The sequence below is a fragment of the Oenanthe melanoleuca genome, chromosome 2 (assembly GCF_029582105.1).
Source record: "Oenanthe melanoleuca isolate GR-GAL-2019-014 chromosome 2, OMel1.0, whole genome shotgun sequence".
In the NCBI taxonomy this organism is placed as follows: domain Eukaryota; kingdom Metazoa; phylum Chordata; class Aves; order Passeriformes; family Muscicapidae; genus Oenanthe; species Oenanthe melanoleuca.
Genome location: NC_079335.1, coordinates 108,030,976 through 108,153,369, shown reverse-complemented (window position 1 = coordinate 108,153,369; position 122,394 = coordinate 108,030,976). Strand labels below are relative to the sequence as shown.

Genomic DNA, 122,394 nt, shown 5'->3' with positions numbered 1-122,394 from the left:
GTAATATAGAAAGCATTTCTTCTTTTAAATTCTCTTTTGAATATACTAAAGTGCTCCTGAGATTTTCATACTGTGGAATCTGGCGAAAGAACTGTAATTTTCACAGGTCCCTTTGGAGCTGGCAATACTCTTCTCTCTCTTCCACAGCATAGCAGTGATTTGGGATGCCAAAATCCCAGTTTTCTCCTCTGCTAGCCAGGTCTTGATGGTGTAATCAGTGGAGCCTTATCTACATCTCATTACAGCTGTAAGGCTGGGTAGGAGATTGCTGTATTGCTGTGTTTGGGTCTTCAAGGACTTGAAATAGAGCCTTGAAAAGTTTGCTTTTTGATGCCAAAAGCAGAGAGAAAACCCTGATCTACTTCTACTTAATCTAGTCAGCTAAAGGAAGGTAGTATACAAGGCAGGAATGAGATGCTGAGACTACTCTGTCTGAGAGCAGATAGGTTTCATTCCTCCTGAAACTTCCCTCACTCTACTTGAAATTACAAATTACAGTTGGCTCCTTTGAGCTTCTAATGATTTAGCTTAGAAGGGGGCAAAAGAAACCTAGAAAAACTGCCCAACTCTGTATCATGTTTATTTTCTTCAGAATGAGATTTGTTTTAAAAGTCTGAATTGTGGTGATTTCTTTCCTGAAAAACCAAAATTACAGGAGCGGCAATATTTTAGGAGTGGTTTTGTTTCTTTTTTTCCTTTTTTTTTCCCCACACTTTTTTTTATTCTCTCAAATGATATTTAGTTTTATTCTGTATCTTCCACAGCAGATGGCATGCTTGCCTCCCTGAGGCCATTGATCCCAAACAGAATGCAATTGATATAAGCAACTTGTATAACATGGAAACAATTGTATAATATAATTATGCAAGAAACCTGCTCCTCTTTCCTTAGAAGAAAGTAGAGATGCTACCACAATATTTTTGAAGGAAAAATGTCAACATTTTTGTTTGCATAACTGTGTGTTTGAATTATAATAAAGGACAGGTCTCTTCCTTTCCTTCAGTAACCTCCACACACACAAGCAATTAAGTATTAATAAGAAGAGATTTTAAGTTCATTTTAAAAATAATCCATTCTGAAAAAAAAAAAAAAAGGCCAGATGACAAAAATTGCTTTGTCTGTCCCCTAGAAATGGAAAAAAGAGAAATTATTTTGGAACTACAAGCCACAGACATGGCAAAATGATGATGGAAGTTATACCAAAGCTTGCTCTAACTACCCCTCAGGTAAAAAAGTCCTGTGGTAAAATCACGGCATGATGGATAAAGCAAACTCTTACTACCGTCCTCTAGATGTCATAATGTGGAAGAGGAGCAGCTGGATACCAGGGCTGCCACAGTTGAAGCTAAACAGGTTTTGATATGATCATTAAAGAGAAGCTACAGTAGGGCACAGCAAATTCACGGTGGTACCCATCCTCATGTGACATGCTCTGGAGCAAGCAGGCTCCTGCTCAGGTACTGGCAATAAGCACTGGACCAAGCCTGGGAAACAGGGACACTGACATCCACATCAGGTCCACATTGGCCATTCTGCCTTGGTCACTCAGCATAGATTTTTGGTGACTTCCTTGTTTTGATAAAATCAGAAAGAACATGCAGTTACACTTGTAGCACAGTGTTCCTCCCTTTATAGGTTTTATTTCTTACCGAAACAGCATGGTTTTAACATATATATGTACATATAAATAAACAGAATGGCAACATAAATAAATAATTACACTGTTAAATATATACACATTAGGAGGACTTGCTATTGCAACTTAATTTGCAGATATTCGCAAATACATACAGGTCTTGTCCAACAGCTCTTCCTTACAAAAGAAGATACAACAAGTCAGAGACTTGGAATAAGATATTTAAGAATAAGAATTGTGTGATTTTTTCATATATATGTGTCTAAAAGAAAGCCTGAAGATCAGAGTTGAGTGAAGATGAACAGGAGAAGTGGTGATAAATAGTAAGTTATTAGACATAATTTGGAATATTGAGAACTTATATTACAAAACAGAATCATCTTGCTCTTCAAACTCCTGAAATAATCCTGTTCTTTTTCAGAACCCTTCATGTTACAGGGCCTGGCTCATTAAAAGCTATGATTTAAAGATGTTCAGAGCTGGTGTGTGTTAGAGTCTGTTTCTTGCCAACTGTATCCCTATGTTAAATCTTCCCTTACCTACAAACCTGACCTCTGACAGCAGTTAGGGAGAACACTGTCACTGGAAGCCACTGCAAGAAGACTGCTAAGAAATCCTGCTTCCACTAAATCCCTGTAGCTGTTGACTTCCCCAAGGACAGCTTTCCTCCTTAAACCTTTCTCTAAGGTGCAAGAGGCACGCCATAGATGCAGTGTGCATGAGACACTCTGCGCTGTCTTGACAAGTGTTGTCTGCTGGCAACGAGGCAAAAACCATACAAGCTAAAATCTCTTAATCAGAACTGAGTGTATCTACACTTGCTGTCACAAGTAGAAAAACAAGGTGATGTTTAACAGGAATAAATTAGGAAGGATTGGGGAAAGGGGGAAATCTTGGACAGCCATGTCTGGAGAAATAATAGAAGACACAGAAGAAGCAGAAGTGCAGGTCAATAATGGCCATTAAGGGTAACTGTCCCTGTGTCTCTAGAGAATGACTCCAAGGGATGGAGATGCAGAGAGCCTTTTGGTGCTTGAAGGGGACACTTTTGGGGTGCCTTCTAACCTCATCCCACTTCCTGTTGTAAATATAACTATGAGGGTTCAAAAGAGAACTCCCTACCTGGCTCCTCTGCACTCACCCATGGAGTCCCATGCCCAAGAGTCAGAACAAGAAGTGGCTGCTGCGCCTACCAGGATACATGGAAGCAAAGGTGAATGCTTGAATACCATGTATAGCAGATCCAAGTAATCACTCGATCCATTACCTTGGAAAAGCCCTCTGAGATCATGAAGTCCAGCCTATGACTGAACACCACCGTGTCAACCAGATAACCGCACTAAGTGACATGTCCAGCCTTTACTTAAACACTTCCAGGGACAGCAGCTCCATCACCTCCCTGAGCAATCTATTCTTATATTTTATAGTTCTTTCCATTAAGAAATTGCCTCCCCTGGCACAGCTTGAGGCTAGTCCTGTCACAGGTTGCCCAGGAGAAGAGCCTGATCTCCACTTCACTACACCCTCTTTTCAGGCAATTGTAGAGAGAGATAAGGTCAGCCCTGAGCCTCCTTTTCTCCATCAACCCTGGCTCCCTTGGCTGCTCTTCATTATCCTCTAGACCCTTCACTAGCTTCACTGACCTTCACTGGACCCACTCCAGCACCTTTATGTCCTTCTGGAATTGAGTGGCCTAGATCTCGACACAAACACTTAAGAATCTTTAATATTCACCGCTATGCCAGGGCCATTTATCCCATGCCTGTTACTTTAATGAGAAATATAATAATGACCATTACAAAGGCTAATTGGGTTTTCAGTCTGATTAAGGTTTTGTCCCCCCTGCCCAACCTTCGGGTGTCCAGTGCCCAAACAGCCACTTAGGAAGGAATGTGGACGCAGGCACCGAACCTGCACTGGGCACTTACTGCCATCAATTAGTACGGGGAGAAGCACCTAAGGAACACTTTAGAAAGTCTGCCTGATAATCTATATCAACTAGAGAATATATTGAATGGAAGCCTCCAGGTCACCGCTGTTGCTCCGGAAGGGTTACAGAACGTGTCAGGTTGGAGGGGACGACAGTGGGAGAGCTGGTCCAACCTCCCTGCTCGAGCAGGGCCTTCCCAGAGCACACGGCACAGGATTGTGTCCAAGGGACTCTGGAATATCCCTGGTGCCAAAGAATCCTTCACCTCTCTGGAAAATCTGTTCCAGTGCCCAGTCACCTGCACAGTAAAGAAGTTCATCTTCATGCTCAGGAGAAACTTCCCACGGCTGAATTTCTGCCCGTTGCCTCTTGGTTCCATTACCTGGCACGACTGAGCAGAGCCTGACTCCATCCTCTTAGCAACCCACCTTTAGATATTTACATACATGGATGAGAGCCGGCACGTCTGACGGGGCAGAAAGGACAAACCCCGCTCGAGACAGCGGCCGGCGTTGCCAGCGCGCTCCGTGCCGCGGAGGTCCGGGCGCTACCGCACCCCTGGCCCTCACACGCCAACATGGCGGCCCCGCCGCGCTCCCCTCTCCCTCCCGCCCCGCCGCGTCCTGGCGTCACTTCCGCGCTGCCCCGGCAACGACCGGACGTGGCGGGCGCGCCGGGAACCCGGAAGCGGCGGGCGAATCGGGGCGGGCGGCGCAACCGGCGGGGCGGGCCCGGCGCGCGCAGGGCAGCGGCGGCGGCGGCAAAGCGGTGCCGGGGGGCAGCGTCCGGTTGGTGCCGGCGGTCGGGCAGCGCCTGTGGCGCAGCGCGCGGGGGACTCTCGGCAACTACCGGCGCGCTCGGGCTGCGCGGTCCCTCACGGAACTGCGGCGATGGCGGCGGACAAGGCTGCGGGTGAGTGCGGGGAGAGCGGCCGCGGCCCCGCCGTGCCCGCCGCGGGCCTGCGCCGCCCGGCGCGGAGGGAGGCGCGCCCCCGCGGGCGGCGGCGAGCGGCGGGAGACGCGGCTGCGTGTGCGCGTCCTGCCGCCGGGACGGTAGCGCCCTGCTGTCCGGCGCCGCCGCGAGGGGCCTGTGACACCTGCGGGTCACCGCGGGGCCGTGTGCGCGCGGGGCCCTCCGTGCGCTCGGCCAGCGGCGCGGAGCTGTTGCCCCCTCCTGGCCAGGAAGGCCCTATGGACGTGTGTGTGTGTGTGTGCGTTCTCCCAGAGCTTCATAACCCCTAAAGAAGGCGAGCTTCTGGGTTAATCTGTTAAATTGGACCATGCAGGAGGTACGACGGAGGTTATAACTCTTGGTAGTGCTGCTTAATCGCTGGAGTTCAGTCTGATTCCCTCAGGGATGCTGCTGTGGTTTCAGGGCTTGAGTGCATCCTCACTGAACTTGGGCCTGAGAAGACACTGCAGAGAGTAAATCGCCGGGACTAAAAAATAAGCCGTGTTCTGGTAAACAGACAGAGTAAATCTCAAATGCAGTTGCTGCGTAAGCCTGATAAACTACTGCTTGTCCATCTCCCCTGCAACTCCCCGTCATGCAAGGAGTCTTCATTGCAGGAAAGGCCATTCTGTCAGATGTCAGCTCGTGGGGGGATGTGGAGGGAAGCCTTACTTATAGAATTGTGTAAGTCTACTTAATGGAAGTGTAGGATATGCTGAGTTGGAAGGGGCCAATAAAGATTAATGAATTCTAGTTCCTGGCCCTGCACAGGACATCTCTAAGAATCACACCATGCGCCTGTGAGTGTTTTCCAAACACTTCTTTAACTCTTTCAGGCCTGGTGCCAAGTGGGGAACCCATTCTAGTGCCCAAACATCCTCTGAATGAAGAACCTTTTCCTAATATCCAACCTGAAACTCCCTGACACAGCTTCAGGTCTTGTTTCTGGTCACCTGTCACCTTTTTTTTCCTTGTTGTTTTTATGTGGGGGGATCATTATTTAAAATCACCTTGAGCATTTATTTCTCTATATGGTAGATATGAAATGCCTCAGTAATTGAAAAAAAATTACAGGGAAAATAAGTATACTGCACTGAGTGATGTTTACTAAACTGTTGTGTTTATTTATAAGAACTGTGAGTGCTACAAGAAAAAAATTGGCGTCAAGTTTTTGATACTTTTTTGTTGATGTTCTTTGAAGCGTTGAAGGAACTTTTCAGCTTTACTTTCTTAAAAATATGTGCCAAATGAATCAAAGATGTGAGCAAGATGTTTTACACACTGCACTTGTTCATAGCAGTGAGCTACAGGTAGCTTTCCACTGAGAAATGTTTGCTTCTTATTGCACAGCACCAAAGAAGCTATTATACCTATACTGGTAGTGAAGGGCTTCATACAAAAATTAAAATGTGAATCTTCGTTCCACAAACTGTTATCTTGTAATGGCTGGACACTGGCTGGGCTTCATACCCTTCAAAATTCTTTCGGAGCAAGAGTCGTGTGATAGATTCCTCCCCTTTCCAGGAAGAGATTATCCCTCTGCCTGTAGAGTTTGGAAATTAAAAATATTTCTGGAGATGCTCGGGTGTTCAACAGCACAGTTCATGCAAAATGTAATTGGCAGGGCACAGGAACAAGAGAGCTAAGGGACAGCAGTCCTTGGAGAAATAGAGAGCAGGTGTGAGAAAAGTAATGACTGCAGTCACTCTCAGGTGTCTTCAGTTATTTGTATGTGGGAGATGTGACTTCTTGTTGCTTTTATGACATTCTGGCAGCAAGCTTATGAGAAGAGCAATCTTCCTTTTCAAGTGGCAGTCTCATACTTTTCCTTGTTCTCCTCTCATAGAGCCAGTTTTCCTGGACTTCTGCTGTCTACCATGATGTACCTTCTCCAGCAGGAGCAGCTTCCTGCTTGTACAAAGCAAACCAGCCTCCATGATATAGTGTTCCTTCTGCTCAGCTCCAGGATCAATAGCTAACAAGATAATTCTTTGATTCTTTAACTTTCAACTCAGTGCAGCAGCTTCCTCCAGATCAAAATCTGAGCAGTTGGTTTTTACATCCTTTTCCAGGTTGCCCCTTTTGCCCCTCATCATGAGCCTACACAAGTTTTAGTTTTAGACTTGGTCTGTACTCATGAAGGTCGGACAAATTAAAAGTTAAACAAACAGGTCTATATTTAAATATAAGTTACAGAGATATATCAAATTCTCTCACTTGTGAAGTAGAGAATATGCACTGCTCTGGATATTTGAGCTGATAATTGTGGCTGCTGTACAGATGGGAACATGTTGGAGATGACTGGTGTGCCATGTGTTACCCACACCAAGTGCTTCTGCAAGAATGTCAAAGGTCACAGGGGCCCAAGTGAGGAAGTCATGCTGTTTCCTTTGCCAGGGAACAAATTTCCTACCTTTTTCACTTTCAAATGCTTCAAGGAACATGGAAGTAACAGTTTTATTTGCAAGCACTGGGATAGCCCTTTGCAGCCAAGAGAGCAGGAGCACTCCCTCCCCACCACCCCTGCCACTTCAGTGGAATTGGTGGGTTCTGTTCAGTATCTTGTGACAGCCAACTTTTAGGTGTCTCTTCAAGGCATCTCTGATAGCAAAGACCAGCTGAAGCAGTAGATCCCAGTCTAAACAAGAATGTTGGTATCATGTTAGACTGTAGTGACTTGTTAAAGACCTAAAAGTTTCAGGTGTGTTTGGACAAAAAGGGTAGACAGTAGCCAAAGTGGTTTGTTGTGCTTTTTTCAGAGGAAGGAGCTATGCTGTGGACTACATCAGCTGGATTTTAGTTTTTTTCTTTATAAGCTTCCAGTTCAGGTTTCACAAACCTGCTTTGTTTACTGAGTGGTGATAGGTGCAGTTGATTGGATTACAGAGACAGCTCTGGTTTTGCTTAAAGTAGTTAGTCCCCAGTTTCTTTTTATGTTTTGTGTTTGTTTGTTTAATGTACCAACAATCTTAGAGAGACAGTGAAATCTGAAGACCTGTTCTGTTTCTTTCTTAGGAATTACATCAACCAAGCTATGTAAGTGTAGTTTTTATTGCAGACAAAAGAGCAATGTGTCTTGGTTTATCTGTCACTTCTTGAAGGCTTTTACTAAAGAATTCAGACTTTCTTTGAGATGCTGGTCTTACAAATCTGCTTACAAAGGCGGTAATCAGTAATGTACGGGGAAGTTGATGGCTCTCTGCTAGGTAAACCTGTGTGTGAGGAATCTGATCAGATTGGGTGTTGCCAGCTTCAAAAGCTTTGGTCTCAAGGCTCTGCACTGTGCTTACCTTTACCTGCACAATCTGACAGGCACGCTGAGCAAGTAAAGCAGAAAATGCCACTGTTAGCGTAAAAGTTTGAGGGAAGATGAATTTGCTTATTTCCTGCTGTTCTAGAGATCCTTGGAGGGTGAGAGCTTTCAGTTCATCTGTATAATCACAAGGTTTAGAGCTGGAATCAGATCTATGCTATATTTAGGTTGAAGCAGAGGTACTTCCTGTTCCTTTCCTCTTTCACTGTGGAAAGCTTTTGGCACATCAGAAATGTTCTGGGCTTTTTTTTTTTGTGGTTTAAATTCCTCTTCTGCCTTTCCTTTGAAGGAGAAGGCAGTGCAAGTGGTGATGATCAATGTATGGCAGGTGTAGGGCCTTGAGGATCCATTCCTCCAGAGTACTGAAATTGCTGAACCCTGAATTTTGTCCAAATGACAGTGGGTTACTCTTGATGGTGTAAGATTTGTTGAGATTTTAAAGAGTCTGTTGACTTCTTAATGCAGGATGGAAGTCCCAACCAAATATTTACAATTCTTGGTCAAATGTAGGGGCCAATAGTGTTATTGCAGGTGGAAGAAATCTCACTATTTCCCAGCAACAGGTACAAACTTAAGAGATTACTATCTCTGTTTTGTTCTTACTGAGGATATTATTTGATGAATCTTCTGAGGTTTGGCTGCCCCTTACAATTTTCGTTTGCCCTATATTTGTACATTTTCATGGTCAGTAGTAGAAGATCCAGATATATTTGTGATGATGGGGAATGGATTTTGCAGAGGAGCTCACAGCTAAATGTTTTCATTTGTTCAAAGCAAATACAAAATTAGCAGAGTTTGCATTATATCCCTTAATTATAGGGAAGAAGAAAGCAAACATGGAGTTTACAAAGCCTACATAATCTAAAATGTGTGGTAGAGCAGATCTTCCACTGTGAAATTCAAGAAATAATTTTCTGCAGAAGCAGAAACTGTTGCTGGTTTATGAAGTCTTTTTTTCAAAAAACATGAGATGATTTTTGTATGTTCTAGCACATTAATGAATGCTACTAGAAATACTCTCTCCAGTGTGGTGATTGTTTTATTTTTTTCTCAGTAGTTTGTGTTCGGCACAAGGAAGGGCTTAGTAGGGTATTTTTTCAGCTTCTGTGAAATGGAGTGTCTGTACTGTGCTTTTTGATGCAACTTCCCTGAATTCTTAATTACATGATGACAAAAGGATTTAGTAGACTTCTTTCTGAAAAAAATGGTGACTGAAACATAAATTATTAGGAATTCTATGTAAAAGTTGAAGGCAAAGCCTTATTACATTGCTATATAAATGCACAAAGGGGCCACCATCATAGTTGCTACATGTTGTTCTTGTCTTAATCTGGAAAAGGGTATAATAGAAGAAAAGAATCTGGAGAAGATTCTGGGAAAAAATGTGAGGAAGATGGAGAATAGACTTCTCCTGCTCACATTGGAAGAGAGGTGATTCAAAGGAAGATCTCTAAGATTTGGAATGAGGCTGAAAAATGAACAGGCAGCATGTGCTTGTGCCTTGCAATGTAATCACCAGACAGCATTTGATGGATTATATTGAAGGATACAAAAGTACAGAGAGGTTTTCTAAAAAAATATATTGCATCTGTCAATGATTATTAAAAATAATTGTTCGAGTGCAGCCTCTCATTTGGGAAGATATTCTTCCAAAATAAGGCGCTGTGGGGAAGTTCCAGTGTTTACTCTGGTTTTTGTGGCACTCTAGAGTATCCCTTGCTTGTTGTTTAGGAAGCACTATACAGGCTTTTTTGTGGGTTTTCATCTAACCCACTGTGGTCCATTTTTCACAATGCATGGCCTTCACTTTTGAGCAAAATAAAACAATCCTAGTGTATGGTTGCGGCTTTAAAGAGAAATCTAAAATGTGTGGGATGTCAGTTAACTTGCAGGACTTTGGATGTTCATTGAGTGCCATAATTTACATTTTATGTAGAGGAATTCACTAGAAGTGTATAATAACTTGATATATTGTGGTAGAAGATGCACTTGGGATATAGATAGTGTAATAGGGATGCTGCTACAGTTATCTGGAAAATTACTTGTATTTGAAGGAGGACCTGGAGAACTGGAAGAAACAAAGTTTTTAAGCTGCACAGTTGTCATCACACTTGTAAGCTTTGTTGTAATCTTCTGTCCACTTTACAGATCAAAGTACTGAAAAACATGAAGGAGCAGGTACTTCTGGGATTACTGATCAGGAAAAGGAATTGTCGAGCAGCGCATTACAAGCTTTTCAGGTAAGGGAAAGTGAAACTCTGAGACTTCTAAGTTACCACATTACTGCTAAATGGACATGTTTAACTTTTTTCTGTTTTCTCAAGACAGTTGCAAATGCATTAAGAGGATGTTCAAAAGTAGTGCTAGTTGTGTTATAAAGACAATACGTGCATTTTCATTTTCTATCTGCTGTGGTCTGAGAACTGAACAGGATACGTGGAACAACAGCATTTTTAATATCTTGATTCTCAAAACTTAGTAACCTTAAAAGCTACATGATGAGTTAATTAGAAGAAGCAGACTTCTGTATCAGCAGTGGAAATGCATGGTCTCTCAAAATATTAATCACATCAAGCTAAAAATGGTGTGTTAGCGTTTAAAGGAACCTCATGTATTTAAAAAACAGCAATGAAACAAACACTTTTGTGTTTTAGCATATTCTTTCACAAAAAGTGTTGTATAATGCCCTGTCACCGTGCATTAAAACATATTTCTGAATGTGCAACACCTACAGGCAGTATCTACTACTTGTTTTGTGTTTCTTAGAAGATTTTTTTTCTTCTGTGTTAAAGTTCAGGTGCCAGGTCTTTCAGTTTATTTCTTTCTCTGTACTGTCTCCTGATTTTGCATAGTGTGACAGGAAGTATAATTGCTTTTCCTTTCAATTGTATCTCTGTCTCCAAAATGCCTTGCTTTAAATTCCATTTTAAATTTGTGAAATAGGTCAGGGAAGAATTTAAGTGTTGTCTTTTGAGATTCTTGCTTCAATGTTTCACTCAGTCTTCACTTCTATGTTTCACTCATTTTGTTACATAAAGTGCATGTAGCTGGTTCTTAACGCTGTGTTGTTCTCTGATGTCTTCTTGAATGCTGTCTAGCTCAATTACTCTTTTTCAATAGCATTTTAATCAGTGACATTTGATCCTGAGAACCAGGGACACATGAGAGTCATTTGTTTTCCACCTTGCCCACACATCTAAAATACTTTTGATCTGCTAATGATTTCATCTTTACTTTCATCCTGGTCCAATGAATCTGGTTTGCCTTGTCAGGTTTTTTCTAGCTTTAAGAATTCCCTGTATTCATGAAGTAAGGTGGCAACAGATGTGAGCAGAATTTATTTGATGCCTCGTTTGCCAATTTCTTGCTATTGATTAGCTCCATGCAGCATTGTGGACTGCCTCGCATGCTGCTTTATAATATTACACGTCCAGTTTCCGTCTTGACAGAATTCCTATAAAATTGGGTATTGCATTCTTGATCCAATCGAGTAGAGTGGCATAAAGGACTGTCAGATGATGAAAAACATCACAAAATTAGCTGAGCATTTAAAGGTTCAAGGTTTGTAGTCCAGCCATGGTTAAAGGCCCTGTTCCTGTGAAAAAAAAGCTCTGACTGAAGAGAAGCTCCATGTGTGAGCACAGGAAGAGAATCACTGGGAGATGAACTGTCTTAACTAAAGAGCATGCCAGCAGTTGAGTTACTGGTTCCTGTGTTTGTGCCCATGATCACAAGGCAATCCATGCTGTTGGTGCTTAGAGTTGTGAAAATGTGTCAATGACCTGCTACATCTTGCTATGTTGTATAACTGTGCCTGCCTGCAAGACTGAAGGAGCTGGAATGGTTCCGTGGCAAGGAGCTGCAGAATGGCAACTTTCTGGGGAAGAGCAGAAGGATCCCAGAGCTCTTCTTGTTGTATTCTGCCCTTAATATGAGATTACTCAGGAGTCTGGGAGCAGCTCTGCAGAACAGCACCTGAAAAGGAGGAGTGAGTGTAGGGTGGTACTCAAGAGCTTAGCTTTTGGGTGTGAGCCATTGACAGAGATGGAAATGAACCTGCTTATCTGTCTGACCACATTGGAAGAAACTCTAGTATGGAAGAGGTGAATGTGATTGTTCCTGTGCAGGAATTGAGCAGGTGAAAGTGAAGCATCATCTAGGCTTTATGTAGTTGAAAGAATGAGGAGTGCTCTTTCATTCCTTGATGCTGCTAAAGTCCTCCTGTACTAATAGAGAAAAGACCAAAACTGAAAGTAGGAAGAGGTGCATGATTCTGAAGTCCTTGTTTATTCCTGTGGTCAAAGAAATGCATTTTTCCATTAAATCACACATCAGTGGAACATCATGCTTGGCTCCTAGTTTGTTTAGGCATGTAAAAATGTTTTTTTAAACGTATTCTGGGAAAGCGACACTTTCTTTTTCCCATCTCTCTTGAGCTAACTTCCATAGTTCAAGTTGTATATTGCTATATAATCAGATGAACTGAAGACTGAACATAAAATTTTGGGCTGGAACTTGTGTAAGCAACTGTGGCTGCTCACTGTTTATGAAATGGGGAAAGATTATGGAAAGTGAGGAAACTGTCTTGAGACTTAACGTGATAAGAGAAATGAGAATAACACTTTTCATGGGAACATCAGCTACTTAATTTGTCCTTACTCCACCAAATTATTTTTGAAGTTTGGATATGGCTTCAACATTTAGACTTACTTCTCATCCATGGTAATCTGCATAAATAATAAAGTGTGTGTTCAATTGTATTGATAAAGGGAAGACTGTATCTTCTAATGTGTGCTTCTGGTATGTGTGCAATTTACAGGCTGGAAACTATGATGCTTGTTTACAACACCTAAATACCCTTCAAGACATAAACAAAGATGACTACAAAATAACTTTGAATACTGCTGTTGCAGAGTTCTGTAAAAGTAATCAGACTACAACAGACAATTTGAGACAAACCCTTAACCAGCTGAAAAACCAGGTAATGCAACTGTATTGACATGGTACCTGATTTTGAATACTGTTAATGGTGGTGGGATATTTCAGTGAAGTAGGACTAAAACTTCTGCCCCTTGTCCCATAGATTTAATAAAATAAGAAATTACCATTACTTTTAAAAGTAGAGTCAGTTTAATCTTGTAGGACAGTTTTTCTAGTTGTATTTTTAACTATTGTTGAAATTGATCAGAGATTATAACAGTAGGAGGACCTGCTATATTCTTTCAGCAGAAAGTTCCTTAATATGGAATAGTTTGTGAAATAATAGAAAAGTGAAAATATTACTTTACTACTCAATTGACAACTTTCTATTTCATTGTATTTTTTTTTTGCTGTGTTAATGTGCAACAACAGTGAAGTTTATTAGGTCAGTAAGTTATAATTTACCTTAAGAGAAATTCATAGCTTTGGAGGTTTTTCTTTTTAAATACCTGGTAGTTTAAAATAATAAGTACTGAAAGTTTAATGAAATGAGTGGGTTTTTTTCAGGTTCACTCTGTTGTTGAAGAAATGGATGGTTTGGATGATGTTGAGAACAGTATGCTGTACTACAATCAAGCTGTTATCCTGTACCATCTGCGTCAGTATACTGAAGCTATATCTGTTGGGGAGAAGCTGTACCAGTTCATAGAGCCTTTTGGTATGTAGGCAGAAAGAAGAATCTTTCTCATTCAAGAGCTGCAGAAAGATAATTCTGTCTTTTTTACTATTAGACAAGGGATTTATAATTTGTCTAATATGGTTTTAAGAAATTAGGTAGGGTTTGGAATGAAGAATACGTTTTACTTACATCAAGGACAGCAAATGAATTTGGGGGAAGGTGCTTCGGAGAGCTTTAGGAGACAAGTGCTATAAAACTGAAATGGATTTTTCTCAACTTGAGAAGGTATTTATATAAATAATATGTACAAGCTAATGAAATTATTTTAAATCTAGTGTTTTGAGTCATCATGCAACTGCACAGGTGGGTGTCTGTTTTTCAGGGCACTCATTTTTAAATACCTTTATTAGGTAATACATAATTGTATGTGCTTATATCTGAATACAAAGTCTGCAACTTTTATTAGCTATGATACCTTGTGTAGTGGAATTGCCATACTTTTATGAAATAATTTCTTAGTCCTCGTTAAATGTTAGGCGTGAGAAGGCTGAAGGATTTGTGAGTCTCTGTAATTAAGTAAATGCTACTGAGTTTCTACTTTTATTCCTCCCAGTTTTTGATGTGCATAATTGGGGCTTACTCTGTGAAGTCGGCTAAACAGGGATGTGTTTGTACAGAATCTTTTTGATTTCTGTGGGATTCTACATCTGCATATGGCTCTGTCTGTTTAGATGCTGCATCTTTGGTGCTGATCTGCTTAGGTCAGTTCTCAGAACCTATGAACATGAAGTACATGTTAAGCTGTCTTTAGTCTGTACCTTTATGCTGATGCCATTTGAATGAATGAGCTTTCTTTTAAGTATGTACTTAGCTGTGGGTTGGATATGACCACATTATTTTTTCTTATGTAATATATTGATTTTTCTCAAAATGTAGCATAGATGGCGCTTTATAGTATTTTTTTTTTTCCGCCCACATTTTGAGGGATTGATATTAGAGTTCTAAAACAATTTTTTCTTTGCTTTTCACAGAAGAGAAGTTTGCCCAGGCTGTGTGCTTCTTGCTTGTAGACTTATACCTGTTAACTTACCAAGCTGAGAAAGCCTTGCATCTGCTCGCTGTTTTGGAAAAAATGATTTCACAAGGCAACAATAATAGCAAGAATGGAAAAAATGAGGTAAGCTTAAAATTATTCAAATGCCATTAAATCTTTATCAGAAGTATGCTTTAGCTCAATCCAAAATTGGTATCTTAAAAGACTTTTGAATTATAAAACTATGTTAGATAACCTGTAACTTTAGACAGCACCTTAAATATGTTAGTAACTGAGTTAATTGTGTACGGCAGCTGTTTATTCCCTCTCTTTTCTCTTACTCCAGGGAGCTAAGATGTCTTTCTTCAGTCAGAGACTTGCATTGGGAAGACAGCTGTCTCCAGGGTTAAATATTGTTTGTCTTTGATTATGACCATATGAGACCCTAAGTTTGAAAGGGAAATCAGTGTCAGAGGAACTACAGTTGCATAACATAGGATGGGAAATTAAGTATCTTTTTTACATAGTATCTGAAAGTATGAGGCACACTTTCAAATGAAATCTTTCATGTGGTTTTTTGGAAAAATCAGTAGAATCAGTGGTGGCTTGGAAGTGAAGAGAGGGCATTTCAGTGTTTTCCTGTTGATGGAAAGTCACACATAAGATAAAATATTCTGTAAGTATAGTAATTCTACTGAGGAAGTATTAAAGAGGTACTCTAGAATGTGCATATAGTCATTCTATGTAAAAGAATTCTTCTTAACTGTAAGGCAACATAGTGTAACACTAATATTAGTACAAAATTCAGCTCTTCATAGGCTGGTGTAGTTAATGGATTTTGATTGTTAAGCTCAAGTTAGTTTCTGGTGGAATATGTGTATTTTCATATTAAATACTCAAAACTGTACTATTATTAATACTATTAAATACTTTTCTTCATGTGAATTGAATCTGTCAACTGAATTTAAAAGGTGACTAACAGTAATGCTTCCTTTTTTTGTTTGACAGTCAGGTAATAATACCAATAAAGATTCCTCGAATCAAAAAGCTGAAAGTGGAGCTTTAATAGAAGTTGCTAAATCTAAGATACATCAGGTAAGAGTCTTCATGTTATTTGTACAAGGACATTACTTCAAGGGTTTTCTAAATCTGAGTGTCATCTCCTTCAAAACTAGTTAAGCCCAAATTATGATGCTTTCTCTCTCCTTGCTTTAAAACAGATCAATGCAATTATCTAAGTCTTCCTTTTTCTAAGATACATGTACAGGAAAAACTGACCTAACATCCTGCCTACCACCACCATTTCAGTCCCTGCGTGTTATAAAAATTTCTTTAAATGGCAGTTTGCTGCATGAATTTGTCTGTTCAACCTCCAACAGTCTAAATCAGCTGGGGTTTTATTTCACTGTGCAGTTCTGTTGAAAAATATATGAAGAATTAGAGTGCTTCTCTATTAGCATTCATTTACTGGTATTTTCAGTTTAGTAGGTAAATGTCTGGGATTAATATGTTAGATTATTTTAATTAATTTGTCATTTTAAGTGCTCATATCTGTTTGAATATAGAGCAGCTGTTGCCATTGAACAAAATGTTCATCTGCTTATTGTAAATACAGACCCTCTAAATGTGGTGTTTAAAGTCCAAATAGAATTTCTTTTTTGTGAAGACTTTTTGAATAGCTTTTTGTTACCTATTTTAAAGATGCATACAAAATATTCTGCAGTAAATGTCTAGGTACAATTTGTCATGCAAACCTGCTGAAATTATTGTATATTATTTAACAAATATAATTTTAACAGTATAAGGTGAGAGCCTATATCCAGATGAAGTCATTAAAAGCATGCAAAAGGGAGATCAAGTCTGTTATGAATACAGCTGGGAATGTAAGTATTCTTAAGACTATTGTTTTTCAAATCTAGATGTGTTCTCTATCTTAAAACTGAGTTTGTTAATGTTCTTTACAAAAAAAGGTCTTATTGAGGATGGATGTTTGAAGTAATTATTTATGTAATCAGTTGGGTTTGTCATCTCTGCAAATGTAATTAATGTAGAATTTTCTTATTTGTGCTGTTTTCAGTTGCTAAAAATATGCTTTGTGGTGCCAAAATAACAGTGAAATGCTATATAATAAACAGGTTTAGCATTCTTTATAATTGAAATGAAATAAGTTTTAGTTTACTGTAGATGTTATGCATATTACAAACTTTGATGTAATTGGTAGTTTAAACCAATTCATAAAAGATTAATTCTGAGATATGTGGGCATTTTTTGTTTGGGTTTTTTTTTTTTCTTTTTGTTGACATTTTTAGAGGCTTATGTCTTGCTGGAAAGCAAGTTTAACAGAAAACCTTCTGGGTCATGAGGTCTCTGTTGGCAGACCAGGAAGATTACAGCCTATAAGGAACTCTGGGAGGGGAAGTGTGTATTAGGTGTTAGAGGACAGGTTAGAGATTCTATGCCCTTAGCCATTTCCATGACAGGGTTCTCTAAAGTTTATGACAGAGTTCTTAAAAGTATTACAGCCTAAACATTTTTTTTAAATTTTTTTTTTTTTTAATGGCAGCAGAGGCAAGTTTGTGAAGTGGTATAACACTAGCAGTAGAAATCATCAACCAAGAGATAACTAATTATTGTTTTCTCCTTCACAGTCAGCTCCTTCTCTCTTTCTTAAGAGCAATTTTGAGTATTTGAGAGGCAATTACCGTAAAGCTGTCAAACTTTTAAACAGTGCCAACATTGCTGAACATCCAGGCTTCATGAAAACAGGTAAAATAAAAACCCTTCATCCTGCAGGTACTTCAATGTCTAGTATTATAGGACTACTTGTTGATATTAATTTAAAGGATATTATTGATTACTTAACACTGTCAGCCCTGAAAGTCATGGTTTATATGCTGAATGTGTTTCATCTTTCTTCTTGTACTCTTTCACATAACACCATGGTGATTTTCATTGAATGTTCTACAGAAGGCTGTGATTGTCCATGAGACTAGATTTATGAAGCTGTGTTACATTTGCAAGGCTCATAATTGAGTCTCTTAATCAATAAATGAAACAAAAGGCAACTTACTAGATCTAGAATTGAAGCACCTCTGGCAGTTTTTATACTTAAAGTTCTCTTTAGGATTTAAAATTTTTTTGAAAACTTTACCATCACATAACTTTTTTTGCATTAGCTTTTTTGGACAGTATAATGTTTACTTAGTAATCTTCCTAGGCTATAACTAAAATAACATCTGTTTAATTTGCTAATGATCTGGTTATTTGGATTTTTAGGGAGTTTATTTTTTTTCATTTGTATTTTTAGGGTGGGTTTTTTTTTCTTTTGTCTTTTTTATCCATGTTAACCCTGTAAAACTTTAGTCACCATAGATAAGTGAAAAATTTAATTTTTTTGTCCTTTATTATTTAAAAAGAACCTCTCACAGTGTTACCTGAAAATACATTTAGGAAGAAGAGTGTGTTTCCTTCTTGTATGGTTAGGTTGGCATAAATATGTATGTATATTATATCAGATATGACAATATCATCCATGAACATCTTACTGAAAAACATGTTTAACAGGCTGCCATAATATGCTGACCCATGGAAAAGTGCTTGGAGCACTTCATGGGCTTAGCAACAGCTTTCACTTTCTGAAAATGATCTTTTGTTGTTCTGTCAGGTGAATGCTTAAGGTGTATGTTCTGGAACAATCTTGGCTGCATCCACTTTGCAATGGGAAAGCACAATTTAGGAATCTTTTACTTTAAAAAAGCCTTGCAAGAAAATGATAATGCATGTGCACAGCTGGGAACGGGCAGCTCGGATCCAGGTAAGCAAGAGATTAAAACATGGTGGGTGGAAGAAAGTTGGCAAATCTAGGAAATAGAGAACAGAAGGTTTGAGTAACTATCAACAAAATTCCGCTTTCATCTCTTGGTGGAGGGCAGGGTAAGAGGGGTGAGAGTTTTGATGATAACCTGATGTAAGAATATAGTTACTGTTGCCAGAAATACATGATGATGGTGAAATATATTCTTTATCTTTTTGTTTTTCTTGATGTATCATGGTGCTGGGACAATTACTTCTCTCTCTTTTATAGACTTTGTCCATCAGTTAGGGAGGTATGACAAAAAAAAAAAAAAAGATTTTGTGACCTATTTTGTATAGGTTATTTATAGTCCTGCTGTCAATGTGTAGAATTGTCAGGGCATGAAGGATGCCTTCTCCAGATTCTGGGTAACCAGGTCTCCTCTTTCCTTGTAGAGGGGGCTCACACTGCCTAGTCTTCCTTTTATCACCAACATACCTATAGAAGACTTTGTCATTGCCCTTGATGTCCCTGGTCAGATTTAATCCCATCAGGGCTTGAGCTTTCCAATCTGATCCCTGGTTGCTCAGTTTTTCTTTATTCCTCCCAGGTTACTGGTCTTTGCTTCCACCCTTTGTAGGCTTTATTTTTATGTTTGAGTTTGTTCAGGAGGCCTCCTGGCATTTTTGCCTGACTTCTTTGTTGGGATGCATCACTTCTGAGTTGGGAGAGATGATCCTTAAATATTAATCAGCTTTCTTGGGCTCCTCTTCCATTCAGGGCTTTATCCCATGATACTGTACCAATCAGACCCCTGAAGATGCCAAAGTCTACTAGCATGAAGTCCAGTGTAGTGAGCTTGCTGTGCATGCTTCTTGCTGTCCTAAGGATCCTTAATTCTACTCTTTCACAGTCCCAACCAGCCCCTCCTTGTTGGTGAGAGCAAGGTCCAGTATAGGACCTGTCCTCATTGGCTCCTTCAACATTTGGAGAAAGAAGTTATCATAAGCACCTTCCAGGAATCTCCTGGATTGTTTATGCCCTTCTGTGTTGTCCCAGAGAGCAGGACCAAGGCTTGTGAATCTGAGACCTCTCTTATCTGACTATAGAGGGCCTCATCACTCAGTCTTCATCATTTCATGATGAAGATATAATTGTTTTCATTTCTTGTTTTCTTTAAAATATACTCACCATGAGGCATTTTATTGTTTTTCCTATTTCTTCCCTGGACCTCAGTGCAGCCTAAGGTATTAATGTGAAGACAGAAGGTGGTTTATGCTTGTTAACAGCAAAGTGGTTTTCTTTTGGAATCTGTATTCTTTGTACTGTGTGTAGATTCTCACAAATCTGGGATTCAGTATTATTGCATAACACTTAGCTTGTGCGATAAGGAACGTATGATGTTAGCATTTAACGTACTTCAGTCTTTATTAAGAATGCAATTCATTTGTCTTTGAATTCAGTTTTGGTATGAAAGAAATTTACAGAGGGAGGCTAGTGGATTTCAGAAAAGAGGGGGAATTTTGGTAGCTTTGGGGTGTTTTCTCACAGCTTCCCTCTTCCTCTTAGGGTTTTGTGCTTTCTTGAGCTGCACATCCAACATGATGTAATTCTTTTCTGCAGGTAAAAAATTTTCAGGGAGACCGATGTGTACACTACTGACTAACAAACGATATGAGTTGCTCTATAACTGTGGAATTCAGCTCTTGCACATTGGGAGGCCCTTAGCTGCCTTTGAATGCCTGATTGAGGCAGTCCAGGTTTATCACTCAAACCCTCGTCTGTGGCTGAGAATAGCAGAATGCTGCATTGCTGCCAATAAAGGGGTAAGTAGCTTTGGAAAATTCTTCTAAAGAATGGCATGTGATTATAGAAAGGTAGAACTAATACCTAGAATTAAGCTGTGTATTTTGAAGGCCTGATGTTGTAACACCTCTGTAAATCCAGATCAATTATTTCTTGTGTATGTGTATTTTTATGTGTTTAGTCTGGAGCTGCAACCGGTGAAGGGAGCTCTTTGCATGTGGTCTTTTTCTCTTCATGCAGCCAAAGTTCATCTGAAATTTCATTATTTCCTCACTCATTGTCCACTAGAGATTAAGCAGGGTGAGACTTTGTAGTGTGGGTAGCGTGGAAGTGACAGAGCTGAGGAAGCAGAGATCAGCCTTCTTCATCCTGAAGCTGTTGGGATCATGCCTGCTGGGAAACTGAATCTCTAATTGCTAAGTCTTCACCTTCTTCTCCTGGAAAAGTTGGTGGAGGCCTGCTGTTGGCAGGCATATTCCATATCCTCTGACACATCTTGTTTTCAACCTGCTGATCCATGTATGGTTAGGAAAAACCCATATGATAAAATTCAGAGGGCGGAGGACAGGATCATTTGCTCATAGAAGAAAAAACCGCGCCTAAATAGTATGTCTGTAAAATTAAGATACAGTTGTACAGGGAATCAAGTACAGTGTAATTCACCCCTTAAGTTGGGGGAGTGATTATGTAATCTGTAATTGCATGATCCTATGCAGTTATTCTCACAGTATGGCCATTTCAGTCCTTACACAGGATGTGTGTGATGAATTGAACAAATAACATATATTCACTCTTACTTTCCCCTCACCCCTGAATTCTGATTTTCCTCTCTGAGTTTTTGCCTCTGTGCATTTATTTACTGCACACTATCCAAATACAAAATTAATAACTTTTCCCTTGGGAATTTGAATAGTACTCAATATATTGGTATTTCTATTTTAGAGAATTTAAGAAAGATACGACTTTTTAGCAGAGTTTTGCTTGTATGCTAATTTCAGAGGCAGAGCACTGAAGATTCAAGAGTGTTGGGTCAAAACTGGACTGACTGTGATGCTGTATGTGCTACTTGTCAGATTGCCTGAGTTTTATAAAACAGAGCTAATCCAGGAAGAACAGCTTTCTTCATATTAATTTTGCAATTTTCTGTATCAATCCTACTGGGTACAAGTCACAGAGATAATGAAGGCACATCTGATCATCTCTAGTGAAAAGCTGAATGAGAGTGAATTAGCTTAGATTTTGTGGCAAAGATCCAAAAGCTAGGATTCCGTTTATAACGACAGTGTTTAGTAGTCTGGAAAAGGGAAATACAAATCCTTTGGGGCACTTCCCTATTTACTGCAGACTAGCCAAAGTAGTAGATTATCTAAGCATGGATTCATATTTATGCTCTGAACACCATGCAGAAAAGCAATTTCACTGAAGCTGATTTTCACCCACTTTAGTATTTTAGTTTATAAAATACAAATGGAAGAAGATTCCCTTTTAGACACCTGCATTTCAAACACCTTTTTTGAAATATGTGCTTCATATCCAAACTCAATTATGCATTTTTTATTTGGCAGTAAATGCTACTACGTCAATATTTTTGCAATAGATTCTGATTTTTTTTTTTTTTTTTTTTTTAAGTGATAACTATTGAAAATCCAGATTTAGGATAAGTTTTTTCTCAAAACTGCATCTCTTCATTACTCACTAAACTTACAAATGAAGTTAAGATGGCTCATGGTAAAACAGCCAAATAAACCCCAGTAAATATGGTATAAAGATAATTCCTGGGACTGACAGTTAGGGTACTTTAAGTTCATTTGACCCCCAGATTGTGTCTGCATACTCAACAATCCATTAAACAATTTAATGTAATGTACCTTTTCATATATTGTTGTTCAGCTTTGTGCTCCCCATGGAACAGTTTTGGAGCAGCTTTTCCAAAGAGCGTTTTGAGTGCTGTGTAAGCAGAGAGAGAAGATGGCAAGCATTACAGTGCCAAGTCTGAATGTTATTTGGCAGATCAAATTATTTCTTTTTAGATATCCTGTCAGTTCTTTTAATATGACTTGGTTCATTGTTCTTTTGCTTTCAAAACAGAAGAGAAACTAGGTCAGTAGGCTATCAGACAAGCTGTCAGAACTAATCTGTGCTTATACTGTGTGCAGTAAAACCCCTCGGCAACACAAAGACAATAGAAAGTGCCTGATCCTTCATTGTACTTTAGATTTAAAACTTTATCCATTATTCTTATATTTTAGCAGGGTTCAAGGTCTTCTTTCAACCTTCACTTTTGTCAAGCTCTCATTCAATAGCCTTGATATTTAAGCTGTTTTTTTTCCTTTTTCCTTTTAGACATCAGAACAAGAGACTAAAGGTCTTCCCAGTAAAAAGGGAATTGTGCAATCAATAGTAGGTCAAGGCTACCACCGTAAGATAGTCCTAGCATCCCAGTCCATACAGAATGTTGTTTATAAGTGAGTATGTTTTCCATGAGTTATTTATTTGGTTTTTATAGCTTTGTTAAGGATGTATATCTGTTTATCAGAGATTTTAAAACTGTCATGGAATAACTGTTCATTCATGTAGCAAAGGGAGAGACATGCTAAAATGCTTGTGAGTCTTAAACATAATTTTGTGCCACCTCTGAGATAGCCAGCAGAGGGCTTAACTGTGTGTTTATTGTAAGTAAGATGAGCATTAAAGCTTAAAATTTATTATCTGAAGTTTTTATTTTCAGATAGCTAAATTTGTCCTCTTTTTCTCACTTAATGAAAAAAAAAATATATTTATATATATTCAGTAACCTACTTTAGAAAAATGCAGGAAGAATCTAGTTGCTCTGCCATAAAAATTCAGTAAGTGAAATCAAGAAATTATGTCGTTGAATCTATTTGGGCATCGTGATGTATTTTCAATATGTAAATATAACAAGATACTATATCCTCATAAATTAAATTTGGTATATTAAAACATTATTTAATATTTTTAGGGTGAAGTTTTCTCTGCATTCAGGTATTTCTGGAGCTCTGCTTTTATTTTTAATTTGGTAAGATTGCTACTTATTGATTAAATTCTCTCTCTTTAAGTGATGGGCAGTCCTCAGCAATACCTGTAGCCAGCATGGAGTTTGCAGCAATTTGTCTAAGAAATGCCTTGCTGCTACTGCCAGAAGATCAACAGGAGCCCAAGCAGGAAAATGGATCTAAAACTAGTAATCAGCTGGGTGGAAATACAGAAAACACTGAAAGCAGTGAAGCATGCAGGTAAACAGAATTGAATATAAACCTTTATTTTTGTCCAGAGTAACTCTGGGCTGACAGTCTGCTTCTGCTACTTATCTTGTCTGGCCAAGAGAAATAGAATATATTTGTAAATACTCTTAACAGTGCTGACCTGTTCAAGGAAATTGTTCAGTTATTTTATATTTTAATTTAAGAATAAAATACTGAGTTGATTCCTCCTGTCCCTAAGAACTTTTATTAAATTAGACAGTGAAATTATTTTTTCCCTTGGCCATCTTTTTTTCTGTGCTGCAAATGCTATGTTTTCCCACACCCTCCTGCTGTGCATATTGGTATTTCTCTAATTGTAAGTGAAGTTTCACATGTTACAGTGATTTTGTGGGTGTGCGCACGTGCGCTGTGTACTTGATTCAATATATATATATATATATATGAATGTCTGGAAACTCAGCTGTAAACATTTCCTCGTGATCAGATTTGACATTCATCAGCCTTAGTATGCTTTGTTGTTTGCATTAAAATGGGAAACTAGAGTTAGAAAGTAGGTAGGAAAGCAGCATGGAGCTATTGCTTAATAAATCATATTTGGCAGAGAAGAATTTAAGAAAAATAATTTTTGTCGATTAAGTTTTAGAAAAAGTAATTTATAGACAGTATGTTGAAGGTGGTTTAATTGATTGCATCACCTCATACGTTCTGGACTTGCTTTCTAAGAGTGACTTTTGATCATAGTCTGCACTTTCATTAAAAACCATTTTGAGGGGAAATGTTACAATAACTCATCTGGAAAAAGGGTATGTGGTAGAACTTGAACTACTTTGAGAGCAATGAAAAATCACATTGGTTTTGTCAGACCTGAGTACAGATGTTAAGATCCATTTGTCACAAGGCAGGAATTACTGCACACATACTGTGTTGTGTAGGCACAAGGTGCACCCTCCTATATTCTGAGACTGTCTGCAGATAGACTGACTGGGGGTCAGTGGCTGTTACTGTTAAAACAATATTTGAAAGCTGTTCTCTATAATCCTGTTTTTTCAAGTACAGTCTATCTTGTCAAATGACCAAAAATGATTTATAAAAGCCGGAGGTGGGAGGGGTTGGTTGTGGATTTCTATTTTTGTTTGGTTGTTTGTTGTAGGTTTTTTTTTTTCCTTTCTACTGAGGTTGGAGGTTCTCTGGCAAGTATATATGCAGTCTATTGAGGTGAATCTTCTCTGGTTTAAATGGGACTTTGATTTTAAGCTTTTGAGGCTCATTAAGGGGCAGTGATGAAAACAAAATGGTGGCCCTTACTCAGACAAGACAGCTTTTTTTTGTTTTCTATTGGGGTGGTTTTCCTTTATTTTTGTAGGAGTGAGGAAAGGAAAACATGCCCTGTGTGGGAAGATCTTTTGCTACCTTCTGCTTTCAAAACCAGTTGCTTCTTCAGCTGAAAAAAGCTAAAGAAAGGACTCCCTCATATCTCCCAGTATTCATTGCCAATTTCAAAATACCCAACAAAGGAGGCTGTTCTTGAATTTTTGTGTCACATTCTGAAAAGTCCTCTGAGGATTTGTTCCTTCTGACAAGGGAACCTCTGTGAGAGAACAGTAAAACATACAAGGCATTTGAAGAAAATCACACTAATTGAACAGGATGGTTTTAAAGCAAATCCCACTAATTGAGCAAGCTGACTCTTAAGGCAGATTCTTCTGTTTTTCACAAGAAAACAGTGAATGCTTGTAGTGGTTAAGGGTATTTTTTTAACTAATTTTTGGTAAAGGCACGAGGTATATACTCTACAGCAGTATTGAGTATGGATTTCCTTGGAGTTTTCTGCTGTATGTTTTGAATGTTGGAGTTCTCTTACCTATTAGTAAGAGACAGACATGAAACTCATAAATTAAGTTCTTGTTAAGTGGACAGTTTCAGTTTCAATTCTGAATTTTCTTTTAAATGTTTTTCTAGACCTTGGTGTCTCTCTCTGCCAAGATACAGCCATTAGCTGTCTCTTCAATTCCCATTCCAGAAGGAGGTTCTTTCAGCTTATTGGAGGGTGAAGTTTCATGCTTCTTAAAGAGAATGAATACTCCCCAAATGCTCCCTGAAACAAAACCCAAGGTGTAATTTTAAGAAAGTAGAATTTTATTTGGAAAAAGAAAAATAAAAGTAAAAAGAAGAGACATTTTTGTAGTAAAGGATAGCTAGAAGTCTAAAGGAAGCTGTAGCATTTTGTGGGTTACCTTTCTAGAATATTTATGTAACAAGTTTTTAGAGGTCTAGAGAGGAAACTAGTTTACTGCTTTTCTTACAGGCTAAAAGAAGAAAAGCTACTAATGCAGCAAATTCTGTGTCCCTCCAGTTAAAAATGCTTGTCCTACACTGAACTTCAAAAATAGCTCAAGGCTGTGAAAAGTGGTGTGGGTTGTTTGGTCTGTCAGTCAAATCCTTTCCAGCAAGTGTCCCACTTCTTCCTTCTCAAATAGAATGGTTAGGAAAAGAGCATGTGCCCCAATCTGTGAATAATTTCAACTCCCTCTATTATAGGCTGCAAAATTTGTTCTTTTAAATGGAGTGAATAAATACACTGAGAATTTTCAAATTATTTATTATAGTAATACACTGTTTTTATTCTAGCAATAAAAGTCACGAAGGGGATAAATTCATTGCAGCTCCTCCTTCTTCGCCTTTGAAGAAACAGGAATTGGAGAATTTAAGGCAAGTAAATAATATAAAATATCCACCATTAAATAAGCCTCTTCTGTAATTGTGACTCCTAGGGGTTTTTTGTACACACCTGCAATGTTGAATTGCAGCTGGTAATCTTTTTTTTTCAAATGTTTGTGCTTCCTTTCTTCTGGACTTTAAATCTGAACAATTAGAAATCCTCCAGAATTTCAGCTTAGGTAGATCAGTCTGTTTGATACCAGTATTGTAAGTTTAGCGTTATATATTGGGCAAAACTGAAAATATCAAGTCCCATAAGGACAAATCTAAAATAGAATGGCTATTGACACTGGTGGAAAGGGATGGAAATTATCTCAGTACCTTTCCCTTTAAAGCCACAATAAGACTAGTTTGGAATTTAGTCCTCACATTATATACTTGTTGGATGGGGAAAAAATGGAGGTGGAAATCAGTGTAGCTGTTTCTACCTATGAGAATGGTGTTCCTTTCAGCAGGAATAAAACCATAGTTTGCATAAAATAGAAAGCAAAAATGCCTCTGTCCAGGCCCTTTGCTTTCTCAAAATGGAGAAACAAGTAGAATTTCACTGTAGATTTCTTATGTGTTCTCAAAGATCCTTAAACTGCGTGTTCAGAAGTCTGAGTGTTCTCAGAATAACTCACATGTGTGTAAATAAGTATCATATTAACTGGATATTTACTTTTCCCCAACAAGATTACCATTTACTGGCAATGTTAATTATTTCAGGTGACTTCCAGCCTGTTGAAAATCTCTTGTTATAAAGCTTGCACCTATTTTGAACAAAGAAATCTGTTTTAAGTTTGCATGGACAAAGCATACAGTAATTTCCCACTTGAACTCTTAGGTAAACATTCTGTTTCAGCCTAACCCCAGGTAACTTATGTTTTATAATGACCAGCTTAACCTTTCCTTTGCTCCACTACATGTAGCAAATCTTCTTGTACTCATTTAAAAGCACTTCAGGAGAAATCTGTGAGGTGACTTTGATTATTTATTCTGAAGTGGTACAAAAGTGTGCTACTTGAAAATAGAACGTGCTGGATTAAAAACAGTGATGTGGGGTGCTTGTGGGTTTTGTGGGTTTTTTCTCCTCCTGACTGTTGAAAATGTGGCTGCCACATGTCAAAATTACACGGTGTCACTTTGTGTTTTTTTTTTTTTTAATACGTAGTCTTATCTTTCACAATCAGCTGTTGTTATCTACTGATGAAATCTGACATGTCAAGAAAAACTTAGCAGATCAGCAAGAATTGAGCTGCTTCTGGGAAAGAACTTCATATAAGGAAAGGAAAAGCACTAATTATTTTTTTTTTCCACTACTTGCTTTGGTTTAATCTAGAGGACTACACATTCCTAGAACTTATTGTGCTGAAACTGTTTCTAAGCTTCTGGAGATGTGATTAGCAAAATACGTTACACTCAAATAGGAGTCTTGTATATTTATATTGTATATAGTAAGTTCCTGTAGCCTTGCTCACTAAGGAGCTAAGTGAGAAAATTGAAATTCTTGTTGAGTTGGAGAAAATTAAGGAAAAAAAATTCTGGATGTTGTTAAGGATTATCCTAGGGAATAGTTATCAGTTCAGTTTAGTTTAGTTCAGTTTTTTCCTGGAAAGTTACTGAATTGGAAAACTTCTGTTGCTTCTAGAACTGGAAAGGGACTGTGACTTTTTTCAGATGATTTTCTACAGTTGCGCATCCTTGTAAGGGTTCAAAATGCCTGACTTACCTTTGCCCCTGAACAGTTTTAAAAGCTAAAAATATCATCTAGAAAAGATTTATATGTCCTATATGTTGTTTGATACTTCTGCACTAATTGGTTGAGGGCCTATTCTCATAATAAGCAGTAATTCAATTGCAAAGTTTTAAAAGCCACAAGCAGAAGTCTGAGGACACCAGTCATTGCTAAGAATTTAAGCATTGGAAGTAGAAACTCCAGATGTTTCTTCTGAGCTTCTCCTAAACAATTTTTCCTCGCTTCTTCTCGTCCTTGGACAAGCAAATTCCCCTTCTCTGCTCTCAGGCTCTGATACATTCCACACACCACAACCACCAAACAGCGTTTGGATACATCAAGAGAAAAGAAGTTCTGGTAGACCACAGTGCTACATTTGGAAAAATTTGTGAATTTTATTGGAGAAGTTGAGATGGACAGCAATACACCTTGTTGTAGTCTTTCTCCCTAGATTGGAGATCTTTGTGTGAGAACCTTGATTTTCCCCCTCAAAGCAGGTAGAGAAAAAGAAATAATTTTATCATTTGTTTTCTCCACACTTACCCAGTTTTGCCTCAGTTATCCAGTTAAACATTGAGTGGTCTGTTTGGCCTTGTCACGATACTGGAAGCTTACAGTGATTATCATCCATAGCTGTTTCACTCCCTTCTTCCTCACTCTTAGCCACTGTGTAGTTCTTCCCCTATCTCCCCTTTGCTGATGCTGATTTTCCCCTTGGAGTAAGCACAGTTTGCATTCTGTATTTCTTAGTATTTTGTATTGTTTGCCTGTGTTGAAATATAAAAAGTAGATAGTTCATACCCATTGTTGGGCTTAGCTATTTGAAATTGTTTCAGATTACTTATGTTCTCTTAATGGTTTAGAGGTGCCTTCATACTAAGTTTTGAAGATCTGGATTTGCTCTGGCTTGCCATATCCCTGAGAAATAAGGCCAGTCAGATGTGGAGTTTGGGTTCCATAAACTTACAGTCTGTGTGGGCTGACAAATCCTGTTGCCTAGACCTACACAAGAGGCTGTTTGACATAATCTGGCAGTTTAAAAAAACATTTTTCTTTTTCCTAGTGCAAAGGCAGTTTTATTTAGGGCATGTGGAGGCTCGGTGATGCTGGAAGTCTGCCGTGCTCAAAGGCGACCTGTGGAGTTTTGTCAGAATCCTGACCGGGGTGAAAAACTAGTTTGTCTTTTCCCTTGTGGTGCAATTCTTCTGCTCCGGTTGGCTGTCAGCTCTCCTGAGCGTTTGGTTCAGCCAGCTCAACAATGGATCCAAGTGCAAGAACGCAACTGCAGGGGAGGAAACCTGAATATTTTCCTCCTTAGATGGCTGTTGATGAAGGCTTTTGCCAGCTCTTATGTGGCCCAAACCATGACTAGCGCTTATAGCAGAGGAGTAGGTTTCATCCTGTTGTGTGATTGGAACATGTGTTGTGCTTGAATTTATACTTGCAGAAATAAAAGTAGGCTTTAAAAAAGTTGTGGGAAATGTAAGACACATTGATGGGAAGGGCAGTAACAACCAACTCTGCAGGCCCTGGCTTGTGTCTAAGGGTATTTTGCTGGTGACACTCAGCATCTCTGCTGATTTAAAAGCTGTACTTCCTCAAGGCAGAGACAAAAAGAGGTTGGTTAGAAGCAGGCTGTTATTGCAGAGATTTTGTTTCCCCATTCCATCCCCCTCCCCAGTCACAACCTTTCAGAAATATTTTAGGTTTGGGATTTGAGCTAGGGAAGCTTTCCTCTCCTCCTCTCAAGCTTTTGTATGTGTTCAGATTTGATGTGACATCTGGGCACAGTGGAGAGGAAGTGGGGGGTAGGGGGAAACACTGGAGAAGTTTCTTATCCTGCTTGTGCATAATTAAGGAGCATGCCTCCTGGGAAAGGGGAATAAAGGCACCCCAGGCCCTGCCATGAATTACATGACTTACTGCTGGACCGAAAGCGGGCTTGACAGTTGCCAGAAGGTTGGCGCAATAATAGCCCGCCTACCAGCGGGAGAGCCGCCGGCTCTCCTCCCACCGCTCCCAACGTGGGACCCCGCTCAGAGCATCCACTTGTCCTCCCTGGAGGAGAACAGAGTCCTGCTCACAGCAGGGCGTCGTGGGCAGAGGCTTGTGCCCTGAGGACAAGGCAGCCTGCACTGAATGATGTTTCACCAAGTGGAAAATATCCCAAAGAACTGTGTTTGGAGAGGGGGGCAGTTATTACAAAGTGTGAAGCTTGGCCTAATGATGGCGTCCTGATGTGGGGTTATTGTTTGAAGATGGAAAATGTGAGTAGTTCAGATTTCATTAAATGAACTGCCAGAGATTTTCTGGTTTTGGAAAGATAAGCACGTCTGTGATGGCAACAAAATGCTATGGATCAGAGTCTTGGCACTGGGTTACAGCCCTGAATTGATCACAAAACTGGAAATGCCAAATTCTCCAGTGTTTGTCTCCCTGTGTGCAGACATTGTACAGTAGAAGACTGAAATATGTTACAGCTTAATTGATTTCTACTGTGTGTCTTACAGCAATCTAGAAATCTACTATTCTTCTCTACAACAGAAGGTGAGGGCAGAGGGGTACAAATTGGAGTCCAAGGCAAGACCAGTAACAAGAGTGTGAGAAAGGGAAACTGTCCATGAGAAAAATGACACATGGTGAAGTCCATCTTTTTTATTTAAGATGAAAACTGCAAAATCTTCTGGGGCACACCGTGGTGATCCTTGGTTTATATTGGTCGTTCAACTGAGCCCATAAATAATGAAAACTAACTCTTTTACTTCCTAGTTAGATGGGAATTCATTATTGGAAGTTTAATTTATTTCTTTAGCAGTAAATAAGAAAGAAAATTTCACAGGTGTATTTGGAATCACAGAATTCTCCATTTAACATATTGGCTCTCTCCCTCTCCCCCTTCTTTTTGGTCTGTTTCCTTCCAGGTGCTCAATCCTTGCGTGTAGTGCTTACGTGGCTCTGGCTTTGGGGGATAACCTTATGGCATTGAATCATGCAGATAAACTTCTGCAGCAACCAAAGCTCTCAGGGTCTCTTAAGTAAGTCTGATGGGGTAATTTCTTCTTTCTCAGCCCTGTTTTTTGCTGGAGATTTCTGAGTTGAAGCTCCCAATGTCTGTAGTTGCTTGCCAAATCTGTGTTTGATGCAAAGAATTGCTTGGCCTGCTCCTATTCTTGTTGGAGCCCTGACTATATGTCCATTGACACACAGGAACATGAATTCCTTCCTTTGTGTGCGAATTCTACACAATTTGGAATCAACTGCTGCTTTTGTTGTTGTTTCTCCAGCTCTGGGTCCCATGCAGCAGCAGGACCATCAGGTCTCTGTCATGATTCACTGTGGATTTGCACATGCTTGGCATAGCACAAGGGGCAGGGATGTGCAGCTGTGGGTAGCCAACATCAGCCCAAACCCACACAGCTGGAAGGTTTCTTATGAAACTACAGCCTCAGAGGGGAAGGTTTGCTCAGTCATTCAGGGTAACAGATCTTGTGTGTGCAGGACCACCATTCCACCTGCTACTGCTGCTTATGTAGGTTCCATTCTTCAGTTTCTCTTGTTCACTTCTCATTTGTATTTTTTGGAAGGATATTCAAAGTGCATTCTTTTGCCACCCACCAGTTCTCATACAGCTGTACAGATTCAAAAAAGTCCTATCCTTCTGACACTGTGCATTTAATGCACAGGATAAAGTATAGCAGAGGTTTTTACAGTGGTAATGTTTTTCAGAACTGGTAATGTACTTGTGGAAGGCAAGGTAACTCATACTTATTTTTATATGCTCTAAACTGGCCCATGCAAATTAAATTCTTTGGCTCCTGTTCTTCACACTACTGCAGGAGCTCATCCTTTTCCACAGTCATTGTATTAGCAAGATCTTTGAGGAGTTTGCAAGGTAACACGTAATTTTGTGTTACTGTTATGTAATGAAGGACGTGCTAAATAACAGTCTTTTGCAAAGACAAGTAGGTGTCTCTCTTGGTCCCAGGGAAATAGGTGCTTTACTTTTATTAAATGTAAAATAATGTAACACTTTAAATTGTAGATATATCCATATTCTGGGGTGGCTTTTCTTAATTCTCTGAATAAATCCCCATCAAAGTACTTTCTCTGTGGAATGGCAACTCCTGTGTGTGGATTAATTGTCATGATTCAGGTGTGGATTTTTTTATAATTTTGGTACCTAGAAGCAGTAAATGGTGGAACTGGGTATTACAACAAAACCTATGATCAAGTTAACTTCCCTGCAAGTGTTCCCAGTACTAGTTCCCGTGTGCTCACATTAAAAACTGCATTGTTTGTCTCACATAACAAACTCTGGGGATTGCTGTGCTGACATTTGTACCCTGACCCTTTGGTATTGTAGGTTTCTTGGGCATTTGTATGCAGCAGAAGCTCTCATCTCTCTAGACAGAATATCTGATGCCATCACTCACTTGAACCCCGAGAATGTCACTGATGTTTCCCTTGGGATCTCTTCAAATGAACAGGATCAAGGTTAATGCATCCACACTTCATTATAACTGGTTATGCTTTCAACTGCCTTCCTGCTGTAACTTTGTAGACACAAATATAATGATGATTAAGACATTTTGTTTTAAGAACTATATGTTATTGCAGGGTGGGGGAGGGTGTTGTTTGTGTTTTTGTTGTTATTTTTGTTTTCCTGGCTTCAGTTCCTATTTGTGTTTGGTGTGTCTTTTCCTTGTTTGTCATTCCTATGAGGTGGTTAATTCTGTATCATTAATTTGACTGTATATTGTAGTATTTTGGCTTGGAAGCTTTTGAAAAGGAAGCTTTTGAAAGCTGCTTTTGTTAAATGTGCTATTATGGTTAAGTTTGGGTTTTATACCATCTCTTCCAGATTTTTGGTCTTTAAACCAGGCTTTGTCATACCACTGGAGTCTACTTTAGTGAGGTATAGTTCTGAAGAGAATTTAGTTAATCTGAATCTTAGTCTTCTTGTTGGGAGTGTGTGTTCTGTAAGAGACAAGTACTTCAGAACCATTTGTATAGTGAAGTCTACTACAGCTCTGATTCCAGTGGCATGCTTGCAGTTTAAACTTCAGTGTGCTCCTATGCAAATCTAAAAGCACAACACTGAAAATAAACTCTTGAGCAAACCAGTCTGTTTTCCCTCTTTAATGCCAGACTGTAAGGAAAGCAGAAAATTTGTATTTTTGTATTATTTTTGTAAAAACTTTTTAAAAAGGTCACAGAACATGATGGTTTTGTGTTTGTTTTTTTTTTTCTTTGCAGGGTCCGACAAAGGAGAGAATGAGGCAATGGAATCTTGTAAGTACCAGCCACTGTATTCAGCAGAGTACAAGAACTTACTTGGCCAGTTGGAATAAAAGTGTAAGAAAAACAAGAATTTTATTTTTTTTTTTCAATTGCAGCTGGCAAGCAGACACCACAGTGTTACCCCAGTTCAGTCACGTCTGCACGAACAATGATGTTATTTAACCTTGGAAGTGCTTACTGCTTGAGGAGTGAATATGACAAAGCTCGAAAGTGTCTTCATCAGGTATGAAAAACAAATCTCAAGGCAGCTTTAGGGACAAATGTACTTCCTTCAAAGTGCCATTCAGATCACAGGAACTGAACTGGTGATTTCACAACCCAGGCTTATTTGCAGACCCTGTTGAGATGGTGGCTTTCTTCTGCCTTTGTGAACCAGTCTCTATTAGAAACAAAATTAATTCCAAATTCCTTCCTTGTGTAAAAAGTTCAGTAGGCAGCATTTTATTTTCCTTAGGTCATATCAGAACAGTGGAACATGGCTGGGAAGCCTTTTCATGTTTTCTAAGTTTACTTGTTTGGGGTTTTTTGTGGTCCTTTTAACAGTCTAGTAGGAATTGTTATAATTCAGAGAAGGTTTTCTCCCTAGTTATTTAATAAGTCACCATCAAAACTATTATCTTTTGGGCTGTGAGAACAAACTGCAGTTCTGCTGGAGGTATGCTCCTTGTCTGCCTCTTGTCCCAAGATTTCTCAAGTACTGCTTTTGAAATACTGTCTCCACTTAGCCTGTGTCACATTTCATGGCTGGGACCCATCTCTTTCAGTCATGATGTTTCTCTTCTTGCAGCCACTCCTGTCTGTCAGGAAGACTGCTTGGATGAATTGTTGAGCTACAAACTGGAACAGCAGCTTCCAAATTACTTCACAGTCATTGTGTATGTGAACAGATTAAAATCCTATGAGCCTCTCAGCTGCTTCAGGCTGTTGTCTGGGTCTTTTTTCTCCTGAGGCTTCTTATGATGGGGCAGGTGTCTGTGCTTGGGCTCTGTAACACCTGTGTAAAGCCCAAAGGAGTGCAAGGCCACCCATGGATGTAAAATACAGTGGGGCTCTGCATCTACAATAAATTCATTGACTTAATAACTGAAAAATGGTTGTATATGGAAAGCCAAAGAACAATCCCTGTTAACTTTGTATTATGAACATTGGAGCAGTAGAGGTTACCTTCTTCACCTGTCACCTTACCAGGAAGCCACACTAGGCTGGCCCAAGAAATACAGATCCATATGAACATAAGCACACAGCAGATGGTCTTGCTAATTAGTGTGAAAAAATCTTGCTATGTAGATAATCTTGCAGTCTCTCCTTGTATGCTTAAACCTGATGGAGTGTATGAGCCTGAAAAAATCTGGTTTTACTTGATAAATTGTTATTTAGTTTTGTTACCTAAGATGGCAGTAGCAATCTTGTCAAGAGGCACTTTCTTTGTGCTGGATCTTTGTCTTAAGCACTTTTTCTCTTAACCCTCTTCTTTTTCAATAAGGCTGCTTCTCTGATCCACCCCAAAGAGATCCCTCCAGAGGCCATCCTGCTGGCTGTGTATCTTGAACTGCAGAATGGTAAGTCTCTCGACCTAAATTATCCCAACTTTGGGATACAAAGGGAGGAGGGCAGTAGTATCATTCCTACTCTACACAGAGAGTTTTGAACAATACCCTTTAGGCCCTGCCTCCATTTTACACTGCTGTGGATCCATGTATGTGCACCTTCCCTTCCACAGTTTATTGCCATTCTGTTCTTACACACTCCAGACCTCCTAAGCATTAAATTCCTGAGCAGAAGTTTTTATCTTGGTGAAGAAGTCAGCAGCCTTGGATAGCATCAGTAAAACCCTAGGTGAGGTTTATATTATAAAGAGGGTTTGAAAAGCATTCTCCATTAAAAGGCAACTACAATCCAAGTTTCCCAGAGAAGCTGTGTCGAGGCCTCTGTAGCAAGTATGGCAGCAAAGCTTGTGATACTGATAACTCTCTCTTCCACAATGCTTTCTTTTGAAGGTTCACTTCGTTTGTATGAGGGGAAAGCTCTACATAATGGGAAACTGGAAAGCTTGCACTTGAATTCTTCAGTGTGAGCAGACTGGTGCATCTGCTGCTTGAAGGTGTCAAGGTTGCAGACCTGTGTCCCTTGGGGGGCACTTCAAGTGTTGTGAAATGTTGTGTGTGCCTCTTCACCTTCAGTGATGTTGCATTGCAGGCAGGCAGAGGATTTGAGCATTTGCATTTGGAATTGGGAATTCTGCAAAGCTTTTCTTACTAAGAAGTTTCTAAGTTGTAATTTTGGAAATTTATTCTGCAACAAATATGTACAGAGCAGAAGAGAGTAGAAAGTCGGATTTACATCCCTCACCCTCTTCTATGTCTCTAACTAAAAGAGGCTGAAGACATTTTTTGTTCTATAAATGACAACACAATGGTGGATGTCTTCTGAAACTAAAACTTCAGGGAAAGAAAAGTAGGAGGGAGAAATACTCTCCTCAGAAATTAGTGTTTTTTCTCTTGTGATTCTACAAGTTTAATTCTTAACAAAGAGTAAGTTTTCCATGTATACTGGTGGTTATTTGATGGACCATTCATACAGTTGAAAAGCAAATTTTCTTCTTTTAAAAATATGTTTTATTCCCTTGGCATTTGCATTACCGTCTGCAATGTCACTGTGTGAGGGCATTTTGTGTGAGATCTGGTACCTCAGTGTGCAGCTGGGAGAGAGAAGAGGTGACTTTTGGGAAATTAGAAGGTGCTTTGGCATCTTCCAGCTCTGAGGTAAAACTTGATGTCTTCAGCTAAGAATAGGTGGACTCAATCAAAACTATTTTTTTCAAATTTCCTGTTGTCTACTGCCTTTCCTATCTGTGCAAGCATTTCACTGGAGAGGAAGGACTGCTGCTGTACCTGGCCTGGACCCAGGGCTGGCTCATCAGCTCTGTCCCTGAACAGTAATTCATGTCATAAAATGGTGTTTTGGGTGTTTTAATTGAAACTTGTCTTGTAGGTAACACACAGCTGGCACTGCAGATCATCAAGAGGAACCAGCTGCTCCCTTCTGTGAAAACACTCTCTGACATGAGGAAAAAGCCTGTTTTCCAGCCAGTCCACTCGATCCAGCCCATTCAAATGCCAGCTTTCACCACTGTTCAAAGGAAGTGAGGTTGTGCTTCAACCTGCTGCTGCCCTGATCACGGGGGCTTGGGATTTTGTATATTTTTTTAACCTAGGACACCTGAATACCCCAATTGCTGGAGTGTGTTTGTTTATGTAAATTTTTAATAAAAGATGTAAACCAAAAGACTTGTTTCTAAAGGTTATTTCATGAATGGTGCTGGTACCTGCTTTGAATGGGAGTGGCAGTTAATTTACCAAGAAAAAAAAAAAAAAGTTTATCCATGTGTAGTTCAGCTCTTTTTGAAGAGAATAGAGGGGCATGCAGTGAGTAGAGAGAACCATTTACCTGAACTAAAGTCCTGCTGAAAGAGCAGTTGAGCTGTTGTGTTTGTTGCTGTTTTGACACATATGAGCTATGCTCTTCCTCAGCAAAGGGGGAACCTGTTTCTGTTGGCTTTTTGTGTGTGTGTTTGGTTGGGGTTTTTTTTCCCTCTCACTGGTTTTCCTTTGCCCAAGAGAAAGGTGTAGTGGTGCAGGGACAGAGAAAGCATGAGCCTGGCAATAAGAAAAAGATTGGGTTTGGGGTGGATTTTTGTAGGGTGCTTTTTAGTTGGCCTTTTTTGCAGGGGGCAGGGCTTGGGGGGTTTTTTTGGGAGGTTCTGGCAGCTTTTTATCTAATTTTCCATGTAGAGGACTACTGCTCTCTTTAATAAAAAAAAAAAAAAAATTTGCCTTTGACTCAAAGGAAGATGACAGCATAATCAAGGACCATGTAACTTAGTGTGAGCACAGGAGGGGAGGAGCCATCCTCCCTTGACACCTAATGCTGGCATAAATAATTGGAGCCCAGCAAGGAGCCCAGCACTCCTCTCCAGGAGTCCCTCCAGGGCTGTTTTGTGCCATTGCAGCTGTCCTGATAATCTCCAGGGTAGAGCTGAGCTACCACCTTATCTCCCAGTGCTGCTGGCATTGTACTTTGCCTCCAGCCAGCACCAAGGTCACTTTTCCAAGCAGCACCTTGCATTTGTGGCCTGCCACTTCTGCTCTCAGCAATGTGAGTGTGAGGGAATGCAGATGTGTCCAGGAGAGGAGGGCAGCAGGACACCCTGAGTTTGTATCCATCATCTTGAAGAAACAGAACAGCAAGTGTATTAAATGATGTGCAAGTTATGGAATGAGCACAGGTGTGTCTCCAGCAGGAAGCAGGACAGCAGCAAGCTTGAGACCTGCTACTTGCTCTAGTGTCAGATAACTGCCTGCCCTGCTTTTCAGTCCTTTCAGAGTAAAACCCAGTGGCTGCCTTTTTCATCTACTTTTCTATCACTGCAGAAGCTGCAATGCACCCTTGCCCTCAGGTAGGAGCAAACAGTTTAGAAACACTAGGAATAAAAATAGTGTCAGGAAAAAGTAGGTAGCGATCACCTTTCTGAAGGAAGGAAGAAAGGGAGCTGATACATCCTTTACGTCAGAGTAGATTGATTAAATACAAAAAGGTTCAAGACGCTCCCTGTGTGGTCCCGGGCCCTGAATAGAGAAGATTCTTCCCCACCCCCCCAGGAATGCGGGGCATTCACATGCAAAAGATGCTCTGGCCGTGCCCGGGCTCGGTGAAGGATGCGGTTGTTTCCCAGATAAGGCACATCTTATCGCAGCCGCCTTTGCCCACCTCCCCCTGCTCCCGTGCCCCGAGGCAGCTCAGCCCCACCGCAGCTGCCGCTGCCCGCGGCACTGCCTCGCACACGGGGATGGATGGATGGATGGATGAGTGCTGATCACGGCTTTCAGCTCTCATCGTTTAGCAGAAAGGAAAAAATAAATATCAAAAACACAAGAACAAGGCAACTAAGAACCTGGCTTGTCCTATCAATCCTTTTCCCTCAGTGGCTTTTAGTCTCTGGTAGGAAAGAAGTGAAGGTCATGAAAAGCAGCCCTTTGGTAGAAAAACGGGGAGCATGAGCAGCCAGGCTCAGCAGTGGGTTAAGTCAGTAAACCCAATAATGCTTAGCAGTTTGGTTTGGGCCACTTGCTGAAGGAAAGGGTGCCTGTCCCTCTCCCCTCACTCTCCCCTTACCTCCAGGACCTCCCCTGCAGCCATGCACTGGCTCCTATTCCTGCAGCAGGAGAAAGGAGGTGCATTCCCTTTTACCCCACCACACCCCATGTCACTGCTGTTTCTCTCAGAACCCTTAGCTCTGCCCATGGCCCCGGTGCAGGGACTGGACAGCACTCACTCAGCAGTGTCCCGAGCCAGCTCCTGGTGTTCAGGGAGCTTCTGGGCTCCAGTTGTCTTCAGGAAGATGGCACAGAGGAGCCAAGGGAATAGAGTAACACAGCAAGCTGGACAAACTCACCTGGGCAGCCTTTGTCCCCTGCCTCCACAGGGCCTTCTCTCTCCCTTGAAGTGACCTCTGTACCCCTGACATGTTGGCAGCTGCTCCAGCAGGAAGAAAACAATGGCCTAGTCATGGATTTTGGTGAATAGAGCACAGCATCGTGCTGAGGGAGCTCTACAGTCAGACAAGCCCAGAAGGCATCTCAGCTTGGAAAAGCTAAAGCAGCCAACACTTACTTCCATAGCCTGGAATCCACCTCCACTGCTACCCATGCTGGGAATTCAATCAGAGGCTTTAATTCTCAAACCTTACTTGAAGAGCATCTTCCTATACTCACCATTTCTTTTCAAACTTTTTCAAAGGTTGTGAGGAAAATGGGAGCTTTCCACTCACCCAACTTTTGTTGAGAACCTTCCCTGTAAGATGCCAGAGACTTATTAAATGATCTGGTGGCTTTGCTTTACACTGCCATGCAGAAGAACCATTCTTTCAGTGGCCAAGGAGAAGGAATGGAAACCTAGAAATGGACCTAAAAAATTTAAACCAGAAACTTTCTGGCAAAATACTGGGGGGAAAAAAGCATGGAGTTGAAGCAGTGAGTTCAATATCACAACTCTTCCCTCCAGTCATGACAATGAAGACTTTTTCTAATAGCACACACAGTTAGAAGGGGCTTTTTTTTTGGCATCCTGATAGAGAAAGCTTTTTCTGGGTAATACAGAAATACACACACAGAATTGCCGTGAAAAAAACCTCACATTTATTTGATTAAACAAAAATAAAATAAACTGCATAGGAACATTTTAAAGTCCAGAGAGACACTGACTTTGTTTTAAGGCTGCCAGTAGCTGATACATCGTCTCCTTGCTACATCCTTCAGCCTTCCCTATGGACCACAAAGATACATTCAGAAGCCTCCATTAACACAAGGGTTCTAACATTTTGTTCACTTATTCTACATTAAGTTTGCACATAACCTGTCATGCCTTTTTCTCTGCAGTATTCAACATCTGACAAGTAAAAATTGTATCACTTTTTGTCCAAGTAGAAATGCGATGCCCTTTTTGGACCATGGCAATTCTTGTCACAGTCAGACTCATTTTCAATTAGATACAAAAGCTCTGAGCAGCTCATTAAAAGCTGAGCACTGTCTGTCCTCCTGAGATGTTTAATTATTATTAGGAGAGCAGCATAATTAGTTACTAAAGTAGAAAAGAAATAACAGAAGAGGAAACTAAGAAAACAAATCAACTCAAGATGCCAAACATCAAGATCAGCCTGGATCTCGATGCAAACCTGCACCAAGGCAATGCTATACTTATAAATCAGTAGTGAGAATTTTGTAAGCCAATTGAAGGGGGGAGGGGGGGAGAAGAAAAAAAAAGCATGTTTGACATTGGTTTAATGTGGCTGAGCTCCATTTTGTACAAGGCTTGCAGTTTCTATTTGAGTTAAATTGCAGGCATGTGTTCCACACCCTCAACTCCTCCAAGGACCTATGCACAAAGCAAGCAGGGCATGACAGGTAATGCACAGTACAAACAAGAGTCACAGACATAAGAAACCCCCACCAACTCAGGTGACTAAGCAAACCTTACAAACTAGTTAAAAACCTCTTAGTCATTTTAGAGAAAAAGAAAACAACTAAAAACAAAACTCAGAAACAGACATCTCTCCCTCTGAAGGAAAAACTACTAATTGTCTGAAAAGTACTCTACAAACCTACAAAAGGACTTTTTTTTAACTAGTCTGGTAGTTCAAAAGGAAGTTACTTAACTACATCAGTACACAGACACTTAACATTCAGTCAGTAAGGCTCTATGAAAGAGCTTAAAAAATTATCTACCTGAGTTTGTAAGTTGATACAATCATTAATAGAAGGTCTAAGACCATGCAGGTACACAAAGCATTTTTAGAACCATTATTGGTTGAACAATGATGGAAAAAGATGCCAGTCTGGCTTGTTAACCCGTAAGATCACTTAGAGACATCAATGTACATTTCCCACCATAACATTTATCAAACCCAACACAGCCTATTGTTACTAGGGGTCTCCTGTACCCACTTCTGCCACCCCTTAATGCGAGCTGGGGAGGAAAAAGGACTTTGTTTTTCTCCAATAGAGTAGTCTGAAAATGTGCTTCTGCAACTCAACTCCACAGGTAAAATGGGGTATGTTGCATCACTACTTAACTTGCCTATAACACCAAGTCACTGGCTTTAAACTGCCTGTCCTGAATATGTCTGAACCTAAGCTGCCCTCTAGGAGTAGGAACTTGATTGCTTTGTCATGGTGGAAAAAAGTCCCATTGAGTCAAGCAAGTTACTAATACAATCACCAAGTCAATAAAATAAAAAACTAGGACCTTATTCCCTTCAAGCATTTGGTATAGCATTGTGTTTACAGCAATCATAACACCAGTCCTCCCAAACAGGACACATTGGTAGGCATGCATAAAAGTTTTTCTCTTGTAGAGAGAAGACCTAAAGGTCTTATGGACATAAGAACACTGCAAATGAACATGAAGAATGTCACATCAGCCAGTAGTGTCATAATACTGAACAAAGTTTACACTTCTATACCTCGTAGTGAGACCAGAACAAACCTGAAAGCTTTTCAGGTCTCAGTCCAGTTTGCCTGAACATTTGGTTTTATTTACAGATTCTCTAGCAAGGGCAGCTTAATATCTCCATAGGCAGGCATCAAAACCAAAAGCAAACAAAAGCAAGCAGTCACCACATAGTACACACTTAGTATCTCTGTTTCAACTAAAATGCTTTTCCAACAGGCAGGATGAATCCTTCCCCCAGGCAGATTCTCAACTATTTCCCAAACCTGTCTGATGCTAAATTGAGGTAGATGATTTACTTCTGCAAAGTGAGGTAGAACTTCAAGCAAAAGATAGTGGCATCTCTAGTTGTGCATTTTGTACCACAGCAAACTGGGTTTCAAACTCCCAAGGACTCAAAGACCAAAGGTACAATATTTGTCTAACGCAAGTACCAGTGTTCCTTTTTTATACAGTTCCAAACTGTTTGTCTAAATATCTCTACTTTTAAATACCCTATTACCTTTTGGCACCATTTGGCTTACACTCCTTTAAAAAATAAACAAAACTTTGGCACAATATTTTTTTAAACTAGAACTGAACAAAGAAATCTTATGATCAAAGTTATGGCAAGATGAATCTACAAACCTGCTCTTTTCAGAAATAAATTTTGGTTTAACTGTAACATAACAGACTGGGTCCACTTTCCTTCAATTCAAAGGGAATGCCACGTCCAAGTGACTTGTTCGTTCTCCCAGGTTGGTTATATCTGGCCCTAACATGCATCAATTTTCAGGTGTTACCTTCCTTTCCTTGCTTTCTTTAAAAGTTCCAGGTTTATGGGCTTTCTTAAATAAATTATATTTTAAAAGGTACTAAATAAAAAGGAGCAAGTTATGTGAAGGACCTGCATTATCAAGTACTGAATCTGCTTCAGCTGGCTACTGAAGTTCCTGCTGAAAAAAATCTGAGAAAGGATGAGAAAAAAAAAAATCTGAGAAAGGTTTAGCTTTATATGCTAAACACCCAAACCAGCCACACTGACTGCTGATAACATTTAGTCAAGCAAAAGCTTTACAGAGAGCCACTGGTTTAGCCTGGCATAGAGAAAATCCTTTGGGAGTTCGAGTAGACAGCTCTGTCCCCCACATTTGCTGTTCCCTAACAAAGAGGCACACACTCACTTTACCCTTCTCCAGGCCATTTCCCCTAGTTAAGAAGGTTACTCTGAATGCTTGTTTGGTTTGCAATCCAGCTTCCAAGCCTTGCTTTTCCTCTCTGCGTGCATGTATGTTATGATACTGGGGCATTAACCTGAGAACATGCATGGAAAAGCAGAGCAAGGTTTGAATCTCATTTATTACTTTTCAAAAAGCCTCTATGGGGCATCTGATGTTGGCATTGTATATTAGCACTACTTTTTTTCATTGCATATCAAACACTCCATTTTATAATCTACACTACCACTTTTCAATGAGACCAAGTGTGCTTAGCACTATCTATCACAAAGAGAAGAAATTCTTTTGGGTAGCTAAATAGTAGTGTTTTTAAAACGAGAAAGCTCCCCAACACATGAGGTCAAACACTCAAGGTTCAGTTTGCAAGCAAATCCCACTGAGTTAACCAGATAGCAACTTAGAAAGAGTTTAAGTCATTCCTCTTCCTGACTGAGCTGGGGGTTGTGCAATGGCTCCATTCAAAACAGCAAAGGGCAACTTCAGTGTCTGTCACCTTCCACCCAGTGCAGGCTGGGGGGGCAAAACATTCCTTCAGGTCAGTACAATCCTGACTGCACACCTAACCTTTTGTTTTTTTTAATGCCTGGAAAAACAACTCCCTTCTAGTCCCAGAGAAGGGCAAACCTCACAAGCATTTAAGCACAAGAGCATTTCTAGGACACTTCAACGCTGTCAGCCACTCTGGTCAAAGTATTTAGAGACCTGCCATTTTCATTAAGACATAATAGGATAAATGCAAGGACACTGCAGACTAAACATTAAAGCTTTTAAAACCAATATTCTTTGGTATCTAGATCTTGCAGGCTATTAGTTTTCACAGCCCAAGTTGCAAATAATTCTTGGGCTGAATAATTCAAGAAGACCATGGACATCTGTCACAACTGTAGGCCACCCCCAAGAAGGGAGGCGTGTACACAGGCAGAACTTGCAAAACTTGAAGGTAAACTAGCTCTCTCTCATACATGTTTTGTGTGGCCACAGAAATTTAATGACAGACACCTGTATAAAAGATTATCCTTTCAAGACTGTTTTTAAACCATGCCATCCTAAGATTAAGCCTAACTGAAACACACTGCTTTGAAGAGTTTGCTTCCTCGAGGCTTTGGCTGAAAGGCAGCACAGTTGTTTTATCCCATTTAATTTAGGTGGTTTTTCTCACCCTTCTTTTGAAAGAGGTTTTTCCATCTCATGAATCTTTCTTGTCTCTTTCTGGTCCTTTAGTTTAAGCCTCCTGTAAAGTGGCAGCTCTCTCTGTCTGCACACATCATTGGTATTTCTGCAAAACCCAGAAAGTTAACACTCCTTGGAGGGGAAAAGCAGCAAGAAGGAAAGTGCACCTTGTGATTTCTCACGAACTTGTAAAGAGCCTTTCAACCTCAGGTCACTTTTGTGCATGGTGGCTGGCAGAGAGATGAACCCTTTCCTTGAAGGATGGTTAAGGCTCTTCAGACTTTTTGACAATGATCACATTCACATTTCAGAAATCTTCTCTTGCAAACAGTAAGGTAAATCCAACAGCACTTCCAAATCCAAGGGTACTGATGTGAGTTTTTCCACCACAGAGAGCCAGAAGAGCTCTCTGTTTCCCACTTTAAACAATTCTTGTTTGCCAGCACCAGAGGGTGAAACTACAGGTCTGTAGAGACCATATCTGCATGAACAGCTAAACCAGAATGCAAGAAATTGAAGAATAAAACCAAATCCTTCCAGGGACTCAAAGTCACATTTTGCTAAAGAGGTCTCTATTCTCCTCCCAAAAGTTTCTGCTTCTCAGAACACCTTTTTCTATATCCCCAAAAGGGCAAACTTCCCCCTGCCTCCAAGCTTTTAAGGATCATATATATTAATTTTACAGAGAATTCTTTGGTACTGCCCTGGGAAAAAAGCAGCAAAGTTTCACCTTGATGCAGTTTGCCTTTAGCTGGTACTGGTAACTCTACACTTGGATCTGTAGCCAGAGATCCTGTAGCAGGTAGCTACAGGCCCACCCCACCCACCCTAAAAGCTACAGTAGATATTCCAAAAATCTTCAGTCCAGCTCTTTGGGGAAGTCAGAAGATTGGGAAAAAAAAATAAAAATCATCACTGATAAAGAGTTATTGCAATCCTCTCTGAACAAAAAAAAAAAAACCAAAACAAAATAAAGCAAAACAACTGTTGACTTCTCCAAATCACACCCTGAATCTCCAAAGCTGTGCTTATTTCTTACTTTTGGAAAAAGGTACCACTTCTGTTCTAACAAATTCAAATGTTATTCCCTTAAAGTTTCTCTATGGGGAGGGGTAAAAAACGCTAAGTCATTTCACAAGAAAGTAAATCAAAAGGGTTTGATTTTCCCTGTTTCCATGCTCCTCCTAACCTCTTCTGTTACCTAGATTAGAGGCACCGATAAAAAGAAACAGTAACTTTTTTCAAACTAACTCAGCTTTCCGGTGAAAAGGGGTAGAAATGAAATTCTCAATGACAGGATACATTAAAGGAAGTCTTGCTTTTTATCTAAACTTTACAATGACAGCACTAAGCCACTAAAATGAACAATTTGGTTTAAACTTAAAGAATTTTTGTGCATTTTCATCAGCTTCGCTTTGTGCTGTTAAATTACTGTGTTTCAGTAAAAAAATACACAGAAAGGCCAAAAAAGATGCCAACTTGCTCTTCTTGGCGAGTGAATCCCACTCACTTTCATAAAACGTTCAAAATTGTCTGGGAACAAGATGCTGTGCTCACCAGTAAATCAAACACACTGAGGTATAAAAAGGAGAACAGGAAAAAGTTCTCTGCTGCAGCAGCAATTTAAAAAAAGAAAACAAAACAACAACAACAAATGTCCCTCCCTCCCATGTCCCCACCCACAGAACTGCAGAATGGTCAAGAACACAAATTCTCTACAAACACCTACTACCATTTTCTCCATTTAAAAAGTTACATAGCGCCTTTCTTGGCTTAGTCTAACAGAACTCACCACACAAACCACCTAATGTGCACAGCAACTCTTGTTTGTGCATGAAACCCCATCGGGGGAAAGAGGTAAAACGTTCTGAACTATGAGTATGTGGGGATGGGGAGGGGGCGAGAAACCGGGGAGGGAAAGGAGGACAATGAGGTAGATAGAATTCAATTTTACAGGCTCACTCCCTGCAGAAAAGGTTAAGTACATTCATCTGTAAAAAAATTAAAGATGAGGTAGGTTTGAATTAACGTTGTATTTTTTTTCATTTTCTCTTAGAAGAATTTCCCTGAGACAGTTTCTTCCTAATTCAAACACGGATTAGAAGACGAGAATTCGATTGTTTCCGAAGTCGACCACGACAATCATGCCATCAGGGGTGACAGCGATACCTGAAGGACGGTCCATCTGACCGAAGCCGCTTCCCTGAGTGCCGAACTTGCATAAAAAGCTACCGTTGGACTCGAATATCTGCACGCGGTGGTTCCTGGAGTCGGCCACGATGATGCGCCCCTCCTGATCCACCGCCACCCCCTGCGGGCGCAGGAACTGCCCGTTGCCGGTGCCCTCGGAGCCCAGGAAGCGCGCCGACTGGCAGTCGGGGTGGATGACCAGGAGGCGATGGTTGTTGAAGTCCGTCACTACCAGGTGGCCCTCGTGATTGAACGTCACGCCTCTGGGGGAATCAAAGTGCTTCCAGAGCGCCCCTTCGAAGCCGTACTTGTTGAGGAAGACGCCGTCGGGCCCGAACAGCTGCACGCGATGGTTCCTCGTGTCGGAGACCAGGATCTTGCCCTCTGCGTTGACAGCCACATCCCAGGGGTAATTGAACTGCCCGTTCTTGGTTCCTTTCTCCCCGAACTTCAGGATGAACTGCCCCTCGAACGTGAAGATCTGGATGCGATGATTGTCCTTGTCGGCCACGACGATCCTCCGCGAAACGTCGCAGGCCACGCCGGCGGGGCGATCGAACTGGCCCGGCCGGGAGCCCAGCGTGCCGAACTTGTGATGGAAGGTGCCGCACGGCTTGAACACCTGGATGCGGTTGTTGCTGCGGTCGGCGACGATGATGAACCCCTCTTTGTCCACGCTGACGCCCCAGGGCCGGCACAGCTTGCCGTCGCTGTCGCCCTCGCTGCCGAAGGACAGCCCCGGCAGCCCGATGCCGATGTAGCTGCGTCCCGACTTCACCAGCACCTTGAAGGGGCTGTTCTCGATGTGCTGGTTGCACATCATCACGGACACCAGGTGCTCTCCCTCCAGCTGGGGACGGTAGCTGACCAGGTAGGTGCCGTTCTGCTGGTCGCTGACGTCCGCCCCGAACAGGTTTCCATCGGGGCCCATGACCACTGCCGAGATCATGTCGCCCCCCGACAGGCGAGGCTCCCCGTCGTGGTCGTAGCCGATCACGGTGAAGGAGGCCACCTTGCCCTGCAGCGCGCGCTTCAGGCCTTCCCCCGTGGCTTTGGTCAAGGGAGCAAAGGCCCCGCTGCTGACAAAGCCCATTGACTTAATGGCCATGTACAGTGCCTGGTCAGGGGGGGTGAACATGATCCTGTCGTCTTCCTGGGGCTGCAGAAGGCCTCTGACGTTCTTCAGCTCCTGCACCTGAGCCAGCATGCGGTCCCGAGCCAGAAGGATATCCATGGTACGGCCCTCCTCCAGGACCTGCTGAACAGCACTAATGGTGTTATCCAGCTTGTTCAGGTTCTGACGCAACTTCTCAACTTGCAAGTAGAGGGACTTGGCCTTGACTTGGCGAATCTTTTCAACCTTGTGGGAAACAGGGGGAGAGAAATGCACACTTACATCAGGAAAGACAGACCACAACACAGATTTCCTTCAGTCTCCCTTCTACACAAAACCCAGCTGGACAGTTATTACAGTATGCTGACACACAGCTGTGGAACAAACCTCTAAAAATCATGATGTAGGCAAGAAGAAACAAGGGTAACTAATTACTTATCCAAATTTAGGATTATTAGTCTCTCCTACCCTCCAGGCAAAACAGTACATTCCCACTCTGCAGATCTGCTGCATCAGAGTGACATCTGAAAGCAAGAATCATTTGCTTACTAGTAATTATTTGCTTCCTCAAATGCTGCTCTGTTTTCTAGTTGCAAGGTACTTGACATCTCATTCAGCCCCCAGGGAGGACAGGAGTTATTGCAGCCTCTCAAGAAGAGCAGAGGTGAGGTTTCACTGACCAGAACTGAGACCAATTTCAGAAGGTGGGTTGTTGTCCCACAGAGCTGAGGCTGGGTGTCAGCATCAGCTAATGCGTGTGGACTCCTGTCATTCCCCTGCCTGCCAGAACTGTTTTCTTGTGACTGGATAACACCAGACATCTATCCCCAGGGATTTTTAGGGCCCAATTATTTTAATATTTTCTTGTAAATACTGGCAGTCATGCTGAGCCTGTGCTTTAAAACAGGATGCTTTGTAAGCATCACTTCAAATAACACAGAAGGTTGCTGCCAGTCCCTGTTGAGGGACTGAAGTTGGTGCAAAAATGTCTGTTTTGTAACTCCTCTGTATAAGCCTGTGAAAAATCACTTCGGACCACCTGGCAAAGACACCTGCTTTGTAAAACTAATGTAACATGTCTTTGCTTTATTGTTGCAAAAGTACATTTCCTGATGTCCGAATACCTGCTTGGCCACAGAACAGCATCTGGAATGCATTTTAGTGAAGGAAGACTCAAGGTCTGAAGACTCCTTGGTTGGACACTGACTAGATCACATATGTACAAACATGCTGTAAGTTGAGGTATGTAGGTTTTACCAAGCTTAAAAAAAAATGTTTCTTCCAATAGTTGTCCAAGACAAATTACTGATCTTAGGTCTCAGCTTACTCCTTAGACTCAACTCTGGCATACAAAATTGCTTATTAGCATGCTTGATACAAGAGCTTGATAGACTGAGTTTGTTTTTCTAAAATCGTTCACCACCACCAAGTTTACTCCTTAAAATAATGTTTTCCAACTTGAAGAGAACTTGCTCTCAGTGCAGATGTTCCAGCAAAGTGCATTTGCACAGCACTGCAGGATAAAAAGAGCTTAGGGGCAGATCTTACTCCTCCTGTACTAGGAATACCTTAAAAGAGAAAGCTGCCAAGCTTCCTGCAGAAGGTGAACAGTGAAAAGTGAACTCATCTCCCTCGATCCAAAACCCCAAAAAAGCAGCATTCAAAGTACACTTTATATAGTAAGTGCCATTTTAATCATCCTATTGACACTTACAAAAGAAAACAAAGCTTCTCTTGCAGGGGGCCATGACCACTGAATTACTTTTCTGGAATGAATAAGAAACTTGGCTGTTACTTCCTTTCCTCCTCTAAAGTACCATGCATGCATTGGGGCTGAAATGAGCCCATTAGGTCAGAATTGTGCAGATACTCTTACTAGTGTGTGTGTGTATATATATATATATATATATATACACACATACACACACACACACACTAGCATAAGAAAAAAGTACTTATACTAGTTTAAAAAAATAATTAGAGGGAGGATGCTATCTTGATTGACAGTAAAGGTTTTTAAGGATGGGGACAGTGAAAATTGGTCTCACAGAATTTCTACCAGCCTTTTTAAAAACAAAAATGGACAGGACAGGATATACAGCTTTGCTCCTGTCCTTTATGAGGAATGGGTCAGAAAACCAATTATACTGTGTACCTAATTCTGGAGCAGCACATTAAAGGTATTTTGAAGGCATTGTTTAGAGGGGATCTCCTCTCAGGCAGCTGCTGGGCCAGCAGGGGGAGTGCCCAGCCTGTGTGTGGGGCTGTGCTGCTCTAAGGATCCAGCAGCTCCTGCAAAAACACCACCAGTGGGGTGGTTAAGGAAACCTGCAGTTTTCCTTGGATATCTGAATCTGGCTGTGTAGTAGTTTGAGTATTTTTTCAGTTTGAAAAGCACTTGTCAGCAGTACAAACCATGCATACCTTCCAGAGCAGCTCACACTCCCGCTCTTCCAAGGCTTTCTTGTGTCTAGTGGTCACTACTTTGACTTCAGACTGTACCACCTTTGCTTTCATCTCCACTTGCTCTGCCACAGCCTGGGCCTGTTCAATACTCAGCTGGGGAGAAAAAACAGACAAACACACGTAAGACTTCACCAAACCAATTAAAAATGCATCAGAGGACTGCTGCTTACATTCCACTATGTCTTCAGGTAAAGGCATAAATGACAACTCAGTTTCTTACTAGGCCTTCACCCATTTCATACACTGCAGCCTAAAAACTGACAGGATTGTTTAAATACATCTATTACACAGACTTTACACCTTCATTGTGCCTTGCACCAACAGCACAGAACTAAATTCCCTATGCAATTCCAGCAAGCAGCTAATATGGTGAACTAGAGACTTACACAGAAATTCATACTCATGTTTTCTTCCATGTAGAGAACCCAGTTTTTCTACTCCCTCAAAATGCTGCAAACTGTTGTTGTGTGATGGGTCTGCTTCTAGCAAAAATGACATTGTAGGGAACTGTGTTGTCTGTGCATTTGAGCTGCACAGAAATATCCCTAAAAAGAGTATGGAGATAACCAACTTTAAAAGAAAAAGTGAAGAACAAATGGTTATCAGTAAAAAATATTCATATAGTTATTCACACTTGGTGGGTAGAGACCAAATTATTTTGAATATGACCTTACAATGTTAGTATTTTTAAAACATTATGTAGTAGCACCCTGCAGAATGCACCCAGGAGTGTGTCTCTTCCCCCCCAAAAAATTAAAAATGGTTTACTCAAAAAATCCTTCCTAAAATACTCCCAAGTTCCACAAAATGTAACAGAAAGACCAGGCAAATCTGAAAGATCACAGTTCCCAATGAAGAGGTTCAATAGCGATGGCTAACAATTTTTTCAATATCTTTGTCATACAGTGAACCAGCAACACTCAAAGAGGTTAAAAAGATAGTAACTTATTAGTTACAAAATTCTAGATCAAGATGATGGCCTGTGAAGGTATTCAGCCTAAAAAAAGAGGGGGTTTCTTACAAGTATAGATATACTTGAAGGGAAAGTACTGAGAGAGCAGAGCCAGGCTCTTTCCAGCAATGCCCTGGGCCAGGACCAGAGGCAATGGGCAGAAACTGAAACAGAGGTTCCCACTGAACATTAGGAAACACTTTTTCTTCAAAAATGCAGGCTCACTGAAATCAGCTAAAATGGAATTTAAAGGCTTTATTGTACTGTATTCAGAACCCTCAGGAAGATACCCTCATTTTAATTGTAATGTGTGAGAATGTACTAACCCAAGAACCACCTGTTGCAACAATCTATGAATTATCCAATGTTATCCAGCATCACCAGAAAGTCAGACAGTACATTGTCATCCTTCACTGAATAGCTGTCAGTATTTCTGAACTCTCAGTTCAGCAGCATCTACTTTATGCCAACAACTGGAATGCTAAAACAAAAACTTAAATATAGTGTCACTTGGACATTTTCATTCCAGGTAAGTTATTTAAAGACAACTAGTCTCAACTAGGCTTATTCTTCCAGGTCACATAGGAGATCCTCTTCTGAAAGAAAAAGGAAGAATAACTTGGCCAGGTGATTGCTCTCTGGAGAGAAGTTCAAGACAACCTTGACAAAATCAGACAAGACAACATTTCTATTTTTTCTCCAAAGAATTCTCCTGCAAACTGTCAGGGGAAAACTGGAGTGCTACTTGACAGCCAGCCTGCAGCCCGGGGCTCAGTAAGAGGAGCAGGTCTTTCAGCTCTTCCTCCTTCATGAGCTCCCAGAGTCACCTTCACTACCGTTTTAACAGGGAATGTCTTCAGACTCATAGACAGCCTATATATCCCAAGTCCCACTGGAGGCTGACCTGCCCTGCCCTCTTACAAAGCTTCTGGCAGGCAAATTTGACAAAAAATGAAAATCTCATTACAACATTTAGCAAAGTAGTCATAAAGTCATAACTGGTCATGGATTAAGAACTTCACAAAACCCAGTAGGCCTCAGACCTATCTAGAAGAATATAAGATGTAAGAATACTGTGCCTCTATCACCTCTTCTTTACCATTCAAATACAGAAGCTGACCTACTGCAGGGGAAAAGCATGCATTTCTTCCAAAACAAACCTGGATTCCCATCAAATACAGCAAAACACCTTCCTTCTCTTGTGAAGAGAAAGAGGTATCACCTTGAGAAGTGTCAGAGAAACTATCCACTCATACTCCAATTTTAACAATGATGTCTATGGAATCATAAAATCTTGATTTACTTATTTTTGCTTTTTGTATTCAGTATCCATTTAGAACCATGATCTATATATATACACATCCCTTATTACACTTTAGAGGTAAAAGCAATCCCAACTTCCCTCATTAATCTCCACTAAAACCAGAACTCCATCGTAGCAGGAGAGGCAGTAACTCCCAGTGAATGCTGTGATCTTTCAGCTATAGGAACCAGTTATGTTCAACTGGTTGTCTACCAACTAATCATGTCATCATCTAGATTTATTTTCACTTGCCCAAGTATGAACAGCTAAGATTCTAATACCATCCAGGATACTGGTGAGGTTTTGGTAAAATTCAGAGGTCCTGCACTCTGCCCAAATAAGCTAGAACAGCCTACAAAGGCTGACCAGTATCAAACATGCAGAGGTATGATGGGGGAAACAGCAATAGAAAGCTGTCTATATCTGAAGCAAAAGCCAAGAGCATTAAGTACAACTTTTGTGAGTCTTCTTCACATGGAAATCCCTTGTTCACTTTGATTACTGTAAGATGTCAGGGTTCTGCCATGAAAACTCACTCCTGCTGTTCTGCAGGCATTGACTGTGCATAACTTGTCTCAGGGAGATCAACTTCTAAGGAAGCATGTTAAGTCACAGTGTTTCTTGTCCTGCTCAGACACCACACAATCTTTTTAACAACAAATACTTGTAAAGAAAAATAGCTTTTATGACACACTGTCCTCATGGTACATCATAATTTTTCCAGTGCTAGTGATTTAGATGGTCAGCCAGCCCACATACACGTGGGTGACAGAAGACAAGGCCTGTATTTATGCAAGAATTGTGCTGAATGTGAGATTAAGAACAACTGTTTTCTTTCCTGCTGTTGGCCAATAAAGTAAATCATCTATTTACAGCTGTACCTCTCCACCTGTGGCTTCCCAGGGCTCTAAAAATTGCCACCAATACCACTCCCCATTCTATTAGAGAAGCCACCAGTATCTTGTGATTGTTAAAAACAAGTAAAACACTACTTTGCAGTGTATTGTGCAAACTTTAGGGTTGAAACTGGTACTGCCAATTCCTCAAGAGTAAAACTGCAGTAGAAACAGTCCTTGTGCAGGTGAGATCTTTTCCAGGGGGGGCACCACACAAGAAAACTGCACAGAGAGCTTCAAGTGAGGCACACAAAAGTGTTTGCACACAGGAAAGCAGTGCAGACACTCACCACCAGCTATTGCTACCAGCACATTTCAGATTTGAGTAAAAGGTAAAGGGCAAAGCTGTACTGGAACGTGGGTGTCCTCTGCAAGCTCCCTTTAGGTGGACACCTCTGTGAGCTCCCCTTTCCCTACATTTCACCACCTGAGCAAAAAACTTGCAATGATCTTGGTCCAGTGGCTACAGCAACTGATGGTACAACACAAAGCTATGAAGAAATCAGCTGCAAGGGTTAGAAGGCTAGCACTACAGAACTTGGCCATACTTATGGATACCCATCCATCTCTGGACTACAGAGGTGCCCAAACCACGACTTGCCATTTTGTAGAATGGCAGCATTCAGCAATTTTTTGTATTTCCTGTCTTCTGTTGAACAGTAGGAGCTAGAGCCTCAAGTTATTAAAAAAATTCTATGATTTCAAGCTTACCTAAATATTCCTATGGAATATTTAATGTTCTAGACTCCCAAGTTGTCACTAGTGGCAGCACCATGACATACATAAAGCCTGCTTATGGTAACTGTACTGCAACTCATCAATGCTGGCTTGCATGAACATATTTGAAAAAGTCCCTATGATTTTTTTTATTCCATCCATCCAAAGATGGGAGGGAGGTATAATTTTTCAGGCATTAATTCCGACATTTAAGTTTCCCAATCTCAAGTTCTGCAATAAAGTGCAAACCTCTGGAGAGAAAATTTGAATTCAGAAGCAAATTTTGGTTCTACTGAGGCATTCTTCAGTATTTGAGGGGTGAATGGACCACAGGTATTGAATAAAATATACTCTCAAATATACTCTTCTACCTTAGTATGGAGGATTTGCAGTTTAACCATTAAGGAATTTAAGACTAAGTTAACCCTACTCAGAGGGGAACAAACAGCTGAGATGCTTCTTCTCTGACAAACAACTTTCTGGATTTTAAGAGCATATTAAATATAAAAAAATCTTTAAGGAAACTTTTGATATGTTTTAAGTTAGCCCTCTTCCACCAAATGGAAGGTGTTCCAGCCGTAAGTGGTTTGTCTTCAGTTCCTTAAGGCACAAAAAGATACAGTGGGCTTGTTTCACTGAACTTTTCCAGTTACTTATCACTGTGTCAAAGCAGGATAAAACAACCAGGAGATAACAGTTGGCTTTCTCCAGCATCAAGAAACAGATACAAAATTCCTAATGTTCTTACACTAGAAAAATTGACTGGAAGATCCTATATAATTGTAGTGAAAGGTACCAGGATTAACAAGCTTAGCAGTGAATTTGCAGTAATACTTGTGCAGCTACAGCACAAATCACAGTAGCTGCACCAATTTAAAGATTTCTGTCTAATGAGTGTAAAACACTAAAACATCCTCACTTGAAGTTCCTCACAAAGATAATTTTAAAAGAAACTTTGACAGAGGGAGGGCTGGAATCCAGGTTAACTCATGCCAGATACAACTAAACAATCATTTTGGTTTGTACTGCAAGAACATACTTTTTGCCTACAGTTTTAGGCAGAACAGCAGTTTGGACAGTGACACATGTCAAATCCATCTTCCCCAATAACCATCTGCTCAAATGCTGCACTGGGGAACTCACTGAAATACCACACAAAACAATGACAAAGTACTAAGAAATTTAGCCTCCTGATATAAATCCCAGCTTTAGAAAAGCACAATAGACTCCATTTTGTTTCCAAAGCTTCATTTCAGATTCTCAAACCTGCAAGCCTGACTTCAAAGCCACGCTCAGGGCTGCCTGAGCTAACTCAATGTGACAAGCCCCAAACGATCCCTTGCAGCACAGCAGTGCCATCCTTCTCAGGTATCGACCTCCCAGCAGCACACATCCATATGGCAGCCCACAGGGAAGCTCCCACCAAGGGCAGAGGCTCAAGGCAACACATCAGCTTCCTCCTCTGGCCAGAGTTTCTTACAGAGCCCCCTCACCCCCTGAAAAGGTGTTAATCTATTTCATACTGCTTCCCCAACAAATCTGGGAGGGAAGCTCCTAAGTAAGGGAGCAGCTCCCATTCCATTCAGCACATGGCCAATCTCACCAGGCAGGGAGGAGCTTGCATGGTCAAGCACCACAGCAAAACCAATTACAGGCTCAGCTAAGAAAGAATTTATTTTGTTTTTCAATAAACCCATTTTTAAAGACATCGGAGATGAACAAATTAAAATGTATTTTAACATGTTCACCAGGAAATTGACCCTAAAGGAGCATGAGCACTCAGTGCTTTACTGTTACGCAAGTGCATTAGATTACATGCATACATCCATACATATATACAGTTACACATGTATAGATGTATTTTAAGAAGGTGACATTTTGAAGAAGCCATCTATCTTTCACCATAACAGATTTACGTTCAGTTTGTGACCTAGTCCTTGGAAAAAATTCTGAAAGAAGACAGCTAAGTGTGCACTTTCATGAGGTAAAACAAGGCAGCAGGACATGCTCCCCATATAGAAAGGCAGCAGTCCTGATTCCTCCCACACCATTTATCTAGTGTCAACTTTGGCTTTCATGTCACCCTGTGAATAAATCTGAAAAGGCTGGGAAAGTATTCCAGCTAGGAGTATAGCTTTCTGCTGAAATAAGGAGAGTCCTACCAGCAACCAGTTTGGATGTTGCTGCTTCATTCCCTGGCACCATCGGCAGTCCTTGTAGCTCTGTAGTGAACCAGCCAGAGGGCTGACCCAGCCAAAAAGTGAACCCACAGAAAGGCTACCCTTTCAGCTGGATCAGTTCACCACACAGGCACAAGTTCTCATGTTAGACAGGCTTAGGAATGCAGGCCAGGACCATCACAGCACAAGGAAGCATGGAAGGCTTTCCACTGCTGCAGAAATTTCACTGATGGAAAAAAAGGACACTTCTTGGTCTCAAGGCTTGCTCTGACAGAGGACTTCCAACTTCCTTGAGAAGCGACTCTTCTGGAGTGACACACTACATCAGGCTTCAGTGGATCAAGAGGTTGAAATGTATCCCAACTCACAGCATTTTTTTTAAGTCTGAAAAACAATCTTTCCTCCAAAGCCACAGGAAGAGCTTAAATAAACATTTCTTCCTAAAAGCCTTCAACTTTGGTTAACCAGATACTCTCCAGCCAGTTGACTCATGGCTTGATTTCCTCTCTCCTGCAATGCCCTTCAAATTCCACCTTTTCCCATTTACTCTCAACCACCCCTCCTCATCCATCCTCAATATCTCCTGCCAGGGGAGCTCTCACTTTCAGAGCTGATTAAGAAAGAGTTCATGGTACAGCAGTATGTATCAGTCCCACTAAGAGGTGTTACTACTACATATTACTTTTCAAGCCTCTTAGAGCTCCAGTCTTGTGTTTCTCATATTACAGCTTGTACTGGCATTTAATTCACTCTTGGCTATTTCCATACTTTTCTGAAAACCACTCAAGCCAATTTCTTTTAATTTAGAGACTACTTATTTTAGAGTTTGTTTGGAATTCATGCTGACATGCTGTCTCCTCCCTAGGATAAACATATAGCTGCACAGTCATACTGTCCCAAGAACAAGGAGAGCTCTGCTCCATGAAAACTTTGAGTGGGGCACCTCTGCTTTTAACAGCATCACATGCTCATCTGATTTCTGCTGATGTTGCTTTGGGAGCAGCTGTTTTGGGCTGAACAATTTTCCCATTCCTGCACATGCACATACAGATTTCCACCCTGTTAATTTTATCATGATCTGTTTGCTCACTACTCTTCTTCTGTGCAGTGGTCCAGATTAAAAACCCCACTAAACTAATGAAACAACTCAGTTCTTGAAAAGATGGTTCATTTTACAGATCTTTACTCAAGCTGCTCAGCTAATACTTCCAAGACAGCCTCTTAACCTGGATGGGCTGCAGCCAGACCAGGGCAAAGCTGCACAATCTAAGTTCAGTAGAGCTGCTTGTTCAAGTTACATGAGCATATTCAGCACCACAAAACTTTCACCTGCACCATCAAGTAACAATCAACTCACCACAATGGCAGGAGCCTTTTGCATAAAGGCCAGGAAAAGATAAGGGAGGAATGAGAACAAAAACTTGGTAGGAAGAAAATTAGGCACAAAAGCATTTATGCAATAGTAGCAGAGTGGTGCTCCATGATCCCCTGCTAGTTTCTACTCCCAAAGTCTTAGATGATTTAGCTGTACCAGTTAGATGAATAATAGCCCTGGAGGTCAAAAGCAATAATTTAATTACTAACAGGCAAAGTCCTTGTCTAGGACAGCCTGGAGAAATTCAGAACACTGCCCCAGTGATGGTCTTTAAACTAGTGTAATTCCTTCCTTCTTGTCATTTTGGGGATGTGTAAAACATTTCAGTATGGATACTGCTTTATAACTCAGTTTAAAAAAAATCTTGGAAGATCCTATGTTTTCCAGGATTCTGTCTGAAGCTGGAATCTAAAATTAGCCATCCATCTCCAAAAACTTGTTGTTCACTGTGCTGGTGTAACAAGTTAACATCAGAAGCTGAAGGAAAATGTCAACAACTGATTACCATCTATACCAACAAAAATTATTATCATTCCACTGGTGCAAAGAATTAATGAGAGACTAATTAGTTGCTCTTGTCCCACAGAATAAGCTAAATTCCCTCATTTACTAGAAGCTAGCAGCAAAGGGAGGACAATGAGCTTTGGGTTATTTTAATTGTTGCTTGTACCTTGCATGTGCCAGGAAAGCTCACCCAATTCAAAAACTAAGTCAAATCCCTATGCATGACATCCTACAAATGTTTACTTTAAAAAAAAAAAAAATCTTAGCAGTTAAAGTATATAGTGTTAAGTTTTGTAATACCCAACTGAAATTTAGAACACGATGTTAAGAAAACCACATGGCAGCAGACGTGAAGCTTCTCACTATGGTCTCCCCAAAAGTCTCCCTCCTTCTCACCCAAAGTCTCCCTATAGACAAAACTACTACTAATACAATACCAAATCTACCACTAGGTATAAGTGATCAAAAATAAGGACCTATATATCACTGCAGCTTAATTCCCTATGAAAATTCCTTTTCTAGTTTTTACTACCTTCTTTCCAGCCCTTGCCAGGTATTTGTATTTGTGCTATAAAACACTGCTGAGGTAGAACACAGTAACAGGCAGTGTGCATCTTTGTATGCAGAGCAATCCTCACATGGAGATAGCTCTAGATCCTCATGCAGGTAAAGGAATTTCACACTAATCCAGCAGCTGATTAGTATTTTGTATTTGGTGGCAACACTGAAGACGTAACAAGAGTCAAAGGTAGGCAGAGTGCAAGAAGCTATGCAGGCAGGAAGATGCTCAAAGGAAGTCTCACTTGTAAAAACAAAACCAGGTTTGGCACTGCCACACAAGATCTGAACTTTCTTGAAATGCTTCACACTCAAGTGCATTTGTACAGAGCTTCATATATATTGTGATTTACATGACAGGATTATGCTGCAAGAATGCAAAAATCATATAACAGCACTTTATTTTCAGCTCCACTGCCACTTCTGTCAGAGATCTGAGAAAACAGAAGGGGTGAGAAGACTGACAGCAGAAGCAGAGAGCTTTTTGCCTTGACACCTTGCCCTGTAACAGACAAGCTGGGGGGGAGAAGGGGGAGAAGGAGGGGGAAATAAAGTACTCAAGTTGGGAGTGTCTTACTTGAATAGCCTGTCGTCCTTGCTGAGCATCTGCCAGAAGCTGAATGGTGAGAGTCCTGGAGTCCTGTAGGGCATCTTGGAGGTAGATAAAGCTGTGACCCACATGTCGTCCCATGGTACATTCCCGACATATGGGGACAGAACAGGTATCACAGTAGAAATGCAGTACCTGGAAAAAGGGGAAAAAAAATATCACTACATAAAGAAGAATTGAAAGGAAAACAGAGCCAGGATGTGCAAAAAAAAAAAAAAAAAAAAAAAAAAAAAAAAAAAAAAAAAAGAAAAAAAAAATCAAAAAGCTCAGATATAATAAAGGAGATGGTTAGAGGCAGTAGCAATAGGCAAAGACTTCACAATAGTTTCTCCACAGAGGAAGAGCTATCCTTCCCAGTAAACTCCAAATCATGCCCTAACAGTTAGATGGAAGTGTCATTGTTTTCTTTGCAATACAATACTAGGAAGAGTGTCCACATCAGCTCCTCTTAAGAGCGGAAGCCATCTGCCAACACTTACAGATTGGAGATGGCATCCATGGCAAGTTTCAGGTGAAGACTTTTCCTGCAAGTACAAACACCAAATTCTCTTAAGTGGGCCATTCAATAATCAATACACTGGAGAGCTGCAACACAGCACACTCACTGCTCACAAGGGGAAAACCAACCATGCATGCCAAGAACCATCCTCTCTTTTAAAATATGCAAATTCCTTACACTCAGGTCAGCAACAATATTAGACAAAACTCCCTCCTGCCACTTCCATCAACAAAGCAAAAAAACTTTGCTATGACAATGTTTTTTGTGCTAGTGAGGCTTCAAGATGCCTGAGTTGGAAAACAAAGCTAGAACTTCATTATGCCCATCAGAGCATTTGAATGCTACAGTGACCTGTGGGAAACCACTAAATCCCTATTCTGTTCACAAAGCACTTCCAAACCCTATATTCAAATCACAACTCAGACCAAGATGTTAGCCTAGAAAGCTGGATCCATTCACAGCTGTAGTTACTCCCATTCCATCCAGTAGAGGGAAGTAACACACAGAAATAACTTCCATGGAAGCCTGCTTTCTTAGAGGGAAGCAGAAATCAGCACTCTCAAGTTTGTTTCCAAAGATGTAAACGAAGGAGCACAACACTCCAACAAAAGAAAGATCTATATTAAAGTCTTGCTCTTAGCTACACATAGTTTTTTCTTAGAGTGTAATAATAGAAAATCTTTATTACCATGGAACAGTGCAATGGCATGAGGTTTCATACTACGAACAACTTTTCCATCACCAGATATTTGAAGCCTACCTCACAGAAAGGAGCAAGAGCAGAACAAAGATTGGACAAGTGTTTGATATGCCTGTCTTCTCCCAGCTGTCATCCAGCCACTCCCGACTCCAGCTAACAGCTCATGATATGGTGCATAACATCCCCCTTTCCCTTCTCCCTCAAAAGTAAGGGGAAGGACAGGACAGGTGATTCCCTTGGATTGCCTGGGCCGCATAAAGTGACATTTTAAGCTCCTATAAGCGCAACAGCTGAAGTGGTACATGGATTAATTTCTCAAAGGGGTATGTGTGTGTTCATGTGCACATGTCAGATTTTACTAAAACCTGCCCTTTTTTTTTCCTGAAATCAAGTTTTGCTGTAGGGAAACTGGAACAGACTCACTTTGCTTCTGTTCAAACACTAAATCCTCAAGCACTGTCTCAGATTCCCATTCTTCCAAGTGAAAAAAGAGCCTTAGGTCTGAAATGCATTGTTCAAACACATCATCATCCTCAACTGGAGGAATCCTTGTCCTTACACTGTGGTTGTCTAAATATATATACTATGTTCACTTGCACATGAGTTCTGTAATTCTTCTGTTGAAATTACAGGGAATGCTTATTACATGTTGCTGAATAACTCCACTTAACTGAGAAGTTGAGAGAGAATGAAAACCAAGACATGGTATCAAGTTAAGGCATATGAATCTGATATACTTTAAAAACATACAGCAGGGATTTGGGGCCTCAGTCAAGCAGAGCAGCTGAAACGAAAATGGTGACCATATGAACAGAAGACCAGAAGCAAGTTAAATCTATTACTAGTCCTCCACAATAAGTCAATACCAGAAGCAAAAGCTCCATCAACTCCTGCTGTAAGCTAACAGCATCCACTGAGTAAGAGAGTCACCCAGCTGCTCAAGCCAAAGAAAAAACCAAGCTTAAACTGTTCAGTTGCCTCTTACCACCCATCAAAATGTGGTGGGAGACATCACTCCTGAATTTAGAATGAAGAGTGACAAAAGCCATATTGTCATTTAGGAAACAGGCAGATTACACAGGACATGGTAGAGGAAGGTCTTGGGTAGATACTATAGAGCCATTGATAAGGCCTTATTTATTTCTCAGTCAAACAAACAAATAAAGGTAAAAACAGCCTAGATTTAAAATGAAGAGCAAAAGAGCAAGCTTGGGCAGAAAGATCTAGTCTGATCTCCACCACTACACTTTACCCTAAGTACACAGAGTGGAAAAACACAAATGCACAATCCCTAGTTCTCTATGTGGGGAGGGGAGCCAGCCAGCCACCAGAAGAGTATTGAAGGAGTCAGCTTCAAGGGGAACTAGCAACTCCCCAGAAACTCCTTTCTGGGGACAAAGACCACAAGAGAATCCCCAAAGTTGGCAGGGGGGCAAGGGCAGCTCTCCTCCTGTGGTCAGTGTCACTTGCCAGAAGCACCCAGCAGGCTGTACATCAGCTCTACCAGCAAAGGGTACACTCCCAGAGAATAAAGCTAGGAAGTCTCTGGCTGTGCAGGGCACAGCACTGAGGGGGGGATGTGCCAGCTGGGCTGATGGGGCTCGGGCACAGCATCCAACTTGCCTGTGCTTGCAGCCACAGCCAGGAGTTTATTGTTAAGCTCAAGCCTGCTCACATCCCAGTCCCTAGGTCATGGCCACAAAGGTCATGTACTGCTAGATTAAGTTTCTATGCCTGGTTCTAAATAGAGTGGGGTGGGGGGAGCCAGAGCTCCCCTTTCCCCTCATCCCCCAAACAAGCAACTCCCTGGGAAATAAAAAAAAAAAAAAAAAAGAAAAAAAGAAAAGAAGAAAAGAAAAAGATAATCATACTGAGGATAGGTGTAGGACAATGCACAGCTGTGTTCTCAATTCAGAACTGATGCACACACAGCAAGCACACCCAAAGCACCAGCAGAGCCAGTTCAGCAATGTGAGATGGCCGCCCCACACTTGAGTTCACTGCTACTGCAGCATTGCAATGCTCCTTCCCTGCTCCTCACAGGACAAATAACAAGACTGGTCTTGAAGTGTGGATGGGCAGGAGTAGTAGGAGGGAAGGGAGAAATAACACTAAGTCTTCCTTAGCATTCATTAGCTTACCCTCAGTTAAAAAACAAACTCCACATGACCTCAAGAAACCAAAAAAAAAAAATCCCAAACCCCAAAACAAACAAACAACCCAAAATAAACTCACAAAAAACCCACCAAAAACCCCCACCAAAACAAAGACTTAAAACAGTGCCTATAGGAAAGTCCTAAAAATTTCCACCCCCTCCCTATCTGAAGGGGCAGAGATGATGCAGCCAAAAGATCCATCAAGCTGTAAATTAACTATTGTCCTGTTAATTTCACTATTTACCCAAACATAGGAAAAATTGGTTTGTAAGCAAACACCTTCAAACATTACTGTTTTTTCCAAACCACATGAATGCTCTGATGGGCAGCAAGGAAAGAAGTATAAAAGTAGAGACAGATTTGTCCTTTCAAAAAAATTTATAATCTGTGTAAATTGCATTTAATGAATTGTTTCTTTCTGTAGTAATTATTAAGTAATTAAGTAAAAATACCGTTTTTAAGATAAAAACTGGTACCCTACAACACCTTATCCAGTAAAGGGAAAAATATTAATAAGCAAGTCTAGGAGCTTTTATTTCTTTTTTAGAACTGTTCTACTACATTAATTAGTATTTTAGAATTTCTACCAGAACTAAGTGAAGAGAGAAATCAGAAGGAAGAGGGGACTAGTTTTAGAGATAGTTAAAAGTGATTTATTTTAAAATAAATCAGCTATGGGTTGATTATTTCCCAAACAGGAAATATTTCCTGAATTGGTGGCATACAATTTTAGACACAAAACAATAAAGGGAGCCTACTTCAATTTAAACAGAATCAGTGAACCATGTTACAGGGCTATTCATCTTTTACAGCCACAGCAGCCCAAGAAATACAACAGCAAGGCCATAAATGTGATTGCTTCAGGAAAGGCTGTACAGTGCACCGTAAAAACATTTTACAACAGCAGGAATTCCTGGGTGTCGCTCTCCCCATTTTTTGGTCCATCTGCTTTCAAAGGGGGCAGGGGGATGGGCGGAGATGTTGTTAAACGTCCCCCGGGACTGCACAGCAATCAATCATCATCTGATGAATGGCCACTAAAGTTAAACCCTGACCCCACTCCACAATTCCCACACCAGCCCTTCTCTCCTTACTGCTGACCAGCTTCCAGCGTAACCCCCCCCCCCCCCACCTTCCAGCCCTCACCAAAATTTCCCAAATACCAAGCCCAGACAAAAGCAATGGAATGTAGTAGGCACCATGACAGAGGAGAATTCAGCAGAAGCAGCATCTGAGGAGGCTTATCCTTACACTGTGTTTAAATAAATATTCTTTCAGCAATACTCACGACACCCTTCTCCTCCCAGCTTGCAAACACTTTATTTCTCTCATTTTCAGAACGCATGTGCATGCAATAGACAAAGCATGGGGAATCTAATCACGTTAAAAATTTGTTTTCTGTCATGACATTTCAGTATCATGCAAGGATTTTTTTTAAGCCTACAGTGTTCATTTGTACAAGGCAGCAACACATAAGGCCACATTATTTTTAAAATGCAAGTCTGATGCTCTAAAAAGCTACCCTGTAATCTTAACCAACAATAAAAGAAGTCTACAGATAAAACAGTAGCTTCTTGGTTTCTACTTTTGGAAAAGCTTCAGTATGGTACTTGTAACTTAGGCTGATTTTATGATTAGAAAGAAAACCTTACTATAGTCAGTTTAAAGCTTTCCATTGCTAAAGGTGTTTTATTATCAAGTTCCCTTGACAGTAACTCAAACACCAGTGGCTTTGTTAGGTAGTGTGTAAGGCTTAGATGACTGAGTTTCATATAAAACAATTTTCCAAGGAATTTTAGTCCTACTTACTCAGCACTGTGGGCTTTTTTTTTGCTTTTTTTTTTTTTTTTTTTTAATTGCCTCCCTCCCGAAAATGCTGCTTCCTTGCATGCAGCAAATTTTTTTTTTTTTTTTTAATAGTATACAAATGAACTAGTCCTCCTGGTGTGGAGTTTGATACAGATAATTGTTGAAGGTTTAGAGCAAAATAAGCAGTATTTTTACTCTGTAGGAAACTGGTCCTTTGTTTTCACCCCAATGGCAATTTGTGATAATTAACTTGATTCACACCATGATGAAATTAAAGTAGTATATTAGGAATCTGAAATTCAAGTGCTAAATGTAAAGACTGAAGACATGGGCAAGTCACATGATACACATCAGAACTACAGGCAATTTCCCAGCATACCTTAAACGTGGCATTCAGAGATACCAGTTAATGATCAAATTGCTCCTAGAACTTGTGTTTTAACTTGATGCTCTGGTGTAGAACTGTCTTTGCATACAGTGGTAATGGGAAATTGCACACCAACTCCAACACACAAAGGAGTTACTCCTGAAACTTGGCTCAATATTCTAATAAAATTCCTACAAAAGCATGAGCACTTTGAAGAGTTACAGCCCTGTCCTAGACAGGGCATGCAGCATGCACAGGTAGCTGTACCAAGTGGCAAGAGTAAAATTAGTTTACTATTACCTTCCTTTGCCACTTGGATGAATAGAAGTGGGTTTTGGTCCAATTAGAAATTCATCGAGTGCAAGAGGGTCATTCAGCCCTTCTTAAATTCACCTTGATTTCCTTACCCCATCTGGAATAATAAAAGCCCAGCAAACAGATGACTTGGCTCATGCAAGTCTGTTTATAGGAAATAAAACTGTAATTCCACACGCTTTTTTCCAGCACTAGTGTTAATACCCTTCATTCCCCAGATGCTCCAGTGGGTTCTGTTCCTTATTTCTCAGCCACACAGGTATCTCTTGGCCCAGCACATGAAGGGGAAGAAAGCTCACAAATAAAACCTCAAATGCAAAACCACACACAGCTCACAGCTTGTCATTTTACTCCACAGTTAAACTGACAGCTACTCTCTGAGGAAGCCCTAAATCTCCACTGCCTTGCTCCTATCTCCCTCCCTTTACTGATCCAGTCTCAGTGAAAATATTTGCGTATCTTTACAAAAAGCATAAAATTCATTTTTGAATAAACTATTTTTAATCAGCTGAGCCTGGGATCAGAAGATCAGTAGGACCAGCACAAGGAAGGGGGAAGAAGCCATAATTAGGGGCATAGAGACATTTGATGACAACTATCTGGTACTTTGCCAGCCTCACAGCTGGAAATCAGTGTAAATCTTCTCACTGATAGCATTCGTCTCAAGTTCTAGCTGGAAGAGAACAGTATCTAACTGGAGTTGAGTTAAACAGGCTGGTAAATCAAATAGACTACTATACTCTTAAAATTCCTAATGTTTACCTTTTCAATCCTCCTGTGATGTCATGAAGCCAGTAAAAACAGCTACATATTTTAGAGTGGTGACAGCACTGAGTCAGTCAACCCATCCAGGTTGAAAGCAAAGTTTTTTGAAAGACTGCATAGCCACATTAATCACTTTTAGAACACCCAGTAGGTACTAACAGCCATCTGGGAGCAGAGCAGAGACCATTTAAGTTGCCTTTGCCAACACAAACAGCACTTGCAAATTTGAATGGATTTGGGGTAGAAGTGACAATCAGGTTCCACTTCACTCTGAAGGCCATATGACCACTGGAATGGTGTGACAACAGGCTGCCAACCGGGCCAGGAGACAGGAAGTAACACCTCTGACAAGGCTGTTTTAAGCATCTGCTGGCTCCAGCCTACTATGAAACTGCATCCTCTTTTTAGGTTAAAATCTTGTAAATGAAACTTCATGTGCTGACTGCAGCTTCTGGTTCGAGGCACCCACCTGGCACAGCAGCTTCCCAAGCATTTCTCTTGGCAGCACCTCTGCCAGATGCACTACACCCCATTGATCCATTCTGATGATGGAGCAAGCACCACTCCAGGCACTGGACTTTGCCCATCTCACCAGCTAAGAGCTCTTGGGTGCAAGGTAACCCAGACAGCTGATCTAACTCACAACCTCAGAGATTCCAGTTACTGATGGACTGGAAAGAGCATCTTGCTTCCAACTTAACTCACTGGTCCAATTCTACCTAAATAGAGGTAAGCAAGGCTTAGCACTACTTTAATGTTAATACTGGGTGTGATGCAGGTATAATTATCCCACAGGGGACTACTGTTTAATTATTACATAATGGCAAGTCGACATTCAGCAATTTTCTTTTAAATAAGTTGTTTGGAATTTAAAAAAAAACACCACAACAACTCTATTTTGTTTTTGAAAAGTAACAACATCTGTTTCAACACTGAAGCAGGTAAAGGAGCCAGTCTAGGGGAAGATGCAATGGTATCAGTAGCTAGTAGATTACTCAGCCCAAGATAAGTCACAGCTCTTTCACGGATTTCAATAGGGGAGACCAGCCTGTGCTTCAACATGCAACTCATTAGCTGTTTAAATGCAGCTTCAGTGCCAAATCTGCATGACATGAGTAGCAGCAGGGTGGTCTTGGCACAGGGGACAGTGGGTGGATCTAAATATTCAACAGTTCAAGCATGCAAGCTAATAGCCTGCTGTGGTGGCTGACAGAGTGGGTCAGGACACAGTTCTACTTTCAGGCCCATCTGTCCTGTGAGTCCCTGCAAATTTACTGAGCCTCAGTAAATTCTTCAGCTCTCTGAAAACCAGAGTGTCTTAAAAGTTCTGATCCAAAGCTTGACCATGATTTCAGCAATGCTGTAAACAGCAGCAGGTTGACAACTTCTTTGCTATTGGACAAGGTGTTTTGTATTTTAGAGAGAACCAAATGTTAACATCCCTACAAACTCACTATGTAACACGTTCTCCCCTTCCCCACATAGATCAGTGTAAGAGCTTTGGAAATTTTCCCTCTATGCACAGAAAGGGTTGGACTAAGAGTCAGGGTACACACAGGCTCCTGTGTCATCTCTGACTGTCATCAGTACAGGCTCACCTCTCAAAATCCATATTCCTCAAACCTGTGCTGTTCCCACACCACTGCAGAGAACATTCTCCCTCTGTTCAGGTCCTTGGCAACCATTGATCTTCACATGGAAATATGACAGCAAGGATGCCATTATTTGTCTTGCAAACAAAGTTTTTGTCTCTTAATGTACTGGAGACAAACCATATTCTTTTCTTGATTTGATTGGGGAAGGGACTGGGAAGAGAAACAAACAACCCTAAAGTTCCCAGATTTCACTCAAGGGCAGCTAGTCCTCATGCTGAGGACAAGCCAATTGAGAAACAACATGTTAAGCAGATGGGTTGTGTGCAGTTTGACAAAGACTTCCCTGATTCCCAACACAAGCAGGTCTTGAGTAGGATTGATTTTCTTATACAGCTAGTCTCTAGTCAATCCACCACTACCTCACAAGATTCACTTTGATGCAACTGATTCCCATTAACATTGTTAGAGGGCTTCTCTGGGGGGTCAGAAAGCCTATCAGGTTAGGCATCCTAAATTCATAATGTTCAACTGCTAGGAAAAAACTGAGTATGAGAAGAAAGAACACATTTATCCAGATAAACTTCTGCTTTATCTATTTGCAATAGGTTCTAGTTCAGGGTTTTTCTAGGTTTTTAAAAAAATTTATTTCATGTGAGGGGGGGAGGGGGGAAGTCATACTGTTTTTTCTTTTTGTTGTTGCCTTTTATTTTAAGCAGTACTAGAAATCTTGGTTCAGAAAAGTATTTCTTCAGAACAGGAGTTTGGACTTAATTTTCATACCATATAATGCTTCAATTACATCATCTAGTACTCATTTGCTATAAGAAAAAAAAAAAAAATTGAAAGATTTATTTGAAAACTCCCACAGTTGAAGCACCACATGAAAAACCTCTAAGTCAAACTGCAGAAGCTGGAGAATACTGAAAAACTAAGTACCAGAAAACTAAGCAAGCATGAATTCTGAGCCTACTTTGCAGCTTCACTGTCTCCTTGTTCCCCCCTTGCTTATGTGGTCTTACTGACAATCACAGAGGAAAAGCACAATAACTCAGAGTCAAAAAAATTAGTAGAGAACAGTGCTCAAATAGTTTTAGATAAATTAGTTTTTTACAAGAACATAAAACCAGCAGTTTTAGGCAGCAGCTCAACATGTTTAATTTCTAATCTTCAAGTGCATACATTATTTGAGGGAATTGTCTCTGTACTGATTACTCATTTAAAGTAATTTGATTAACATTACATCATCTCTTCATAATTAAAAAAAAAAAATTCCTTACACTTAAAAGGAGTATTTGTGCTAGGAAGAAAGAAAAATGCATCAACCTGTAAACTAGCAAATCTCAAAGCCCTTTTAACAAGGAGGATTGTTAGCACACATTTAGCAAAGTGAAGCTAGATTCTGGTATCTAACACCACCACTACCAGACTCTGGTAACTCCAGTTTGAGTAACATCTTGTTAAGCACAATCAGTCCACATAACCTGTACAAGAACTGTCCCTCCTCCCCTGCTTTCCAGTATCAGCTCTCCAGAGTGACCCAGTATTATGGGAGTGAATATCCCCACAGAAATAGCACAGCAATTACCAAAGGAGGATTAGGCTGCTTGCAATTAAAATTAGACTTTTACATATGCAAAACATTAAATGCCCTTTAAATTTAGTTTTAACTTCCATAGGATTGCCATGGTTCTGTTTTTATGTGGAGTAAAAGCAAATAACAATAAGAGCAATTTACCCATTAGGGCATAAGCCGACCACCTGGGATATTAGAGGAAGGAATTCCTCCTCCCCACGTGCTCTCAGTGATAAACTATCCAGCTGGCCAAGCAGGATGGGGAAGGGGTAGAAAGTGGCATCCTTTTCTGCTCTCCTTCTCCCCACCCCAGCATTAGGCTCTGGGTACTGCTGCAGCCCCAATATCTAATGGGAACAGCACAGCTCTGCTGTTCCTCCCACTTCTGCCTTGAATCTCTGTCTTCAGAGAAAAGCTGTAACAGGAACAGCCATGGTACTGAACCCCCACAGCAGGAACTGTTAAATTTTTTCTTCTTTAATTGTGAAACAATCCATTCCTATTAAACAAGTCCAGTTACTACCACTGCCATATGCACATCAAACTCAGGTCAAAGTGAACATGACCAACTATAGCCTTTTATTAGGAAATACAGGCAAGAGGGTTGTCTGGGAAAACTGACATATAAACCAAATCCAAGTGTTTTATACTGCAATGTTTTTAGTTACTGCTCATGTGGAATAGCTTTTGTGGAAAGCACGAAGGCAGCACCAAATTGGCCCACTTTGTTCTTTGCCTTACCTCCTCTGCCTTACTCTGTCCCAAACACTATTTTTACAACAACTATACACCCACATATGAAGCCCTTATAGAATAGAACTTCTTTCTTTACCAAAAGAGCCAGTATGAACATTTGGAAGGTATCTTCAAAAAGCATTCAAGTTCTACCCCTATATCATCATCCTTAACATACCAAAAATATGCACATGTAAAATTTTTACTAGCTTTAATGCACATATTTCAGAGCAGGGAAAAAAAAATGCAACATATTCATTTGGGACTCCTCATAAATGAGGAATCTTAATTAAGCAAATTTGGATGGCATTAAAAGAAAAGACAAAATTGGTTTGCTCCAAATCCAGGCAGTAGTTTCAGGAAGTGTATTATTATAGGCTTCCTTAGCTAACACCATCAAATTGTACCATCCATGTCAAAAATAATCTTTATCTGCTCCCAGCATAGGGCTTGCCACACATCTCATTCAGAGAAACAATGTTGTCCTGAGGACCAAAGCTATGCAGCTTGTAGTAGAATGTCAGACTGCATTTGTCAGATTAATACGCTTGTTACAACTCCTCTTAATTTTAAGGAGGATTATGCAAATCACATTTTATGAAAGACCCCTCATGCAAGTGTTATCCTGTGGGTGCTAGTGCACTATTACTTCCAACTGAACTCCAGTATTTAATGTTTGTTTTGGAAGACCTAGCTGTCTTAACAGCCACAGGGCATTTCAATAATCATATAACAAACACTACTGCAGGTTACTCTTTAATCCCTCATGAGTGAATGAGTAAATTCTTGTCCATCTATCATATAATTACACAGCTCTGTAGTTACAGCCAAAAAAGGCACTGTAAATCATAAAGGAAAGACACCTAAGAATAAGAATAGCTGTTCCAGGAAGTCAAAAGTGTTTGCACAGAATAATTTTCTCCATCACCATAAAAGAACATGAACAACAAAATTTTTGTTAGCAACCCACGAACATAAAGTGAATCTTTATTTATATATGAACATTTAAGTTATCCACCAGGATTCATCTTAAGTGTGTCTTCATCTATTCCCCCTTTACCTCTCTGACAACAGAGCAAAAGCAAAACCTCTACATTTCAGAACTCTGAATGTATTACCTACCCACCACATACTTATTCAAGTTTAAAGCCCCTCTTCCCCCAAGTGGTCTTTGTTGATTGTGTGATTTGTTTTTTAAATCCCTGAAAATGTACTTCTGGCATTTCTGTCATAGATTTAAGAGCTGCACAGTGTTCTATTCTAATGGCTTTTTTCCTCATGAAGAGGATTTCAGACTGCTTTCCTTCTGACTTTGGGAAAGCTGGAAAGTGGTAAGCTTTCCAGGATGAATATTCAAGTAAGTGGGAACTGACAGGTTACTACTCCTCCAAACTGCAGGATAGATGTGAGGTGCTCACAGATAATAACACTAATAACTGCACTTTGTCACTGTGCCATAGATGCCATTATTGAGTAGTAGCTTCAGCTTTGGGAGAACGAGGACAATCTTCTATCACAGTCAAGGTTTAAGTTATGACTGATAGGTGCTATTTTTAACCCATTCCATGCTGCTCCCTTGGGGCAAGTATACAGTGTGGCATTCCTACAAACACCAGAAGGATTCTGCCATAGAGAATTACAGCTTTGGTATGACCAAATTTTAGTGGTTTGATGCCACCCTGTCATGGTTCAGTGTTATATTTCAAGGACCTTTTTTAGAATTTAAAAGCATTCTGGATTTTTAAAGTGTTTGAATACTTAGAATCCCTCAGTGAAAGCACCAGCCTTTTCAATAGCAGCATGCACCGTTTCACATTCCACTAGCTTGAGACTGTTTCTACATTGTGCAGGCAAGTTAGCCTTATCCTAAACTTTAACTGTAGCCTTCTTTAAGCTTTAAATCAGGATAAATGTAAATACAGAAAGCTTGCTCAATCATTAGTGAAGGGAAGAAAAGCTATCCAGGCTGAACTAGAAGATTTGAATGTGATTCACTTTATCAAAAGAAAAACGAAGAGGGAAGGGCTAAACATTTGCCTAATTCTTTAAAAGAAAAATACACGCTAGTCATAGTACAAAACAACAAAAAATCTCTATCTACAATTTCTTGTGATAAAAAAATCTTAAGAAAGAGGACATTTTTACAATTAAAGTGCACCATAAACACCTAAATTAGAAACAAGCCGTTTCTGACAAGGGTCAGCAGGACTTTGATGTAGTTTAGGCACATGAACTAGCCAAAAGGCTGGGTTACCACAAGATATGGTCTCATACACCACACACATATTCTGAGGGAGGAAGTGGGTAGGCAAGGCAGAAGAAATTTTATTATCTCTGCACAATCAGCAGGTTGTATTTTTATGAACGCTCTTGTGTACACAAGTCTTGCGTATTATGCCACGATCATTAATTTTTTATGTATTGCCAAACTAGTCCTACGTGTCCCTGTTTACTAAGAAGTATGAGGAGGTCATAGAGTAGGTTTATTCTCTCTAAAGAGGGAAAAAAGCCTTTCTGCAATCCAGGCACAAAACATGCCTAACCAGATTTCCAAGCACAGGACAATTAAACTAGAGTCAACCCTGCTTGGTCAAAAGAGTTTCAATTAAGCTACCTCCTTTCTCTAGAAGATTCTTCTGTGTAATATTTTCTCCTAAAGACAGTTAGGCTGAATTAAAAAAAAAAAAAGTAGGAAAAAGGTCAGGCTTTTGGACAGTGCTGTCATGCAGTTCTCTCAGCAATTGTGCACAGCATAAAGCACCATGCTGCTTTCCTAAATTGGTAGTTGTTAATTTATTTTAAGACACAAACGAGCACTGGGACAGCGCAATGGGTGTGTGTGATTAAGAATGCAAGGGAGAATTTAAACTCCCGACGCTATCACAATTGCGGTTTCAGGAAAAGCCGATTTCTACCTTTGTGCTGGACCAGAAGGTTAACTTGCTGCACCCCACACACCACCTTTGATATCAAAGCAAGGGAGCAGCTCCAAGAGCCACACACAGGCAAGTCCCTCTGGTAGCTTAGTGCCAAGACAGACCTTCTGCATCAGGAACATCACTTCCTGTAGCACTGCTTTCAAGTAATAACCAGACCCGCTGATTCACTTAAGATTTAATGAGATTACAGCTTGAGGTGATTTGACTGGAAACCATAAAAGTTTTAGGAGCCCATCTGCTCTGCAAAACGAACCTCTCACACGCAGGCCCGGGTAGGAGCTGACCTTTGGGAGCTGCAGTGTAGTTAAGGCAGGAATTGAGCCCAGTCGCTGCTCCTGATGGGCACAGAGCAGGCAAAACAAGAGATTTGCACTTTCAGGAGCCTCCATATGCATCAGTACTCAACGGGGAGCTTCCCAAACAATCAGCAGTCTTTTCAGTAAGAATAGAAGAGTCACCTTAGGGTGCTTTTCCCCACCATTATCACACCATTAACAGCAAATGCAAACTGTACTGGCAATGGTCGCAAAATTACCGGTATTGCAAAAGCCTAATGCATTATTCACCTGGTGTATACACCAAAAATCCATGACAAAATACTCTCCAGGAGTGCTGGGTTTTTTGGAGGGGGAAAAAAATCCGGAACTTCCCAATCACAATACAAGGTATGCCACCACTGTTTCCATCTCACTTTACACTTGTTTAAATTCCCTAACCCAGGCAAGATGTGAATTTTCAACAAGCAACTAGTTATCTTTTCTATATTTCTCAGTATCACAATAAACATTGACTTTTATTCCAGTGGGAAAAAAAAAACCAACTTATTTTGAGAGATTGAGGGCAGAACGGAGGGGAAAGAGCTGCTGCCTTTCCTGTTACTTTTTACAGACACAGAGAAAAGCAGCATTTCACTAAGAACTGTTGTTAACATACTTTAGATGTGAATATTGGGACAAATATTCACATTTTGTTATTCTAAACCTGACCTTGGTTAGTTGTGGAAGCATCAGTGTCATCAGACAGCTGTATTTTGTAGCACAAGATGTAGGTGCTGTTATTTTTCCTTCCTCTTGTAGGCTGAGATGTTTTGTTGTTTTGTTCTCACTTCAGTAACAGGCCTCAATATGCAAGTTACATCTGGAAACAGACAAAAGCCAACTGCCCAGCAGTATTGGAAAATTAAAACATTGGGTCAGACTCAAACGGACTAGGAAGCCAAAGGTCAAAGCAGCATTAAATCATTAGTTTCCCAGCTGCCACCAAGGCATGGAGTTGACCTTTGATTTTGTAAGAAGTGGTCCAAGCAATTTTCTGGTGGCAATATGGGCAATCTGGCACAGTGGAATATTATCCTTGAAAGGCGTGGGTGGGAAGGAGGAGTTTAGGGTCTTGCAGGCAAAGATTAAACTAACTTTAATCTCTCTAAACCAAATTTGCACTATGAATCTGTAAGCGCAAATAATTAGCATTAAATTATCAAGCTTTAAGGAAAAGCCACTCCACCATTTGAATCCTTCAACTATCTTTTAGTCATATAGCAGTGAGAGCAAGCAGAATTTAGGAACATAATGAATTCACTGCAGAATACTAGAATACTGTATTTCTTTCCCAGAATGAGTTCTGTTTTCAGAAATTACACTTTAAAGCTGTTTACTTAGGATTTTTTTTTTTTTAAATACATCTGAGATGGAGCTCATGCTTCTTCACATGAAAGACTCAGAACAACACTTTCATGTTATCTGTACCCCCACTATTTTTTTACTGAGGTAGGAAAGATGGACAAAGTAAAAAACTGGCCTCCACTCTCTTTCTCTAGCTTCCCTGACCTTAAACTTCATCTAGCACTGCCCTCTGATTCCAACTGCTCAGCTGAACGTTGGCATTGTACGTGCAGAGTTCTGGTTTGGCTGCCTCCAAGTTCCTAGAAAGGGTTTGGTTTTATTGCTGCTCGGCAAAGGGCAGCAGCACAGGTATCAAAGGGGCTTCCGACCAACCCAGGGACATGTGAAGAGCAGGTCTGAGCCTCCACCAGCAGCTGGGCACATGCACACACAGTTTGCACGCAATCAGCTGTTCAGGTATTTCTAGGTGGATTTAAGACGTTTCTAGGCATATTTAAGCAACTTCAAGCAATTTCTTCAGTCTAAAAGGGTCATGGAATGCATGCTTTATTGCCAGGGCAGTACACATTTATAAGCTTTTCCTTTGTGACAACAGTACAAGTTTTCCAAATAGAAAATAGAGACATCCTGTGGATTACTTACTGCCAGCTCTTCATGTGAGAAGCTAAACTACAGCAGAGACTTCAGGCATGGACTGAGTTGTATATCCACAACCTCTGATGAGGGAAGGGGGAGGGAAAGTATTTTCAGAGAATTGTAATTTAGCACTAACAACTTCAGTAAAATACCTCACTGTGCTGTAAGCCACATGGTAAGTTGTAAGCCAGTTGGTCAGGGTTCTTTCATATGCAATCACTATTTTAACCAGCAAAGTGAAAAGCACACCATCTTCAACAACTAGTCTTAGTGAATAAGGATTAGCAGAACTACCTCTCTTCCCACATAATTTCTTTCTAGGAAAGATCTGTGATTACAAAGACTACACAAACATAGCATATTCTGAATATATAGACTGCTACATACAGGTCACTCAGCTAAACAATTCTGTTAAGACTTCTCTCTTCAAAGAGTGTAACAATAAAATGCTCAGGCAAGTGAAAGAACATTCAAATGTTTTAATAACAAGATATTATTTGAGTTTGTGTGAACGGTGAAAGACCACACTGGTAATTGCTTAGAGAAAGCAACCTCAAACTTCATCTACTTGCCAAATCAACACATACAAATGGCACCAATCTTAATCCTTTCTGCACTCAATTCAGCTAGCACTGAAGGAGTAAAACAAGTAACCAGAAGCCTTCTATTATAGAAGGCAGACATTCCTCATCAAGACCACTCTTGACAAAAGTACAGTTTTCTTTCTTGGTTAGTGTTCTGGTTTACTCACACTAACTCAAATTCACTGCTGAGACACCATGGAAGTATCACCCTCACTTCATGCAGCCCAAATATGCCCACTGTTTCCTAGACAGAGGATACGTTCTACCACTGTAGACTTTCCCTCCAAAAGAGAAAAACAATGCTTGCATCAGGTCTGCAAGCTACTTCAGTTAACTCTCATGGCTGTTGCTGTACAACTTTCCAAGGTTTCAAGAGTACAAAACCATAGAATCACAGAATGGTTTGGGTTGGAAGGGACCTTAAAGCCCATCCAGCTCCAACCCCCCTACCATGAGCAGGGACACAGCTTCCACTAGACCAGGTTGCTCAGGGCCCCATCCAAACAGGTTTTGAACACTGCCAGGGATGGGGCATCCATAACTTCTCTGAGCAGCCTCTGTCAGTGCATCACCACACTCTGAGTAAAGATTAAAAGAGGTCTTGCTAGAAATAGCTATTCCTCACATCTCTAGTTTTAAAAAATAATTCTCACACAAACAGGCCAGTTACCAAATTACACTGGTTTCAGGCTGAATAATAAGGCTGTTTCTGGAATTGGGATATTGCACTGACAGCTTCTGCCACAAAACCTTATAAAATCCAGCTACTTGAATGTCTTCTTTCCTGAAAAGAGAGTTCTGTTTCTTGCCTGAGCTAGAAATGAGACTTGACAATGCCCTAGAGAGTTCTTCAGGGCTTCAAGTGTGCTCTCTGGACCAGAAGGAGCAGCCAAATGCAGGGTGAGCACTGCAGGTAGTCAGTTATGTGCTCTTCAGCAGAAGATGGCCTGGCAGTGGAATAAGATATGGATCACAGAGGTGTGATTGGCCCTGACCCTGCCTCAGCCTTATTCTGACTGCCATGTGAAACCAAAAACATCTTCTCTGCTTATACTGGAAAAAAAAACCAAACCAACATTTACCACAAGATCTCGGTTCTCATCTGTGTAAATGGAACTGGAGACAGAACTTAGAAGATGTCTTTCCTCTGTAAATTCTATCTTGAAACAATTCACAAGAAACTCCTGGAGAATCACCATATTTTTAACCATGTTGTCAATGCTGAAAACTACTGTATGTATGCCTGCACAGCTGAAGCTTTAGAAACAAGTCAATTGAGTTTTTTCCCCGGATTGAACAGGCTAATAACTGCCAAGACAGTCCATCAAGATAACACATGAAAAGAGAAGTGTGTTATGCAACCACCCCCTTCCACACCCCAACTGAAGGGGCCCATTTGGCATCAACCAATGGCAGTAAGGGACTTGCAGCCTTCTACAAGGAAGCTTGGGGAAAAGACAGACAGACCTTTGGAGCTGGACCAGGGCAAATAAGAGGCCCCCTTCTGTGGCTACACATTCCTCCTCATCTTCCCTACTGTGTCCCTTATCACTGGAGCCAGATGCCAGGGGAGCAAACAGCCAGCAGAGCCCCCAGGGACAATAGCCTAGATGCTCGGTGTGGTGGCAGCTAAAAACAACTACTTAGTGCAAGGTCTGGGGCATGGCTGAAAGCACCCCCAGCCCACAGGATCTTCTGAGAGAAGCAGGAAAGATGTACAGCTCCCTCTGCTCTCACATGCACAGCACCAGAGCTATCAGCCTGATAATATATAAATTATATAAAGCCTTCAGTGCAGGTGATTTGTTTTGCTCAGTCTATTAACACTTCCACATTCACAGAGGTGTTCTTGTGAAAGGCCTTGCCTAACAGCACAACAAAAATGATGCCAGCAAAGACAAAGGTGGAGCTTTTTCTGCTAGGAAACATCCTGCAATATCTCAGAATTCTTGCCCCAAATTTCTTTGTGACAGAAAAATGCTGCTTTGAGATGTGGCCTTTTTGCTTGGTCTTAACACACAGCTCTGGGAAGTAAAAAGGCATTACAAGCCATTGTAGTTTTTTTACTGGGAGGACAGTCCCACAACCCCACCTCAGGGCAGGAAACAAAATGGAATTTGGAGATTCCTCTAAAACCAGCAGTTAACAAAAGCTAATAATTCCCACAGATTCAGGAACAAAGGGCTATTGTGTCTCATGCTCAGGTGCCATGGGCTTGGTGGATGGGCTAAGTCATGTCTCTCACCCCTCAGGACTATGAATTTATCACCAGATAGACAGAGCCTCCAATCTGTTTGCTTTTGATAGGACTATACCCAGTTTAACTTTCCAGCTGGTGGTCTACTTCTAGCTTTGTCAGTTCTGCTATTCAGTAATCTGTGCATTGTCAGTCACATGGCTCAGTGCCCTTTGGAGCCATTCTGAGCCTCAACTGGGGTAAAAAGATGAATCCCCAGAGTAGCACAAAGTACTTCTGGGAACAGGTACAGACATCTAGCATTCCTCTGATCTGATCAAGGCCACTGCACCTAGAACAGCTTATCAGCCAGCATCACTGCTCAGAGATACAAGGCAGGTTAAATGATTTATTTCCAGGAGATGAAATCTTAAGTGAGGGCTAAGAGTGGAAGTCTACCTCTGGCATGCAGCCTCGCAAAACGAGGTTCTATGAGAACAGGAAACAGACCCCTGCTTTTCTCCCGTTGCCTTTTCTTCAGCTTAACTCTCTCCCTTGGAGCTGCTGTTAACACCTTAGAAAGGAAGCTCAAGCCACAGCAGCCTTCTCAAAACCAGACCACACTTGGGCACAAGTGGGCTGGAACGATTAGGTCATGCAGAAGCAAAATTTGAGGTCTAGACTTCTGTGAAGCTCGGTTCAGCTGCCAGCAGCAGGTAATAGGGGAGTACAGGGTGGGTGATTTGAACAGAACAAGCCCTCCTTTCTGTTACTGATATAATCTGGGACTGACTGGCAGCAGACCCTTGTACCCTAAAGTCAACAGCTCCCTTAAAGGTATAACGAAGATGTTGTCAGTAAAGACAAACATGGAGCTTTCTCTACTAGGAGGTACCTCATATGATCCCATAAATACCTTCCCCTCTGCTGGCATTAAAAAAATAAAAATAAAAAACAAACGAGAGTAAAATTAAGAGTCACATGCAATATTCTTGATGCTGCCTAACCCATGATGGAAATACTTCAGATAAGATTAAGAAAGTGCTCTAGTGTGGTAGATCAGTAGCCTGTGAAAGCCTCAGCTAGGTAAAGCTTTAAATGTGACCTTTCTAAGCAGAGCTGATCTTGCAGGAAGTTGCATGCTCAAAATAAGTAATTCCAGTGAAACAGAGGCACTCAAGATGCTTGAGATCTGGAGCTAATACATACCAGGAAGGGATTTCTTTTCTTGGGAGAAGGGAGGAGTCAAGCAGGAAAAAAGGAATAAAGCTTACTAAGAATGTTAACAGCAGACATTATATCTAATTTCTTTGCATTCCTTCCCCCCTCCTTTTCCTCCCGTTCTTTAAAAAACAGGAGCAAACTTGTGAGTTAAGGATTCTGATCAATGCAACATGTTAGGAAAAGAGAGCAGGAGGTCAAGAGGAAATGATTAATCCTGTGCAGAAGACTGGCAGGATGGGTCCTGGAATGGCTTACCAGAACAATGCCCCCACTAATAAGCAGGTCAAAAGACCCTTACAGTGAACAGAAGCCCCAGTTACACTGTACATTAATATTCTTCCCTTTACCCAAAGTTATATTTGTTCATTAAAGCCACATTAAAAAAAAAACCAAGTATTGAATTAGAAGACAGGTGAAAAGTTGTGGTGCCAGACACAAGCAGGAAATCTGAAAGATAAAGGATTACAGCTTAACAAGTCAAAGTGTAAAGAGCTCCACTGTAAGATGGTTTTGCAGAAGACTTTGACAAACTGAGGAACAAGGCAAGAGCCCCCTATTACAGATTTCACACTGACTTGTGTTCAACTCATGCAGTAGACCAGTGCCACTTCTGATAAAGACTGCCCTTTTGTTAGTGGCATAGTTTAATGTGCTGAAGCAAAAAAAAAAAAAAAAAAAAAAAAAAAAGCGCTAATTCACTGCAAGCAATACTTTGGACCTGAAGGTGCATGTGGTTCAAGGTTTACTGCAAGAGAAAACTGTTTAATACTGTGGTTTCATGGTATCAAACAGAAGCTATTCAGTCCCAAGAGGCTCCAGGTTTCAGGTAATTATCCCAGTCCCACATCACTTCTCTCCTCTAGTTTAGGCAGAATTACAAGTCCCCAGGGCTGCATTGTGGATGCTGTCAGAGGAAGTCAGCTCTATTTCCAAAAAGATTCCGAACTTACACAAAGCACTTATCTATTCCATGATACAGCAGCCAGCACAACCTCAGCCATGCATCCACAAATACACAGCAGACGCTTCACAAAGGCTTCAAGGCTGAACCCAAGCAAACCCACCTCTTCCAGAACCACCACCCTTTCAAGCACCCTCCTTTTAGACAAGCAGAGAACTGATGTGAAACTCATGATAAATGATAAAGGATGAAGCTGCTCATCAGTTCGCTAACACAGCCTGGTGTAATGATGACGGGAAAGTGACAGGAGTGCTACACAGGTGTAAGAGCTGGTGCTGATGTACAAGGCAGCGGTGGGAAGGCAGAGCTGGGCAGAGAGGGGCCAGCCTGCCCCTCCTCCCCAGCACAGCAGCATCAGCATGCCCTTGGCTCGCTGGGGCCACGGCAGAACCAGCGCCTGGAGGAGCCAAGTGGTGGGGAGGGAACGCCCTCCGGCAACAGCAGCAGCATCTCAGCTTGCCTTTGTATCACCAAACAGCCTCCATTTTGAGGGGCTGGAGACAGCCAAATTTCGGCTTCCAGTGACAAGGGATAAAGACTGGGAGGTTGGTATTAGCGCTGACACAGTATTGTTAATGCCCTCAGTGCTCCCCCATTTGTACACGACTCCTGTGTGCAGTGGGTGTTTATCTGCCACCCCACACCAGAGGAACAGAGCAGCACACAGAGCTAATGTGGGCCAAGTGCAGGGCTTTTGACAGAATATGACAAACTCAAAATTTCTCAGCTTTTAGCAAACCAAAAATTAAAGCAAGGGCTGATCATTAATACATTAATATCCATCCCTATTCCCCAGTCTCCCATTTTTCTGCAGGGGAAAAGGCACAGGCTGTAAAATAGGACATGGGTTTCAAGTCAGGTCTTTGGGCTAAGGCAGGTCGTTCAGACAGGCAACTCCACATCTCTCTAGACAAAGCTACAGCTTACTTTCAAGTGTGTTTAGACTCAGAGTGCTCCACAGCTTTCTTGGTTGAAGGTAAAAATATAGTTAGTGCACGTGTCAGCTTGTGCCAGCACTGTTAAACCCACCAGTATAGGCAGAGCCTATTCCAGTTTGTGACTTCTCTCAGGTCTGCTGAGAGCCAGCAACTGTCAGGCCACTAATTTTTATTAAATCGGTGAATTAAATTGAAAACTATGCCTTCAAATCTGGAAGAAATGGATTCAGAATTATTAAATTCACTTTTTGCAAATCTGTTTTCCTCTTTCAACCAGCTTTTCGCAAGGAAACACATTTTAAAAGGACTCCTTTTGTTGTAGGAGAAAGCTACCCATTCTACACCAAATCCTGCAGCATGCATTGAGAGGCTGCCTTGAGGTAGAGACTTGTCCTTACAATGCATCTAAGAACCAAACTTCAGAGTCTTTGTTCCAGTACACAAGCTGAAACCACCTCAGAGCTGGGTAAGGTTATACATCTCTGCACAGAACCACGAGTCAGTCTGCAGAAACACGAGGTTAGTGGAAATTAAACTCCTCCTTGTGTGCGAATCCACAGGACAACCCCGTGTGGCTGGCTCAACGTGCCAAACACAAGGATGTTAAAAAGCCAAATAATTGTTATCTGAAGCTCAGTGCACGTGCTGAGTTCAGGGCAAACATCCATTTTGCTCTGCCTCCCCACACAAAGGCCAGGAAAGTGGATTCCAAAGTTCAAGCACTGTAACTACAGAGGAAATGCTGAAATGAAGCACAGTTTCACCCTGGCAACATTTCCACAAAATTTAAAGGACAAGGTTCTTGGACACCCAAGTCACACCAGTAACATGACAACTATTACTTATTTTCATGACTAAAAACATCACAGCTAGCAATAAAATAGAGCTCATGCACAGAACTATTCACTGCAGTATAAGCCTATTAAAAATGAAACAGCTGATAAGTTCCTTAACCAATAAAAGTAGTAGCAACCATTATTTAATCAAGGGATGATAGGAACTCTTAAAAGAGCAATTTCTTCTGCTATTTCTTTCTCCTCTGTTTCCTACAGTTCATTATAAAAATGCATTTTTCAGCGTGGAGGGTGGCAAAGGCACTGCTAACCAAAAGTTAGCACCTCCAGCCAGACACACACAGGTTGTGATGCAAAAACATCAGTAAGTTCTCATGCATTAATACAGTCTCCTATTTTGTGTGTAACAAGAGATTGTCACTAGGGCAAATCCATTTTAGCTATGGCTGAATTTTATGAACCGGATCAAGTTGCATGCCTTCCCCCCACCCAGCTGATGAACCTTTAAAAAACAGAACCACCACCCCACATTTTTGTAACTCCATTCTTGACTGGCAGAGATTATCATTGCCCTAATCCTGCACTCTAAAAATATCAAATGATTCCCCCCAAAATAGGAACTACTCGGTCCTCCATCTGCCCCACATAATTACTCTTTCCCTGACAGTCACCATCTTTTTCAGCACAAAACATCAAGCACTGCTTAGGTCCAGGATCAGTTTTTAATGCTGTCCCTTTTAACACAAGTACAAAAGCCCAGTGTAAGTATTTATGGACTTGCAAACCTCCAAATTCCACCTAGAGTCACACTATCCTCTTTGAAACTTTTCCCAATGGCTGTCTCATAGCAAGAGCCCATAAAGAGTTTATTTCTTTAAATTGGAAGCTGTATGAGGGGAAACAGGCTTGAGAACAACACCATATTTAACTCGTTAGGCTTTTTTCAAATGTTTTGGATTTTGACCATTTCTGGGAGGGAGGGGATTGAAAACATTTACCAGCAAAAGTCATGATTGATTTAAAAACAGTTTAGAGAAACAGGCAGAAGCAAGTGCAGGGCTTCCTTTCAAATTTGAAAAGAAACATATCTTGTTGTTGGCCCTCCGGTCACATTCAGTGCTGTTTTTTCTTAGGACCATCTAAACAAGACAGATGTAGCCAGTATCCAGGCAGCAGCTGAAGCCTGAGCACTAGAAAGGCTCTCTGGGGTGGGGGATGGAGGGGAAAAGAGGAGAAGAGAAGGAGGAAGCCATTTGGCTATAAAAAGGATCTTTCTTTCCTGTTGAAATGCAATGGTAAAGAGTGTCAAAATGGCTTAAGGGTGGGGAGGTCAAACATGTTTTGAGATGTTAAAAACTCTTAAGCTTTGTCAAAAAGGCTGAAAAAATCCTTAAGGTAGGTTTTTGTTCTTCCATGCAAAAATACTTAGCCATCATAATAGCCGCCTGAAATTTCCATTATCTGTTCAGTTTTATCACAAATTCACCAAAACTATTCAGTTAACATTTTATCCTAATGAATCTGCCACTACAGAAACACTTCTGAAAATTACTGTTTTCTAATAATTTTTAGATACATCATATATTTGCCAATCCTTCCTCCCTCCAGCAAGCCTCCATTTTAAAAATCCATCACTACTGCTTATACACTGCAACTGGCTCTGCACTAATAAGGATGCTCAAAAATAGGCACTAAATAGTTTTTTCATTAATGCCACAGCACTAGCAAAATACAGCTATAATCTGTATGCCATCAAAACTAAACAGAGGGTTTTCTGCTAAACAAAAATATTTTAGTAAATCAAATTACTTGTCATTTAAATCCAATAATGAAATTTCAGCAGTTTTAAACCTTGATTCATGAAGCCAGACAAGAAGGCTTACAAGGCTTGTATAGTAACTTTCATCCTTTTTTGTTAGTTCACTAAAATCTGCAAGAAGGAAGCATACAGCCTGCACGTGAAGCCTTATTTGCTACAGCTACAGGTATTTAAAGTTCTGCAGCTTATGTTCTAGTTTGTACTGCAGTAATGCAGGAGTCCATGGGCTTTTTTGGTGGTTTTTTTTTTTTTTTTGTTTTTAATAAGTAATTTATTTATATTAAATAAGAACCACTGGAGTACTAAGTAGTACCCCAGGCCCCTTCCTCACCCACTGATGAGGAAGCCAGGCTCTTCCTTAATCTCCTCAGGCCAGTCACTCTGGTTCTATAAAGGTCTCTCCCACCAGAGACTCCAAACCACCATCTCAGAAGTTATATTTGAAAGTTCATTCACAGGAAATTGAATTTACACCTGCCTCATTTTTGAGATGTGCATAAAACAGGGATAAACAGCACAAAGCCTCTTCCCTATCATTCCCTCCCACCCCCACACCTGAAGGGGCTGGGATAGGGGGTGTTGGAATGAGATTACCTTTGAGAAAGGGTTTTGAGATGCAACTTATGAACAGATGCTAGAAACCCAGATCCTCTATTGCCATTATGGAGCTTAAGTTACATATCCAGAAATGAATTCCAGTTGCTAATATAGGAGCCAGGATGTTGTTAGCATCCTGACAATCCCACTCAACCCCTGAAGTCCTTTCAAGTTCTGTAAGCACCTTGTCTCTCTCTCAAGTTTCTACATTCCAGTAAAACTCTCTGCTTGAGGTAGGGATTGCACTAGCTGGTATTGCAGCCCTTTGGGCTATGGGTGTCACTGCTTTGCACCAGAATTTTCTACAGGAAAAGTCCTCTGAGAAGCACGTCAGACCTCTCTGTCACATAGGCAGGATTCAGTAGGAGTTCTTCCCAGCACTCATTGGACTGGCCTGTTAGAGTAAAAGCCAGCATTAGGGGTGTTCCTCAAGGGTCAGTTCTTTTGTGGCAGGTTAACTGGCTGAAGAAGTCACCCTTCTGTGCATATTCCCTAGAATTAAGTTCACTGCACAACTAGACAAACACTGGATGTTTACTAAAAAAGACAAAGCTGTAAGAAAAGACTTCTGAGTAGAAGCATAGCTTCCATCCTAACTAGGAAGTGCTCTGGAATTAAGGGCTAACTATTATAACCCCCCACAATACAGGGAATCCTAAACCTTCAGTATTTTAAACTGCTCCTCAAGCCAGCTTCACAAAAATTGGTATTAGAAACATGGTCAGAACCTAATACAGCCTTTTTTTCCCCTCAAGTGTATAATTCAGCATTTTGTCAGCATAGCTTTGACCAAAATCAAAGATCAGCAGAAAATACTTTGTCAATTCCCTTTTTATGGCATAAAGGCTGAAACCCTTTTGTGCCAGACATTACTTGCAGATGCCACCACTGTTGCCAAATTGTGTGGCCAGCTAATCCAGTGAGGGCAAAAGTCCATCTTAACTTAGTATATTTTTAAGGGATGTATACTGCAATGGGTCAGAGTTGAAAGTTGGAGTATACTTGACCAAGTAATACTCCATGTTTCTTTTGTTCCAGGGTAGAATCCACAATTATTAGGATCTCCATACAAAATGTCAAGTCTACAGTATTATATATATTATTTTGCTACACCACCACCTAATTTTGCAGAAACACTGCACCAGAAAGCATCACAAGAAATAAAGTTGCTCACAAAGGTCAGGAGTAGCCAAGAGGTGGCAGTGTTCCTATCTGGTAAACAGGAAAAAGACTAATTGTTAATAGCATTCTATTTGGGTAGGAAGTCCAGTGGCATCAAAGTGATGGACTGCAAGAGTCACAGTTTTTAAACTGCTTCTCTTGCCCTTTCAGCTGCAGCTCAGTTAAAACTGGATATCCTCTGCAGGCACTACAACCTGGTCAAAGCAATTGCCTTAAGAAGCAGTAGTAGTATACTACTACAAACATTCTAATTAGAGTAATTGAATGCATCTAGACAAGAAGATGGCAATACTTTAGTGCTTTAGTAGGCTTCCATGAATGAAAGCCTTTTATGACATTGTCTATGCAATCATGGAGGTCTTTTTAATTGATAAAGAATTTTCAGATTTATAACACAAATTGTAGCTTAGACTTAGCACAAAAAAAAGGGAAGAGTAACTGTATAAATCAGTACTTAAATTTCACTTGGCATTTAAGCTAGCCTAAGGAAATCCCAAGACTGCCTCACCTCTGAATTTTTAACATGGTTATTGAACACTGGAAGATGAAGTTTCAGTTCACATGTTCGGTGCAAAGGTCACAAGCTCTGCAAGACCATGATCAGAAACATTCCAGGGCAGCGTTGCTTAATTCATGGCAACAGCTTTATTTAACAAAAGCACTCGAGGAATGGTTTCCCTCCGTAACTCCATATGGGATCAAACATGAAACAAGTCAGCTTACTCCAAGAAGTGGCTTCTTTGACCACATGAGAGCTGGGTGTTTTGAGAATTTGTTTTGGCTGGTTTTGTTTCTTTTTTGTTTGTTTAAACTTTGATTTACAAAGATCTTTCATTTTGAAAGCATTTCCACCTAGCTGTAGCAGAAAAAGAGCAATGGCACACACATTTGGCAGGAATGTCTCCCCTGCCTGGAAAAAAACAGATACATGAAATGGGGAAAAACAACCCACACACCATGATATTCTGACTCTTACTGATCTAGGAAAGTATCTTCAACAACCATTTGTACCTGGTGAATGACTAGCAACAGTTTCCTGGGCTAGACGGGGGCTTCTGAGGAGGCATTTCCATTGTTAGATACTAAGATAATAAGTGTAGCATTTTATATCATTTCACGTCATGCTGCTTAAAACACTTGTTTTGGATGCACATATTCTAATAAAGTAGCACAAGTAGATTTGGAGCTGTGTCAGTCACCTTGGATTATTTCCCCATACTACTTCCCTCCTTCTGCAAGGGACTATGTTGCTGTTTATCAAAGTATCTCTGCCAGGGGAGCCAAATGGAAAATTGCCCATCTACATCCAAAATCTGAATCTACTAACACAGGTGTTGGCTATTTCTTTACACACACCTTAAGGAGAATTCATACCTGGAAGCTTTGGAGCAAAATTAGACACCATTACATATAATGAAAAAACTGTTCTCAAAAGGAAGGAATAAACTGCAAAAAGCTGACAATTAGAGAGTTATAATGAGGGAGGTTATTACCTCAAGTAGTCTGATTTCCATCCCCAGATAAGCTATATACAAATGTACCTGAATTCTGCCATGAGGTTAACACTGTTCTCATGCTGAGGAATAACTTGATGAAACAAAGATTTCAAAGACAGCATTCCATGTCAGTGAGTCTCTCACCTGCTCACAGCACATTTGGATACCATACCATAATCTCAGCTGGGAGGTATCACTATTCTATTTTTTTATTTTGGTCTTTGCTTTGATATGCAGCATTTCCTCTTTCCAATCTATCCCTTAGCTGGTGAAAAGTGTTTCCTTCTATGTTTCCTCCTGGGACGGTGTTAAAATGAATTGAAAATTCAAACAAACACATTGATGAAAATACTGTGCTCTCCTGTAGACAAGATCATATTGAGTTTCATGCATTTTATCATTTTCAGTTGAGAACATGATTTTTTTCCCCTGTTGCTTATATTAGAAAACTAATATTAAAATATCAAGGCTTCCCTATAATAACTTAAAACTTTAATTGGAAGGACACACTGCAGACCAGTTACTCTAAGATACGTACTAAACAGCTTTCTCCTTTTTTCTGAAACAGCTGTACTCAACATTGGTGAAGACAAAACAGTAGTTCTGACAGGGTACTGGTTCAATACATTATTCCTAGATTGATTAACTGTCAAGATTTATTCTTTCATTTAGGAGAAAATAAGTTGGTCTTACTATGCTAGCCAAACCCTCATAAATACTATATAAAAACGATGTTTATATGCATACACTGACAATACATAATGAAGACAAATGAATGGCAACAGAAAAAGTGTATTACTGAATAGCTGAGAGGAATTAATGCTTGTTCCATGTTTACACAGTGACCTGCACTACCAAAAGACATGACATTTTAAGAGTCAGATGCTTAGTCACAAGAATGCTTTATAATGAAATGCACAACTATGGCTTTCACCAAAAATTTATTCAAAGCATCCATGCTATTCAACTTCCTTCTCAAAGTTTAAGGCAGAGCTGGGAAAGGAAACAAGATGAACAGGTTTGGACAAGAGAAAGTCTTTGGTCCACACCATTGTGGAGTTTCATCAGCTGAAGCTCCTTAGCAGCCCCTGTTCTCTGCTGAATGGCATAGGCTGGCATTAAGAACAGGTGTCAAAAGTGATATTGTATACAGAATAAAAATGCTATGAATTGTGTTTACAAGGATGTTAATTGAAAGGCATGACTTCACTTTAAGAAACTGGTTGTCAAATGAGGCAGCTGAGTAACTCCTCACAAAGTTCCTGCAGCTAGACAAGCAAATTTAAAACAAATTAAAATAAAATAAGTAGTTTAACCTCTAAATAACTTCTACAACTATAAAAATTATGGTGCTCTCTGAAGAAAAGTGTAAGTTAATTGCTTGCATCTAAGGACTGAGATATGAAATGAAACTATTAACTTTAAAAATGGCTCAAGTTGGTTTTTTTGTTGCTTACTTTGTGGAAGTAAACTTATGTTAACACCTGCACTTTTAAATTATGGTTCTCCTATTTCTTCTCACAGTGTATAAAGTTTTTTGGCATCGTTGCCAAGAGACCAAGATAGGAGCACTAGTAAAAGACTATCAGTAATCACGTACTCCTTGAACTCCCTTCACTGGCTCAGGCATAGGAAAAGAAATGAAAGGACTGACAAGGAAGTGTTCCAGTGAAAGAAGAGCCTCTGGATCTAAGCCAAGCCCAAGTATGCCACTACAAGCTCAAGTGGCCAGCCACAGAATCCAACTACTCCATTCTTTGCAAAGACATGCTGACCTTACCTATACCCAAGTCAATGCCAAAGCCTCCTACAAGGGGAAATGAAATGCACACATTATATTAATTATAACTGCAGTGTTTCAGAACTTCCAGCAAAAATCCCTCTAGTAGTTCTCTAGAAGACCTAGCTTCCTAAATCATAAAGAACTTTCAATTGTTACTACAATGTACCAACATGCACTAACCATGTACCAATATGTAACTGCATCAAGGCACACAACTGCTACCTGGAAATATTATTTGAAGAATAAGCCACCTGGAATGAGGGCTCCACATGTATCCTATCAGGTTCAGCAGAATGTGGCCTTAGAGGCTTTTCACTTGTCTTGGTAAGAGACAAAGAAATTGGACCAATTTGACACAGCTGCTCCTGAGAACAGTTCAGATTCAGAGGCACGTAATGAACTCCTTTGACAAGGTGCAAAGGTGGGATAATTCCACCTTTGCCAGAACAGCAATAACATGAAGATAAAGTTGTATGTGCCTTGACAAGTCACAATTGCCTAAAACTTAGGAAGTTTATCAAATTTGTATGTATTGGGAAGTGCATACAAATGCAAAAAGCCCATCTCAGGAGTGGCTGGAGGTTTATAGAGAACAGCCCTCCATCAAATTGCCAGCTACATCAGCTGAAGACACTTCAGCCTTGATTCCACTCAGCCCAGCCTGCTCAGACTGCCCACTGTGGAGCTCCCTATGAGCCATCCCACCAACCACAGGGTATTTCAAGTGAGGGAGCCATGCTTCAGCAACAGAAAGCTCAGGGGCCATACACTAGTTATCTAGAAGCAGGTTCAGAGCCCTTGAAAAAACTAGTAATGCTAGAAGAACACAGGAGCTACCATGGAATATGGTCAATAAAAATACATGTCTGGAACACAGGAAGTAGACAGCACCTTCCCACTAAGAGAGGGCATGTAATCACCTTTTGGAACTCTGTCAACAGCCATCATTTAGAACTCTAATCCAGTTCTTAATTCTAATCTTACCAATACTTTCATGATATTGGAGGAGGCAGGGATTATTACATCCACACCCTCACTGACAATTGTATGAAGAGGGGAAAAAGCAAAGACAGTATTAAATCTTACCCCCAGTTACCATTTTAGTACATACGAAAGCAGCGCTAGAAAAACTGGAACCTCTGTGTTCCTGGAATTCTTTTGTACTTCATCCTTTCCAATTCCCTACTGTTTTGTTGTTGTTGCTTCTTTGGTTGTTTCTTTCAGGGTAGAATCCACTCCAGACCCACTGCCTGATCTTTCCAGTATGAGTTTCTTTATTATGATAATTTTGGTTTTGTTTTTCTTTTTTTTCTTCCCATCCAGTATTTGCCCATCCATTTAAAAGCCTTTAACAGAAGTTGACACCAAATACATCCTATTGGGACACAGCTGCAACACTGTAGGTACTTCTACAGTAACTAGCCAGGGGAAATTATTTTCCACTATTTCAGACTAGTATTCAGTCAATTCAACTAAATTATCTCATATCATTATCTGCACAATAGTGTCCACAACTTGCAAGCACTTCAGTGGCAGAAAAAACAATTTTCATTTTCCTCTACAAATGATCACTTCTCTGAGGGGAGGCTGTTTGGTTCTCACAACAACTTTAGCTAGCTTGCTGATCAGTCAGCCATCAGTTAAAGAAAGTCTGGTTTCCAATTTGCTCATCTAGCCACAAAAGCTGTGTTTGGGACACTCAGCCGGCTCATTCGGCAACCGGTTTCTGAACAGAGAAGCCATGCCTTTCTCAAGTAACATCCTTGTATGGATCAAGTATTCTTGAAATTTGAGTGACTTTGTCTAGCAGGCTGCAGACCCCCTTCACGCTCCAACTTCAATGTATTAAATCTCCAGTGCCTTTGGGCACACCATATACAGCGGTGGGGGCGGGGTGTGCTGCAGGGGGCTGGAATTTAACCCTTTACCGGCACTGCTTTTAAAGGGGAAAAGTGATGGCTTGGAGGCACGCTGCTCCTTCTTTCTGTGCTCTAAGAAAGTTCTTCCTCAAAGAAACACACCCCCCTTTGCTGCACATGCACTTACTAGAACGTCCTGGAGCTGTACAGTTGTTCCAAAGCACAGCAAGACCCCAGAGCTGCCTGATGGCTCTCCCTTACACCCTCCACTGCCTGACATGGCATTATTCAAGATCACAGAAGATCAGCAATAGTAACCTTGTCAGGCAGCTCACTCACTGGTGCTTCACACCACCATCCCTGACAAGACAGCAGCGTTTCTCTAGTCCCTGATGCAGCACTAGGTTGGATTACAAAGCTTAAGGGCCATCCATAATGCAGACAGCTTTCAAGCTTTGCTTGCACCCAATATTTAAGGCTAAGTATTTTTATTTTGTACACTTAACTGTCTAACAGTGTGAACAGCTGAGTAAGAAGAACCGTTGAAGTGAAGGGAGAGGCAAAAGGGTTTGAAGTTTGATAGCTGACATTTTACCTTAAATAAGAGTTTGCCTTTTGTTAACCACAAGCAGCTGAACAAAAGGTTGTATAACATTTGTTTTTTAGCATATGCCAGCCACTCTGGACAGCAAGTACTGAGACATCCAAACAGAATCCATAAAACCCAAGACAACGTGGGACATGGGCAACAAACAAGCTCTAGCACTTCCATTCAAGAATCACACTGGAGTTTGACTGCTGGATTTCAGGTCCCTGCTAGTCTTTTAATCCAGCCAAACACAGCAATTGAGAGTTCTTCAGATTCACAATACCTTGCCTAGCAAAAGGAAATATTTACAGTAGATGGTAGTTTATAACAACATGGGCTATCCACAAAATATGAGGTGGGCATATAATACAAGCAATCAGCTGAAAAAGATAGGGTTTAGCAAACTTCACAGAACACCATTAAATATTTTGTTTATGCATGGAGACTAACATTAGAGGAAAAAGTTCAGCTATTACCTTTAGCTCACTAAAGTGCCCTTCTCCCCCACAACACAGATTCAAGGGTGAGCATCTTTATTCTCACATCCCTGGAAGGCACTGGTATGAGAACAGCCTTGGTGATTGCCTGAGTGATCTTAGGAGAGATAACACCGTAGTAACAAACAGGAATAAAACATAGCTGCTGAGGTGATAGCAGTCACCTTTGGTTGGGTTAATTTGTCTGCTTCAGAAATTAGTTCAGGCAATTCACATGTTTCTTCAGTTGAGGTCGTTTCCTCTTGTAGCATTCAAGGCATACCTCACAATCCCCAGAAAAGTGACTTGCACCCACTGCCAGTCCAACAAGTTTAGAGCTTGCCTCAAGTTCCCTCCCTACTGCTGGGAGGTAATCCATTTTCTCCAAGCCAGCACCAGTGCAGAGACAGCACACAGCATACAAAACCATACAACAATAAGCATTTTAAGTTTCCAGTTCAAGTCTTAGTCACTTAATATTTCAACCACATATGAAGGAAACTTGCTAACTAGTGATCACCACCTGGAGTTGTAGCAATGCATATTACACACTCAATTGAAATAACAGGAATACAGCTCTTACTTCTTAGAGCTGAAAACCTAACTATGAATGAATTCTTGTGTCAGTATTGAACACATATCTGAGATGCCTGAACAACACAGAACAAATTCATGAGCCTCATCTGTGGGTACTGGGTTTTATTCCTTTTCATACTGTGCTATACAGCTAGTGCATTCAAAGCTGGCCAACATTTTTAGTTGCTAAAAAAAGATTAGCAGCTATGGACTCTATAACTGAAAAGGATTTATTTTGTTGAGGGTTGATAGCAGAGGAAGAAACAAGTGGCTGAGAATTAAAAGAACTTAAGAGAAGAAGCACGCTACTGTCTTCGCCACATACAATTTCTCTTCAAGATGATAGGGCAAAAAGGAAAGATAAAATAATGTCAGAGGTGACATTACATAGCAAAGAAGCTTTTGTACTGAAGGTAGAAGTTGGCAGATAGTATTGCTCCAATTCCTTAGCATATTTTTGTTTTATTTCTGTGACTTCATTTGGATGCACAAGCTTAATTTGTTAAGAGGACCAAACCTATCCCACCCACAGAGCCCTCCTTCAAGCATAGCCAGAGAAAGGAGAAAACAACCCATGAAGGAGCTGCAGCTGAGCCCATGAAGAGAACAGCTGAAACAAAGTCAATATGCCCAATATATTTTAGGATCAGGGACATCCATTCATTACATTAACCAATACTTCGATTGCCAAGCAGTAACCAGTCCCATTCCCATCCAGTACACTTCAATTAAAGACTTGGAATGATAGGTTAAAAGCGTTAGTAAAAATTATGTACTACATAATTATGACCCAAGACTATATTTGTAACTGCTCTACTGAAAGTGGATTACAGCTGAAGACAATAAACCCCTTCTGTGAAATCTTATCTGTGGTAACATTAGTCTTGCATTCAGTGCATTGTTCATGCAGCTTAAGATCTGTGCTCTCAACACATCATGATTCTTTGTCTGATGGAAAGACACCAACAATTTTGCAGGAAGGAAGGGAGTATGGGAGGAAAACTAGGAAAAGACTGGGTCAAGACAGTATTGAAAGAGGAATGATACCTTCTTGACTTTAAAACAGGAATTAACTAGTTTTCCTTTAAGGAAGCATGGTCTAGCAAGCATGTTTACATGCTCTGAAGATTTAGCTGAAAGGAGAAACTGCTACACACAATGCAAGATTTCATTACTAAACTGAAGCAAAAATTCAGCTAGACCTTCTCTCCCAGTTATGAGATACACATCAAGGCATCAGTTCCAACAAAACTGTAATTTTAAAAAAATTATGGGTATACAGTAGTCTAGTTTCATGCCTATTTATTGTATGCACATCTCCAGTTGTATGCTCTTAGGAGAAGCCACTATAACCTCACATGTCTATGCTGCAGCCCACAAGCATTAATACCCTTACACACAGCAATATTCTTGGGTTTTCAAAGACATGCTCTAAGCAAAAACAGTCTGTGAAATTTGCCTGAACATCCAAGGCATTTCTGCTTCTTCCAATTTTTACTCACTGGAAATTTGAAGTAATGTTTAATTAGGGCAGCAGCGTAACAATATCTTATTACCACCAAGAGAAAAACTTGACAAGTTTGCTGTATTTACCCTAAAATAGTCAGCGGATTTCAACACCAGGCACTGCAAAGCAAGGCAGGATTTTGTTTCTGTCAAGTACAGTATTAAAGCTGTTTTAAACTCATAAGTTTTAATTCTCTTACTAAAGAGAAGGAGTTAAATAAAAATATTTCTATGTGCAGGGAAGAGCCAGGAGCTAAAGATGTGATGGGGAAGAGGCATCTAAAGGGAAGGTAAGGCAGAGTAATCCCAGAGGTTTAACACCTGATAGCTGAACAGTATTTGCAAGTTAAAAAATATTGTGGAAAAAAGATTATCCCAACCCCTTATCTTAAGGATGTTAAATCCACATTCCATTAATCACACATGAACAAAACTCACTACCCTGCTTTCTTCATCAGGAAAAAATCTAGAAGGAAAACAAACTGTCAGTAACCAAATCTGAAGCACTGTGTTCAGATGGGCACCTGTATGTGCATTTGATATTAAAAGAGAAGAAACAGTAAGTATGATAGAAGGCTGCATGAGTACAAAGAACTATATATGCACTTTCTGGCATACACTGGAAGTATGCATTTCTCTAGCTCATGTGCACATTTTTCTCTAAAGCTGAAGCTCTAGCAGTCACAACACCAGCAACACAAAGTACTGCATTTTAAAACCACTGCCTCCAGATACACTCCTAAAATTCTTAATCTCTTTGTTAGGTGGCAAAACCCATAATCATTAGGAAGAGAAACAGCAAGAGCCTGTACCACACACTGCGGTTTTATATAAATAACCCTTGAGCAAGAGATGCAGAACTGGAGCTGGGAAGTCGGGCACACTCCCTCTGCATCAGCCAAGCTCTTTGGCGAGACGTGTGGGTGGATGGCATTGGGAGCACCACGGAGCAGAGCTCAGCATTTGGCACTATGGAAAGCCATTGCACAAAAACAACCACGTTTAACCTACCATTCCTGTCTAACCACTCCATTCCTCCTTTCCCCCTCATACCAGCTTGCAATAAAATAAACTTATACCAGTGCTAGCAAAAGGGAAAAACGTTTTCTGTCGTGTTAAGTGAATTAAACTGGCTCACAGAAACATCTCCTGAGTGTGCACAGCCAAGCCTGGGGAGAACAGAGGAGGAAGTGAGATCCCCTATTCTCTGAGTAGCCATGAGGTGTTAAGACAGCTTGCTCCCTATTGTGAAACCACAGCTTTACCCTACATTAAGGGCAGCTTAGACATAAATTCAATATGCAGATTTAGTCAAGGTACCAGGTAAGCAGCTTTTAGTTCAGCTAAAGCTATGCAGTTGAATGTTTTCCCCTATATATGTACAAGCCTCCAAAAATTACATCTTTCACAATCTGTAAAACAAAAATGAATGCACTTTATTTGTAATCTAAAAGAGATAAGAAATCCAAGAATATACACAACCCCAGAATTCTACATAGCAATCTGATTTTTGCAAGTGTTGTCTACATGTTCCAATAGTCCCATGAACCTTTGCAACTCACTAATACGGCAAAAAACTTAAAGACTTTGTAAATTATTCTGATCAGTTAAGAACCTGACCAAAGACAGACCCGCTGCAAGGAAAAGGAAGAAACAGTCTGTCTTTCCTAAGGGCAAAGGAAGAATGACCTTTAAAATCCTTTCTTGCAATGGAGGGAGCTGTGGTGCTACATGGTCTTGTCTTGTATGCCTTTGTAGTCCATGAACCACTTCTAAAATGGAATCTGTAGAGCAATGAGAACTAGAAGGGTCACACACCATTAAGCTGACTGAATCTGGCAACTCCACACTTTCCCTAGAAAGTGTTAGAGGTCTGCTATTGAAGTGTTTCCACCATCCGCCTCTGTTATCATGAAGAGGTATATTAAAGCACACAAGGAGCTGAGCTCTGGCATGAATGAAACCTCAGTTATTTAACTTGCAACTTGTGGCATTTTCCACTTTCTGCAAACTCACTCGAATCCAGATAGTTTATCAAAAAAAGCCAAGTGTCCTACAGCTGTTCCAATATTTTCTAAGATGATTATTTGGTTTACAGCCTATTAATACTTCCAAGAAAAGAAAAACAGAGGTTTCAGTCATAGATAAAACAATCAAGAACACATTGACTTATCATGTAGGATATTTTATTTAATTATGGGTAAGACTAAAGTAAAATCTTTTCCAAGTCCTAGTCTAGTTGGTTTTTATAACAATAACACCTAGTTGCTACTGTAGCACTGATAGTTCTGTTCATACAAACAACACTGCCAGACAAAAGAAAATTATCATGCTTGCAACATGGTTACTTCTGCAGAATGCTTTCAAACATATGAAATTAAGCATTTCCCCTGATGCCATGATAGCATTTTATATCAGACAGTGAGGTTCCCAGTAATAAACCAGACTGGATTTCAACAGCAGCTCTATAAGAATTTGCTTTTGCTTCCCCCCACCCCACAACAGCTTTATTCACTTTCTTTCATGCACCACATTAGTATCTCCAGGTAGTGTATCTGAAAAGCAATATTCAGAGTTCCATCCTCTGTTTGCCACTACTCTAACAGTCAATATTCTGTGTTTCAGAGACTGTTCCACACTCATAGCACACAACAGGGTCAACAGCTCAACCGAGACCAGAACCATCTCGACTAAAAAGAGACTACACCAGACACCCCAGTTAAGAGCTGAAATCTGCATTTCTCTGCATTAAGAGGATGAGCAACTACACTGCTCTTGTCTGGCAAATGTGTATGTGTAGTCTTGTTTTGAGACTTGGAACACCCAGTAAGTAACCACCCACGGTGCTATTTCCCTTCTCACTCGAGGGAGTCTCAGAACGGAGGTGGAATGAGGGAAAATTATGGGGAACGGACAGTGATTCCCAGAAGGAGGGGTGGAAAGACCAGAGAGGAACAGGACGAAAGGTAACAAATGAGTAGCAATATTAGGACAGGGGCATCATGTTCTAGGCAAGGAGGCATAAAATAAAGGAGCCAGAAACTTTTATGCAGAAAACCCTTGGGGGATGAGGTCAAACTCCTTACAACAGGGTAAGGAGGATATATCCTGAGGAAGGACAACTCTGCATTTAAGAGGACTACTCTTACAGAATCTTGCAGATGAGATCTGCCTATGCCCAAATCTTACCTGCATGAATTAATCTGAAGGAATATCCTGCTCACCAGCTTTTCTCACATACTGAGCAGAAACAGAACTTTAAATTACTAATACTAAGGTTTCAGGCTACCATTGCTGCCTTGCATTTTAGGTTTGTTTCTACACTATTAGCCCAACAAAGTGCTTAAGTGATGCACTAAGTACTCTCCTGGAAGGCTGCCTTTCTATTATCGTTCCTTTTATGAGGCTGTAAATAGCATTCTTAAACAAGCAATAACCCTCACAGTTTTGCAGCCACCCTTTCTCAGAAAAAAAAAAAAAAAAAAAAAAAAAAAAGTTTTATACCTCACCCATATTTTTAGCCAAAGTGATAAAGATTTACAGGACAAACTGTTCCCAACAGTCAGTCTCTCACAAACAATTCCCCTTGAGTGAATAATAAATACTTGCAAATACTGATCAGGCACACCCGCATTAAGGAGCCACCAAAATGAACTAATCAAGAACAGTAGTAGATCATTAATTTGCAGAATAAAAGCATTTCTCAACAGGAGCCAAAGGCTTGAAAATACTTACTTGTTCTAAAACAATTTCTAGGTCTACAAGACAGGAACACCCAAACCCAATCCTTAAAGAGATGTACTCTTTTCAAAGTGTACTGTTGAAAATAAAATTAGTTATGTAAAATAAATTAAGCTTTTTCAGAAGTTACTTCCAAAAAGCCGTACAGTTTAAGCAAGGCTAAAATACCTTGTTCCTTTTGCAATTTAAGCTTTTAAAAGTCCACAAAATACCTTGGAGCTTCTATCCCAGCTACTTTTTTACTAAGTGATGAAGAAAACATTGCATTAGAAGCTGTATAGTCTATGCTATGACCAAAAGCCCTCAATTGTTTCATTTTACACACTTCTAAAGGAACTTTCATCCTACTGAGAGCACAAAAACTAGATGCTTTCTAGCCTGTACCACAAGACCAAAGTTGTACTCTAAAATGAATGCAGAAAGGTAACTTTTTCTAGTATCTTAAGAACATCATGCCTCATTTCAGCCCATCATTCAATATTACACAAGTGCTTAAGGAAGCCCACTTAGGAGACACTGAGATACCACAAAAAGTTGTAGGCAGCCCAGTCACCATAATGTTTCTGGGTTGCTTTTTTTGTTAAAAACTCGACTGCTCCTCAATCACACTTCCATGTCCCTCAAATGTCATTTTAAGGGCTTTCTTCCACAGAATTAATATTCTGTCATGCCACTAGCAACTTTAAGAAACTCAAAATGCCAGACCTTTCTAGAATTATTTCATAGCTATAGGAACATTAGAGGAGATAGAAAAAGTGCCCCTGAAAACAAAGGCATCACCACATTTCCCTAGGCTAAATGCCTTCTTGCATCAGTTAAGCAAGCATCCCACAGGAAACTCTTGTACTACCCCTGCCCTCAGGCAGGTTTTTCCCTGAAGCCCTTGGTTGTGCTGTCCAATTTCATCCTGGGAGGAAACTACCTCCAACACCGGTTACTGGAAAATTCCAGCAAAATCCCCCCGCGTTGACCCCCAGAGCAAAAGGGGAAAGTCAGCAGATCGCCATTTTCCAGCTTCAAACGAAAAATCAAGTTTCAAACCATCACAGCAAGAAACTATCCCAATGAAACTTAAGACACTTTCAAGTACATTTTGAAGAAGCCACTGCCTCTTTTGAGATCTATGAAACAGTAGTTAGGGTCACCAGAATCAAAACTCGCAAAGCCAAAGCGTTTTAAATTAACACCACATAAAGCAAGTTCCTGTTTTTGCATCAGTAGATGTTTGCCACCGCATAAGCAGACAAGACCAAGAGCAGTAAATGTAGCTGGCATATGCAAGCATTAATAGCTCTGCTAGCTTTTTCACTACCTTTTATTTATTTATAATTAAGCAATAAAAAAGTTGTCCTTTTCTCAACACAGTTATCGTCCTTCCCTATTTATTCGTTTTTCTCTCTCCAGCGGGTTACACGCCGAATGCGGCTGTGCAAAGCAGACTCCACAAACCAGTTTAACTTAGCACTGGGAGCCCCGAACTTTTTTCTCTCGCATCTCCACGGCCCCGCCACCCCTCGGTGCGCGCCCGACGAGCTCCCTCTGAGGGGCGCAGCGCCCGCAGCAGCCCAATGCCCCCGCTGCGAACTGTTCAGGGGCACATCGGGGCTCGGCCGGCCGCCTCCGGGGGCGGCATGTCCCGCACCTCGCGGAGGCCCCCCCGGCTCACCTCCTCCTCCTCCATCTCCTGCTGCTGGCGGCGGAGCGGGGAGCAGCGCCCGGTGGGAGCGGGGCGCGCCCGGGACGCCGCCGCCTCGCCGCACGCCTTCCCCCGGTCCTGCCCCCTGTCCCCAGCCCCGCGCCCGGTCCCCGCCGCCCCCCGGCAGCCAGCGATGCGGGCGGGGGCCCTCTGGCGCCGGCCAGGGGCGGCAGCGCGGCCGCCCCTTCCCTCCCTCCCTCCCGCGCCGCGCCCCGCGCTCACCTCGTCGTCGTGGTGCTGGCAGTAGCTGGCCCGGTCGGGGAAGACGGAGAGGATATTGTAGGGCGAGCCGGGGTAGGGCGGGCTGAGGGCGAGCGGCGCGGCAGGGCCGGCGGCGGCGGGGCCGGCGGCGAAGCGCTCGATGAAGTGGTCCTTGGTGAGGCGGACGCGCTGGTGCGCCCGCACGCAGTTGTCGCACAGGTGCTCCTGGCAGTCGAGGCAGCGGGAGCTGGCGGCGTTGCCCTCGTCGCAGGAGCTGCAGCGGGGCTCGCCCTGCCGGCTGTGGGGCCGCCGCATCAGGAGGGCCGCCGAGCCGCCGCCGCCCGAGGAGGAGGACGACGAGGACGTCGAGGAGGGCGCGGCGGAGGCGGCGGCGGCAGGCGAGGAGCCGGCGGCGCGGGGCGGCCCCGGCGGCGGGCGGCCGTGGTGCCGGTTGTTGCCGCCGCCCCCGCCAGAGCCCGCGGCGGGGCCGGCCCCGGCGGCGCGGCCGTTCTTCTGCTCGTCGGCGGCGGCCGCCACGACGACGACGTCCAGCAGGTTGCTGAGGAGGAAGTTGGAGGAGGGCAGCGCGTCCATGCCCGAGGGCTCCGAGATCACCACCTTCTGGTCGCAGATGGGGCAGCGCAGCTTGAGCGCGTCCCCCGCGCCGGGGTGCCGCTGCGCCTCCAGGCACTGGCGGCAGAAGGCGTGCAGGCAGGGCAGGACGTGGAGCCGCCGCGGCGGGCCCCCGCAGGAGGAGCCGCCGCCGCCCCCGGAGGAGCTGGAGGTCTGTGAGGAGGACGAGGAGGTGGAGGAGTTGGACGACAGGGGAGCCGGCGAGCCGCACATCTCCTTGCACAGAGGGCAGATCTGGAAGTCGGACTCGGGAAAAGAAGCCATTTGCGATGGGCCTGAACTCCCCGAGATGGGGGGCAAAAACGTGTCTCTCCTCCCTCTCAAAAAAAAAAAAAAAAAAAACCAACAAAAAAACCACCAAAACGTGGGCGGAAGAGCAGAGGCGCGGGGAGAAGGTAGTTCTGCAAGCAGCTTACGAGCAAGCTGGCATCGATCAGTCGTTTTGCCAAGTGGGATCGATGGGCCGGTTTTGCAAATACGGTGTCATCGATCCAGCGGTCTGCAGGGAGCTGGGTCCTCTCCTCGTACCTCGCTGCTGCGGGGAGGGGGGAGTATTTTTGGTATCAAGGTGTAGCTGTCCCGTTCTCCCTCAGTAAATGGATCCTCTCTTCCCTCTCATGTACTTAACCCCCGATCCCCCGTTGCATTAGACAAATTGTATCGATTCCCCGATCGGTCAATACCTCACACAGTCTTCTCATCTCCCCCTCGGGTCAGCAGTTTGACAACGTGGTTTGGTTACTTGTCCTCTTCCTCAACGGAAAGTGCATGGGCGCCGACCGCCCGGTCCCCGCCGCATCCAGCGGGGACCGAACTCTGTCCGCCGGGTCTCGGCTCCGGTCCCCACGGCCGCAGAACCGGGTCGGGGAGGCAGTGCAAGTCCCTCTCGGCCGGGCGGGTGGGGGGCAGCAGGGACTTAACTCAAGTTTCGCTCTTTCTTCTTGGGGCGTTGGGTTTTTTCCTCTTTTCCTTTAAACCTGTGCTTGTCGGGGGGGAAGGGGAAATTTCGTTTCAGTTCCCCCCTCCACTTTTGCAATCCAGAGCAGCTCTAGGAGAGAGAGAGGCACTGAAACACAGTGGCCAGGCAGACTTCTCCGGCTCCAGTCTTCCCTCGCCGACGCCTGCTCCACCACCGCATGACTGGGGGGTGGGGATGGAGGGCGGCGTTGGTGCCCACCCCACCGGCAGAGACTCACGCTGGCGGGACGCGGAGGAGGAGATGGGAAGAATAAAAGGGCTCCGAGGACGGCCAAGAAGGGCAGTCCCCTGTCTCGCCTCTCCCGCCGGACGCCTTCCTTTACGCGGGGCTTCCCGCGGAGGGCAGCGCCGAGCCCGCAGCAGCCCCGGCACACGCGGTACCGGCGGCTCGGGGGCTGCTGCCGGCCGGTCAGTGCCGCGGGCTCGGCGCGGCTCGCAGAGGCGGCGGCGGCCGGGCAGAGGAGCAGCGGCAGGTCCCCGCCGGCCGCCCTGAATTATTCATGGGGGGTGTATTATATTCGCTCGCACAAATTGGAGCCGCTGTGCAATGCTATCCGAGAGCGCTACGCTCGCCCCCTCCTCCTCCTCCTCCTCTCCGGTTCTCTCTCGCTCTGAGCCCCTGCAGCGCCTAGGATCACATTTCCTTTGTCATCTCGCCTCTTCGCGTGGTGTTTTATTGAGAAAACAAAAATAATATAAAACCCGAAGAAGGGGCGAGAGGAGGGAGGGGGTAGGGCGGTGGGGGAAAGCAGCGAAAACCAAAACGCCCGCCTCCCCCGCGATTTGCCGAGCCGGAGCCCACCGGCCCCCGGGGTGAATTAGCAGGAATTACTCACTGATGCGGCATCACCGTCCCAGGCGGCGTGGGATCCGGGGAGAGCCATCGCGCCGGGCGCCTTCCCCGCCGGGCGGGGTGCGGAGGGCGGCCCCGGGGGGGGCGCGGGGCTGGCGGCGGCGCTGGCTCCGGCCCCGCTGCGGCCGCCGGCACTGGGGCGGCGCGGCGTGCGGGAGCCTTTTAAGCTCCGACGGCGCGGGCTGACTTCCGCCCGGCTGCGGGGGGCGGCCGGGGGGCGGCGGCGGCGGGCAGGAAACATTCGCCCTCCTCCGGCCCGACCTGCCCCCATCCGCCCGCATCCAGCCCCCTTCGCCCACCCCCCGTGTTTTAACACCGCCGCTCTCAGCGCCGGGGACCCCCCTCCCACCGTGGGTCTGACGCGCCGCGGCTCGGGCGGTCGCCGGTCCCTCGCGCCCTTTTTGGGTTTGGGATGCGAGCGCGGCCGTTCTTTGAAAGCAGCGAGGGTTAATGCAGCTTTAAACATTAAGTCTCTCGAGTAATTGTTTTCTGACGCCCAGTCCAGGGCTGACGGGCTCCTCTCCGAGCTCTCGAGGTTGCCACCGGGTTTGCGGTGCCGGGCGGCCTGGGGCGGGGGGGGGATTTGCTGCTGGCCAGGGGCAAGCGCTTCTTCTCCTTCCAAGTGACGCGATGAAGCTGGCAAAAATCAGCCGGGATTGCCTTTTGCGCTGCTGCGAGACCGCTCTTAAATAAAAATCTGCAACAATTATTTTGGTTCTAATGAAATGGCCCGCCACCAGCAACGCATGGGTGGAAAGTTTCGGCTCTGCAGCACGACCGAGTGGCCACCCTCTTGGTTAGCGGGGCTTGCGGCAGCGAGAGAGGACGCATGGCGCTGCACCCTTAACAAGGGAGCTGGAAATCTGAGCAATTTTAAAACGTGGAACTGACTTAATGACTGGAAAATAAAAAGAAAAAAAGAAAAAAAAATTAAAAAAAAAAAAAAAAACAAACAAACAGGAAAAGGAATAAAAATGGGGAAAATATACAGATTAGTGAATAGAAGCATCTGTAAATAAGCAAAATAAACTCAAAACTAATTGCTGTTCAGTAATGGTAATAAATTCTCAGAACCACCACAGAACAGGAACTGGTTATTAAAATATATTCACTTATGTTTCTCCTTTGTTTTAGCCCTTAGATGCGCAAGCAACCAATGCTATTTAGGCCTTAGACAACACAAATAACACGAACTTAAATTGTCTGCTTAAAAATGCCTTTTCCTTCTGCTGACATGTACTAAATACAGCTCTAGGCTTGCCTGTGGGGATCTCAAAAAGCCCTTCAGAGAACTGAGAAACTCAGGAGTGCTAACATCCTTATGCAAGAGCAAGCAATGGGAATCGTTGATGAAGTGCATGGGGTAACACACGTGCATTAAGTTGTAAATAAGTACGAATATTTATTATGCCACTCAGTAGAATATTCTGCTCAGAGCTTGCCTTTGGAGGTTTCACATTTGTCAAATAGTGCCAGACAAATGAAAGAGGAAGGTTTTGTTGTTGGTTTTTAGCTCACTGTTAGTGACTTATTTAGTGATCTAAAGGATTTGGCTCTGGGGCTGTGGTCTTTATACCACAAATCCATATGTTCACATTTGAGCATGCAGGTGAAATCCACCACAGCTTTGACTATCTAGAGGTTAAAAAAATCATTGAGCCTTGCCTCAGCTCTGTTTATTTGTCCTGTGGCTGCCACAGAGAGTTATGATGCTGCAGAGCTTGTCCTTCCCCTGATGAAGTCAGTTGTGAACAGCGGGAACTCCCCGAACAACAAGCACACGGTTGATCTGTTTGGGTTTCCCAGATAACGCTTTGCACTAGCTCCCTCAATGGAAACTGTCATCCTTTGTGCTCAGAAATATTTTAATTGGGCAGAAATTCCCAGATACATGTCTCCAGGCACATCTGACACCCCTGCCTCCCTCAGTGACAGCTGTTTGCTTTCCAACAAACCGGCTGAAGGGGGCAATTCTGCGCCTCGATGCTTCAAATGGTCCTTGACGGGGCTCACGATGCTACCTACGCGCTGTGGAAGGTCCTTTTTGCTGACAGGATCCACTGTGTTTGTGCCAAAGCTCCCGATGCTCGTTTACATCTTACACCCTCCCTGAGCTTGTAAAAGGCTATAAGCAATTCACTGTCCCTGAACAGAGGGTCCTTATTCTCCAGCTGTCACCCTCGTATTGGAGCACCTCTGTCTTGCTGAATCAAAGTCCTCCTTTTCTCCTCTCTCCACTTCCACCACTGAAGGAATGCAACATATTGAGGCTTCCTCCAATTAGGGATGGCTTTCTGTCTTCGCTATAAAAAATGCTGAAATAAAGCTAAAGGGAACACACCGGTATTATGATCCTTCTGAAACATTGGCTGCTGGAGCACTTGTGCGCTCAGCTACACAGCAGATAGCACCGTGCATTTTTCTGCTTAATGCATTGACTCGATGGTTTTCGATTCAATTAAGTTGTTCTGCTGTAAAAACACCCTCAGCTCTCCTCAGAGCGAGGCCTCAATATATTTCATTTGTTTTCTAAGCCGACAAACACGTGGGTGAATAACAGCGTGGGGGCGATAGGTGAAGTGCGGGAGGCTTCTCCTTCCTTGTTGGACACCAGGATGAGAACTTACTTTTATGATTTTTCCCTGGGAAGCTAGTGATTCGCATTTTCCCTTTTTGTTTCTTAAAAACAAAAGAACAATAGCTATCCTGGTTAGCAGGGCTATTGTCCCTCTGTGCCAAATAAATGAAATCTCCCTGCTTACGTGAGTGTCTGAGACATTTCTCTGCATTCTGCTGGTTTTCCTTTGTGTCACTCTGCTGAGGTTTCTCGCATTTTATCCCACTTTTTCCAGTCTTTTTCAACCCATTTCTCTCATCTTTCTTTTGTCCTCCATTCATACACTATTGCTAGTCTGAATTTGAAATTATGTGGATTGTAAAAAAGACAAGCCCATCTTTTAAACTGTGTTGAAGTCATAACTGTGTCATGATCACGTCAGAACTGTGTTAAAACATTAACCATTAAAATATTCTAACAACGCTAAAACCTGGGCATGTGTGGCCAGATCTTCAGAGACACTTAAGAAGAATTGAAATAGCTCTGAAGATTCGAGCCAGCTTCTACCTGGTTGAAAAATCTCTATTTGGCAACATTTGTCTGTCCTTGACTAACTGCCCAGCCACTGCAGCTAAAGGATGCATTAAAAATGCTTTTTTTTTTCTTTCTTTCTTTATTTTTTCCGTTAAATTTTAGTGGGAAATAGAACATTAGGGCAGAAGACTGCACCTGAGTCATTCTCTGGCATCTGCTTAGAATACTGGGATGTGCTTTCCACTTGGAAGCTCCGTTTTCTTGAAGGAAAGCATCTGCTTTCTGCCAGCAGCACTACAGGACAAACAGAACGGTGTTCCTGCCAAAAGCAATACAGCTGGAAAGCCCAGGGGTCTGGAGGTTAAAAGCTTTGTTAAATAGAACCAGGTAGAGTAACTGTGAGTTTGGGGATATTTTACTGTAGTTTTAGAGGCAAACATTCCCAGGAAGAGCTCTCCCCTATGCTACCTGCGTGAAGTGGTCCAGCAGTCTGATGCAGTTTGCCCTGCTGAGCACCAAGGCAGTGTTGTGAGCTCAGCTCAGCAGGTCTTGTGAGCAAGGGATGCTGAGAAGCTGGTGCGAGTCCCCGAGCGTGCACAGGTAGTGATAAACAGAGAGGTCTGAACAACTCCTGTTATCATTGTTGCTGTTTTGCACCTAAGGACCCATAAAACATTTCCAACTTCAATATTGCTATGCCACAGCCATAAAAAGCCAATAAAGTGGTTCGTCGCTTCAAATTCTGCACAGGTTTTCCTAGGGATCACCAAGATCTAAAACTCTCCCTGTCCTGGCGCCCCTGAGAATCCCCTTCCTTGTTTATCTGTTAGCAGAGACAAGAGACACAGCATTACAACCTGCTTGGATCTTTGCCTCTTCTGCTCAAGAATTCATCTAGTAAATCAATGTACAAAAACATCACTTCCAACAGGGCTACTAACAAGGAAAGTCTTTAGCAAGATCTTGATGCTGGTATAGCCTTTGGAGGTTTCACATTTGTCAAATAGTGCCAGACAAATGAAAGAGGAAGGTTTTGTTGTTAGTTTTTAGCTCACTGTTAGTGACTTATTCATTACACTCAGAGGAATATCCATCTTTTTTTTTTGTTTTCACCACAACTGTGCTCCATGGATAACTGTGCCACTTAAGTTCTGCCACTTTAGCACTGATTTGTGCTGGTTTTTTTTCTCCTTCCCTCATTTTTCCTCTTGTGAGCACAAACTTCTAAATTTGCCTCAGATTCCAAATTTGCCATGCTTGCTCCTGCACACTGACTCTTGCTCAACCATATATCTGTCATTGGATCCATTAGTAAGTACAGTAGTAAGCTCAACTTTCTGCATGTGTTGCTGAGCTTCCTGTAGGGTATGCTGGATCTTGAGCAGAGTGGAGGGTTGGGGAGCAAAGAAGCAGTAAGTGTTGTCCCTATGGTATAAATCATTGGAAACTGGCTTGCTCAGCATATTAATTCAAGCTCTTGACACCCCCTCCTCCACCCATCCATCTCCCCTACAGCAGGGTCACCTTGAGTTTAAAGATGTGCTTGTTAGGGTGTGATGGGATCCAGAAAGGAACAGAGAGAGCCTTCTCTGTGCACATGTGCAAGTGAAATCTGTAGATGTTGTTGGTGTGCATCTTTGCATCTGTGCAGTCTACGAGGGGTGGCTTTGGGAAGCAGGGATCTTGCACTCAAGCAGCTGACATTACTTTTAACTCCAAGACACTGCCAGGTTTGGGCATCAATCCTCTACTCACAGAAATAAGCAAACACCTACTGTCTTGCTTTACAGCAGTAAGCTCTGCAGGCAACTAATGCAAAAAATGTCATTTTTCAATGTGCTATAGAAAGTTTTGGGTTTTTTCACTTCTATTATAATGTCTCCACGCGCACCTTTACTCTTAGGCCTTGCTCTAGCTTTCCTTACTGCACAGTATGCATTTGAGACGAAGCTAAATGACCTTTCTTTTTTTCCCCCTGTGAGTTCTGATAAATTCCTCGCTCTTCTCAGAAATTCTGGCTGAAAATCATCCATTTCTAACCACATAGGGGGATTTAGCATCGCAAGGACTTTTAGCACCTTTACCTCCCAATGACTGTATCTCTAAAGCCAGTTTCCTCTTCCAGACTTCTCAAATCTCTCTCTATTCACCATCTGTTCAATCAGATTTCTTGTTAGGCTAAGTACCTGTGTTGGCTTTAATCTTTGATGATGACAGCTCAACTATTGCCCCCCAAGTATGGGCTCAAGGCCAGAAGATGCAAATGTCTGGTTCTTCTCACCCTGATTCTGTTATAAAGAGCTTTCAAATGTGCTGCCTACCATTAAGGATGGTCTAAATCCATGTCTCAATCACAAGAAGTGACTTCACTGACTGGGAGTGAAAACTGATGCTGGAGTAGTCTTGAATGTTCTCAAACTCACCTTCAACACAATGTCCCATCAGATCACCTTTCCTTTTTGGGAAAAGCTTGGCAAAATAAACATATCTTGCGAATATGCTCTGTGGGTCAAGAAATGCAAGCTCTGAGCAGCTGCAGGTAGAAAGCAGGTGCCAACATAATGGGCTGATAACTGCAAAAGTTTTGTTATTAGCCTCCTGTTTCCTGACACTGCTTCTGCTGCCATCCCTCACTCCACATTTATCCTCTCCGCACAGTGAACTCGGCTGTAACTCAAAAGTTCTCCTTACCTTCGCTCTCGCTCACATCTGCAAGATCCTTTTACTTGGCTGGGGGAGTGCCTCTAGCAGCGAGAGGTGGTGTATGCTGACGCTTAAGGGAGAGTGGCTTGTCAGCTGCTAATGCTTCCCCACAGCTGTGTAAACTCTGGGCACAGGCAGCTGTTCCCCTCCAGATCTGGCGGCGGGAGCTGGGAAGCCTGGCACCCTCAGCTATTCATTACCAGCCCCCAAACCGGGGCTTGTGAGTGTCCCCTAACACGCTGCAGCACTGACCTTGTGCTGAGAGGGGTGAAGTGCTTGTGCAGTGTGTTCAGAGGGACAATAGTGCCTCCCGTCTCTTTGGATGGTTGTGAAGGTCTCCTGCATCTTTGTATATCTTAAGACTGCCTGGATCCAAGCACTGCCTCTCTTCTGCCTCCTCATCATTATTCCCTGGGGAGTGTGGACAGGCTGCTTCTCCCTCAGGGCCATAAAGTGTAATTCCCTGAGCAATGGCAAACCGTGACCCTCAGACAGTGGCAGGCTCCCTCAGATGATTTCATGTAACATACAACACTAATTCTGCCCCACATTCAGGTGCTGCTTTCTCCCCCAGCTGCTCTGATCAAGACAGGTCAGTTCCAGAGGTATAAACTGAATGCTGAGAGTGAAAAGCTGTGCTGTTTCTGCATTGTCCTTAGCAGGAAACATGTTTGGAGCTAATTTGTTTAGGGTTTTATGTGTTGAAACTAACACTGGTTAGGGACAGTACATACAAAGGTAATGTGATCCTTTACGAGAGTGAATGCACAAGCAAGCAGCCAGGCAGTGTGCTAAACAAACTTTCTGGTTCATGTGAGTATTTATTGTGGTTATAATTGTATTTCCTGTAGGGAAAGCTGTAAGGTGGAGTCAGAGGAAGCTTCTGCTACCTTGCAGCATGCTATTCCTCCAGGCTCAGGTTACAGGTTGAGGCTTTTGTACTCACAGACAAGAGGTTGGAGTTTCCCGTCTTGGTTGAAGTCTCTGATCTTGGCTTCTCTGCAAAGACTCTGGGAACAAGGAATGACCTGTGAAGAGGCCTTTCCCCTCCACTGCTCTACCAGGGAGCCTAGAAGGGAGAAGTTCTTGGCCTGGCAAGATCTCTCTGGGAGTGGGAGAAGGCAGCTGCCTCCTCTCCTACATGAGACCCCAATGGCATCCCTTCAGCCCTTAGTGAAAGTGGACCTACAAAAACAGCCACTGAATCACATCACAGCCCAAAGGCCCCGACGCATGCCGCTGGGGAAAAAGGCAGCTAAAACCCTTTGGAGAGAGTCTGCTCCCAGAAAAGGAGCCCAAGGAGCTGCACATTTCTTGGAGGCTATTAAATGTCCCTTTGCACGTGCCTCCTCGCCGTGCACGGAAGGGCCCTGTGCCTGCTGTGTAAAGCCTTCCCAGCATACCTCCATCCCAGCAGCTATAAATAGGCTGAGGGATAAGACAAAGGGAAGCTTTCTTGAAATGGAGGATATCACAGGTCCTGTTTGCAGGAGCGGGAACTTAATAGACATAAAGGGAAGTTTTAAAGCTGTTGATCTGGACAACACTGTAGGTTTTAGAGAGGGGAAGGCTGTCACTCTGAGGATCTTTTCCCTTTTTTGCTGTACTAAAGCAGGGAGGGTGTTGTCTCTTCTTTCAAATAAAACCCAGGTACATTTATGGTGATGGATGTCTGCTGGGAAAAGAAGTTTGTGTATCTTCTGTTCCCTGCTAGCTGCAGAGCAGTGGAGTTGTGCTGAGCCTGACAGCCCCTTTTGTGAACCACTGCCTGGCAATACACATGCTCTTTTATTTAAATAGAAGCAGACAGTGGGCTTGTGTGGTCTCTTCATGCAGACCCTACCCTTCCAGGGTGTTTCACAACTACAGGCCTTTGGATGCTACTGCAAGCTGGAGAAGTAAAAATAAGGAAGGAGGGAGCGAGCCTCAGGAAACCAAATCAAATGGCGGTAGCAGTATCTCAGGAAGCTCACCCAAGGTGGTGGGGTGCAGGGCAGGTGAAGAAGATCAGAAGAGTAGGAAATCAGGGAAACAGATGTGGCAATGCCAGGCTTTGGGGAGGGAGCTCCTGAGATGCAGGGCCAGCATTCCCATGCGTTCCCATCTGGTGGTGAAGGAAATTATGTAAAGTGGAGGGGCCAGGGGCCCCCTTTCTCATTTTTTTTTTTTTTTCTTCCAATTCTTTTCTCCCTCCACTTCCCATGATGCAATTAAACAGCCATTGCTGACATCATCATGTATGCACGCTGAATGCAGGCATTGTGTCTCGGCTGCAGTGCTGTACTATATATAGATTAGTTGCCAATCTCTGCTATGTATCAGCAGGGAAGACACCCAAGGAATTAAGAAAGCAGTTGCACTGTAGGACTCCTGGCTTTTGTCCTGTGACCTCAAGACATGATGGACTATACAGTGGGACTAGAAATAAACATAAGTGATTTGGAGACCAAGCCAGGAAACTTTTGACTCATTTGCAGTAGTGGTAGGGAGCAGTCTTCTGGATTGTGATGCATGAAGCAGAAAGACAATCTGATCCACTCATGTTGCTAGCTTCTTTTATGCAAAAATAAGTGGTTAGTCAGTAATCTCCTCTCACCAGACCCTATGCCAGCCAATATTAGATAGCCTGCTTCCTTGGCCTTGGGTAGATGAAGAAAAAGCATCCACCTGGGGATTGTTTTGGCCTTGTGGGCACTTGAGGGGACAGAGTGACCTCCCCTCTGTGAGTGGTAAATGGGCCCTGCGATCTCCTGTGCAGAGACCAAGCAGAGCAGCCAGTGCCTGTCCTGCCATTGCTTGCCAGTGGCACTCAGAGAGCACCACTGCTCTATCTGCTGCCACTACATCCCACGGAATCACTTCCACAATGAGACTGTTCAAGGCATTTCCAGCGGTGGCATTTTTTTTGCAGCCAGACAGCTCCGTCAGCTCCTTCAGCCTCCCACCCAGCCCTTTGGCAGGAGGTGACAGGAGGTGGCTGAGCCAATCTAACAGCTCAACACATCAGAAAGGGGCAAGTCCTGCCCTTGCCTCCAGCTCCTGCTCTTTGCTGCTCATCGGTGGACACCCCAGGCAGCTGACAGCAGGGTCTGATGAGTGCTCGAGCAGAGGAGGTGATGGGATGGGGAGCTGGAGCACGAGAGGGTCGAGGGTCCTTGGAGGTAAGTAAACCTTCCCTGTTCAGCAGGAGCTGTTAGATTGACTCAGACAACAGACAATTTGAGGGTGTAAATTGACGCTGAAAGGAAAGCTTTGATGTTAGAGGCTTTTTTTCTTTCTTGTTGACTTCACTCCAGGCCAAATTCCTAGTAAACTGTGGCTATAGCATCTTTCTCAATCATTTCATGGGGTCCCATACCAGCGTGATGAGACTGAGTGTTGCCACAGCCCCAGGCACTCACCTTCCTGCCCTTACACAGCCCATGGGCCAGTCACAGCATCTGTGTTCCTAAAAGACATTCAAGGCTTCACTGAGTAAATAGTACTTTTTGTCACTCTTCTGGCAGGAATTTAAAAATAAATCAGGTAAAAGTGTTTATTTCTTGTAGTCCCTGTGAGAGTGACTGTTGCAGTGGTAGCAGGCAGAAAACATAAAACAGAAAACATAACCAGGGTGGTTTTGAAAATCTTCAGGGGTGGAGGTTCCTCAGCCCCTCTGTGACCCTGCTCCTGTGTCTGACCCACCCATCACAACAAAGGCTTTTCCTTTCATCCAGGTGGGATTTTCCTTGCTGCAATTCCTGACTTCTTCTTGTCCTCCCTGTCTTCTTAGGCTAAATTAGCCCAGTTCTCTTAGCTTTTCTTTGCACATCATGCCCCAGTGTTCCAACCCTCTTAGTGCTCCTCTGCTGTACTTCCTTCATTATATTCATAACTCTCTTGCACTGAGAAGCCCAAATGGAACACAGTAGCACAGGTGCAATTTCACTGCTGCTGAAAGCAAGGAAAGAATCACTTTCCTTCACCTGCTGGTTATGCACTTGCTGATCCAACCCAGCCTGCAATTAGCCTTCACTCTGCTGTCTCATGTTCAGGCCATTGCTCACAGGGACCCTCAGGTTCTTTTCTGCAGAGCTGCTGCCCAGGTCCCCAGTAGGTCCCCACTAATGCAGGGAGTTATTCAAGTTGAGGTGCAGGACTTTCCACCTGCCCATGCTGAGCTTCATGAGGTCCTCATTGCCCCATTTCTCCATCATGTCCAAGTCCTGAACAGCAGCCCTGCTCTCCAGAATATTGACTTCTTTTTGTTTTGTCATTGTCTCTCATCTTGTTGAGGAGGTGCTATCCCTCAGTGTGCAGGTTGTGGGTGACATTGCTGTAAACTAATCATGGCCTCAGTATTGACTCCAAAACTCACTTATGGACTGCCTGATGGACTCTGAATCTGTGACCACTCCCTCCAGAACCTAAACATCCAGACAGCTTTTCAACTGCTTTCTAGTCCATCCATGCAACCCATATCACCTGAGTTTGGCTACAAGGATGCTATGGGAGGTCATGGTGGAAGCCTTGCTAAAAGCCAAGGAAAGACATCCACTGCCCTCCTCATCCCTGCAAAGCAGGGCACATATTTGATCAGCAGGGTAGGCAGGCTGGTCAGGCACTCCTTACCCTTGGAGAGCCCATGCTGGCTATTCTGGCTATTCACAGTCACTCTCCTGTCCTTCACAAGGTGGACACAGAGTCCCTCAGGACTTACTTCATTATTTTCCCAAGCACTGAATTGAGTCTGACCATCTGGTCCTTCTGCAGATTCTCCTCTCTGCCTTGTTTTTTTGTTTTTGTTTTTTGGGTTTTTGAAGGCAGGTCTCACGTCAATCATCAATTGGCGGATCAAACACAGACCTGGCTGAAGCTGACAGATGTACAAAGCAACCTTCAAGTATAAAGCAGCAAGTGAAGGTCTCTGTGCAGAGTAAGAGCTGCTGCAGAAGCCACCATGCTCAGCACCTCAGCGAGCATTGTGCAGCCTGGAAACCACAGCTCAAATGCTCCTTGTGGGGAACAACACAGGACAGTCACAGTTAATAACTGAAATTAAAATTGCAGAGCTTTTGCAGTTTGACCAATAAGTAATCCATGGTGTTACAGTCTGTTTTCAAAGAATTGAAAATTTCATGATATTGAGTTCCTCAGGTTGTAGAACTACAATTAGTCCCCTGAAGTGTTTCCATTTCTGCTGATACTTGTTAATTCTTTAAATTGCATGCATATTGCAGAGTTGAATGAGAGGCACAAATTTAGATATGACATTCTAGTCCAGTTCAAGCCTTTCTGATGTGGCTGTTTCAACAGTGAAAACAAAGGCAATATCAGATCAGGTGGGGAATACTGTGTCATTTCTGGAGGTATGAGGGAATTTTTTGTATTTTCTGGATGCAAACAGTATTTCTACTTAGTAATGCTGGATCAGTTTTCACTCTTCTTTTTTTTTTTTTTTTTTTTTTTTTTTTTAAATACTAGGCATGAAAAAACTCTGTTTTTAAAACTGATTTTATGTCTTTTCTTGATGTAGCTATATACAGCGCCCTAAAAGCTTTCACCTAACTGGCTAATTATATTTTGTTTTCAAGAGAAAAATGTTTTAAACTTCCCATGATATTAAACAGCTCCCAAAGATACTTTGAATATTGACCAAAGGCATGACATGGGGATGATTGGACTCCATGACTGTCAAAACAAAACTTTCAGGACACCACTAGGAAATTGGGCATCTCAAGGTGCCTGACAGCAGGAGCTAAGGGTTGAGGCAGCATCTACACTGCTTGGTTGTCCTTGGGTACCCCACCACAGTGGCCCTGGCAGGTAGCTGCTCTGAACTGCATAAATTTGTCTTTTAGGATGAAGTTTTGAACTTTTATTCTCTGATTGTACAGATCCCAGAATTGTGTTAAAAACTGCTAGAACTTCCCCACCAACAAAACAGCAAAGCTTTTGCATTTGTGAAAATCCTGAAGTGCTGACTCTCTCAGACCTGAGGGTGTCTCCAAAAGCCAGTGAAGAGCTATCTGATCCTGCCAGCAGTGATCTACAAAGCTATGAAGCCCTCTCTGCTTTTCAGGTTTCTGATGCAAGTGCCTTGCGTAACACCACAGGCTTCTAGGTACAGGGAGCGTGGCCAGCCCACAAAGCTGAGTGCGTATCTCAGCCACCTTGAGGCCAAAATAACCTGACCTCTAGATGATCTTCAGAAGATGATGAATAATGCATTGCATCTCCCAGAAGGCTGATTTCTGCCCATGCAGTAACTGACAGTTTTCCTGACATCCACCAACCTGTCAGCTTGTGTATTTTCAAAAAGGGTTCTGGGGTTATCGAGGGGGAAAACCTTGAGGCAAAGGGAAGATCACTTCAAAAAGAAGCCAAAAACTATTGCAACCATCAAATGTGTGTGACTTCTGGGACACACAGTGGCTGCAATGTTGGGATTCTCCTGAGCACAATAAAATCTGTCAAAGAAGAAATAGCAGGGATGGAGAAAGACAGTGGGAACTGAGGCTAGGAGAGAACTTCCAGGGAGTTAATTAGTGCTGTGTTAGTGTTTGTGGGTAAGCAGACACAATAAGTAAGGTCATACATTTGTGATGTCATTTAGAAACTCCCAAAGAAGCTCTCTTTGTTGAAAAATGCCAGTGCTGACACACATACTACCCTCTATGAGAATAATTTACATGTCATTCATCATGGAAAAGGCATTACAGGGTAAAGTCCAAGTCCTTTGGTTCAAAGAAATCCCCAGGACTGCTCCAGACTAGCTGCCTGCCATCTACAGCTGTTTTCTGCTGGGCTGGGGCTGTTTCCAGGAGCCATTGGATCCCCAGGATCAGTTGGGCAAAATCATCTCCTGGTAAGCAAACTCCCAACAGTGGACAAGAACCCTGCCATGCAAGGAAAGGCTTGTATCCCTCTGCTCTCCCTTATCCTGGAGTTGCCATTTTAAAAGTTCAGCAACAGCAGCCTTATGTCATGAGTCATATAAGTGACTTTTAGGTCCCAGAGGGAATTTTTAAAGTCATTTAATGCTTAAAAGTTTACACTTGTTTGGGGTTGGGTAAAGCTCCTAAGCCCTGCTTTGGTGCTTTTAAACCTGTGCCATGCCCATAAGCTGCGGATGTGTTTTCAGGTTAAGAAGGGTGCTACTAGAGATTCCCCTTCTTTTTTCAGCTAGACCATTTCCTGGGAGCAAGCTCTGCAAAATGTCTGAGCTCTCACCCTCATGGATGGCAGGAATAGGCTGCACTTCCTTCTGGTGTGGTTTTTGGGCAGTGCTGCCCTTTGGTGCTCTGTCCTGCTCCTCTTGCCATCCCTCTCCCAGTGCTCCTCTGGGCTGGCTGCCTGTTTGCTCTAGCTAGATGCTGACTGCAAAGCTGGGGTTGTCTTAAACACTTTTAGTAGTGGGGTGGCCTGCTATTCTTAAATGAAAATATATACTTAGACACAGCAAATTCTGTAGCTTTTGGGGAACAATGCAGCCTCATTTTCTGCCAGCGTAACTTCAATGGAGTCAATGCAACATCTTTTCCAATAAAGCCTGTGTGCAGGGGATCGCATCCATTATCAGGATTAGAACTGCTTGCAAATAAGAGCATAGACTCATTTTGAAACATAATAAAAAAGAATGTTTCTGTATGATTTATTGATTATGCTCAGGCTGACACCACTTTTGTTCCTTATGTGCTTTTCTCAATTACATTCTTAAGCACTTGTATAATTCCAGGCACCTGGAGACCTTGGCTTTCTTTGCTGGGTGCTGCTTCTGTTTAGCCTGATGCCAGGGTTATGCTGCAGTATGTGCTACAGTCTAAACAGGTAAAACTACTGGTTTTGACTGAAGAGTGTTTTCTCTCTTATTTCTCTTGGGATTTTATCTTCTGAAGTGGTTCTTTGGACTAAGCATAGCTCCGAGGTCTTCTCCATGCTTTTGGAAGATAACAGCTGCCTTGTTGGGACTTGCTGATTAAACCATGTGGGAATGAAGGGCCGTTTGACTCCCCAGCTGCCCTAGGCATGTTGTTATCCTTTAACAGCTTGGGTGACACAGCAGGAGCTGGGACTTCCAGGGTCTGTTCACTGGAAGAAAGCAGGGATACATGAGATGGGAACTGACTGTCCAGCACCAAGGGCAGTGGGTAGGAAAGCAGCTCCACAAATACTGCTCTGAGCATAGACAACCACTACAGGAGAGTGTGTGTGGCTCCTCCTGTTTCTCTGATCAGCAGATTGGTGCTCACCCCTCCCTGAGGTCAGGGCAGGCTCCCATTGCTCCCCTACAGACTGCAACCACCTGGCTGAGCTCAGGCAGGGGCAAAGCTCACTCCTGAGGAGGCTGAGGTGGACACAAAACCTTGCTCAGCCTTTTTCCAGCCAGCATCTTCTACCACAAGGAAAGATGACAAATTGTTTGTTAAATTATTTAAGATATTACTGACTGGTTATGAATTATTAAAGTGTTTATTACTTACCATTTGGATGGCAACTCAGGGCAGAAAATCACAAGCCTTTCAAGAAACCTGAGGCCAGCCTTTGCGTGCCAGACATGCCGTGGACTCGGGGGTGAGCCGAGGTGGTGGGCGCAGCAGCATCTGGTGTGAGAAAAGGCACGGCTGGAGCCTGGAGCGTGATGCAGCCTGCGCTGCTGCAGATGGCTTTGCCATTGGTGCTGCAGCCCCACAGCCCTCTGCCACTCCTCCCAGTGCTATTTTTATTGAATATTTGCGTTATGGCCATGCTAGAACCCCTTTATGCCACGTGCCATATAACCTACAAGAGAGACAATCCTTATCCTGGTGGTTTTCTCCCCATTATTGCCATTTTAAAATAGATTAAGCTATGTTTAGGTAGGAGAAGACACTAGAAAGCAAGAGTATGCTAATTGTCATTAGCAATGTATGTTTGTTTATGGTCTGGCTCTGTTGAAGATACTTGAAATTTTTTATACTGGCCTTATTTCCCCCTCCTTTTCAGCCTCCCTCATGTTTGGTTTGGTTTTAGTTTGTTTGGTTTGGTTTCTGCTTGTTTCTGTTTCTGGTATTTTTTGGTGGGGGGAAAATTTCTTTCTTTTTTTTTTTTTTTTAATTTTTAACAAAATTTCACATTCCTTGAAACTGTAAGCTCGTGCTAATCATTATGACTTCTGTTCAATGCATACTTATCCTTTGTGGTCAACGTTCACGAGTTGGAGGTTAGTGATCAAAGAAAGAGTGTACCTTATCTTCCAATGTTATTTTGAGGAAGACAAAGCCAGGAGATAAGCATAGTTTGGACATGCAACTCTGCCTAACAATGTTAGACTGCCTCCACATCAGAGACGAGGCAGTCAGGATTGGGCAGTGGTTAAAATACAACTACTTGGAGCAAAAATTCTGCTGGTGAGTGCTGACCAAATAACATGGCTGCTCAAAATTGAGAAGCTCAAAATTACCCTTTGGCAGTGAGATGAATTTGGCTTGCAGGCATAGATATACAACAACATTCAGAATCCACAGGGTAGCCAGCAATTGCTGGAAATCTCTGAAAGTGTTTGTGAAAACAGTCAGCTGAATATGTTTGTCCTTGAAATGCACTGTTTCTTATTTAGTATCCTGTGCTCATTTTTCCTCCCTTGCAAACATTTCAGTCATTCAGCCCAGGAACTGATTAAGCCACCCAGTAAACACAGTACAGATGTCAAAGTGAAAAATCCACAAGCTATTCATAACAAGCCATCTGCTGAAAATAATTTGTCTGAACTATTTGGGGAAAATTTACGAAGTAATGAAAATGCTCAGAGATATTTGGGAAAATTCTGACTACCAAAAATCAGGAAAGGCCCTAACGATACATTTTGGATACAACTGAAACTTTTATAGCTCTCTGCAGGATTTGGGATACTAAATACTCTTTGGCTAGCCATGCTTAGTACTGGCTGCTCAGTTTTGAAGCACATAAGCCTTTTTCACATTCCTGATTACCCTACAGAACGTGCAGTTTGGGTACAGTCCATGGTCTGATTTATATTCCCAGGATGACAAATGGCCAAACTGCCACTCAGGCTGTATTTGGACTATATTGGAAACCCAGCCTTTAGAAATTCAAGCCACCCAAACAATACTAAGTCATACCCAAACTTTGCAGACCTTGCTCAAGAAAAGGCATACCTAACCTTCAATAAATTTTCATTCAGGTAAATAGCTGTTTTTCCTCTGTTGTTTAAATAGTTTCTGTTGCATGTTATCCTGGTTTTCAGAGCTTGTGCTGCGTTCTGAAGATGTGCTCTTTCATGTACCACAGCTCCAGGAGCATGTTTCTCCATTCTCTGCATCTTTGCCTTGATTTACACACTGGTGCTTTGACAGACACCTGAGCTAGCTAAAGTGGGTTTTGTGTGTGAAATGCAGATTCTGGCCTCTGGGAGATGTATTTGCTGGTACATCAGAGATCTCAGTTTTAAACCACAAGCAATTTCCTGAAGAAGGCTTAAAGCGAAATAAGAAAGAAGGGGAAAAGATTAGTATCTCCAGGGGACATTTTCCAGCACATCACTTAAATCCTCCTCACCAGCCTACAGGCTGAGTAAAGGTTAATCCTATAGCAACTAAAATCCCATACAATCCACACTCCCTCAATGTACACATTTCCAGGAGGAATTCCTCTGGCTGAGCATAGTTGGCAGGCTCACAGAAAGGTATCTCAGCTTAATGGCCACAAGTCAGTGGATATCTAGGTCCATCAATCTCCAATGGATATAAAAGTCACACAGGGACATTGCTGCTGTGCATGTGCAGGATGGGGGCTTGCTTTGTGAGGAAACCATGTGGACCAAGAAGAAAGACCTCTCTGAAAGCCCACACCCTCTTGGGTTGTCAGACTTTTCACTCTGGGATTAATGGACCTGGGGTCAAACAGATAGGTAGGTACCTAATGAATTTTTCAGTAGATGTTACATCCTAAGTCTTTGTTGTTCCCATATCCCGTTTCTTCTTTTCTTTGGAAACTGTCTGTATAAATATAATAAATAGACTGAAAAGTCCATAAGTAAAGCTGGTTGCTGAACTTCACCAGTGATGAACAGAGGGAAATTTCTTTCATGTTTGTAGTCAGAACTTGTTTTCCATTTTTAAGTGACTTCTGATATTGAAGTCCTAATTAGGTTCTTTTAAATAGAGATGAGCTAACTCATTGTCCAGCTGCTCTTGCCACTGTCCTGTGCTTGTTGATAGTTGCCCACCTGCTCTTTGCCAGCTTAAAAATAAACATCCACTATTAAAATGAAAAGATGTTCATTTAAAGTATTATCCTCATGCTATACAATCCAGTCTTTCCCATCTAAATGGGAATATAAAAAACCACCAAAAATACAGCAGCTTGTGTTACCAGAGGGACAAACTGAACGTGCTTTATGAAAATGCACCATAAGATGTAGTTGCCAAACGAAAAGCTCCAGAAACCACGTTAGCCTACTTCCCTTCATCTTGCACCTTCTTACACCCAGACCCATGAAGCTGTTCGAGTGTTGGACCCTCGTTGAGTACAGCGGGAGTGAAGTGCCTGGGTGCTATCATAAAGCTTTGGTCTGAGGGTCTCCAGCCTCGCACTGCTAGCAGCCCTGATGGAGCTTCGGCACCATCTGCGCTTCCGATGGGAAGCGATGGGAACAGGGGGTGTGTACCCAAGGGCTGCAGGCCTGTTTCCCCAGCGGTGGGGCTGGCAGATCGCGACCCCCTCCACGGAACAGGCGATTGCGGAGGGCTCGGGCTAGTCCCGGAGGCAGGAATCCGAGATGCGAGCAGCGAGCACACAGCGCTGTCCCGGCGATGCTCCCGGGCAGCGCCGCTCCCGCCGGGCGCGTCCCCGCTCTGCCCCTGCCCCGGGCGCTCCGTGCCGCGGGGAGCGGGGCCGAGGGGAGCGAGCCTGAGGGGAGAGAGGCTGAGGGGAACGGGGCTGAGGGGAGAGGGGCTGAGGGGAACGGGGCCGAGAGGAGAGGGGCCGAGGGGAGCGGGGCCGAGAGGAGAGGGGCTGAGGGGAGCGGGGCCGAGAGGAGAGGGGCTGAGGGGAGCGGGGCCGGGGGGAGCGGGGCCGGGGGAACGGGGCTGAGGGGAACGGGGCTGAGGGGAGCGGGCCTGAGGGGAGCGGGGCCGAGAGGAGAGGGGCTGAGGGGAGCGGGGCCGAGAGGAGAGGGGCCGGGGGGAACGGGGCTGAGGGGAGAGGGGCCGGGTGAAAGGGGCTGAGGGGAGCGGGGCTGAGGGGAACGGGGCTGAGGGGAGTGGGCCTGAGAGGAGCGGGGCTGAGGGGAGAGGGGCCGGGTGAAAGGGGCTGAGGGGAGAGGGGCTGAGGAGAGCGGGGCTGAGGAGAGCGGGGCTGAGGGGAGAGGGGCCGGGGGAACGGGGCTGAAGGCAGAGGGGCCGGGGGGAACGGGGCTGAGGGGAACGGGGTCGGGGGAAACGGGGCTGAGGGGAGTGGGGCTGAGGGGCGCGGGGCTGAGAGGAGCGGGGCTGAGGGGCGCGGGGCTGAGGGGAGCGGCGCCAAGGGGAGAGGGGCTGAGGGGAGCGGCGCCGAGGGGAGAGGGGCTGAGGGGAGCCGGTCTGTGGGGAGCGGGCCTGAGGGGAACGGGGCCGAGGGGAGCGGGACCAAAGGGAGCGGGGCCCAAGAGGAGCGGGGCCGAGGGGAACGGGGTGAGGGGAGCGGGGCCCAAGGGTAGAGGGGCTGAGAGGAGCAGGGCTGAGCCCGGGGGGCGGGCAGCGGTAGCGGTAGCGCCCGGGCCGGTCTCGGCGGGTTCGGCGGGGCGAGAGCGGCACCCAGCGGTACCCGGCGGCACCGGGACACGGGACAGTGCCGTGTGACACCGGGCACGCTGCGGGCTGTGGGTGACACCGGGCATGCTGCGGGCTGTGGGTGACACCGCACACGCCGTAGGGACGGGGCCACCGACTTAGCAGCGCCTGTCGCCATAGCACAGCGGGTGTTGGTGAGATACTGGCACAGGTGACCCTGAGAGGTGATGGATGCGCCATCCCTGAAAACATTCATGGTCAGGGTCGGATGAAGCTCTGAACATCCTGATCTAGTTGAAGGTGTCCCTGATCATTTCAGGGGGTTTGGAACTTACATGACCTTTAAAAGCCCCTTCCAACCCAAGCTATTCGATGAATTTATGATTCTGTGATACCATGAGTCTGTGTTTTGGTGAGTATATCGTTTTGTGACTCCTAGACGTGGGAAGGCCTTAAAAATTGGTGTGGTTTTGTGCTTTTGTTTTTGTTTTAATAAAAATCACATACACATGGAGGAGTGGCAGAGGCCTGAGGAAGTCAGAGGGAAGGTCTGGTCTTGCTGCTGCTGTGCTGGGGGCAGGAAGGGAAAGGGAACTAAAGGCCTTGGGACCTTTCTCTCACTGTTACAAATACCAGGGAGAATGACTTCTCTACCCGCCAGCTTTGTCCTGAGGGAATCCTACCAAGAGGGACTCAGAGGTGCTTCAGGGCTGGACTGCATGAGGCAAACCTGACCTTTCTCTGCCAGGAGAAATGGAAGAGGAGATGAAAATCTGTCAGACAACTATAATCCCAGCCACATTTCAGTGGAGCTGCTGTGGGCTGGGAGGACTGTACTTAAGAACAGATTTTTTGGCAAAAAGACCTTAATCCACTGCCTTAGAGTAACAAATGCCACATTAATAATATCTAGAATGCTTGCGTGAACCAGCCACAAAGGCCACAGCCCATCCCTCACCTTCCTCTTCTGGGTCTGTTCCAGAAACTCTACCAGTTCTGCCAAGTTTTGCTCCAGCTGAACTGCTAAGGCAAGAGAATCTTAATCCTACCCTTGTTTAAGGTGTTGAACATTGCTGTCTTTGTAAGAAGCGACTGTTGATAAGGATGATCCAACTGTGGGTTTAGAAACATAATATATAAATATATAGTGCTCAAATGGCTGCATTTCAATAGAAGTGGTGTTTGGTGGAAAGAATATTTTAGGGAAAAACCTGTATTTGTTATTGATTTAAATCTTTTTAGCGTGATTACAGACTGGGAAGACAATCTACTTTTCATGTGGTGGTAAAAGAATCCTCCTAAATGAATAAAATATGGGATATGTTAAGAGCTCAGTTTAAAACCTAGCAAAAATGAGGAAAGAAAAAAAGCAGAGAGAACACAGGCAAGTCCCTGTCTCAGCTCTGAGAATTTGTGGTTGGGATTCTATGAAAGAACAACCCCTGGTGGGACAAGAATTAAAATTAGAAGAAGAAGAAAAAAAACCTAAAATACAAAGTGACCCATGAAACCTAGCCCAGAAAGAAGGAGGGCCATCAGAGGAAATGAAGTTAAGGATATGTTTGGAAGGAGTTTGTTTTCTCAAAGCCTTCCGTTTCACTGCAACTGATTCAAAGCCAGCCAGGGTTGTGTTTCAGCAGCAGCAGTTGCGGGAGTGCAAGAGGCGAGTCTGCCACCTCGGCCTCTGCCAGCATGCCTCACACTGAGCTGTTTCTGGATAGACCTGGAGGAAAACTGCCCTTTCCTTCTGGTGGCCCAAGTGATGCTGCACAGGGACACAAAAGTTGTCCCTTAGCTTGGCTGCAGACAAACCCAGGATGTTATTTCCCAGCAGTTTTCCCTGTGCCCACAGGGATTAGTGCAGTGCAGGAATTGAACCAGATTTTGCCAAGGAACCACTGCCATGCAATTAAAACCTTTTGCATCATACATGCTTGTGGAGTCATCGTTCTCCCATCAGCTCAGCTTCTTCCCTCTCAATCAATGGCTTCACAAGTATGCCTACTTACTTATTTTATTTACTTCTTGTCTTTGTTGTACAGACAGCAAATCACTGAATAACACCTTTTTTTGTTTTGTTTTGTTTTCAGGGCAATTTGTGTATTCAGCTCACTTTCTGTCTTGAAAAAAACACTGGAGGAGACCTGAGCAAGACGTCACAGAGCAGAGCTGACCCTGAAGTGCTGTGCCAGAAAGTTAGCCCCAAAATTGTGTTCAACACAGTAAATTCCCATGAGGAGGTCGGGAATGGATACAGGAGCAGAGAAGGGGTTTATTCCAAAGGACAACGGGCCATCAGGGAAGAAAGCCAAGCGTGTGGTGGTAAGACAGCCTTACTCCTGGTAGTGACTTCAGTGCAGTGAGATTTCCATGTTGTGGCTGAAGTAATTTTTTCCTCATGGGCCAAGTGTTTGTTAAAGCAACACCCTGCTTGCCTGTTGCCTGCCTCTCCTAAACATACTGGGCGGTGGGAGGGGCAGGATATCAAAAAGGACATGAAAAGTAACGTTTTAGCAAATTCAGTGAAAATGTCTCTCCTCCTGCAAATGTACCTGGTTACACAACACACTCCATTCCTCCAGGCAGGCTGTTTTCCAGAGGCTGGGCTGTCACAAACAGCAGTGCTTTACATCTCACAGTGCTGCTCCAAGTGGGCCACTGTGGGTTGTTCTCCACCTCTGGGCACAGACTTGCTCTCCTCAGTGCAATCCCACTCCAGCCAGCCCAGCCTTGCTCCTCTGCACACTCCCACTATGACCTTCTCTTTAACCACACAATGCTACTCTTCTCTCCCCACACTGGGAGATTCTGTGGGAACCATGGCAAAAACAACTGACCCCTGGGGGTTTCGTAATTTTGTAATCCTTTCTGGGTCAGGATGGTCCTGCAGTGGCAGGTGGTGCCTACTGTTGCATCTTTCCCAGGTGATGGCAGCCACATTTCCCAGATATGTTTTCCAGTGGCCCAGGTTCCAGCCCTCCTCAGGGGTGTGATAGGTGTCTGTGATGACCAGTGATGTCAGCTGGGGGCTGCTGACACCATTGAGCAAACACATTCCAAGGAATGGTTCAAATAATAGATAAATTATGGGGAAGTTTCAGCTTAGCAAGGATCTTTACACTTGAAATACTTGTACTAACCATGTCTGAAAATAGTGGTGTGGAAATATAAATTACACTGTCAAAAGCCAAGCTGAGTAAA

The 122,394-nt window shown here is 42.5% G+C and overlaps 2 protein-coding genes across 2 annotated transcripts; one reads left to right on the top strand and one right to left on the bottom strand.

The window, feature by feature from the left end:
* Window positions 1-4,266: 4,266 nt before the first annotated feature.
* CNOT10 (CCR4-NOT transcription complex subunit 10) lies at window positions 4,267-36,306 on the top strand. The gene is made up of 19 exons (XM_056483487.1): window positions 4,267-4,478; window positions 9,979-10,070; window positions 12,650-12,811; window positions 13,318-13,468; window positions 14,461-14,606; window positions 15,471-15,557; window positions 16,262-16,345; window positions 17,111-17,228; window positions 18,127-18,276; window positions 19,879-20,081; window positions 22,405-22,526; window positions 23,139-23,315; window positions 25,914-25,994; window positions 30,642-30,755; window positions 32,084-32,214; window positions 32,977-33,012; window positions 33,117-33,244; window positions 34,505-34,580; window positions 36,013-36,306. Exons 1-19 carry the CDS (start codon window positions 4,457-4,459, stop codon window positions 36,165-36,167), a joined length of 2,235 nt encoding a protein of 744 aa, XP_056339462.1. The 5' UTR covers window positions 4,267-4,456; the 3' UTR covers window positions 36,168-36,306.
* Window positions 36,307-45,177: 8,871 nt separating this feature from the next.
* Window positions 45,178-99,162, bottom strand: TRIM71 (tripartite motif containing 71). Its single transcript, XM_056483485.1, has 4 exons — window positions 98,208-99,162; window positions 58,245-58,412; window positions 49,141-49,275; window positions 45,178-46,962 (listed from the first exon to the last, which is right to left on the bottom strand). Exons 1-4 carry the CDS (start codon window positions 99,081-99,083, stop codon window positions 45,511-45,513), a joined length of 2,631 nt encoding a protein of 876 aa, XP_056339460.1. The 5' UTR covers window positions 99,084-99,162; the 3' UTR covers window positions 45,178-45,510.
* Between the last annotated feature and the right edge of the window lie 23,232 nt (window positions 99,163-122,394).

Coding starts and splice junctions, on each gene's coding strand:
- CNOT10 (XM_056483487.1), top strand. CDS start 4,457: ATGGCGGCGGACAAGGCTGCGG. Junction 15,558..16,261: donor CTAAATCTAAGATACATCAG/GTAAGAGTCTTC, acceptor TAATTTTAACAG/TATAAGGTGAGAGCCTATAT. Junction 34,581..36,012: donor GTATCTTGAACTGCAGAATG/GTAAGTCTCTCG, acceptor CTTGTCTTGTAG/GTAACACACAGCTGGCACTG.
- TRIM71 (XM_056483485.1), bottom strand. CDS start 99,083: ATGGCTTCTTTTCCCGAGTCCGACTTCCAGATCTGCCCTCTGTGCAAG. Junction 49,276..58,244: donor AAGGACGACAGGCTATTCAA/GTAAGACACTCC, acceptor TTTTCTCCCCAG/CTGAGTATTGAACAGGCCCA. Junction 46,963..49,140: donor AGTGTGAGCTGCTCTGGAAG/GTATGCATGGTT, acceptor GTTTCCCACAAG/GTTGAAAAGATTCGCCAAGT.